The 144,179-nt window shown below is 36.8% G+C and overlaps 1 pseudogene; it reads right to left on the bottom strand.

Moving 5' to 3' along the window:
* Positions 1-52,124: 52,124 nt before the first annotated feature.
* Positions 52,125-137,003, bottom strand: LOC128775459 (tubulin alpha-1 chain-like; annotated as a pseudogene).
* Between the last annotated feature and the right edge of the window lie 7,176 nt (positions 137,004-144,179).

The following is a 144,179-nucleotide window of genomic DNA, read 5'->3' as shown; positions in this document are numbered from 1 at the left end:
GTCTTGGTGAAAAGATACTCTGGAAGGTTTGGCCATCATGAACTTGAGGTGGACAGCTGGCTAAGCCTGCTATAAGGCTCTCCGATTCATTTTTTCATCCAGCCTTATATTTCACAAGCTAGACTACAAGCAGGTGAAGGGAAAAGAAGTGCATCAGGGTTTGAAGCATTTGGGTTTCCTCTTCTCCAAGCCATCCTTTAATGTGATCCATGCAGATGATTACTTTGTGTTTTAAGAAACCAGAGATTGAACATTTATGTTTTTGCTCAATTGTGAGGATGTAAATGTATGTGCACACATATATAGCATAACACAAAGAAGCCCTGCTTGGAGTTTTTGAGAGAACATTGCAAAACATTCAACATTCAAAACAAGGAACAGTTCTGCTGAGAGATTAATCTTCATTCTTACACAGTAATGAGTGAAATTTGGAAGTAGAACCTTGATTCCTTGATTCACACCAACAAAGGAATATTTCCAAGAACCTCTGTTCCACATCAAAATCTTAATTTGTTAAAGCAAACAATATCCTTTTATAAATAAATGCTTAGCACATTTTCAGACTATTCCTAAACTGTATGTTCTCTGTTATTAAAAGTCAGCTATAGACATGTAGGCCTTTCAAGAAAGGAGACTTTGAAAATTCAAATTTCCTAATAGGCTACCCCAAAAGGCTGAATGATCACCAAGAACTGGAAATTGTGGAAATTCTGCTTCTGTGATTCCAAATTAGAGCTTGCAGAGCCTCTGGCATAACCAGCATATAAAAGAGCATCACAGCACTGGGGTGATTTAAACATGACAAACAGGTACAGGTAATGTGGTTTAGAACCAAATCACTGAAGTACTGAAGATTAAACAGAATTAATGAATTTTAGGCTGCAGTCTCCATAAATGACCAACAAACATGCAGCAAAATCCTGAACTGCAGCCTTGAAATAAAGAGCTGAATGTAATTCAGTGCATACTGGTTGCCTAGAAACTAACTTGGAAGGGGGCTGGGGAGGGAAAACTACAAAACATGAAGGGTTCATAGGTTTAATAAGGAAATTATTAACTCTGAACTGCTTTGCAATATATGTGTTCTCTAATGCTCACTTCTAAGAACTTCTTCAAGTATCAGAGAGCTAGGTTAGAGGGCACACAGAAGAAACTGCTATAGGATGACAGGACAATGGTCAAGGCTTAAGGCAACCACTGATAGCAAACACCATCATCACATTCAAACCTGCAGTCATTGCAACCAGAGACCACCTCAAACTGTTGACAAACTGCATCTCTCAGTGAAACTTTATTTACTTTTCCTAAATTATCTTCCTACATACAGCTGAGGGCTTGCCTACTACATGAAACACTTCTCCATTTCATGAGCTCACTAAGGATGTTACAAATAAAAAATAAAAATGACAGGTAAGGAATGGGAGAGTTAGAAGAGAGCTGAATAGCTTTCATATTAGGAAAACTGAATGTGCAGAGAAATGGAACACACGTGTTCATCCTAAAGCCTTTTGGAAAAGGAGGAACTAGATTTTGTTTTAATCGTCAACCACAATACATTAAGGGGTCACTGACAAGGCACACGTCACACTCCCTGTTATTAGTTCAGCTTCTTGTTTTTACTTAGAGAAACTGAGGAGGTGATGCTCAGGTGGCATATCATGAGCAGCATTTTAGCATTTCCTCTAAAACCATTAATAAACAGCTCTCTCGATTTTAGCAGAGTGAATACACAGGAGATACTGTGCTTTAGCATCTTAGCTTGAAAGAGTTGCTTAGGGAGGACATATTTTATCCTAATTATTTTTGACAGAAATTAGGTCAGATTAATTAGTTTAAAATTCAGCTGAACAACAGCGTCTTTGCTAATTACTTCAGGGTGTATACATAATTCATTCACAATAGTGGAAAAAAGGAAAATACTGAGGGAGAATGCTACACAACCCTGACCCCTTTGATGGGTGATTCCTAAAGAGAGAATCCTCTGTGACCTACAAAGGGACACAGAGAGCAGAGTATCTTCAGTACTTTATTTAGTATGAGGAAAATATTTATTTATATAAATATACATATTTATATAATCATATGTTTTTAAGCATCTATATTTAAAATATTTAACAATGGAAATATACCTTTAAAAATAGAATATAAAAGTCACAGTAAGACAAAGTAGAGAGTGAATGATTAAGAACAATGGTTTTGGAGAAAAGGTTCTCTCAGCTCAATTCCTTGCAAGCTTTGTGACCTTGGGCAACATGCATCATTCCCTAAGTTTCAGGTTGTTGTTAAAGTAATAATAGAGTTTAGCATCTAGTTTAGGGCTACTTGTCAGAATTAAATGAGATAATATATGTAAACAATAGCAACTGACAAAGTATTTGTTTATTTTAAAGATTTTTTTAAGTTTAAGAGAGCAAGCAAGTGCCAGAGAGAGTGGGGGAGAGGCAGCGAGAGGGAGAGAGGCAATCCCAAGCTGACTGGAGCCTTCCGTGTAGTGCCCAATTCAGGGCTGGAACCCAAGAACTGTGGGATCATGACCTGAGCCAACATCAAGAGTCCAATGCTTAACCAGATGAGCCATCCGCGCACCCCACAAGCGACATGGTGTTTAATATTTGTTAGGTATCATTTCTATATCAGCACAGGAAATTAAATAAATCTTTGCCATACCATCTACACACTTAAATTAGTCCCCGAATTACCTTTAAATTAATTATAGCTTTGGCTTGAATTGCATTCCACAAAAGGGGGCCCTTTAAATATAGGTTCAATTTTCTAAACGGTAAAATGGATTAAAATATTTTAGTAGATTAAATATGACTGATATTAACCAAAAGCAAAACTGTGCAAGGGCACTTGGACAAAGAGGAGATAGTCTTACTATCTTACTGGCCATAGTCTTACTCGGCCATAGTCTTACTCAGGTCTAAGAAAGGATTTTAAAATCTATTTTTTTAAATACTTATTCATTTTTTTTTTTGAGCGAGAGAGAGGGACAGAGCACGAGAGGAGGAGGGGCAAAGAAAGAGGGAGACAGAGAATCCGAAGTCGGTTCCAGAGCCTGCACAGAGCCTGACATGGGGCTCAAACCCACAAACTGTGAGATCGTGACCTGAGCTGAAGTCAGACGCCCAATCGACTGAGCCACCCAGACATCCCAAAATCTTTATCAAAGAAGTCCAAATGAAAAATTTTTTATGGAATCTCCAGATATTTAAATTTGTGTTCCCATGTTTTCAAAAAATCATATGAGAGCTGGGGCACCTGGGTGGCTCAGTGGGTTAAGCGTCCAACTCTTTTTTTTTTTTTTTTAAATGTTTATTTATTTTGAGAGAGAAAGAGAGAGAGCTTGAGCAGGGGAGGGGCAGAGAGAGAGGGAGACAGAGAATCTCAAGCAGGCTTTGATGCAGGGCTCAAACCCATAAACCATGAGATCATGAATTGAACTGAAACCAAGAGTTGGATGCTTAACTGAGTGAGCCACCCAGGTGCCCCAGACTCTTGATTTCGGCTCAGGTCATGATATCACGGTTCATGAGATGGAGCCAGCCCCATTGCCCTGACAGCAAGGAGCCAGCTTGGGATTCTCTCTCTCCCTCTCTCTCTGTCCCTTCCCTCCCTCATGCTCTCCCCTCACCTCAAAATAAATAAATAAACTTTAAAAAAATCATATGAGAGAAACAAATTTATTCTCACATTGGTTACTATTAACTGAAGAATTCTAGGCTAAATTATGGGTGTATTTATGGACCTACCAGCATTTAGATACATATAAACTAAAGACTAATTTTGCTGGCATACCAAATTAGTTTTAGCAGCCAGTATTAAGGGTCACTTGATTTTCTTTTCAAATATTAGAATATATTTACAGCTTAAAAATTAGATGGAATAGAAGCCATTAAAATTGATCACACTGAAAGAAATAGTAGAAATATTTTCCAAATGTGGAACCACATTGAAAATAACAATTCATGACACCGTCTGCATCAATGACATCTATTTTGTTGCCTAGCATATGTGTTTACATGATGGCTTGTGACTTTAAGTTATACATTTCTCTCACAAAATAAATGAATACTGAAGAGAAGCCATGCCTCCCGAGGCATGTGACATGTGAACCTTGATAGTGTCCATCACGTCTGACAAAGAAGATGCTTCCTTGTTTTCCACCCAAGAACTGTGCGAACACTGTGGTGGGTCTTCTCTCCCAACACCTGATTTCTGTACTAGAGGCACGCTCTCTGCTTAAGGGAGAGCTTTCTCTTTAATGTTATAAAACACCCCAATAAAATGAGCAACTTAAAAACTCCTATCAGAAAATAAATCCTAAACAAACAGAGTCTGCAGCATTTTTAAGAGATAAAAAGAGAAAGCCCATGTGTCCAATCTATGTGGACAAAACGTCAAAAGTTAACTTTGGCTGTTTCAGAGCAAAATTCATCTATTAAAGTGGAAAACAAAGTGGATACGTGTTGAAGTGGGGCGGAAAGGAGAATGGAGGTAGCTTGAAATGCCAAACAGCTGATTGTAATCATCAGATATAGGTGCTTCCTGGTCTTGCCTCTTTGTCAGAATAACAAACATGCAAGAGATGAGCCTGAGCTACAACTCACAAGCTTTTCTAGTCTGTACTTGTCAGTATTAACCAACTGTAACTGATATGGTCATTCCCACTGGCAGGGCCAGCACAGCAAGTAGTCAAGATGTGGAGTCGTGGTGAGAAAGATGCAGCTGAAAAATCTTTTCTCCAACACAGACCATCTGGGATATTTGCCTAGCTCATAAAACTGTTTGAGCACTAAATTTTACACAAGGAAGATTTTAGTGAATGTCCTGATATACTATTACTCTAAAAACATGAAGGGCATTACTGTCATTACTATTGTGATTTTTACCTATGTCAAATAAAAACAATCTAGTTCTAAACTTAAAAAGGTTTCAACTTGAGACAGAGAACATTAACATAAGAGATGAGCAAATGAGACCCACATAAAATAAATTTCACGAATATAACTGCATTATAGTACTTGCCTACACTCTCGATCATTTTTATCATTATAAAATACAAACAGCTGTAATTTTTGAATGCCAACTGTGGGTTGAATTGTTAGGTGCTTCACATATACAATCTTATTTAACCATCACAACATCTCTATAAAGTAGGTATTATTATAATCTTCATTGTAAAGATGAGGACACTGACCTTAAATGAAGTTCACTATCATTCCCAAAGTCCCCTGCTGGTGATGCTTAAGCTATGATAGCAGATATTGGTATCTCAAGTACAAAGCAGGATGTAGGAACTTCCGTCCGTCTGCCCCACTAGACCCCAGAATACACCACCTAAATTTGTTTGGGTGTGGTTAAACCACCTTTGACTGTCATGTATTTGCAAGAAAGGACAGGAGTAGAGTGATAGAGCCTGTGATGGAAGGGGTAGAAAAAAGCCATTTCTAAGACTGGATGCTTGGAATCTAGACCACCACTGATAGTCAGACACATTTTAATAGTTTTTAAGCATCACTGTCATGCACAAAACATGAAGCAGCAACTTCCTTTGCTACCCACTATTTGAAAGGAGCACAGCTCTTTTTCCTTCCAGGCTAACTACATGAATACAGTTATAAATGTAAATAAAATATCAGCTTCCATAGGACTGAGGTGGGAATGTGGGGATATAAAATGACGCAGCCACTTCAGGAAAGTATTTGGCAGTTTTTTGAAAGTTCAACATAAACTTAACGTACAACCCAGGAGCCCCACTCCTCTATAAGTAGCCCAGAGAAATGAAAACATCTGTTTATAAAAAAAGACTTGCGTGTGAATGTTTGTAGCAGCACCATTCACGAATGATCGTCAAAATGGTATAAACAATCCACGTGTCCATCAGTTTATGAGTGGATATACAATAGGTGGTATATCCATAAAGGGAATACAATTCAGCAATAAAAAGGAATGAAATACTAATTGCATGCTACAATATGGGTGAACCTCATCAACATCATACTAAGTCAAAGAAGCCAGACACAAAAGACCACATATTATACAATTTACACAGAATGTCTAGAAAAGGCAAACTGATACAGATGGGAGGTGCATTCACGTTTGCCTGGCACTGGGCGTGGGACTGGGGATTAACTGCAAGTGGGCAAGAGGGATATCTTTGGGGCAAAGGAATCAGTTACTACTGGATTTTGGAAATGGTTACACAACTTTGTAATTTTATTAAAAGCCAATGAAATGTACACTTTCACTCTGTGGATTTTATAAAATGCAAGTTATACTTCAATGAAACTCTAAAAAATTCTAAAAAATTAGGAATAGAGCATGTCAGGTGTGAGATACGACTTTTACTCAAGTTGTTTCCTTCCTAAAACATTTTGGCCTCCTCCCCCTGCTCTGCTGCATCAACCTCCTTCCCTTTTCTAAGCCTATAGCTTCTTTTAAAAGATTTTGTCTCTGCTTCATGTCTCTGAATCTTCATCTCATATCCAACCCTCAACCCACTGCAAATCTGGCTTCAGCCCACATTATTCTACTGAAGCCGTTCTTGCCAACTTCGTTATGACCTCCTTTTGGTTACATCTAGTGGGTGTATTTCAGCCTTCATCTTTATTTATCTCTCAACACTTCTGACCCTGTTGGCCATTCCTTCTCTTGTACCCACTCTCTTCCCATAGAATTCGTGTCATTTGATTTTCCTGGGTTTTCCTTCAATGCCTCTGGTTACTTCTTCACAGTCTTCTTTCTGGGTTCCAGTTACTATGCCCAGCTCTTATGTGCTGATCCTACTAAGGCTTTTATTGAAGTCCCTCTTTCTGATTTTATTTCAGAGTGGGGTCAGAGGATCATCTCATCCAAACAATGGGGTGGGACTCTTATTTGTCAAAAACACAGATTTCTGAACTACATCTTACACGTGCTCAATCAGACGATCTGGAGTTGGTGCTCTGAATGTTACCAGGTCTCCTGGGTAATTTATCTGAACCCAACGTTTGAGAATCACTCTTTTAAATATCTTCCCTGAGTAATATCATCTATTTCCACGTGTTCAATTAACATCTACTTGCTGAAAACTCCAAAATTTATATCTGTAATTCAGATCTCATTCCTCAGCTTCAAGATCCATAGATCCAACTTTCTGCTAGTCATCTCGATTGGAGTCCTACAGAAACATAAACCTTCCTGTGCCCACAAATGATCTCATGACCTTCACTTGCAAGCTTCTCCTATGTTTTCTATCTTTGGAAGTGGAAGCAGTCACCACTGTTGTAAGTTCTAGAGATCTAATTTAGGTTCCCTGACCCTCACCCTCACCCTCCTCCAGTTACAAACAATTCCAAAGCCCTCTCAATGTAATCTTCTAAAACTCAGATGATCCCAGCTACTCCTCTGCATTCTTCCTTAGTGGTATTCTAGTTGAGGGCAATAGGGGCTTTTGCCAGGAACCCTAAAGCTTACTCCAAATAAGACCCTCAGTATCTAGGGCACTGAGATGTGTCTAAAATGCAAACTGAGCCAGGTTGCTGCTTTTAAAAGAAAATCTTACTAAAAATCCCAGTGGCTCAGGGTGCCTGTGTGGCTCAGTCAGTTAAGTGTTCAACTCTTCATTTCGGCTAGGTTGTGATCTCAAGGTTCAGGAATTCAAGCCCTGCATTGGGCTCTGTGCTGACAGTGCACAGCTTGCTCAGGATTCGTTCTCTCCCTGTCTCTCCGTGTCCCTCCACTACTCAAGCACTCACATGCTCTCCACTCTCGTTGTCAAAATAAGTAAACTGAAAAACCAAAAACCCTAATGCTCTTTGAAGGAAGGTCAAATGGCTAAATATGGTAAAAATGGACTTCCATGATGCAGTATAGTCTTACTTATCATACCCAACCCCTATTTCTTCTGTTCAAGAATTCTAACTTCCAGTCACATTAAACTCTTACTTCTTCAGAGAACATCAATCCTCTTTTGCCTTTATACCTTCACATATGATGCACACTGTGTGACTAAAGCATTCTTTTCCATATCTTTACTTGGCTGACTCCAACTAATACATCAGGTATCACCTTCTGTGTCACCTTCCCTGGAAACTCTCTCTGACCCAAGTTCAAATAAGAGGATCCTGAAAAATGTGATTATAATATGCTGCACTGGCCCTATTATAGCACTTGTTATACTGCATTTAAACTTGAAGGTTACGTAGCTTTTCCTCCAGCAGACTTCAGGTTTAACAGAGGCTGGACCAAGTGAGCAGAACTTTAAATGTACACTGAATTATTCAACAGGTGAATAAGCTTTTTAAAAAATAATCTACAATCTAAAAAAAAAGTGTTACACTCTCATATTTGTAACTTCTATACAATTGGAATTAAAAGCCAGCCTGAACAATTACATTTTAGATTTCGGGTAATAATATGGTTATTATTTTAATACAATATCCGAATGTTTAAGAATGAATAAACACGAGTGTATTGTTCAGGTGAAACTATTAGAAAGTGTTCACAATTTCAGAGCCACCTCAGTATGACCCATGATTAATTATATAAAAAATAATCTTCACATATGTGGACATAAGAAATACCACTATAAATTTTAGGCTATTTAATAGTATCACAGATTGAGTGAAATTCTTATTTAAATCAACACGAAAAAGGAGTTTTGTTCAAGGTCTTTTATACCTCTTGGTTCACCTTCTCTGAATGAATGGCATTTAAGAAGCTATAATATCTGTTTTCTTTTTTGAAAACAGATTTTCCTCCTTGGAAAGCTTCTGCTTTTCATTCTGTAGATTTCAGGGTGACTTCTTCACTGGCAATTTCAAGGTACTTCACTTATTTTTGCATGTAGGCTTTTAAACTGGAACTAGATCCCTTTGAATGATTGGTATTTGGAGTCTAGAAAGCAAATTCTCTTAGGAAACTACAGTACGATTCTTTAATTAGAAGCTTGGACTGGGTGTGCATAAAATCAAATATTCAAAGCCTATGAGCCTGTTCCCCTCGTCTTTCCCTCAGTGGCCATCTGGTGGCAAGTTCAGCTCTGGTCAGCTTCCTCAGAAATTGACGGAAGTGTGGGGATACATTATAACCAGCAGTAAATCCAATTCAGGGTATTGTTACATTGTCACATGATTGCACATCAAAGCTACACAACTTCAGAACACACCAGTATATATCCATTTGAAGATGGAAATTGACGAGGTAGCTGAACAATTAAGTTCTGCCTTCCTACAAATACTGAAGAATTTAAAAATTCAAAATGAAGTCTGGAAGTCTAGTTCCTTCACTTACTAGCTCTGTGATGTAAAAACAAGTAAGATAATTCATGTTTTTAATGACCATGTATCACATTGAAATGTGACTTAAGTATCCTACAAATGAAATCCCACAGCTCTGAAAGTGATTTCTTTTAAATAGCTGGTTTGTGAATTATAAAAGAATATGAGATATAATTTAATATACTAGCATAGTCCCTGGTATCACACACTATTCTGGTTAGCACCAATGGTTCTAACACACTGCATTGCCTGGAAGAAAGTGTCATGATATCAAACAATAGGGCAGAATTCCACCAAGTAATACTGAACACTTTTATTAAGGAAAGAGGAAAAGGAAATATGAAATAGAGGTGGTTTCTTTGCACAAAAGCTGAGTAAAAATTGTTACCCTCAAGGTAGAAAAGTTTCTTGAATTAGGAAATAATACCCTGAACTGAGATTTTGGGACATTTGTTCACAAATCTACTAACTCTTCTAAGGCTTCACATTAAACATCACAAGTAGTTTATTCTCTTATCATCTGGACCAGTAGGCCTAATTCTGCCCTGATTTTTTTTTTTTTATTCTTATATCCCCTTTGGCTGTTTTTATTGATATATATGCCATTTCTCTTCCAGAGTAGCTTTATTTTCCCCTTCCCAATTTTCAGGAAACATCTTTGTGATATTTGTGACCTTTTGATGAGGAATATTGAGGTCAAAGGAAAAAAAAAAGAAAAAAGAAGCCCCCCCCCAAACTATGTAAAAGTGCATCTGTGGTATTCTTCAAAAGACAGATGAGCTCGTTATCTGTGACCTTCGGCAGTTATGTACCCATTAGAGCTTTAGGTCCCTCAACTGTGAAATCAGGGTAGTGATAATAAATACTATTAGAACAATGTTCCTTTTTTTTCTCTGACAAAGAGACTTTCATCTACAATATCTCACTTAATTCCTATAACACCCTCTCTCCCTGTGAAGGAGATAATACACTCAGCAGTATTTTAGAATGGTATCCTACAAATACCACAGGGAGGTGAATATGAATCACTGCACCAGTCAAAAACTCACATTCAGACTGGTTATGTCTGGAGGGAAAATTACCTGTTAATATGCAACAAATATTTCTTGAGCACCTACTACATGTTTAACAATGTTCTCTACACAATCAGGACAGGGCAATGAATAAACAGAACATTTCCCTGTGCTTAGCAAACTTATATGTGAGTGAGAGTGGAGACAGACCACACACTAGGAAACCAAATACTAAATTAGGTCATTAGGAGAGGTAAATGGCACCATGAAGGAAATAACACAGTTTAAGGGTGTTATTGGATGGTGTCTTGGAGATACAATACTAGGATGATCAAGGAAAGTTGTTTTTTTTTTTGTTTGTTTGTTTTTTTAGGTACTATTTATTTTCTATTCTGAATGATTAAATGTATGAGGAATGCACAGTTCTAAGAAAGGTGACTTAGAGACAGAGTGAAAATCAACTATAAAACCCTAAGGTGGGAGTTAGTTTGCTAGGTCCAGTTGCCAGAAAGATCTATGCTAAACAATGGAGGAGAATGATCTGAGAAGAGGTAACTAAACAGGAACTAGATCATACAAGTCAGGGTAAGATTTAAATAGCGTTAAAATTGCTATGGTCAGTAATTTGGAAGGTTTTGAACATGAGAATTACATGATCCAAGATGTTTTCTAAAACATGCTACCTTGTGGGCTATGTTGTCAAGAACAGACTGTGTGAGAACAAATGTAACAATGCAGACAAACCAGTTAGGTGAACTGCAAGAGTTCAGGTGAACAATGGTGGTGGTACAGACTAGGATGGTGGCAGCAGTGGGAAATATTCGCCCCCTTTACAAAACAGAAATCGATGATGAGCTGATTTTGGGGAATGAAAAAAAAAGAAAACATATCAGAAAAACTGCCTGGTACTCATATATTTATAGAATCTTGCCATCTTAAAATTAAAAGAGAGCTTAGAAATTATGCAGTCCTAGCTCTCCATATTACATGTGAAGAAGCTGAAGTTCAGGAGCAGAGAGTGATTTCATTTGCAGCATACAAGCAGTGAATGCTGTGACTAGTATTACATATGTTTATTATACACCAGCTTAATGTATCTTCTTATCCATCTATCTATGAATTCAACCATCGGTCCAATGAATCATTCATTAACCTAAGCATTCAATCTTTCACTTATTTGTTCATTCAATAAGCATTCCTTGAACAAACACTTTGCCCACAGTGTGCTAATACTGGAGGAAGATGATGGTGAGAGATGCAATCTTGCATATGGCACTGTCATTCCCTTAAGGACCACACAGCCTGGTTGGAAAAGATAAAAGAGGCCAATAGCTAGAATGTTGCTGACCTAGACCGCATACTAGCCACCTTGCTTGTACCATAAGACTTCCAATATTTCACGTTAATGGACTAACTCCTTCAAAAAGTATCTCAGAAGATTCTATCATGCCACCTATGGATACTTTCCTGATTCTTCTTAACCTCAGCTGAGGCTGTTCCCCATGTCTTCATGTAGGAAAAGAGAATATGTATAAAACCTAAATGATTTAAGAAGGGATCTTAAAAGATTGGGACGTATCTTAAATTTTAGGGCTAGGGTAGATACCAATGCTCACCTCCAAAGGATCTTTACTACTTACCTTACAGATAAAAGACCTCATTACAAACGTTGAATCTGCATGGACTAAACTAATTTCTGTACATGAAGTCATCAGAAGTTAAAACTTGGAAGAGAACCTAGAGATCATACAATCAACCTTCTCATTTTGTATGAGTTTAGAGAAAAGTGAAGACCATCTGATAGAAGAGAAAGGTTTAGAAACTGGGTCTTTCAATCCTTATGTACTTACATTTCCCCTCTTCTCTCTGACTGCTATTCTCTTCATCTCTCTTATCACTACAAAGTTAAATTTTTCGGTGTGTTTTTCATTCAAAGAAACCTTAAGTAATTTGAGTTTAAGACTACTTGTGTTTTAAGCAACAATTCTGTGATTTTCTGAATATAAGTTAAGAACATGATTTTAAATATCAGATACTATAAAACATATTATAAAGAACATATGTAATCCTACCATGTCAAGGGAATCATTATTTAAAAAATTTTGGAGTATATAGTTCATGTATTTATTTAATACCTACAAAATTATATGTTTGTACTTCATATAATTGGAATCACTCTATAATCTCTGCTTTAAACTGCCTTTTCAATTATCAAAATATATGGTGGCATCTGGGTGGCTCAGTCAGTTAAGCATCTGACTTCAGCTCAGGTCATGATCTCACAGTTCATGAGTTTGAGCCCTGCATTGGGCTCTGTGCTGATGGCTCAGAAACTGAGGCCTGTTTCAGATTCTGTCTCTCTCTCTCTGTCTCTCCCCCTCTCTCTCTCAAAAATAAACATTAATATATATATATATACACACATACACACACATACATATATATATATATATATATATATATATATACACACATATATACTTTTTAATTAATTAATATAGGTGGATCCTCTTCATGGTATTAATACTTACAAAGTACCACTGAAAGGATTTCATCACAACATACTTAACTCATTCACTTTGATGGGCATTTATGTGGTTGCCAACTGCTCACTACTTTAAGCACCATGGCAATAAAAATGTGTGTACAGTTATCTCTTTAAAATGCTCAATTATTTCCATTAAGAGAGGTATTGAATGGATAGTCAAGGGTTATACTCATTCAAATTGGTGATACATACTGCCTGATTATCATCTAGGAAGACAGCTCCAATTTACATCTGCAACAACATTATCATTCTTAGAAATATTTATGAATGCAGAAGATTGAGAAAATGTTAAAAGAAGGAGAGAGGTAATAAACACCAGCCCTAGGAATTGAAAAGGAGAGATAACTCAGGTAGAGCTCATACTCAGCTAGGAACCAAAAGCTATGCAATCTTATTCTTATCTCTTTTTTCTTTTTTGTCACACGTAATAATTAAAAAGTCTTGATTGTTATATGCACAAAAGATACATTTTTACTTTATAATATGTATTTCTGTATAGGTATATAGACATTTATACATATACCTCTTAATAACATGTAAATCAACATAAGTTATTAATATTAATCTTAGACATTCACACAGGTCCAAAACTCAATGTTACTGTGTAGCATGCAGTTTTTAAATTACAATATAGACTATTCTCTATATTGTAATTTGTGTATTGTATCTATTGTACAATTTGTACATTTGGTACAACACATTGTATTGTACAATTTATATTGTACAATATAATACAATACTCTATATTGTAATTTGTATATTGTATCTATTGTACAATTTGTACATTTGTACAACACACTGTATTGTACAATTTGTATATTGTAATCTAGACTAATGTCTACTCTCCTATAGACATTAAATATGTAACAATTTTCCATTCATCCTTCTTATTGTAAATTGTCTAATGATAATCTTTTACTTTTGCTCATCTTTATACTAAATTTTAAATATTCCTTATACTTTGTAAGAGCTCTTTATATATTAAATACATTCCCCTTTGTCATATATACTGTCATCAAGACACAACCAACATAATGTTTAACAAGACCTCAAAGCAAAATTTTGTTATATCCTATCTTCTTGTATTCTCTGTCTGTAGCACAAATATTCCTGTATGATTTAAACTGTCTGGGCTTCATCATTCTTGACCAAATACTTAAACTGGGAAGAGCATACCAATAATGAAGTCAAAGTTTTGGGTGCTAGACATGATTTTCAAAAACTTCAGAGGGAACTCATCTTAGATAAACACCATACCAAGAACCTGTATTCTTGAAAAAGATGATTATGACTTAGTACAATTTAGCCCAACTATAGAAAGAACCTCACTGCATAAGTCTTCTTCTTCCAAGTGGGCCTGTGTCATCTTCACATACAAAATATTGTACATTATTAATAAAGACCAATGTGGAAAACATTTTTAAGGCTATATGTTTTCCAAAATTCAGAAACGAAATTAAAATTTATCAGAGGTTGTCAAAAGCATGTTATTTCCATGGTCATATAAGTATTTATGAACAGTAAATCTAATAACTATGAATAATTATCAGACCAAATTATAAAGTTTTCAAATTGATAGGACTCTGGACTTAAAAAAAAATACATCCCCCAAAATAAATCTTCATGTTGAAATCTGTCACTCTCCATATTTAAGAAGGATTAAATTGGTATGCCATACATATATATATATATATATATATATATATATATATATATATATATATATATCTGGCAGAAACCCTGATAATGAGGAATGGTTCTATAATTTCCTAAAAGTTTATGTATAAATTTCACATACTAGCAAATCTAAATACATCTGCTATTAAAAGCACAAGTGTGCCCCCTTCTGAATAAATGAAATATTGAGTCCTATATTTGCTCTTAAAATAACTACCTCCCTCTTTCTGGACCAAACTGAATAAATGAATTTGGGCAAATACTAGCAGCAAGTTTTAAGAGCACTCTTTTCTAGAAACATTCAAGATCAAAGGCATTTAAAAAATGTTCAGATGTTATCTGATTTGTCTGTTTATATTTGTCTTTTGGCACAGGAGAAATCTTCTAAAATAAAGCACCAAGAAGCAAGTTTGATCTTACCCTGAGCAGAGAACCAAAAGCCAGTTTGCTACATAACCCAGAGTGGAGCAGAATGAGCTGGGTAGAGAGATGGCAATTCTTTCAGAAATTGCAACAGTGATAAAGATGCCAGGAAGAAGTGAAGTGACATTTCACTGAAACATCAATATACTTTGAAAGACAGTGGCTACATAAGGTAAGTATCTATGTTGATTTCAAGTTCTCTCCTCTCCCAGTTTTGCAGCTGAGGAAATTAAGGCTCGGAATGAGTAAGTGTGTTTTGGAAAATCATTTAATAATCAAGCCATACCTTCTTACCCTCAATCCAGTGTTGTACCTGCAGTAAAATGTACTGATCCAAATTAATTATGCTGTTAGTTTTATATCTATCTGATAGACTTCATCTTTAAATCCATTCTTTTCGATAGACTCTCTTTTAATCTCCCTTCCTGTAAATTCAAAACCAAAAATAATTGTGACCAAAATATGGCACCATGTTTGATTTGATTATTTTAGGCAGTGTGCCACTTGACAATTACAAAATGCTATAGAAACTAAATGTTGATGATGATGAAAATGATAACAGTAATATTTATGATTATGTCAGTCGTGAAATGAAATGTTATGATAAAGTCCTACATTATTAGAAGCTGATAGTTAAATGCTATCTTAAATTACAGTTAGATTTAATCTTAAACCACCTGAATAAATGAATTAATTCAGAATTAAGTTCTCCAATTCATAGACAGGAAATATGGTCCTTTGTCTTCTACCTGCTCTTATAGAGGCAAAGATAGCTTATTTCCTTTCAAATACAAAGGTGGGCTGATTAGGCCTATAGCAATTATGACAGATTTTAGTGGAATGGGTAGCTAAATCAGTTATCTTCTTTCCCAAATCTTATCATCTCAATGGATTAAAAAAACAGATGGGAATTGATGAAATTCATAGAAATATATTAAGATTTTTATTTCTTTAGGAAATTACATAATCTCTTGGCCATTTGACTTCAGTTGAATGTAGTTTTTCACAGATAATATAAAAAATCTACATCCCCCATGTAAATATATTATTTTCTTTTTTTTCTTTCTTTCTTTTTTTTTTTTTTTTGCCAATGCATTCCCTGAAAACATCAATGGCTGATGTTCTCAGAACTTTGGATGAAATAAACACAGGTCTTTGGATGAAATAAAAGCAGCCTATCGACTTAAATTCTTTTCCAACACCATTCTTCCATGATACTACAAAGATTTCCAACAATGTATTTATTACTGAATGAAGTCTTCAGAACACTGCATTAAAAAAAGTACAGAATATTGAATCTTTAAATTGTTGTCCCCAATGAATATAACTAACAGACAAAAGTACATTTGTAAATGTCAGTTGCCATATGGGTTACACTTTTGCTAATGATCAATCCCAAGATTAAATCAATCATTGTGCAAATACTATAAAACCATGAAATTTCTACACTAACTTCCTTATATTCTCTTGAAGTCCCATCACTAACTTGTGCCAATATTCATCTACATTTAACCCATGCTCACTCCTTTCTACTGCATGATTCAATATCATCAACTGCATTTTTTAAATGTTTATTTATTTATCTTGAAAGAGAGAGAGAGAGCACACACACACGCGAGCAGGGGAGGGACAGAAACAGCTGAAAGAATCCCAAGCAGGCTCCGCGGGCTGTCAGTGTGCAGTCCTACAAGGTGGGGACTCGCCAACCATGAGATCAGGACCTGAGCCGAAATCAAGAGTTGGACACTTAACCGACTGAGCCACCTAGGCACCACTCATCAATTGGATTTGGTCTGGAAACCTGTTATTTGGGCCGAGATAAGTCATTTTCAGAGAATCAACATATGTAAAAAGCTCTATGACTGAATTAATAGCCACTGTATTCATTGCCTAAAAATATGTTCTCAAGTAAAACATGCACTATGATCCTCAACTCACAGTCATTGCTGATTATTCATAATTGTGCAATGAACCATTGTGTAAACAACCTCTATACTTCTTATTTAGGGAAAGTTTAAAACATCCAGACTAGTAATTACATTGAATAATAGCTTAATTTAAATCATAAAAGACCTCTAGTGGATTGTTTATTTCTTTTCCACTATGTGATATGTTTCACACAGAAAGGAGTTATACATACTCATGAATCAATATGCACAACCAAAAATTAATACTGAAAATAAATGCATTTTATTCTATTTTTTCTTTAAATTGTAGAAATTGAGTCCAATATTCCCATTGCCACTTATCCCAACCTTTACTTCATATGGACACCACCTCCTGACCTTTGAAATTGACCAATTTGTGTTTTTCATCTGACAATTATTTAAATATGAACACTTCCTCTAACTATTATATTTTTGTCAGGGGATTTGTGTATGTGTACATATATGTGTGTGTGTTTTTATCTGAAGTGATTATTAGTGTGGCATCCAATTCTCTTTCTCAAATAACTGCAAATCATCTCTTCATTGTGAAACTGGTAACTGAAAATCACTATCAACCCTTGTGGTCCTTGCTTGAGTGATAGAGATATAAACCTATCTAATCAACATGCCTCTTATTGCAAAGACTGGTTCAGCAATGACCAATTAAAATAGATTCAGTCTCATTACAGCACTGAGAATTAAAACAAAAATGAGATACTACTACACATTTTTTTTGAATGGCTAAAATCTCAAACAATGGAACAACAAATACTGACCAGGATGTGGATCAATTGGAACTGTCATTCATTGCCATTGAGAATTCAAAAAGATATGACCACTTGGGAAGACAGCCTAGCAGTTCCTCACAAAGCTAAACATAGTCTTACAACATGATCAATATGCCAGCAATAATGCTCCCTGGTATTTATCCAAATGAAAACATGTCTACACAGAACCTGCACACAAATGTTTATAGTAATTTTATTCAAAAGTGCCAAAACTTAGAAGCATTCAAGAAGTTCTTCAGTAGATGAATGGATAAACAAACTGGTATATACAATTGAATACTAATCCAAAATAAAAAGAAATGGGCTATCAAGTCACAAAAAGATATGGAAGAACCTTAGATACATATTGCTAAGTGAAATAAACCAGTCTGAAAAGACTAAATATTCTATGATTGCAACTAGACAACATTCTGTAGGAAGCAAAGCCATCACTGGTTGCCAGAGGTTCAGCAGGAGGGAGGGAAGGATAAATAAATGAATCACAGGGAACTTTTAGGGCAGTACAACTAGTCCTTGTGATACTGTAATGGCACATATGTGACATTGTGCATTGGTCACAACCCATACAACTGTATAGCAGAAGGAGTGAATCCTAATGTAAACACACTACGGACTTTAGTAAATGAAAATATATCAATACCAACTCCTCAACTGTAATAAATTTACCACATTAATGCAAGATATTAATAGGAGAAACTGCATGTAGGGAGAAATAGTATATGAGAACTCTATTTTCTGTTCAACTTATCTGTAAACCTAAACTTCTCTAACAAAAAAAAAAAATCTATTCATTAAAAACAACTGATACAATGAACCACAATTCCAGAAACTGTTAGAATTACTGGAGAAAAGAAAAGCCGATTAAAGACTACTTAGGGCTACCGCGGGAAGAAAGCTTACACATAAACAAAGCCGGTATCAGTAAAACAAGGTGAATGACAGGAAAACAGAGAGAGAGAATGACATGGAATCTTGTATCTTCTCAGTCTTCTGGAAGGCAGCTGTGCGTAAACTCAGCCCTATCCTTATGCATCTCAAAAATATCAGCCAATAGAACACCTTTGGCTCAGAATGAGTAGGATTTTCTGCCACTTGCAACCAAAAGACTTCTTAATAATACAGCCCTACAGACACAGATCAATATCACAATCCTTATTTTAGATTATGAAATAGAATCCAAGATTACTTTTAGAGTGGGGAAAAGAACATTTTCAAGTAACATGATGACAGACCTTCAGAAATGGAGGTAAAGACAATGAAATAGATTTTTGTCCAAGCAATGTTTTTAACATTGGATATGGCAGACACATAGACGGTCCACGGAATTATCTCAGTGGCTACTGTGGAATAAGCAGAGACCGCAGGTGAATGCAAGCAGTGCACAGATAAGGCTCCCAAAATCAACAACAACAGTTCCTCTTCTTTGTTTATTGAGCATCTTTCTAAGTTCTTCTTTGAACAAAGAATTGTTCAGTCAAGATGAAGTTTGAAAACCATTATATTTGGAACATGAGTAGTTCCCAAGTTCAGGCCATGCTCAGTACCAGAGGAGGCCTCCAAATGAACCACTGAAATAATAACATGGAAAGTGAATTTAGCAACAACTTCTTGTCATAACAGGTACACTGGCTGGATCAGAACAACCGCCACCTTTCTAAGAAGAGAAGATCAGCCTCCACAGGTATAGAGAAGCTTAGTATCTTGGAAAATCCACTTTGATGTCATAATATAGAAAAAAAAAGAGAAAAGACGTCAGCACAGAGGTGTCTGGAGAGCAAGAACCAAATGACATCAATCTCAATGTATACCTTGTAGATGAGGAGTCTGATTTTATGTAGGATCTCTCAAGATGGTCTTTCCAAATTACTGTTTCTTCCTAGCATCTTCTATTCCATGGTATTTTATGGAATAAATGAATGGATGAATGAACAAGCCCCTCGAATTGTTCAAAGCAATGCCCCTACTGCTGTCACATTAATATCCGTTGTTCAGTCTCATAGTACCAGCTATTTAGGGTAGGTATTTTAGTCTTAATGCGATACTGTTAAAATGACCTCCGAGCAAGTAATGCTCAGTTTTTGGTTCTCTCACAGTCTCAGCCCATCATTTTCTAATCTATCTCCAAATCATCATTTCCACTCCAAATTTCTTCCAGGCAATTTCTGAAATGTTTAATTTAATTTTTAATACTGAGGTTCATTCCTATTCAACACAACTCTTGCCTTCTGACAAACTTATTTTGTGTCTGTTGGAAGACTTGTACACAGCTATAAGAAGTTAATAACAAACATGATAATATTAATAACACTGCTATGTCACACTGTACTTACTTCTAAAAGACTGAAATATATGATCCATTTTAGGAGCTTCTAATTTCTAAATAAAACACTGACTGACTTCTCTAAGGTGTCCTGAGGATTCCACCCCCAAAAAACTGTCTGTTTAACAGGTACAATTGGCAATTCTGCCAACTGGGATTCCTGCTGCTAATGTGGTTTCCCATATTGTTGTGTAGGAAGCATTCGTGACATCAGCTTCAGAACTAACCATGGAAATAGCAGATCTCACACACACCTACTCTCCACAAATCATCATGGACAGCTTCCCTCTTTCATATTTGTAGGAAAAAGGGGAGCAGATGATTTGTGTTTCTTGAGGGGGTGGAGATAAAAATTCCCCAGCTATTTGTTGCACATCACAGTCATGGAAAATGTTTCAAGAAAGATTTGAAGCAGAAATGAATAATTTTGGACTCTGATTTTGCCTCTACTGCTCTCTCAAGAAGTGTACATAACAAGAATGTTTTTCTTTTTATCTCAGAGTTCTGGCAAACATTTCAGAGACTGAGGATTAATCCAATTGCTGAAAAACTGTTTTTAGTCATAAGAAACATGGAAAGCAATTTTTATGAGCATTCTGAATGACTATTTTTATGTCAATAATATTGAAGATGGAAAAAATAACAAGTTAAGGCTCTTTCTTTTTAATTAGCTACATTTAAAGGGCAATGTAGTTTTTATAAAAACAGGTATACTTTGACAAATGTATATCCTAAAGAGAAAAGTTTCTAACAGATTAAGCTGTATGAGAATTTTGCCACAGGATTTCTTTCTCACTCAACAAATTTATGTGATTTTGAACATGGCTGTTCATGATTATGCTTAAAAAGATAATCTATGTTGTAGCTCCGTTTTTATCTGTAAGATTTTAGCTTTTAAGCTTCTTTGTACAAGCCTCAAAAGAAGCTTCAAGTAGTCAGTTTGGGCTATGCCAAGTGTCGGGTTTTAGTCCTACACACATAAACCTCATGCTCACATATATGAATTTAAACACATTTTGATTTACAGGTGGAAATTAGTATTATAACAGGTAGATGGGAACAATAATGTTATATTAACAAGAGAATTCCTAGGCATAGAGTCAGGAGCTCATGTTATGATTGAAAGAGATACAAAACCATTAACTTATGAGAGAGGGATATGGTCCAAACAATGTCAAAAAATCAAGGCTAATTGTGAGGCGGTAAGATGGGTATTTTTCTACCAGCTAAACTAGCTCCACCATATGGAGTATACAATCAGTTTCCAGTGTATTTGACTCAACAGTTTTTAAAGAACAAGATTTTAACTATTTTTCACTGAGGAGGAATTTTCCTTATTCAAATGTTATAAGTAAAGTAAGACTCTTTTGATATCCTTATTAGTTCATTATTTTAAATTTGCATGGTTCAATTTGGAGAAATATGGCTATACCATAAGACAGGTTAAGGTGCTCAGCACAAGAAAATTTCTCTCACATGATAAACCTTATCAGGATGGTTTATCTCACATGATAAACCTTCTCTCACATGATAAACCTTATCAGGAGGATGCTATAGCCATCCTCATTCATGTTTGCTGACACTGTTCCTAAAAGAGAAGTAGGGGGTGCCTGGGTGGCTCAGTCGGTTAAGTGTCCCATTCTTGATTTCAGTTCACGTCATGATCTCATGGTTTGTGAGTTCAAGAACCACAACGGGTTCCGTGCTGACACCAAGCCTGCTTGGGATTCTCTCTCTCCCTCTCTCTCTGCCCCTCCTCCATTCATTCTTTCTGTCTCTCTCTCAAAAATAAATAAATCAACTAAAAAAATTTTTTAAAAGAGAAGTAGAAATAGTTTACACTAAAATAAATTATATTTATTGACCTTGCCCCTACTAACTCATATTTAAGTTATTCTTTTGGTATCAAGTCAACCATGGGAGACTCACAGAGCAGGTATCTAATTTTATTTCTGCACTTTTAATGAGAAGGCACAGAAGAGCACCCATCTATAAAAGAAGCTCTTCATACCTATTTCACACTTTTGTTTCAAGAAATGGCTGTAGATCTATGCACCTAAATACACCTAAAAGAGACATGAAGAATATTAAACCCTATGACATTTTCCTTTGGAGTTTTTTTTTTTTTTTTTTTTTTTTTGAGCTTGTGAAGAAGGACTGCAGAGATTATATAATGTAGTCCATTAAGTTTTACAATGAATATTCTTTAGACCCAAAGAGGTAGACTTAATTGTACTCCAAAATGTTTAATCCTATAGGCTTGAGTCCTTAACTCCAAATAGTTGGTATAGTGTGTGTCATTCTGCCCAGTTGTTATTTGCTAAATGAAGGTCACTGCATGGGTTCAATGAGAGATGGAGTACACAAAGGACAATGCTGTTTGCAGGTCTTCTGGTCAAGATCTTCCTATCTGGCGTCCAATTAACTGGTTTTTTGGGTTCTTTTTTTAACTTAAAAATGTTTATTTATTTTGAGAGAGAGAAAGAAAGTGGGGGCAGGGGTGAAGAGCAGAGACAGAGGGAGAGAGAATCCCAACCAGTCTCCATGCTCAGCACTGAGCTCAATATGTGGTTCAAACCCACGAACCACAAGATCGTGACCTGAGCCAAAATCAAGAGTCAGAGGCTTATTTATATTATACTAATTATATATATTTTTTTACTTATTTGTAAAATGAGAAATTTAGAAGCAACCTCTTAAGATGTGTAATGTGAAGACTTAGTAAAGATGAAATGCATAGCACAGAGAGTACTCAACAAATTTTAGACATCGTGATTAGTATTACCATTATCAGTCCAGTATATTTTTTTTATTGTTCATTTATTTTTGAGAAAGAGAGAGAGAGGTACAGAATGCAAGTGTGGGAGGGTCAGAAGGAGAGGGAGACACAGAATCTGAAGCAGTCTCCAGGCTCTGAGCTGTCAGAGACTGATGCGGGGCTCAAACTCACAAACAATGAGATCAGACCTGAGCCGAAGTGAGACGCTTAACTGACTGAGCCACTCAGGCGCCCCTGTCCAGTATATTTCTAAATAAGTCAGTAGATGGATGGATGGACAGATAGACAGATAGATAGATAAAATAGCATACAATAGAACTTTATTCAGAACATTTTCTGTCCTTTGTGTAAACTGCCAGTCTTTATTTCTTACTTTTCTTCTCCAGAATATATATTTTTCCAAGTGTATTTTCCAAGTGTATGTGTGTATATATTGTTTTTCCAGTGTATTTTCCAAGGAAGATTTCTAACATCCAATAAAACTCATGCAAGATAATTAAGTACCAATGTAAAGGGGAAAATGCACCAACAAAAAATGGCCAAAATCTTTTCCTCACTACTTTATATTGATCACCACAGTTCCTAAGTTCTCTAGGAAAGTCTTAGCAAAATCTTCTCTCCACAATGGAATTACTATATAAATACTGTAACAAGAAATGATAAGGCAATTGTTTACCATTCTGAAAAAGTTTTAGAAACTTCTAGGGAAACTATATCCTGCAAAGTGATGGTTTCCTGAAACACTTAAGTAAGGATTTGATCAATAAAATACCTATCTCTACAAAAGTAATAAATTAAATGTGAAGCTCCTGTTAACCAAGTGATATCTGCAAACGAAAATGAGAGTAACTGCCAATGTGTATTCTCCGTGTGGTACAAAAAAGTCAAGTTAATCGATATAATGTACCTTCATCATACTTTAGTATCACGTCTCAACCCAGAGAATATTATTATTCACATTTAGTATATACAACACAATACATATGCATGTCAAAATAAAGAAAGCTACTGGGTATATAAACCACAATTTCTTTCTGCACAATGGAATACTCCTTGGCAATGAGAAAGAATGAAATATGGCCTTTTGTAGGAACGTGGATGGAATGGAGAGTGTCATGCTAAGTGAAATAAGTCATACGGAGAAAGACAGATACATGTTTTCACTCTTATGTGGATCCTGAGAAACTTAACAGAAGATCACGGCAGTTGGGGGGGGGGGGGGAGGAAAAAAAAAGTTAGAGAGGGAGGAAGCCAAACCATAAGAAGGGTTGATGGGGGGTGGGAGGGAAAGAAGGATGGGTTTTGGGAATTGTGGACGGCACCTGTTGGGATGAGCACTGGGTGTTGTATGGAAACCAGTTTGATAGTAAATTTCATATTAAAAAAAAAGCTACTGGGGCTGTTTGTTTCTTTTGCTTTTTTGTTTGCTTGTTTGTTTTTGATAAAACGCTGCATTCAAGTACAAGAGCTATCTAGGATTATGAAAAAAAGTGAAAGAAAATGGTGGTGTAAAGAGAAATCAAATTAATGGATAGCTATCTGTTCAATGACTGTTTGCTTGTGAATTATTATCAGCTCTCTTAAAATTTGCAGAAGTTCTTGCTAACCATGTCACTTCTTTCCATCTCTCACGGGTCTTCAGAATAAAGTTGTAGAGCACACCGTTCTGGGTTCAGGCTCTAGTTCCTCTTTTAGCTCAATTCCTTTCTAGGTCAAAGTCTCAGTCTTCTCATCTTTAAAGTGAGGTCAATAATAGTGTATTTCTTATAAAATGCTTAGCATAAATGCTTCGCACATAGTTAAGTATGCAAATACATATGTTACATATAAACTGTTTTCTGTTTTTCTAGGCAATGTTCAAATGCTACTTGCTCAGCAAAAGTCAAATGATTTTAAAATTAGCCCAAACCAATTATTTTTTCCTGGCTCCCATTCTACTTGGCCATGCAGAGTGTGAGATTTTTCACACAGGAGACATTTAAAATTTAATTAATTACAGTTATTTTTGCTACTTCTTCTTTACTTAGACATGAAGACTGAACTTATTCATTTATTCAATTACTTGTTTTTACTCTTCCACCCTTACTTTCCCGCTTCTCCTAATACTCTTAAGTGTCAGGGAGCTGCCTCTTTTTCTAACCCTGTCTGATTCTAGTGGTAGCACGTAGGGGTTCTTGCCCTCAGTACAATTGCTATTTGATGCTGGATAATCCTTTGTTGATGAGGCAATCTTGTGCATTACAGGATGGTTAGCAGCGTTCCTGGCCTTCACCAATGAGACGCTAAGCAGCACCCCACCTCCTTGTGACAATCAGCAATGTCTGCAGACATTGTTAAATATCTCATGTAAAAACTACCCCCAACTGAGAAGCACTACTATAACATTGGTTAACCACATGCTTTAGAGTAGGAAACTCAGCTCCTTTCCCTGTTTTAGACAATAGCAGGCATTCAATAATAACTTGTGAAAATAATGGTTGAAAAGTATAAAAAAAAATCACCTCACCTTTCCAGTCCTTAGTTTCTTGGTCTCTAAATAATACAGGAATCTGTTTTGAAGAGTTTATTGAATGACCCCTAATGGGATTTAAATGAGATAATACACTGACCCTCAAACAACATGTAATTTTTTTAACATGTATTTGAGAGAGAAAGGGAGCGTGTGTGAATAGGGGAGGGTACAGAGAGGAGACAAACGATCCCAAGCAGGCTCCCTGCTGTCAGCACAGAGCCCAATGCAGGCTCAAACCCATAAACTGTAAGATCATGACCTAAGCTAAAATCAAGAGTCAGATGCTTAACCTACTGAGCCACCCAGGCACCCCAAAGGCACATATTTGAACTGCATGGGTCTACTTATATGTGGATGTTTTTTAACAAATTTTTTTAAATTTTTTTATTGTTTATTTATTTTTGAGAGAGAGACAGTATAAGTGGGGGGAGGAGCAGAGAGAGAGGGAGACACAGAATCTGAAGCAGCCTCCAGGCTCTGAGCTGTCAGCACAGAGCCCGATGTGGGGCTCGAACTCATGAACCATGAGATCATGACCTGAGCTGAAGTCAGACGATTACCGACTGAGGCACTCAGGCACCCCAAATATGTGGATTTTTTAAATAAATACAACAGAGTCCTGCATATATATTTTCTTTTATGATTTTTTAAATAATATTTTTTCTTCTCTAGATTACTTTATTGTAAGAATATAGTATATGGTACATAGAACATACAAAATATGTGTTAACTGTTTATGTTATTGATTAGGCTTCTGCACAACAATAGGCATTAGTATCTACGTTTCAAGGGAATCAAAAGTTGTATGCAAAATTTTGACTGCACAGAGATCGGTGCCCCTAACTCTTCTACCATTTAGGGTTCAACTGTATATGTCAGCTCCTGGGTTTAGTTTGGAGCAGAAATCAAGTGGGATTAAACTCACAAATATTTGATTGGAGAAAATGGTTATGTGAGAGATAAAGGGATGAGACTTGAAAAACTGGAGCCAAAGGACCATGAGGCAAGTTTGACTCTAGAAGGAGGGTTGGGTGGGAGTGCCCTTACCGGCCATACAGTCTAACAAAGTTTCAACAGGCTGAGGGAGTATCCTGGGGCTATACTCAGTCATTAAAGGAGTCCCATCTGCCTTAGAATCTCTGCCATGCTTAGTCCCTCACCAGGAGTCATCCATGGGAGATGCAGCTCCAGTGCACCCACAGCGAAGGGTTTCAGAGCTCACCAGCTGGAGCCCTTGATCAGTTACGCTCCTCGTAATTAGAGGTCTGCCAGATTCATGTTCATGGATGCCATGTATTATGCATAATGCTTCAAACAGATTAAGGTCTTATTATTATTATTAATTATTACCATCCTCATTATAATTACTAGTCTTATTCATAGGCCAGCTACGCTATGCAGCCGCCCCCATGTGCTGGCTCTCTTCTGAAATTCTATAGCACATACTGTTTGCATCACCTTCTTCGCATTCATCAGACATCTCTACAAGGACATCTAATGGGAATCCCAAAATTAACATGTCCAAAACAATACCTTCAATTCTGTCTACCTGGCAACATCTTCCTTCCCAGTCACTGCCATCTCAAAAACGGGCACCATCATCCAATCCAGTTGCCCAAACCTCTGGAATTATCTTTCACTCCTCTCACACATCACATTTGATTCAAAAGCAAATCTTGTCACTTGGCCTCCTGAATCCAACTATTTATTTCTTCCCCATGTTCTGCCCTTCATTCCATCTGCCATCTTTCCAGAGTAACAATTTGCACCGAGAAATGCTTGGGCCCAACTGCTAACATTGTTACCTATGCCAGAAGCTGGCAAATTTTTTCTTAAAAGGCTAGATAGTAAATATCTTAAACTTAGCAGGACAAGAGGCAAAATCAAGGATTTTATGTAGGTCTTATAGAATCATTTAAAATGTAACCATTTTAAAACACAGAAATTATTCTTAGCTCTCAGACTAACTGGCAAAAGCAGTCAATGAAATAGATTTGGTCACGGGTTGTAGTCTGCCAACTACCAGCCCAAACTATCATCTCTCAGCACATAGGTCATCTTTCCAACTTTTTGACTTCCAACAAACACTATTCTTTACAAGATAGCAGGATGAGTCTTTTATAATGAAAATAAATTATATAACTCCATTTCCCTCGACCTTTCAACAGCTTCTTGTAACAATTGTTACAAAATTCAAAATCCTTACTTTGACCTTTAAGAGCTTATTGATTTACCTCCCACCTCATCTCTTTGATTTCATTCTCCATCACACTGCCTCTTAATTTCATCCTGCAGCCACACTGGTTCTTGAGTTACTTCAAATGCTATTTGCATGCTCTGCCTCAGGGCCTTTGCACTGGTGTTCTCTTCTGCTGTCCTCTGAAAGAGCCACCTCACATTTGTCTCTGCTAAAATCTTTATTTTTCAGAGAAGTCTTTCCTTAATGCCATATCTAAAATGTCACTGTTCTGTCACCCTCTCTCTTCTTACCCTGCATTGTATTTCTTCACACTCACTACTGCCAGGTAGGATGTTCATTTGTTGGTAGCATATCTCCTCCACTAACATGTTAGCTACAAAAATACAAGGATTTGATAGTTTGAAGACACCTCCACGTGAGAAGAGTTCCTGACACTGAATAAAAAAGGCTGTAATATTTTTTTAATAAAAAATAGAGTTATATGACTTTTGAATCATTTATTGCATCATGTAGGTTAATGCAAAGCACCTGAAGATTTGAGACCCATCTTTCATTTCTTTCTATTCTGTTACTCTTATTACTTACACATAATTGGTACTAAACGTTTATCACCATTAAACCCATCAAGCATATCTCACAGTTATCTCCTTTCTTTCACTAAAACAGATATGTTTCTTTGTTTTGTTACTAGGAAAACAAGTACTTATTGTTTTTCTTTTCTGATAATAAAACTAGTGCATACTGTCCATTAAGAAAAAGTACAGAAACAAAATATATACAAATTAAAACTCCCCTAAACTCTCAGTTCTAAGAGACAATCAGTAAATGAGTTGACCAAGCCCTTTATTGTTTTTCTATGCACAAATTACATCATTTTTACTGTACTAAAAACAGGATCATAGTCCCCATAATGCCTTAATGCTTGGTGACCTTTCATTGTCATTGTTGTTAACACTAGGTCTCTGATATATGTCCATGACAAGAATTTATAATTTGAGATTTTGCCTTTGAAAAATTAACAAGGAAAGTAATTGTCCTATTAATTAGGAAATTTATAGATGAAATTATTGCAGAAGTGACAAATATGGGATTTTTAGTGAGTAAGATGACATTTGGAAGTCAATGGTAGATGGTGAGGTCTAGATATAAAGTAGACATCATGTCATCTGCAGGTTAACAGATTATCTAAAACACACAGATTAACAGTCTAAATTTTACAGGAGTAGGAATAAGATTGAGAAGTATAATAAAAGAAGTAGCAAAACTGCAACAGAACAGTCAAATGGATATGCTTTTTGGCAATAATTGTGAAAAGTCTGGAAATGAGTAAGTGGGAACTGCTAGTGGCTGCTATATAGAGAGAATATAAACAAGATTAAATAGATCAAGTTATAGCATGATGACTTCTTTAACAATCTGGAAAAGGTTTGGGAAACATTTAACCAAAGACACACACTTTATCTGCAAAATTAAGATCAGAAAACCTATTTTCTGGTTAACATGAACATACACATTTCAAATGGTCTGTTATTGCATTGTAGAACCTAAATTATTATTGCTGTTATCTTTTTCCAGGAACCTTAATTTTCAGTTAGAGATGTCAAACATTTTCACATGGCAGAAGTGATACATTAACAAAATAAAGGTCAAAAAAAATTTGTTATCATTTTTAAAGTGAGTTGTTTACATGCAATCATTTTTGGCATGCATGGGGTTATTAGTGTTTATATTGACCAATCTTTTTGCTGTGTGTTTTCTTTAAACTTTTCAATTGCTTTCTGCTCAGATGTTGAGTGTCTACCTTGATTTCATCTCTGTTCAGTGATTCTAGACTAATCCTTTGAGCCAAAAGCTATTGCTGCTAAGGCAGTACTTATGATATGCCCATAACCCCTGCTTGAGATGTAGCCCTTCTCTGTATTTATTCCTCCCCTGGCTGTTGGAGCCATGTGGAAACATTCTAAGTCCCATTATAATGATTTTTTAAATGTTAATTTATTTTTTGAGCGAAAGCAAGTGAGCATGTGTAAGAAGAGGAGGGGCAAGAGGGAGAATCCCACAGATTCAGATCTCAGCACAGATCTCAGGAACCTTGAGATCATAACCAGAGACTAAATTACCAACTGGATGCTTAACCCACTGAGCCACCCAGGCACTCCCCCTTTTTTTTTTATAATAATTTTTTAATGTTTATTTATTTATTTTTTGAGAGACAGCATGCATGTGAGGGAGCGCACCTGGGGGGGAGGGGCAGAAAGAGGGAGAAAGAGAATAAGTCCCTTTAAATGAAAGCATGCTTAGAATGTGTGGAACCATACATCACTCTTTTCAGCACAATCAAAGGTGGCTTTATGCTTTATTACATGACATCTTATGAGAGCTGTCAATTTTCTTAAGTTCATTCCGTTTACTTTGAAATTGAAATATGTTCTCCACATGTAATCTAAATGGGTTTGAGAGTAAAGTTAAGGCAAAATATATTAGCTTAACATGTATAAGTCTAAGATATCCTCACCCTGCATCTCTTAATATTTCTCAATGGTGATCATGGCTTTTGGGGTGATCTCCTGAATTTCAGTAACTTAATCTATATGGAATCTCATTTTTAAGTGGCACTCTCATCTGTGGCTATATATAATAATTATAATTAATATTAATAATGTACTCAGTATATATGAGACACTACTTTTAAGCACGTTACACATACAAACTTATTAAGGCCTTAGAACAAAGATGAATATTATTATCTCTATTTCAGATAATGAAGGTGAGCCTCAGAGAGGTTAAGTAACTCACCCAAAGCCACACTGGAAGTAAATGGCAAAACTGATAAATGAACCATGAAATCTGGCTCCAACACCCATTCTGTTAATAATTATGCTCTATTCTTCTTATTAAATTAAATGATCTGTTGATCATTGGCATCTTTTAGCAGCTGCAATATTATTAATGCAAGATCAGTAAAAGACTAATAATGTGTGACAAGGGGAAAACTGAGATTGGCCCTGCTTAGTATGATCTCAAGGCATCAAGAATTAGTTTATTTGAGGCAACAGCTGTGTTTAATATTATTATTGGCACATGGCCCATGGCAGGAACTCAATAAAGGGAGGATGAATCCATTCAGTCAACAAATACACACTAAATTCCTGTTATTTTGAAGCACTGTGCTAAGGTGCTCTCAATATTAGGATAGATAAGTCAACAGATGCCTGTACCCTTAAGGAATTTACATCCCAATGAGAGAGAAAAAAATTCACAAGCCAGTATCAGATGGTGATGAGCTCCATGAATGAAATCAGCAGGGTGACAGGTCTGAGAGGATAGGGTATAACTTAAAAGAGAGTATGTACTCAGAAATGGCCTCTTGGAAGAGATGACATTTCAGCAGACCTGAAGAGTATCAGTTTTAACTTGATAAAAGAGCAATGTCTTGCAATACGAGTAGTACGTGATGCCAGATGTCACATAATCACAGGTGAGCCAATGGTTCTTCTCTCTCTCTCTCTCTGTCTCTGTCTCTGTCTCTCTCTGCGGGATTGTGGGTAATAGTCTCCCGTGCTTGGATGCTCAGTCTCAGGCCATGGTGTCTGGCAGATCTCAGTGATTTTTCAGAATATTGGAAGGTGCCCACAACTGGCACTAGTGTATTTTTTGTCACTTCCAAGCACCTATGGACAGTCCTTTGCTTTTCCATACAAGAGTAAGCTTAGGAATGCTTTGCTTCATTCTTTGTCAGGCTGCCTGCATATATAGACCCTTTCCTCTGCCAACTTATTGCCAGTTACATTAAATACATTATATGACAAGAGCTAATTATTACTGCACATTGGTCAAGATGTGCGCAAGTATATACAATGACTCTCATGCAGAAAATGATGCCATTGAGCCAAGAGACAGCAGTGAATCCGTTAGTGGTAGTGAAAGTCGTCCTACACAATTACCCTCCGCTCTCTTGTCTCCCTCACACCAGCCACAAAGGTTTTCAAAGGTAAATGCAGGTTGGGGAGGAGCCAAGATGGCGGAACAGCATGGAGGTTTTTTGTGTGTCTCGAGTCCATGAAATACAGCCAGACCAACACTAAACCATCCTACACACCTAGAAAACTGATTGGAGGATTAACACAACAATCTGCACAACCTGAACCACAGAATTCAGCAGGTACATGGCACGGAGAGGTGAACTTAGGGAGAAAGAAGCCAGCGGCAGGCAGGGAGCCGCCTTTGCAGGCAGAGAGAGGATGGAGACTAGGGCGGGGGAGAATACGGGAAAAGCACCCCTCCCCAAAAGCAGCTGGAGAGAAAGTGGAAAATTGGAAACAGCCACAGGGACTAAACTAAAAAGGGAGAAAGGAGAAAGGAGAGGGTTTAAATTCCAATAAGACTGTAAACAAGGGGAGCACAAAGGCTGCAACTCTGCAGCTCCATACCTGGTGGTGCTCTGGTAGGAAGGGCGAATCCCCAGGAACAGAGCAGGGTCCGGGAGGTTCTCAGGCCACACAGGGAAAAATCGGTTCCACTGCTGGAAGGACATTTGGTAGAGACTGTTGAAGCCACCTGGTCCCAGCAGACCCCAGAAAATGGCCACATTTGCTGGTGCTGGAACAAGGATGTTAAGGGTGAAGCCTGATGCCAGATGTGTGTTGTGATTTTCCATAATCCCTGAAAATCTACTGCTACACTATCTCACGAACTTTTTCTGGGGCGGGCTGGCACCTGGCCACAGTCTTGGGGCACCGGCGGCAGCAGAGTCCAGCAGGTGTTCCTGGGTGCAGCCGGCATTCGGCCATTGCTTGGTGAGACCCTCCCACAGAGGAGCAGAATGGGTCAAAGCCACAGTCCTTCAGAAGTAAGGGGCCAGGGAAAATAGGCACATCTGAGACAAAACTCGGTAGAGAGGTACTGCCTGGGGCTTGGTCACAGACAGTGAAGAAGCAGGGAGTGGACGAAAGTTGAAGACAGAGGACGGGTGCCTCAATGCTGATCGGAGAGAACAGAGTTCCCATACTAGAGACTGGATAGCCGAGTGACACCATTTTCACCACTCCTGCGCATGTGCATACGCACCTACCAGCACTGTAACAATTCACCCCAGTACGCTAGCAGCGCCACCTAGTGGAGAGCGGACCTGTTACACTGAGCCCCGCCCAACTGGGCCAACTTTGCTCTTCAAGAACACAAATCTCACCACCAGCTTAGAGTTTATGGACTATAAAGCGCTACCATAGACAGACTTCTAGAGGAAAATGAAGTAATTTCAGTCCTACTTCAATCTGTCAGCAGGTTCATCTATTCAATTTTCTTTCTTTATTTAATTTTTCTCTTTTACACTTATTTTCTTTTTCTTGAACACAGAAAGAGAAAAAATGCATTTTTATTTTCAATTTTTATTAAAAATATTTTTCTTTAATTTTTTTACTATATTTTTTACTTTTGTATAAGTTTTTTCAAATTCTATCTTAATTCCATCATTTTATTTTAGACTACTTCAGTGTATTCACCTTTTCAAATTTTCAAATGATTTCCTTCTTTTCTTTTTGCTTTTCCTTTTTCTTCTTTTTTGTTTCTTTTCTTTTTCTTGAATGCAGAAAGTGAAAAACTTCATTTTTAGTTTCAATTTCTATTAAAAATATTTTCCTTTAATTTTTTTACTATATTTTTTTCTTTTATGTAAAGTTTTTCAAATTCTATATTACTTCCATGATTTTATTGTAGTCTACTACAGTGTATTCATTTTTTCAAATTTTCAAACGATTTCGTGTTTTTCTTTTCTTTTTCATTTTTTTTCTTTTTCTTGAATACAATAAGAGAAAAAAATTTATTTTTATTTTTAATTTTTATTAAAAATATTTTTATTTTTTTCCTACTATATTCTTTATTTTGTGTAGATTTTTTCAAATTCTATTTTACTCCCATCATCTCATTTTAGTCTACTTCAGTATATTCATTTTTTCAAATTCCCAAACGATTTCCTTTTTTCCCCCTTTTTTCCCTCTAATCTGTCAAACCACTTTCAACATCCAGACCAAAACACACCTAGGCTCTTGAATCATTTATTTGATTTGTGTGTGTGTGTGTGTGTGTGTGTGTGTTTAATTTTTTAATTTTAATATTTTTTTAATTTTTTTATTTTAATTTTTCTACTTCATTAATTCCTTTTCTCCATTCAAAATGACAAAACGAAGCAATTCACCCCAAAAGAAAGAGCACAAAGAAACAACAGCCTGGGATTTAACCAACACAGATACAAGCAAGACGTCTGAACCAGAATTTAGAATCACTATAATAAGAACACTAGCTGGAGTCGAAAACAGATTAGAATCCCTTTCTGCAGAGATAAAAGAAGTAAAAAAGTAGTCAGAATGAAATTAAAAATACTATAAATGAGCTGCAATCATGGATGGATGCAGTGGTGGCAAGGTTGGATGAGGCAGAACGAAGAATCAGCAATACAGAGGACAAACTTATAGACAAAAACAAAGCAGAAAAAAAGAAGGAGATTAAGGCAAAAGAGCATGATTTAAGAATTAGAGAAATCAGTGACTCATTAAAAAGGACAAGATCAGAATCATAGGGGTCCCAACAGAGGAAGAGAGAGAAAGAGGGGTAGAAGGGTTATATGAGCAAATCATAGCAGAAAACTTTCCTAACCTGGGGAAAGACACAGACATCAAAATCCAGGAAGCACAGAGGACCCCCATTAGATTCAACAAAAACCGACCATCAAAAAGGCATATCTGTCAAATTCACAAAATACTCAGACAAGGAGAGAATAATGAAACGAGCAAGGAAAAAAAGTCCCTCACCTACAAGGAAAGACAGATCAGGTTTGCAGCAGACCTATCCACAGAAACTTGGCAGGCCAGAAAGGAGTGGTGGGATATATTCAGTGTGCTGAATCGGAAAAATATGCAGCCAAGAATTCTTTATCCAGCCATGCTGTCATTCAAAATAAAAGGAGAGATAAAAAGTTTCCCAGACAAACAAAAATTAAAGGAGTCTGTGACCACTAAACCATCCCTGCAAGAAATTTAAAGGGGGACTCTCTGAGGGGAGAAAAGATCAAATATATATATATATATATATATATATATATATATATAGAGAGAGAGAGAGAGAGAGAGAGAGAAATACATATATACATACATACACACATACATACATACATACATACCAAAAGCAACAAAGATTAGAAAGGACCAGAGAACACCACCAGAAACTCCAACTCTACAAGCATCGTGATGGCAATAAATTTGTATCTTTCAGTACTCACTCTAAACATCAACGAATCAAATGCTCCAATCAAAAGACACAGGGTAAAAGAATGGATAAGAAAACAAGATCCATCTATATGCTGTTTACAAGAGACCCACTTTAGACCTAAAGACACCTTCAGATTGAAAACAAGGGGATAGAGAGCCATCTATCATGCTAATAGTCAACCAAAGAAAGCCAGAGTAGCCATACTTATATCAGAAAATTTAGACTTTAAAATAAAGACTGTATGAAGAGATGCAGAAGGGCATTATATCATAATCAAGGGGTCTATCCACCAAGAAGCCCTAACAATCGTAAACATTTATGCGCCAAATGTGGCAACACCCAAATATATAAATCAATTAATCATAAACATAAACTCATCGATAGTAATACCATAATAGTAGGGGACTTCAACACCCCATTCACAGCAAGGGACAGATCATCTAATCAAAAAATCAACAAGAAAACAATGACTTTGAATGACACATTGGACCAGATGGACTTAACAGATATATTCAAAACATTTCATCCTAAAGCAGTGGAATACACATTCTTCTCCAGTGCACATGGAACATTCTCCAGATTAGACCATATACTGGGACACAAATCATCCCTAAGTAAGTACAAAAAGATGGAGATTATACCGTGCATATTTTCAGACCACAACGCTATGAAACTCGAAATCAACCACAAGAAAAAAATTGGAAAGGTAACAAATACTTGGAGACTGAAGAACATCCTACTAAAGAATGAATGGGCTAACCAAGCAGTTAAAGAGGAAATTAAAAAGTATGGGGCGCCTGGGTGGCGCAGTCGGTTAAGCGTCCGACTTCAGCCAGGTCACGATCTCGCGGTCCGTGAGTTCGAGCCCCGCGTCAGGCTCTGGGCTGATGGCTCGGAGCCTGGAGCCTGTTTCCGATTCTGTGTCTCCCTCTCTCTCTGCCCCTCCCCCGTTCATGCTCTGTCTCTCTCTGTCCCAAAAATAAATAAAAGACGTTGAAAAAAAAAAAAAAAAAAAGTATATGGAAGTCTATGAAAATGATAACACCACAACCCAAAACCTCTGGGACGCAGCAAAGGTGGTCATAGGAAGAAAGTATATAGCAATCCAGGCCTTCATAAAGATGGAAGAAAAATTTCAGATACACAACCTAACCTTACTCCTTAAGGAAATGGGAAAAGAACAGCAAATAAAACCCCAAACCAGCAGAAGACAAGAAATAATAAAGATTAGGGCAGAAATTAATGCTATCAAAACCAAAAACAAACAAACAAACAAAAAAAAAAAACAAAAAAAAAAAACAAAACAGTAGAACAGATCAATGAAACCAGAAGCTGGTTCTTTGAAAGAATTAACAAAATTGATAAACCACTAGCCAGTTTGATCAAAAAGAAAAAGGAAAGAACTCAAATAAATAAAATCAAGAATGAAAGAGGAGATATCATAACACAACAGAAATAAAAACAATAATCAGAGAATATTATGAGCAATTATATGCCAATAAAATGGGTAATTTGGAAGAAATGGAAAAATTCCTAGAAACATATATACTACCAAAACTGAAAGAGAAAGAAATAGAAAATTTGAACAGACCCATAACCAGTAAAGAAATCGAAATAGTAATAAAAAATCTGCCAAAAATTAAGAGTCCAGGGCCAGATGGCTGTCCAGGGGAATTCTACCAAACATTTAAGGAAGAGTTAACACCTATTCTCTTGAAGGTGTTCCAAAAAAACAGAAATGGAAGGAAAACTTCCAAACTCTTTCTATGAAGCCAGCATTACCTTGATTCCAAAATCAGACAGAGACCCCACTAAAAAGGAGAACTATAGACCAGTTTCCCTGATGAACATGGATGCAAAAATCCTCAATAAGATATTAGCCAACCAGATCCAACAATACATAAAAAAATTATTCGCCACGACCAATTGGGATTTATACCTGGAATGCAGGGCTGGTTCAATAGCTATAAAACAATTAATGTCATTCATCACATCAATAAAAGAAAGGACAAGAACCATATGATCCTCTCAAAAAATGCAGAGCAAGCATTTGACAAAATACAGCATCCTTTCTTGATAAAAACCCTCAAGAAAGTAGGGATGGAAGGAGCATACCTCAAGATCATAAAAGCCGTATATGAACAATGCTAATATCATCCTGAATGGGGAAAAACTGACAGCTTTCCCCCTAAGGTCAGGAACAAGACAGGGATGTCCACTCTCGCCACTGTTATTCAACATAGTACTGGAAGTCTTAGCCTCTGCAATCAGACAACACAAAGAAATAAAAGGCATCCAATCAGCCAGGAGGTCAAACTTTCACTCTTTGCAGATGATATGATACTCTATATGGAAAACCCAAAAGATTCCACCAAAAAACTGCTAGAATTGATTCATGAATTCAGCAAAGTTGCAGGATATAAAATCAATGCACAGAAATCGGTTGCATTCCTATACACCAACAATGAAGCAACAGAAAGAGAAATCAAGGAATTGATCCCATTTACAGTCGCACAAAAAACCATAAAATACCTAGGAATAAATCTAACCAAACAGGTGAAAAATTTATACACTGAAAGCTACAGAAAGCTTATGAAAGAAATTGAAAAAGACACAAAAAAATGGAAAAAGATTCCATGGTCCCGGATAGGAAGAACAAATATTGTTAAAATGTCGATAATACCCAAAGCAATCCACATATACAATGCAATCCCTATCAAAGTAACACCAGCATTCTTCATAGGGCTAGAACAAATAATCCTAAAATTTATATGGAACCAGAAAAAACCTGGAATAGCCAAAGCGATCTTGAAAAAGAAAACCAAAGCAGGAGGCATCACAATCCCAGGCTTCAAGCTATACTACAAAGCTGTAATCATCAAGATAGTATGGTACTGGCACAAGAACAGACACTCAGATCAACGGGACAGAATAGAGAACCCAGAAATGGACCCACAAACGTATGGCCAACTAATCTTTGACAAAGCAGGAAAGAATATCCAATGGAATAAAGGCAGTCTCTTCAGCAAGTCGTGCTGGGAAAACTGGACAGCGACATACAGAAGAATGAACCTGGACCACTTTCTTACAGCATACACAAAAATAAACTCAAAATGGATGAAAGACCTCAATGTAAGACAGGAAGCCATCAAAATCTTAGAGGAGAAAGCAGGCAAAAACCTCTTGGATCTTGTCCACAGCAACTTCTTACCAGCGAAGGAAACAATCAGCAAAACTAAAAGGCAACTGACAGAATGGGAGAAGATATTTGCAAATGGCATATCAGATAAAGGTTTAGTATCTAAAATCTATAAAGAACTTATCAAACTCAACACCCAAAAAACAAATAATCCAGTGAAGAAATGGGTAAAAGAAATGAATAGACACTTCCCCAAAGAAGATATCCAGATGGCCAACTGACACATGAGAAAATGCTCCACATCACTCATCATCAGGGAAATACAAATCAAAGCCACAATGAGATACCACCTTATACCTGTCAGAATGGCTAACATTAACAACTCAGGCAACAACAGATGTTGGTGAGGATGCGGAGAAAGAGGATCTCTTTTGCATTGTTGGTGGGAATGCATGGTGGTGTAGCCACTCTGGAAAACAGTATGGATGTTCCTCAAAAAACTAAAAATAGAACTACCCTAAGATGCAGCAATTGCACTACTAGGCATTTATCCACAGGATATAGGTGTCCTGTTTCAAAGAGACACATGCACCCCCATGTTTATAGCAGCACTATATGTAGCCAAAGTATGGAAAGAGCCCAAATGTCCATCTGATGGAGAATGGATAAAGAACATGCGGTGTGTGTATATATATATATATATATATATATATATATATATATATACACACACACACACACACACACATATATGTATATATATATATATGCAAGTCTTGCAGAGGCTAAGACTTCCAGTATGTATGAATGTGTGTATATATATATATACACACACACACACACACACACACACACACACACACACACACACACAATGGAGTATTACTCAGCAATCAAAAAGAATGAAATCTTGCCATTTGCAACTATGTGGATGGAACTGGAGGGTATTAAGTGAAATTAGTCAGAGAAAGACAAAAATCATATGACTTCACTCATATGAGGACTTTAAGAGACAAAACAGATGAACATAAGGGAAGGGAAACAAAAATAATATAAAAACAGGGAGGGGGACAAAAGAGACTCATAAACATGGAGAACAAACTGAGGGTACTGGAGGGGTTATGGGAGGGGGGATGGGGTAAATGGGTAAGGGGAACTAAGGAATCTACTCCTGAAATCATTGTTGCACTATATGCTAACTAATTTGGATGTAAATTTAAAAAAATAAAAATAAAACAAGTCAAAGGTAAGTGCAGGTTAATTTGTTTATTTTTCTTCTTACTATATTTTGTATTTTCTTTATTATTTTTTATTTTATTTCAGTATTGTAATCATTTTTATAGGAATATTTTTGGGTTGTGGAACGAATCATCTGAGTTTCCATTATTTCTTATTCACTTTGATATACAAATGCTCTGGATTACAAGCATTTTCAGAATAAATTATGCTCACAAACCAAGGTCTTACTGTACTTATCTTCTCACATTAGCTCTATTTTAAACACTGTATTTCATTTAAAGGTTTACTTTTGGTCTTCATTAGAGATTCTATGCCTCTGTTTCTCTTTTTCATCTATAAGAGTTTCTGTGTCAGTAAAGATTGTGTGCCTCCGTTTCTCTTTCTAAACATGTAAAAAAATATTGTCTTACTTACCTTCAAGGGGTTATACAGGGATTGCAGAAGGTATTAGGTGTGAATTCTTTTAGAAAATATAAGCATGGCTATAGCATGCATAGAAGTGAAAACGTTCTCCCTTTTTACACTCCCAAAATGGTCCCTCACCACTTTTCCTCCCAATATCTGGGCAGATATGGTCCAGAAGAACAAGATCTTTGCAAGTTAATGCACATCTTTAAAAAGCTTAGTGATCCTGATAATTGGCAATGATGAGAATAGATGCTTTCCCAATGCTGTTGAAAAGAAGTCTCTCAGAGACCATTGATTTCATTTCGCATTGTCACTTAGAGTCTCATTAGCATGTCCCTTTATCCATCAACTTCCTTGATATGCCATGACAACAGAATAATTTACAGCAATCCTTTGTCTGACTCACAATGAATTCAAATTCAGTGGAGGCATTTGATTTAACACTCTGTCAAAACACTTCTGGAAACAGAACTGTCTTCACCTGACCCCAAATTCTCACATATCCCAGTACCTTACTAATGACACTTTATATCTGTAAATCCCTTTAATCTTTAGCAAAGTACTTTCAGATTCATTGATTTATTTGTTCAATTCAATGTAGGCTTACTATGTGCAAAGCACAGGGCTGGGCGCAGAGAGAAACAACAAAGAAATTATGGTCCTGCTTAACAGGGATCTAACTAGCAAAAGCTGAAGCAGAAGTGCTGAGCCGTGATATTGACAATTATTCTCAAAGTGTGGTCGCCAGAACAGCAGTAGACACATCACTGGTGGCACGTTACGAAATGTGTTAGAAAGGTGATGCATTGGGATCTAACCCAGACTAACTGAGTTAGAAACTTGAGGAAAAGTGGGAGGGGGCCAGTGACTGGGGTTTTAATAAGCACCCCCTCACATACAGATGACTACAATGCTCATAAAACCTAAGAAACACTGAGATACAGAAGAATATTTTCCAAAGTAAAAACTGGAACCATGTGCTCAGGTATAAGACTACCATAAAACTGGGTTACAATAGATAAAAGACCAGTAACTTCCAACCAGAGGTGGTTTTGGTCGATAGGGGATGTTTGACAATGTCTGCAGACATTTCTGATTGTCACTACTGGGGAAGGAGTGCTACCGCATCCAAGGAGTAAAGGCCAGAGATGCTGCTAAACATCTTTTAATGCAGAGCAGCCCTAAAAAAGTAATTATCTAGTCCAAAATATCAAGAATGCCAAACTAAGAAACCCTGAAATAGAAGTACAAGAGAGTTGTGGGAGCAGAGAAGAAGAAATGATTAATTTGTTAGGCAGTAATTGAGAAACCCAAGGATAAATCAGGGGACGGTGGATCTTAATACAGAACCTTAAAGGAGCAGATTTCTACCAGCTAAGAGAATGTAGTGGGAGGTGAATGTGGGGAGAGTGGAAGAATGGGAGGTTGGAATGGGAATTCTAGGTTGAGAAAACCACCTGAAGTAAAGCCAGGTAAGTAGGAAAGGGTGTAATTCTAACTGTTAGCCAATCCCAACTTCTCTCCCCATCCCTTTGACATATGTCTCTGGGCCACTTTTCTTCCTTCTTCCATGGGGAGAATATACCTTTGGATTTCCCCATGTCACTCTTGTCTTGCTTATTAATTAAAGATTCAGGCTACGCATCTATTTTAGGAACACTAAGTGTCTGTACTATTGTAGCCTTATAAGTAATCTTGCTATATTTCAAAATACTTATTTTATCTCAATTGATGGCAAAGAGTATTGGACGTTAGTTGAGGAGAGTGAGAATGAGAATCAAAATGCCCAGTTTGAATCACGGTTCTATGTAACTTGGGAATATGAGTTGTAAGAAGATAATAGGTGTAAAGAAACTAACTTGTGACTGGTAAGTCACAGTAACAGCTAAATACATCCTAAGTATTTTTAATGAAACACTTGTGTGGATATATTTCACCCCAATGCTATGAGGAAATAATGGACTTTTCTTTTACACATGCAAAGAAACCAAAGCTCTGAGAGAATAAGCAGCTGATCCTGGATAACAAAACAGGCTTTTGTGGCTCTAGACCCTGGGGCTTGGTAACCTCAAGGCTTTGACTTCTAGTCTAAGTTGTCAGGCTCAAACAAATATTCACCATAATTATTCAAATGAAGATTTCAATCTCAAGTAACTCATGTAATTAAAGAATGGATATTGGGCAATCAAGCTAGAAAATGCAAGTGGCTCTCTCTAAGGCAATGACAAACAATGGCAGAGAATGGGGAATTTCATATTGGGGGAAATTGTTTAGATACAATTATTTTACCAACACTACCTGAGCTTCACCTTGTGTCTGGAACTACAGTGGCTACTGGGCCATACTCAAAGAATTTGGAGTCTCGTTCAACACAGAGTCTGGCACAAGATGCTGTGGGAACAGGGAGGGGTCATCTAACCTGCCTGAAAGTGTTGATCTGACAAGAAACAGTGTTCCAAGGGAGTTACAGTTGAAGCTGGGAAAGAGGTAGTTACAGGATGAAGTGTGTTTGGCTGGAGACAGATTCTGTTTAGCCTCACCTTATCTTCAGTGCTTTTCTGTCCACTTCTCCAAGATGTACAGAAGGAGAATATGGGTCCAAACTTGCACAGTTTGGAAATGCCCCTTCAAGTTCACACTTACCACAGTCTCCAGAAAGAAAAGAGCAGAAAGGCCACCCTAATGTGTGAATTCTTTTAACCATCTAATAGTTTATGCATGAGAGAAAGCTTTGAATTCATGTTCCAACTGATACTCCTTTGTGCAAAGGTTTATAAAACAAAATCGAGTAAATTTCTGCCTTAGATAAATACAGTGAATATATTTTGGTGATGACTACATAATATATATAACTAATGTTTGCTATGGTCACATTTTTGTTTTACATATAGGAATAGCAAAATGTCCACAGGGAGAGCATATGGGGAAACTGGATTCCAGTCTAAGGCCAATCAAAACTGGGTGTCCTGCTCTGGGTTCCGATGTTTTCTTCTATAAAAAGAGGAACCTATGACTTGATATTCTTTAGCAACATGTTATTATGCATGGAGTCAGATGCAACATGTAATGATCCTAGAAACAGAGAGTTAATTCCTCTTTTCTTCCCTCTTGTTCAGTCTCCATTCCCCCTTTCCTAAATAACATTTTCATCCCAGCGTATGAATTTTTAGATAATGCTTTAGAAAAAAATATTGGGTGTCTGAAAATTATGCCCACTCAGAACTTCTGCACATTCATTTATAACATATTTTGATTATATATATATATATATATATATATATATATATATATATATTTCATTCATTCATTCATTCATTCATTCATACAGCAGTGAGTCTCTGAGGCTATGCTGTTGACAAAGCCAAGGGCCTTTCAATTATGTTTTTTTTATCTGTGTATATGCTACCTGTGTCAGTATGTGAAGAAGGGCCTGCCTCATAAGGGGCATAGGTCTTTCTCCCAGCAAGCCTGGTCTGTCTCACCCATAGTTGTCCTCAGCATCAAATAACAGTCTTGTACTCACAGGTCTGAGCCTGCCTCCTGCCACCTGTCAACCTCCTTTTCCAACAGGCCCAGATGTTTCTCTCACTGAGACTGGCATATTATTTTGCTGGTAAATGAACCTACAGTATAGATTTACCATGGCAGCCTCCTGTACAAGTTTCTCCAGAGAAACCCCACAGGCTCTCCAGTCCACGAAGTTTCCTTCAACAAAATATTTATTTTGAAATAGAAGTTGCTCTGTTTGAAGACAGAGGATCATAGAAGGTCATATAACAGAAAAGCAAATGGATGCTATAATTCTGTGCCATACAAACATGAGCAGAGACACACACATCCAAATGCACGCACATAGCAGCTGTTGTGTGAGAACAAAAGGAAACGTGGACATTTTCTATGTGCACAATTGTCGTTACAATAGCATTTGTATTTGAAAGACAATGTAAAATGTCTTATGCCTGAGTGGTGACTCAGCTTCTATCTACCTAGATTTATTTTTATATAAAGAGCAAATGGAAATCAAGATGAAATGTTTGAGCAAACCATACTGAAAAATCACTTGAACGATGGTCTAATCTTATCCTCTATTTCAAATCTTCTAAAATATTTTGTCTCCATCCTGGGCTTGTCTAGAAGACTGAACACTGAAGGGGGGAAAATCCCCAGCAAGGAGAAGTAACTAATTCCTGATTTCTAAATATTGAACATTGGCAAATTTTAAAACTATTTTCCACATCACTTTATATTTTCACCTTTATATCTTCCCAGAAATACTGTCTTTGAAGAGAATGACAGTCAGAAAAGGGATTAAATAGCACATTTCTTTCTGAATGCTGATGCTCATGTCAGGAAGAGACTATATAGTGCTGTATAAATCAGCTGTTGGTTTGAGTTATGGGAAGGAGTTGGTCTTGTTTATATATCTTAGATATCAATAAAACGGTCAAAAGGAGGCAATCAAAGTCAACATTACAGTGATAATATACTTGCCACAGTTTGTTCCAGCACCTATGTTATCTGTTCCCCTTTCCTCACAAACACAGAGGAAAACAAGCCACAAATAAAGCCTCTGAAACTACAAAGTTTCCAACATGCGTCTCAGCCCTGCTCTGCTCCCTGCCCCAGCCATCAATTCTTTTCCCAACATTCACATCATGAGCCCTGGGAAGACATCTGAGACCTAACAGAAGAACCGGGAGGAGAAAGTTTTATGTATAAGGCAGAAAACTACAGGACCACTACAAACGTTAAAACAGGACTAACCATTCAAGAGAGGGCGAAGCTCAGACAAAGAGAAATTCTCATTTTAGTTTTCACAGAAACATGAACTGGGTGAAGAAAAAGAGAAAATGAAAGAGAGAGAGAAAGCAAGCATACTTCTTTGATACTTGGGCCTTACTCCTCCAAGCTAGTTTATCAGGGTAAAAATTGTGACTAAGACTCATTGGCTGTATAGTAATAAATACTGGAAATCTTTCCAGACCAGTGTGCCTCCAAATTTAGATTTACCAGTACTACTTTCTTGATTTGGCTTTACTTACATACAATTTATATTATAACCATTTTTTTAATTTTTAATTTTTTTTAATGATTATATATTTTAGAGAGAGATAGAATAGAGCACGAGTGGGGGAAGTGCAGAGAGAGAGGGAGACACAGAATCCAAAGCAGACTCCAGGCTTTGAGCTGTCAGCACAGAGCCTGACACGGGGCTTGAACTCACAAACCAAGAGATCATGACCTGAGCCGGAGCCAGACACTTAACCGACTGAGCCATCCAGGTGCCCCTATATTATTACCATTTCTAAAATCTGGGCTGAGCCTTCTTACTAGATTGATTTAAATAAATATATTTATAGAAAGATACTTCATATCTTCATACATTTCATTACTTTAAAGGCAAAACCACCATCATTCTGGTATAAATTGAATACACCTCTAAAATTAAAGGCAAAGAAAGGAAAATGGTGCTCAGAGAGTCTACATGTGGACAGAAGGCTCTGAGCCTCAGGTCTGGGTCTTTAAAGGATTAACCATCCCCTTTCACCAGAGATGTAGGGGTCAATGCTTAACAACAACTGGAGGAAGGAGGGTGACTTACAGTATTTTATGATTTCTGTGGTGTAAATACTCCTACTATGGATAATTTTAAGGTCTCAAGGTGACATCACTGAACTGAAGGAGAGAAGCAAAGCATCAGCTCTCAAGACATCAACAAGGCAGCTTTAACACAACGCTGCCCTCAAATAATCAGAAGAACCAAAAAGAGAATTAAAACAGTAACATTTTCCTGATTATTTGTTTCCATTTAATTGAATTCCATTGTAGTATTATACCCAAGATCATATTTAGTGCTCTGCTATATATCACCGCTTTAGAAAACAGAAGTCTTAGGTAACCTCCCAGGCTCTACTTCTCAATTATTTTATTTATTTATTTATTTATTTATTTATTTATTTATTTATTTATTTACATTGAGGCACTTTAATAGTAAGATCTTTCTTTGGAAAAGGTAATTGTTTTTTTATCTCAAAGCCTGATTTCACAGGTAAGACTGTACGTGATACTTGTTCCACCTTCTCTGATACATTAAGTTTGATCCATAAAGAGTACATAATAAATAAAAATATGAATATCACAGGAATCAGCATCCATTTCAACTTTATGAAATACAAGGTAAACACAAGCTAAAAGAGAAAATATCTTAACATCTTTAATATTAACTTTTCCTTTTTGGGAAGGAAAGGGGGGTTTCTCTCTGAACTTATCAGAAATTTTCAAAATGTTGGCATGAGACAAAGTTTTCAGGCAAGAAAATATGTACACATTTTATTCTCATTCAATTCCCCCACTTACACTGTGCATCCTCTTTAAACTTCCTTTACCCTTCCCACTACTTTTCCTATTGTTCTCAGACAGAAAGTAAATTTTAGGAGAGTTTTGTTTATTTAGATGAATCCTAATGGCATTTTCAGGCACCAAATGACACAGCTGAGAATAATGAAGCTCTTACATTAAATCAAAAGGCTCATGATTTCATCCCAACAATGCAGATTCAGCAACTAAGACCTTGAAAGCATCTATATGGAATTCAAATGTGTAAAAGCAAAGAAGGAAAATGTCCTGAATTTCTTCAGAATGCCACATCAAATCAAATAAGAAGAAAGTTACCAGATTTGTAAGAATCTGATGTTCCTTTAATGGGCAAAGATTCAATGGCATCCAGAAATGAGATGTGAACATTCAGAATATAGTAGGGGGAAACTCTGTCCTGTCACTTCCATTTTATGAATTTATGTGGAGATTAAATTATTACAGCCTGCTTCAGTTCCCAACCAGTTCCTCAGGAATACAGGAGAAATTTAAGGGTGATTTAAAGGAGCATTTACATCGACAGAGAGAGGGCATAATTTGTCAGGGGAGACTCTTACTTACTTCCTTATTCTCCATAATGTTCAAGTGAACTGACATTTTAGCAAATTGAAAGGCTTAACTGTTTAAAGAGAGGTTCTGGATTTCAAAAAATGGGTAAAAGCGTCGTGAATAATGACTTGTTTGCTCTCTTACCATCTCCCTACCTCGGACGCTCTCTTCTTTGCTGATAACCTGGTCTCAAGCTGGAATCCACATGACCCATGGATCACATCTCTGCAATATTCCCCTGCAAAGAATACCCCCACATCAGCATGATTGCCAGGTGCCTAAAGATGACATTCAAGGTCACAGTGATCTGGTCCCTGCCAGATCATCACTTGTCATTCTTCCCTTGAACTTCACCCAGTAACAGAGCTCTTTTTCTTTTCCTGCCTCAGTAAACTTGTTTACCTATGAGGTTCTTTTCTTCTTCCTACCGCTCTACCCCAATTAATAATAAGATATTAGCTTATATTTATAGTGTACTCACTACACTCCAGGTATTATTCTAATTATTTCACTTAATTCTCAATCAACAATGACAGGTATGGGCTATTATAATTACTATTTTAAACAAGTTAAATAACTTGCCCATGGTCATGCAGGTAGTTAGTTTTAGAAACCGAGATTCAAAACTAGTGCTTCACCACTAGGCAATATTCTTTCTATTTTCCCTTAAGCACAACCCATCTCTTCAGACTCAGAGTCACCAACTCCAGCAAGATTTCCCCTTTTTCACTCTCCACGTGGGGGTAAATAGTCTTTTTCTTTGCCATATATATATTCTTTTGCTTTCTATACTGCATTTGCCACACTGTATTATAACTAATCATTCATGTATCTCTCTATACTTCTAGATTATCAGAGACCATGGCTCATTTATTTTTATAACCCAGTGTGTGCCACCTAATAAATGTAAGTTGAATGTCAATGTAAATAAATATTTCACATTACAGCAAAAAAATCAAAGGCTTGTAAGGCACTTCAGAATATGATATTTACCTGTAATTCTCTGTTCCACTATCTTCTATAGTGCATACACCCAGAGCTTAAGTAAATATTTGTGAAGTGAATGAAAAGGTTCATGATAGAATTTTAGTGGAAACTAAAGTCTTTGTAGTAAATATTCAGACTATTCTAAAATAAAGAAATAGAGTATCAAATTAAATCCAGATAGATGAGAGCCTGTGGGTTAGATATATCTTGCATACAAATTAAATATTTGGAGAATTTATTAACTGGCCTATGCAAATGGGCTGCATTCAACAATTCTGAGTCAAATATAAACAGGTAAGCCTGCAGCAAATGGTGATTTGATAACTGTAGTTTGGGGGAAAAAATCATCTTCAATTTTTTCCTATCTTACTAAGTATAAATAGGCCACCAAATCAATGCTGGAAAAACTGATACCTTTTTGATTTGTTAACTATTTTGGAAGTTTGTGTGTAGTCAAACAATTGAATATGTATATTAGCCTCCAAAAATTAAATAGAACTATTCCAATAAACAAAATCATATAACATTAAAGTTTTAAAGGAAAATCTCATACTGTAAGTAAGTCAGTATAAACACTACTTATGAAGGGCCTCCTACAGCCCTTGCACTTCCTTTATGTTTTCTTCCATTTCTTATTTGAATGACTAACACATGCACATAGTATACCATCAAAACTTACAAACACGAGGCATCTGGGTGGCTCCGTCAGCTAAGCGTCCCACTTCAGCTCAGGTCATGATCTCACAGCTTGTGCGCTCAAGCCCCACGTGGGGCTCTATGCTGATAGCTCAGGGCCTAGAGCCTCCTTCAAATTCTGTGTCTCACTGCCCCTACCCTGCTCGTGCTGTCTCTCATAAATGAATAAATGTTTAAAAATAAAAAGTAAACTTACAAACGTAACATCCAGGAAAAGTAAGATGCCTTCTTTCTTTGTTCTCCTGTTAGCTTTCTTATATATAAGCACTATTACCCTTTTTGTGTGAATTCTTCCAGATATAATCTAAGCCTATACCACCACAAATAGTGATATAATCAAGCTATACCACAAGACTGAATCCAGGATCTTATTCAACATTGAAAGTAGTTCTAACTATTGCAACAAATGTTTGAGTAATAATTCTTATACATATGTCTTTCTGTATTACCTATTAAGTTTTAAATTTTAGAGTGCTTGAAGAAAAAATAGAATTTATTAAATCAAAACATAGGTACATTTTAAATGTTGGTAACTATTATTAAATTTATTATCAAGCTGACCTCTTGCAGAAGTTTTACAATTTATTTTTAATTATATATATATGTGTATATATATATATATATATATATATATATATATATATATATATATATTTATTTTTGAGAGACACAGCATGAACTGGGGAGGAGCAGAGAGAGAAAGGGAAAGAAGATCTGAAATAGACTGTGCTGACAGCAGCAAGCTGACACAAGGCTCGAACTCACAAACCATGAGGTCATGACCTGAGCTGAAGTTGGAAGCTCAACTGACTGAGCCACCCAGGTGCCCCAGAAGTTTCACAATTTACTATTGTAACAATGAAAGAGAATGTTTCTTTTTCTATGCCTCTCATGGATGAATGGAAAAAGGCGGTCAATGCAGCTTTCTATGTTTCTATGTTGTAAGTAGAGCTTGGCATCTTTTCAAGTATTCAAAAGCCATAATTTATTTTTCTGTAAACATTTTTTCATCCTACACCTATTTTTTTCCCATTGGTTTGTTTCCCAATACATAAAAAAATCTTTATGTAGTAAAAATGAATGTTATCTGTATTTATGCTATTTGTTGGAAATATCTTTTCCTAGTTTGTACTCTTGCCTTTTAACACTGCTAATGGAGTTTCTTCTGTTTTTCTAGGCAAAATGTTGATATAGTTGAATGTATCAATTTTGGGGTATGGTTTTTACCACTTAAGCCATTCTAAGAAAAGTCTGCCTCACTCCAAAACAATAACACTTCCGTGTTTGCATCAAGTATAACCACATTTTCATTTATATCTTTTTTATATTTCACCCAGTATTCTCCATGGTATTTATCAAATGATCTATCTTTTCTTCCTTGATATATGCTCCATTTTTGAAATACAAAAAAATCCCTATTTATATGGGTTTATATGTGAACTCTATTCTGTTCCAATAATTCATCTGACATTACTTCAGGTGGATAATGTCTATAGTATGATTTGGAGAGTTGATTCTCATATCTTTCTAGTCTTTTTTTTTTTTAGAACTTTTCTATTATCTAATGACTATTTTCCAATATGATCTACAGAATCTGTTTAATTCCAAAGGGAAAAACATCCTGTTGTTATTTTTACTGGATTTGCATTAAATGTATAGATTAATTTAGGGCAAATTGAAATCCTCACTGCATAGAGTCCACCTACTCAGGATCAGTATGCTTTTCCCTCCACTCAAGTTTCCTTTTAGGTATCACTAACATTTATAGTTTCTTCAAAAAATATACCTTCAATAGTTTTTGGTTTATCCATAGTTATTTCATCTTTCAATTTCTATTAGAAGTAGGATCTCTTCTGCCACTTTAAAATACAGCTGTTTGCATACAGCAAGTCTACTGATTTTTTAATATTAATTTTGTAATTTTCTGTATTCTCTCATTTGGTATAAGTTCCCAGCTGATTTTCTTATGTTTTTCAGGCATGCTGTATTTCTTGTCCTCTTCTTTCCAATTTTTAATGCCACAATGATACTTCTAAACAGAACCATCCTTGTTTATATCTTAAGTTCCAGAAAAAGTTACAGTATTTTCCAATTAGGCTAAATATAGACTTTGGGGGAATATACAGTTGCAAATACTAATTCTATCTTTTGACTTGCATATTCAAAGCATTTTGATTTTCATTCCACCTGTATACAATGTAAATGTTTAAGATTATATATTTTTCTCTGAGCACTCTTTTAGTTGCATCTCATACATTCTATATGTATTACTTTCCTTATCATTTTTTATATATACTGAATTTTTTACTTTGATTTCTTTGCTAAACCAACATTAAGGTAATATGCTCACCTGATCTCTTTCTCTTCATTCATCTCTATCATATTCTTGCCAGTTATCCTTGATTTTTTTTTCCTCTCTCTCCCCCTCGCTCTTTCATTTATTTTACCAGGTTGTCAGGCATGATTTACAATTTTGATCTTAATTTCTAGTTTTGTTGCATTGGAATTACAGTTGTCTGTAATATTTTGTCATTTATTCTTTTAGTAAGTAATTTAATTGGCACTAGGATACTAGGTACTATCTCTTTCAGGGTATAGATGTTGATATATTTAAATTACATCTACTTCATCTACTTAAATTTGTCATTTATTTTTCTGTGAACTCACCTTTGGTATACTTGATCTTACTTGGCCTGAGATAAATAATTGATTGTTTCCTATGACCAATGTGTTTTTCCTAATTTTCCACTGAACTGCTGTACTTTTTATGAATTGTATTAATCAGAATTTTGTTTCCCCGGTGTATTCCTAGGGCTGCCGTAACAAAGGACCACAATGTGGTCATTTAGAACAAAATGACTGTATTGCCTTTCAGTTTGGGAGTTTAGAAGTCCAAAATCAAGGTGTCAACAGAGCCACTCTTTCTCTGAAGACTCTAGGAGAGGGTGCTTCCTTGATTCTTTCCAACTTCTCACGGTTGCTGGTAATTTTTGTTTGTGGTTTGGTTTGTGACAGTTTAACTCCAACCTCTGCCCTCCATCTTCACATATCCATCTTCCCTCTGTATAGCTCTGTCCAAACTTCTCTCTTTTAAGAACCCAGTCATGGGATTAAAGCTCATCCTAATCCAGTAGGACCTCATCCTAACTTGATTACATTTAAAAGACCTTATTTCCCATGAGTAAGGTCACATTCACAGGTACAGGGATTAGGACTTTAACGTCTTCCATAGGAACACAGTTCAACCTACATCATCTTTATTATGCAATGCTTTTCAAAGTTGTGATTTATATTTGTCTGTATTAAGAGCATAAATATTGTATTATATGTGTGGGCTCAGTATGCTGTTACAGTCCTTTTATTTTTAATCTTTCTGCTTTGGATTTATCACACACATACAGTACTGTTTTGCTTGTGCTTTGTAATACAGACTGAGACTCTTTCCTTTCAATAAGTGTATCCCATTTATATTATAATATATTATTTATATTCATTCCAGCATCATATTTTATGATATGTTTCCTCTTTTATTGCTTTATTTTTTCTGTGTTCTGTATATTTCTTTGCTTTGTTGTGCGTGACTTGGGTAGCATACTATGTTTTGGAAATTTTCTTTTCTCTTTTGGGTCATTTTAATGTTTTATTTTATATCTAAAACATTATTTTGTACACTTGATCTCCTATTTTGTAGACACTAGAAACAATGATGGATTGATATATCTAATTCCTTTTTTCCAACACCAGTTTAGTAGGTATTGCTATAATCATTAGTTCTTCTAATGCTTACTCTATGCCTTAAACTATACTCAAATACCAAGTGTTACCAGCTATAAACCCATTAGAGAAATGGACAATTTGGGTCTGTAACAAAGTGCTGTGTTTTAAAGCACATGTCAGTAATTGTATATGAGAGTATACACTGTTATACACAAATTAAATGATCAAAGTACAACTTTTCAACGTTCAAAACAGAATAAACTTCCCAGCAAAAGCAGTACCTTGCTGACATTCTTAACCTTAGTATTCCTCTTCCTCTTCACTCTCTCTTTCAACAGAATCCACATCAAACTCTTCAGAATCCTTTGTCAATGGCAGCCATATCTTCACGAGCCTCAAAAAACTCCTTCTTCCATGCTCTCAACCACATACCAATGAGCAAAGGCACATTTAGCATACATCAGGCCAAATCTGTGGTCTAGGTGAGCCCAGGCCTCAGCAATGGCTATGGCTTTGCCCAGCATGCACACAGCTCACTCTCCAGACCTTCAGGTCTCTAAGTACCACAGTGGGAGGCTGTTATTTAATGCTGACTTTGAAGCCAGTGGAGCACAAGCCTACAAACTGGATGGTATGCATGGTCTTGATGGTGACAGTGGCAGCACTGACACCTCTGGGAACCACACTGCCATGGTACAACAGGCAGCAAGCCATGTTTTACCATGGCAAGAGTCAAATTTTGCCATCTGGTTGGCTGAGTCAAAGCATGTACTGGTAGGCTTTTCATGGTACAGAAAACTGTTCATGGTAGGCTTTCTCAGCAGAGATGACAGGAGCATATGTGGCCAGAGGGAATGGATACAGTGATAGGGTACCAGGGTAGTCTGGAATCCTGTCTGATCAGCATTCAGGGCTCCATCAAATCTGAGGGAAGCAGTGATGAAGAACACAATTTGACATATCAACCTAATTCGGTTAGTATAGGTTAGGCATTCAATACTGAGGTTTCTATCACAGATGTCCTAGATGACCTTGTTGTCTACCATGAAGCCACAGAGTGCTTCAGGGTGGTGTGGGTAGTGAGGACAGAGTAATAGGGCTCAACAACAGCTGTGGAAATCTGGGGGTGGGGGAGCGCTGGGTAAATGGAGAACTCCAGCTTGGACTTCTTGCCATAATCAACAAAGAAAAATTCCATCAGCAAGGAGGTGAACCTTGAACCAGCGCCCCCTCTAAAGCTGTGGAAAACCAAGAAGCCCTGAAGACCTGTGCACTGGTCAGCTAGTTTCCAAATTCACACCCAGACAAGGTCAATGATCTCCTTGCCAATGGTGTAGCACCCTTGGACATAGTTGCCGGCAGCATCTTCCTCACCTGTGATGAGCTGCTCAGGGTGGAAAAGCTGGCAGTAAGTGGCAGTGCAAACTTCATCAATAGCTGTGGGTTCCAGGTCTACAAACACTGCACTGAGCACATGATTGCTAGCACCTGTCTCACTGAATAAGGTGTTGAAGGAGTCATCTCCCCCAATGGTCTTGTCACTTGGCAACTGACCCTTGGGCTGGATGCCATCCATGTTCCAGGCAACAGAGCTCCCAGGAGGCGTTGCCAATCTGGTTGCTGCTTTGGAGCTGCCAAGCAGATGGTGGACAGAAAGAGGAGAGGTGGTTGCTTCTTACAGCAAGACTCAGGTGGTCAATAGAAGAGAATCTGCTAAATGATATTTTTAAACTTCTGTTTACAAAAGATGAAAAAATCAATATTCTTACATAACTGTCTAATTTCCGTCCGAACTTTTACCAGTCACGTTGTTTCTTTGTTGTCATTCTATTCACATTATATACTGAAACTGATTCAAAGGGTTATTCTTTACTTAGTTTTAAAGTTAATTGCATTTTTATGCTCACTTCTGGTTTTTTGTTTTCTTTTGTTTATTTTTGCTACATATCTCTATTCAGTTGATGTCCAGCTGAGGTTTAATCCTTTAACAGTCTTTTCAGGGTAGATTTATAGGAAATAAATTCTCATAGTACCTGTAAGTATCTACTCTTGCCTTTCTATTGAAACAATTTGTCTAGATATAACGTTTTTCTCAACTTTATTTCCTGGATGATTGTGCATTTATCCAAACACTGTTTTTTAATAATGTATATTGTTGGGAACTTTAAGGATAGCCTGATATTTTTCCCTTATAAATTATCTGACTTTTGCCAGAATGCTCAAAGAATTATATACTTATCTTTAAAAGTCATAACTTTACTAGGTTGTATTTCAGTTTTAAACATACCTTAAACTCGTTTTTCTTTAGTCATCATGTGCTTTCCAATCTTTACTTCTAGACTGTATTCTTAAATGGTATTTTAGAATAGGTTTTCAGTTTCCGCCTTGATAGGAGGTTTTTATTCAAGGATACAAAATGTATACTGACACTCCTTTATCTGTTTTTGGTATCCTTTTTTTTTTCCTTATTAAATCCATTATCAGTTTCTACTCTATGTGTTTACTTTCTTTAGCGTGTCTTGTCTTCTATATTTGTATTGTGTTTTAAAAAGTCCCTGAAGTCTTATTAGTTTGATTTTGTTTTGCTTTCAGATAGTGTCTTAATTTCTGAGATAGTTTTATTTTTCACTTATTTCCTGAGCTCTGCCAACTCAGTTTTCACCTGTTTCTGTTGGGCATAATTATAATTTCTTCCTAGAAATCATCTATGCATCAACTTACTTTTAATCTAGGATTGTTTCTTTAAATTTTTCTGGGTTCATAGCAATAACTTTGGTTGCAATATTTTGCAACTCATGGGATTTTGCCATCCCAATGGCAACATTTTTCTGAAGTATGTTCTCTTTTTGCCTTTTGCTTTTCTATATCCATTCCTCCTTTTCTCTAACCTCCCCCACAACCTACACCTGCTCCTTATAATATCTTTATACAGATATTCCTTTTACAATATTGCTTACTTTTAATTAGATGAGTCTTAGTAGCAACCTGTGCATTTCAGTCATTTGTTACAAAGTATTGCTATTTGGGCCCCTCTGTATCTTCTTAACTTTTGCTGCATTCTGCTCCAAGAGTGACCCTCTCCTGGCACCCCATCAGATCCTTTCTTCCCATGGCACTCCTTCCTAACCATTTATGATTTTTGTGATTTGAAGTGTTCAGGTATCTATTAGTTTGTTTTTTGTTAGTGTCTTTTGTTTTCAGAGTTGTTCCAGATAAAAAAGAATAGAGGTATCCTCATTCTGCCACCCTATACATTATCTTATTGATGTTCTATGTCAAATGCCCAACACATATTACTGAGTACCTTCGCTGCTGATAGCAGAGCAGTAGGAAAAAAACAAAACCAACAAATGAACACAACTGACACATATCCCTTATCCCTGCCCCAATGAACTAAGAATAACTAATTAATACAAATAAATCAATCATTTAATTACATAGTGCCCTCTGCCCTGCATGTATTTCATTTGGCTTGCATAAAATATAATTTCAGTGGAGAAAGATTTGCAAACACACCCATACAATGACTATTCTATCAAAAATACATTAATAACTTTCAAATTAATGTCCTTGAGTCTAATTTCAGCCCCCCCAATCCATCGTTGAAATAACAGCCAGAAATATATTATCATACAGCTTGTTTATCTGTGTAAAATACATTTAAAATAATTATCAAAACTGTGTTATTTCTTCCTGAGGAAGAATAATAAAATAGAAGTTGAGGAATAAATAATGTTTTTTTTAAAAGAAATATATTCAAGCATCTTATATTTAAATGGTTGTAATATGTATCTTCTAGTTTTTTTCATACCATGTATTAATGGACTTTATTGATGTGTCACCTGTAAAAGCTCCAGGATACAAAACCCTAGTTTAGATTTCCCTATGATGACTTCACAAATGTTTGTTTGCCTATTATTTTAATTTTACTGCCAGTTAAAGGGCTGGCTGGAATTCAGATTGTGAGTTGAACTACCTGGCCTCATCTAGAAATTTCCTTGTAGTTCCATGAACTCGGTTTTGCCATTGGCTTTCATGGGGATCAAGCCTGAATCAACCACCTGGGATGCAAGTAAATGTCTCTGGTAATTCAACCTTAGTAATGTCCCTCTGCTTTTCTCCTTTTAAAGAACACTAGAGGTGACTTTTGTTTGTTTGCTTTTATTTTTGAAACTAGTACAGCACTAGTGATTCTTAAAATTCAATTCCTTTTCTAATAAAATTAAAAAAAAGAAAAACGCATGGAAGTTATTTTTGACAGAGAATGAAGCTATTTGGAAGTATGCCCTGGAGAGAAGATGATAGAAAATTTCCCCCATACTAAACCTGAAATTTTTACATAAATTAACTTCGGGCAATTTAATTTTTTTTTCTGTTGACTTGCATTATCATCATGCTAGGCTAACAGGAGGCTAATAATAATGGTGGTGGGGTTTATTTTTTTATTTCATTTAAAATTTTTATTTATGTTATTTCATGTTTTTAAATAAGATTTTATTATTTTCAGTGCTAACACTAATTATCATATTACATGCCATACAAACATTGTTTCATCCAGTCTCACAATGAAAATAACCTCATTTTAGAGATTAAAAAAAGTCACAGCTTACAGGAAACAAATAACTTATTCAAAGTTGTATAGTTACAGTTAGTAATGGCAGAACCAAAGTCCAAATCCAGGTTTGTCAAATACCCAACCCCACACTCCCAACCTTTACCTTATACCACCTCTGTTCTAGTCCCAGACATTGTCACTCTGGAAACTGGGGAGGCATATGAATGCTTGGGCCCCATTTCTAGCATTTCTGACTTGGCAGGATGGGGAGGGAGCCCATTTGTCTGTGACCTCCACGTAATTCTCTTCTGTATCACTGCTTTAGGAAATATCTTTATTGAACTAAACACTATAATTTAAAAAGTTTCATATTGTTTCTACACATGAGTTCATTTTTCAACTAAGTTTAAAATAGTCTTTAAAATATAAGACAGGACAAATTTTAAAAATCTCAAAAAAAATATTCCCTTTAACCTCACCACTCAAAGACAGCTATTTTTCATATTTTGATATGTTTTCTTCTTTTTAGGTATAAGTATATATTTTTTATTGTTTCTTTTATGCCATCTACAATAATGTTCTAGATAAGACATTTTTGATTTCTGTATTTAATGTTGTAGTATAAGTAGTTGTATGATAACTATGGTCCTTATAAAGCTTGCGTCAGGGTTTTCTAGTTGTTAAGAAAACATGAATCCAATTGGAATTGGTTTTTATAAAAGTGAGAATTTATTGGTTAATGTACTGTACCACAGAAAGAACAGAGTGAAACTGATTCAGTGACAAAACACCATCAGATTTGCTGTCTTTGTTTTTCGTTATTTTCTCTTCCCCCTGAATTTTTCTCACACTGCTTCTTGCTATGTTTTGAATTTGCCTCTCAGACTTCCTATTCCCATGATTTCCATGTGGTCAGAACTACAGGCTCCCATCTTAAGAGCTCAATGCTCAAAACAGAAATTTCCTGTGCTTATTTTGATATGGAAACCTATTTTGGCCTTTGTCTTGGGTCAGGTGTCCATCTCTTACGCCAGCTGGCATAATCAGTAAAAGTAAAGTTTTATGATTCATGTAACTTGGTCCCATGCCTACTTTTGAAGCTGGGAGATAATGTTCTACAACATAACCACAAAATGGAGGTCAACTTACTGTTTAACTTTTTCCACATGGAAAATATATATATGTTGCCAGAAATAAAATTGATAAACCAAAGTTTAAGGATTTGATATAGTTTTCTTAATTGCTTACGACAAATACTTTACTAATTTACATTGCTACAATCACTGCTTAAAAGCACCATGTTTACCATATACATGGTAATTACATTAACAGCTTAATGTAAATTATCTGGGTATATGTACTACAAAAATAATTTCTAGTCATTAGGGCAGACAAAATATTTAAAAGACTATGAAGTTTAGTTATTAGATGATTCCCATGTGTATTTTGTTTATGGATTTTTACATACATGATTATTTTTCCTGAAATTTAAAAACTAAAGGTATATGAATTATTCATTAGTGACATTATTTCATCTAGCTTAAGCAAAGTTCAATTGTGTAGTAGAAAATTGTTTCTCAAATTTTAAGTATTTTGTGTTATTTATCTTGTAGTATGTTTTATGTTACAGTATGACTTTGTGTCATATGTGACAATGTATATAACACAGACAAAGATGACCACACAAAAAAGAGATGAGTCTGCTAGAAAAAAAAAGATATAAGAATATAAAGGCACTTGGTAAAATTCAGATAAATTAAAAATATCAACAGATGCTCACACTGTCAAAAACAAACAACAAAAATGTAATTTTTCTGTTCTGCCATAAATTTGTTAGGAGTCTGTGTTACCTAACTTACATATAGTGCTCATAGGAAATTATGTAATATACATATCTAACACGTAGATCAATATCTGTGTATTAATAACCAGTCAAAGTAAGTAGGGCTGTGGGAAATTTGGGGGATATAGGAAAATTCAAGATAGACCTAGTGCAGTAAACAAAAGCAAATTAAAATATATGTGGAAATCGTGGTAGAGGAACAAAAGAACTGACTTCAAAAAAGCTTTCATTCTCCAAATGTTAGCAATGAAAAACATTAAGTATTTAATTATTATAATCAACTGAAAATCAATCAAAGCTGTATAAAACTTCTATGATAATGCACAAGAGAAAATAGTTTCAAATGTAACTCACACACGAGTTTCCAAGAATTTTCACACACACTTAAATTGCAACTAAATTACATGAGTTCTACACCCAGGTTGTTTTGGTCAAAACTTAAGTTGGCAGTTAAAGATGGCTTAGTTTCAAAATCATAGAATTCAAAATATAAATAAAGAAGTTATAAATGATGAAATAAAAGTGTACTGAAATACCACAGCAGTTGGTATTTAAAAAAAAATTTAATGTTTATTTTTCAGAGAGAGAGAGAGAGAACATGAACGGGGGAGGGGCAGAGAGAGAAGGGAAAAAAAAGAATCTGAAGGAGGCTCCAGGCTCCGAGCTGTCAGCACAGAGCCCAACACAGGCCTCGAACTCACAAACAGTGAGATCATGACCTGATTCGAAATCGGATGGTTAATCAACTGAGCCACTCAGGTACCCCAATAGCATTTGATATTTTAAATAAAAACTCATAGATGTCATTCACAAATAAGTAATCTTAACATGAAGATTAAAAATTGCTGAACAACCATCAATAGAAAAATACACAACAAAACACTAAAATCAACTGGGAAATAGGTTATTTATACAAATGTGTGTACACACATTGCTTCAGGATATTTCTTCAGCACTACTAATTCCTACAAACTTTTTAAAACAGACAGTTATTTAAAGATGGATAAGGGTCATACTGGATTACATCATCCACTGAAAATAGTCAAACTGCCCAAATCCAGTGGGTGCACTGAACCTGACTACGAGGGGTTGGGGGATGAGGAGCTCATACCAAAAGAACTGAAATAATAAATTATATATTAATACTCATCAAAATATTAAAATTATATTTGTAAGATTTAGTGAAAACTAAAAAGACTAAAAATCATAATGTTATGTCTAAAGGTTGTGTACGCTTATAATTTCATGATTCAAGAAACATCTCTCAGCTTATAAAATCTTCTAATCTGGATAAAATTTAAGTAAAGCATCTTATTTGCCAATATATAACTTCTAAAAAATGGAATATCATTAAAATTAAAAATGAAACAATCCAGAAATCAGGAAATAGATTTTACAACTTATAAATAAAACTGAAACTTAGAAATTCCTGCCTACAAGGGGCACCTAGGTGGCTCATTATCTTGAGCGTCTGACTCTTGGACTGTTGATTTCAGCTCAAGTCATGATCTCATGGCCTTGAGATAGAGCCCCTGGTCGGGCTCCATGGGCCCAACATGGAGATTTGCTTCTTAAGATTCTCTCTCTGCCCTTTCCCTCTGACCCTCCCTTGCTTGTGCATGCTCTTTTTCTGTCTCTCTCTCTCAAAAAACAAAAACAATGACAAAAAAAAATTGTGGCCTACAAATTGTAATTGATAGAAAACTTTAAATTCTAGTGACTTTTACATTGTAACACTGTGGTCCTCTCTGGATTGTTACCACCAAACTCAAAGCATACGATGAATCAGCACCAGGTACCCATATTTATTTTGCCTTCAGTAGGTCAAGGAAAATATTAATTTTTAATACCTTGAATCTCTCTTTTCAATAATGAGGGGGAAAAAAAAGATTGTTCCTGAAGACCATCTGAAAGACTTCCCTTTAAAAAACTAATTTATTAGCCTTGTCAAAAGTAGTTTCAGCTGGAGGGCGCTGAAAAATAAAAGGGGAGAGATGAGCATACATAGCAGGTATAGAAAACATTTTCAAACATTTTTATTACACATCAAAACAAAGAAAAGGGGTAACAGTTGAAAGAAGTTTCAGGGTTTAAGATGGGATTTATTTTTAAATATGAGAGGTAGTTTTGTATGATTCTATGTTGATGGGAGTGAAAAAGGAATAAAGAATGAGAGTCTAAAGCTTTCTGTGAATAAGCACAATGGACTGGAGCAATGTATTAATGTTGGCTGTACTTGGGGACAAAGCAAAATCCATTCATTATAACAGGAGGGGAGACAGGTTCAGGAGCAGATCTGGGAAAGGGATGGCGAGGAAGAAGTGGAGGAAGGGACAAAGAAGATGGAATAAAATGACTATTTTTCTATAAAAATGAGTCAGAGAAGGAGAAAGAAGATACAAAATTGTCCTCTGAGAGAGCAGGAGATCATCAGAAAAATGTTAGCTAAAGACCCAGTTGAGATCTGTGGGTAGAAATGTAAATGGCATCAATCAGCCAAGTCATTCGCTCCCTCAGATGTTTAGCAGCGCAAGCAGAAATCTAGAAGCAGTGAGGGTTGAAATCTTGCTGAGTGAATACAACAGAGAAAGAGGGGTACAAGGGAACTGTGGGTGTGTACAAACAAATGTTTATCTGAAAGACCATGAAATCTGTACTGGAAAGGAAAGGGGCAAGAAAAGTATGAGAAGCAACTGATAAAACCTCTGATGAAACATTTTGCTGGTGGAGCAGGTACCGTAGACAGATTACTGCCCTTAACCAACAACAGCAACAACAAAACAACAACAGAAAAACAAAAAACAAAAAAGAACCAGCAATGGCTTTGAGAGGGTGAGACATGGTCCAGCCATCAGTTGGAGGCAAGTTGGATATTCATCCCACTTCTAGATCCTGTGCTGTGAAACATCAAGGGGGACAAACAGGCTCCACTTAGAGGACTACGGAGAAAGGAGAGAGACCCAGGGACAGCAAATTTCAGTTGGAGTAAATGTGACTGGCAAAACAGGCAAGTTTGTCAATGACAGATAGTGAGTGCCAATGGGCACAGGGGAAGGACCATGGGGCTATAGAGGTGTGGAAGATTGGATCTGAAAAACAGTATTAACAGCTTACAACTTACGAATTTACTCAAGGAAGTTGCATCAGGAATGGTGCATACTTCTCTTACACACATAAATTCCCCTTTATGCAACAAATGCAATGAGGAATAAACCTTTCCAGGCTTCTGGGAGAATTCTGGGTTCACAAACACTGTCACTTTACAGTTTAAATAATGGTAACAAGGAACAGAGAAGAACCTGCCTAGTGGAGCCACCTTAAATGGACTAATGTTGAATGCCATGACCACTTATCTATGAACCCACAGAATGATTTTTAAAAAGTCCCAAATTCCCTCCCAGACACAAATGACTATTATGGTGAGCAAAATATGATTCTACTTAGGCAAAGAGAGATTCAGACCAGAGAGAGAGAGAGAGAGAGACAGAGACAGAGACAGAGAGAGAGACAGAGTTGGGGGCGAGGGGAGAAAGGATATGTGTGTGTGGTAAAGGAATCTCACAGAGGATGAAACAAGCATTACTTTGAGTAAACAACAAAGGTATAATGTAACAACCTTTTGGTATTCTCTTAGCCTTTGTTTCCTGCCTTTATTTTAAAGTTTTTGTTTAAATTCTAGTTAGTTAACATACAATGTAACACTGGTTTCAGGAGTAGAATTTAGTGATTCATAACTTACATATAACCTGGTGCACCTCCCAACAAGTGCCCTCCTAATATACCATTGCCCATTTAGCCCGTCTCAAACCCACTCCCCTGGGTCAACTGCAGTTTGTTCTCTAGTTAAGAGTCTCTCATGGTTTCCCTCCCTCTCTTTTTTCCCCCTTCCTCTATGTTCATCTGTTTTGTTTCTTAAATTCCATGTATAAGTGAAATCATATGGTATTTGTCTTTCTCTGGCTGACTTATTTCACTTAGCATAATATATTTTAGCTCCATCCACATCATTGTAAAAGGCAAGATTTCATTCTTTTTGATGGCTGAGCAATATTACATTGTGTGTGTGTGTGTATACATTTACATAAGTATATGGATATATACTTTATCCATTCTTTATCCATTCATCAGTCGATGGACATTTGGGCTCTTTCCATAGTTTGGCTATTGTTGATAATTCTGCTATTAACATCTACATTTTGAATCTGTATTTTTGTATCCTTTGGGTAAATACTGAGTAATACAATTGCTGAGTCATAGGATAGTTCTAGTTTTAGTTTTTCTGAGGAATCTCCATACTGTTTTCCAGAATGGCTACACCAGTTTGCATTCCCACCAAAAGTGCAAGGTTTCCCTTTCTCCACATCCTCGCTAACATCTGTTGTTTCTTGTAGTCTCAATTTTAGCCATTCAGACAGATGTGAGGTGGTATCTTATTGTGGTTTTGATCTGTATTTCCCTGATGAGGAGCGATGTTGAGCATCTTTTCAAGTGTCTGTTAGCCATCTGGATGTCTTCTTTGGAAAAATGTCTATCCACAACTTCTGCCCATTTCTGCAATGGATTATTTATTATTTTTTTGGGGGGGTTGAATTTTGTAAGTTCTGTATAGATTTTGGATACTAACCCTTTATCAGATATGCCATTTGCAAATATCTTTTCCCATTCCATCTGTTGCCTTTCGGTTTTGTTGATTGTTTCCTTAGTGATGCAGAAGCTTTTTATCTTGGTGAAGTCCTGATAGTTCATTTTTGCTTTTGTTTCCCTTGCCTAAAGAGATGTGCTAGTAAGATGTGCTATAGCCAAGGTCAACAAGGTTACTGCCTGTGCTCTCCTCTAGAATTTTAATGGACTCCTGTCTCACATTTAGGTATGTCATCCATTTTGAATTTACTTTTGTGTATGGTCCAAGAAAGTGGTCCAGTTTGGGGCAACTGGGTGGCTCAGTAGGTTAAGCATCTGACTTTGGCTCAGGTCATGATCTCACAGTTCCGTGAGTTCGAGCCCTGCGTTAGGCTCTGTGCTGACAGCTCAGAGCTTGGAGTCTGCCTCAGATTCTGCATGCTCCCCTTTCTCTCTGTGCCTCCCCTGCTCACACTCTGTGTGTGTCTCTCTCTCAAAAATAAACATTAAAAAAAAAAGTGGTTCAGTTTTTCTTTGCATGTCAATGTCCAGTTTTCCCAACATCATTTTTTGAAGAGACTTTTTTTCCATTGGATATTCTTTCCTGCTTTGTTGAAGATTAGTTGACCATATAGTTGTGGGTCCATTTCTGGGTTTTCTATTCTGTTTCACTGATCTAAGTGTCTGTTTTTGTGCCAGTAGCATATTGTCTTGATGCCTACAGCTTTGTAATATAGCTTTAAGTCTGGAACCATGGTGTCTCCAGCTTTATTTTTCTTTTTCAAGATTGCTTTGGCTATTTGGGGTCTTTTGTCATTCCAAACAAATTTTAGGATCATTTGCTCTGGCTCTATGAAAAATTCTTTGACAGGGATTGCAATAAAAGTGTAAACTGCTTTGGGTAGTACAAACATTTTAACAATATTTGGTCTTCCAATCCATGAGCATGAAATGTTTTTCCATTTCTTTGTGTCATCTTCAATTTCTCTCATCAGTGTTCCATGGTTTTCAGAGTATAAATCTTTTACATCTTTGGTTAGGTTTATTCCTAGCATCTTATGGTTTTTGGTGTAATTATAAATGGGATCTATTCCTTGATTTCTCTTTCTGCTGTTTCATTACGGGTGTATAGAAATGCAACAGATTTCTGTATGTTGATTTTGTATCCTGCAAGCTTGCTGAATTCGTGTATCAGTTGTAGCAATTTTTTGGTGTAGACAAAAAATTGGTGTAGACAAAAAATAGACACCATGTCATCTATGAATAGTTAAAGTTTGACCTTTTCCTTGTTGGTCTGGATGCCTTTTATTTCTCTTTATAGTCTGACTGCTGAGGCTAAGACTTCTGGTACTGTATTAAGTAACAATGGTGGGATTGGACATCCTGGTCTGGTTCCTGACCCTTAGAGGAAAAGCTCTCAGTTTTTCCCCATTGAGGATGATATTAGCTGTGGGTCTTTCACATATAGCCTTATGATGTTGAAGTATGTTCCATCTAGCCCTACTTTGTTGAGGGTTTTTATCAAGAATGTATGCTATAATTTGCCAAATGCTTTTTCTGCATCTATTGACAGGATCATATGGTTCTTATCCTTTCTTTTATTAAAGTGGTATATCACATTGATTGCGAATATCCCCTATAGCCCAGGAATAAAACCCACTTGATAGTGGTGAATAATTCCTTTAAGGCACTGTTGGATTCAATTTGCCAGTATCTTGTTGAGAATTTTTGCACCCATGTTCATCAGGGATATTGGCCTGCATTTTTTTTTTCCAGTGGGGTCTTTGTCTGGTTTTGGAATCAAGGCAATGCTGGCCTCATAGAGGGAGTTTGAACATTTTCCTTTCATTTCTATTTTTGGAACAGTTTGAGAATAGGTATTAACTCTTCTTTAAATGTTTGGTAAAATTCCCCTGGGAAGCCATGTGGCCCTGGACTTTTGTTTGTTGGGAGATTTTTGATTATTGATTCAGGTTTTTTTCTGGTTATGGGTCTGTTAAAATTTTCAATTTCTTCCTGTTTCAGTTTTGGTAGTTTACATGTTTCTAGGAATTAATCTATTTCTTCCAGATAGCCCAGTTTGTTGGCATATAGTTTTTCATAATATTCTCTTATAATTGTTAGTATTTCTGTGGTGTTGGTTGTGATCTCTCTTCTTTCATTCATGATTTTATTTATTTGGGTTCTTTCTCTTTTCTTTTTGATAAGTCTGGCTAGAAGTTTATCGATTTTATTAATTCTTCCTCCTATCCATTGATCTGTTATACTGTTTTCTTTGTTTCCATACCATTTATTTCTGCTCTAATATTTATTAATTCCCTTCTTCTGTTGGCTTTAGGCTTTATTTTCTGTTCCTTTTCTAGCTCCTCTAGGCGTAAGCTTAGGTTGTATATTTGAGACTTTTCTTGCTTCTTGATGTAGGCCTGTATTGCTATATCTTCCCTGTTAGGACTGCTTTTTCTGCATCCCAAATGGCTTGGACTGTTGTGTTTTCATTTTCATTTGCTTCCATATATTTTTTTAATTTCTTCTTTAATTTCCTGGTTAACCCATTCATTCTTCAGATTATGATGAGACCGATGTGCTGCCTACTACACTAAGAAAGCAGGTAACCCATTCATTCTTTAGTAGAACGTTCTTCAACCTCCATGTATTTGTGGTCTTTCCAAATTTCTTCTTGTGGTTGACTTCAAGTTTCATAGCATCGTGCTATGAAAATATGCATGGTATGATCTCAATCCTTTTGTACTTGTCAACGCCCAATTTGTGACCCAGTATGTGATCTATTCTGGAGAAAGTTCCATGTATACTCAAAAATAATACATATTTTAAACGAAGAATTGAGCTCATTCTGAAAGATAAAATCATCCTTGTTTTTTGGAAAGTGTACAGTATGCTTCTAATGCTAAAAAAATTACAGATTCTTTCTGCCAAAATTTATAATAAGTAAATAAAAGTTGTCCCTAATTCTCCAATCTGTCTACCACACTACTATAATTTTAAGGTGAACTCTTTAATCTCTTTTTATATGTATATAAAAATGATGTTTTCGTTGACATCATATCTGTACATAATGTGAATAGTTTTCTATATTTTACTTTGTTGTTTTATTTTTTTTTTTTAAATTTTTTTTTTTCAACGTTTTTTATTTATTTTTGGGACAGAGAGAGACAGAGCATGAACGGGGGAGGGGCAGAGAGAGAGGGAGACACAGAATCGGAAGCAGGCTCCAGGCTCCGAGCCATCAGCCCAGAGCCCGACGCGGGGCTCGAACTCACGGACCGCGAGATCGTGACCTGGCTGAAGTCGGACGCTTAACCGACTGCGCCACCCAGGCGCCCCGTTGTTTTATTTTTTAACATCAGTTTGTGCAACTTTTCCCATGTCACTTCTTGTCATCAAACTCATAATTTTTAAGGACTGTGGAGCTTACTATAGAAAATCCATATTTATCAATTTCTTATTAATGGATACTTTGTTTCTCATGTTTTTGCTACTATAAAAAGGACCACAGAAATATACTTAATACATCATTGAATGTCTGATTATTCCCTTGAGTTAAATTCCTAGAAATGAGATTCTGAGGTCATTCTGAACTCAAAAGGTTCATTCTGAACATGACTATATCTCCTCTTGATTTATCTATTTTTAAAGCCTGTCATTGTTTTTAAAGCAGGTGACTCTTAGGGCTCCTGAGACTAGCTAAAAGCAAAACCTTCAGTGGAAATTATTTTCACTAGGACCTTAAAATAGACCTATAAATATATCTATTAAATTTATAAGTAGTCTTATTTCAGCAGCTGCTTAACTTTGGAACAGCCATGATCTGGTTCAGGGTAGTTCAGAGGCCAATGAAAGAGCTGTTAAAAATTAATGCAGATAGGGGCACCTGGGTGGCTCAGTCGGTTAAGCGTCTGACTTCAGCTCGGGTCACGATCTCGCGGTCCGTGAGTTCGAGCCCCGCGTCGGGCTCTGGGCTGATGGCTCGGAGCCTGGAGCCTGCTTCCGATTCTGTGTCTCCCTCTCTCTCTGCCCCTCCCCCGTTCATGCTCTGTCTCTCTCTGTCTCAAAAATAAATAAAACATTAAAAAAATTTAAAAAAAAAAAAAAAATTAATGCAGATAAAAATACAATCTCATGGGGTGTGTGGGTGGCTCAGTCTGTTAGGTGTATGACTCTGATTTTGCTTCAGGTCATGATCTCGTGGTTAGTGAGTTCAAGCCCTGCTTCAGTCTCTGCACTGACAGTGTGGAGCCTGCTTGGGATTCTTTCTCTCTCTTTCACTCTCTCAAAAACAGAAAAAAAAAACTTAAAAAAATAGAATCTCTATTGTACATAAGGAACATGACCCCAGATAATACCAAAATGACCATTATGGTCATTATATGGTCATTATATGGTCAAAATACCATTATGACCTTTGGTACCTACAATTTTTTTTTATAGCAATGGTTTTGCTTTTAGGACACAAATAAGATGTTCCAATTCACTGTTCAAGTAACCATTTACCTGGTGTCACATAAACTGTCCCCAATTTCAAAAGGAAATTAATAATAAATTTCAATTTGAGGCAAGTCAAAGGTACATATACATTATGGAGCTAATTTCAAAACAATGACACAAAATTAAAATGAAATAGCTTCTAAAATTTGAGAGCCTTTGGACACAGTAAATCTTAGTTATGGGAGAAAGTGAAACATCTGATGATAAGATCCAGTCTGATAAGATGCAATAAAAACATGAAGCATGATACATAAGGTCAGAAGGATCAATATAAAATGTGAAATGAACACACAAATTGCATAGTCCTAGTCACCCAAAGTATTTGGAAGTGACAGGGGAATTAAATACCAAGTAAAGTGGAATATTAAATGAGGTTGAACACACCATACATCATTCCTAAATCTATCTAGGTATTCCTAAAATGTGTGCCACTTTTTCCCTGGAAATAACTAAGATCTAAGCCAAGGTTAAATAAAAACTAAAGTGAGAACATGGATATGATGAAATTTAAATGATGGCATTGTGTATATTTGAGGGGAAAGAGATGACAAGATGGGGTGACTGGCAGCAGTAAAACAGGGTTAAGAGAACAACAGATATTTATTCTTACAAAACACAGTCTGACTTACTGGCTTACTCTTACACCTAACCTTGAAATTATTATGGCAAAACCCAGAGGAATTCAAATTGCCAAAAAACTACTGACAATGAATCACATAGCAGCATGACATTTGTCCCACAAAGACCTCTGACTTACTCACATAACTCTTTAACAAGCACAAAGGCATTTTTTAAAGTTTTTTTGAAACATACTCCCTTGGTAGTAAAAAGTGCCTTGGAAAGAAGAATACCTTTGCAGTTTGTCATGGCTGGATTTCAGCTCTGTCTTTGCTACTTGGTAAGCTGGAACAATTTACAGACTCCCCTGTGCCTCAGTTTCCTTATCTGTAAAATGGAGATAAGTCTTCTGAATGTTAACCAAGCTAAAATATAAGCACAATGTCTGTTAACTTCCCCAAACTGTTAATTTCTCTTTTTTCTTGCCATACTTAAACCTCTAGAAGCTGCAAAAATATGAATTGATTTTAATTTAACTGTTGTCTTTAATTTGAGGATAAAATCAGTTTCTGAGATGAAATGTAAAGGGAGGGGGAGGTGATGAGAAACATGGATTAATGGTACAGACTATAGTTTACATGGTGCTTTTCAGGCCCATCTCAAAATCTCATGAACAGTTAGAAAACGTAATATTATACCATCTTCTATACACAAAACCTGAGGCTGTAGGTGACAATGACTTTGAGACTAATGTTCTCCTTCTCATACTAATACTGTCTTACATGCTCTGTTATGAATGAGGGTAATGTTTAAAAATTGTTTAATTTTTCTTACACTTTTTACAGTACCTGGTTTTCATCTTATTGCCAGAATTTCTAGGTATCTATCTGCCTGATAGAATTTACTATAGAAGAAATGCCAAAAGGAGACACTATCGCTGACAGTCAAAATTCAGTAGGACAACAGCCTTGAAAAATATGTTACCGCCCTCATAACAGATCTGCTACATTATTTTCTGTCTTTTCATTTCACGTGACTGACCTAGTCAGACTCACTGCAAAATTCACCCACTGTGTAGAGACCAAGACCTTCCAAATTGCTTGACTACAGAAGGTACCATCCTCACTGTATTCATTGTGTAGAGATCAAGACCTCTTAGTTGCTGAACTACAAAAGGTACCATCCTCACAGTAGTCAATGGTTTTCTCCAAAGAATGCCATTACATAGAAAACATAAAATGCAAGGAGATACTTCTATCCCACATAAAGTCAGATGGATTTAGACCAGAGTCAAGAAGATGGACGGGAAATGAAGGGAAAACAACTTCTGCTGTCCACTTAGGTGATGCAAAGGAGAAGGTCAGGGCAGAGTTGTTCATGAAGGGAATAGGTCAGGTGTCCCAGATGGGAAAATGCATCTGATAGTTCAGGAAATCATGAATGATAGGAATGATTGCCCTATTAATCTGGAAAGGGACTGCCTTGTAGAGTGCTCCCACAACCATGTGGAGGACAGGCACATAAAAACAGAACGCTGTAGAGAGTTGGGTTCCCGGATGGCCCTCAGATCTGATATGGGAAAGGTATATCTAGAGCAGGTGAACAGGTGGGATGTTGAGCAGATTAGGGGTTCTGTTCCCAGGACTGCAGACCAACTGGGATTGACAGTTAGACAATAAGGGCATGGATAGCACCAGCAAGAGCTCACATGTTTCTGAGGTAGCCAGAAAGTATCACAGGGCCCTGTCTATACCCAGAGAAAGGATGATGGCTATAGTCCTAAATGCCAACAGGGCTAACAGTTCCAAAATGGACAAAGGACATCACTCTGGAGGCCAGGGCAACAGAACAGTGGCAAGAGGAAGCATAAGCAATCCCTCTCCTGTACCCAGACATCTTCTTTAGGAAGGAAGCAGGGATATTTGGGGTAGAGCAGTCTTTGAGACAGAGTAAGGGATTATGTTCAAATAATCTAAACAATTTCCAAATACCTTGAATAAATTTGTATTAATAACTTGTAGATCAGGTTGGAGGAGGCAAATACAAATAGTTACAGAACACAGACAAAAGTTGCATTTTTCTCTCCATAGCTAAGATGAATAAGAATTATCTGAGAAATGCTACTACCCATGAGCTGTGCAGTTTACATCTGCATGTCTCCTAGAATTTACAAAACACCTCCAAATACATTGACTTTAGAATCAGATTATCAAGCTAGAAAATGTGGATTTTGCCAAGAGGTCTGAGGCTACATAAAACAAGAGAAGCAGGAAAGAAAGATAAATGGGGGAGGTTAGTTATAATAATCTTGAAATGAAAGAATAAGACTGAGATCTTGCTCTGCCACATATGGGAACACACTATAAAGCTGCAACAATTACATCAGTACAGTGCTGAAGTAGACATGAGACATCAGGACAACAGAGTAGAGTCTGGAATAGACATACATATATATGAATTTCCACATATATACAAATTCTTATACGAAAATATAGAATTCCAAATTAGTAAGTGGAGGATGAACCATTCAGTAGTAGGAGTATCTATAATAGGTTATCATCTTGTGTGGAAAAAAATGTTAGATAACTACCTGGCATCCCCCTCCCCCACAGACACACCTTCCAAATGGAATTTATGACAGAAAATACATTTTAAAATACTGAAAAAAGGGGTGCTTGGGTGGCTCAGTCGGTTGAGCGTCCAACTTCATCTCAGGTCATGATCTCACACTCCGTGAGTTCGAGCCCCGCATCGGGCTCTGTGCTGACAGCTCAGAGACGGGAGCCTGCTTCCAATTCTGTGTCTCCCTCTGTCTCTGCCCCTCCCCCGCTCATGCTCTGTCTCTCTCTGCCTCAAAAATAAAAACAGTAAAAAAAAATTTAAAAAATACTGAAAAAAATATATATACAAACACACACACACACATACACATATTTGGAGAAAGCATACTTCCTCAAGAATAAAATAAAAGCCACAAGCTATAAAAGAATTAAATAATTTTCATTTTAATTGAACAATTAATATTCAATTTAATTAAAACATAATTTTTAAGAAACAAAAACTAAATTCCTATATGGAAAATAACACTATAAATAACTTTAAACTCACAGATGAATCAGCAAATTATTTACAAATATAAAGACTGATGTACTCAGATAAAAACTATTAGATAGAGTATTTATTAGTGTAATTTGCTGTAGGACAATTTGGTTATAATAGTTAACATTTTAATTGAGGATACATAAACTGCCCCATTCACTTACACCAAGACAATACTTTGAGAAAGAAGGGACGATGTTAGGGAGGGAGGTATTTGTGAGAAACTAGGGATTTACACTCAAAAGAGACATTTTTCCTAAATGCACTGAATTACATGCTGATTTAAATATTTCTTACTGTTAGCCATCTGGATGTCTTCTTTGGAAAACTATCTCTTCATGTCTTCTGCTCATTTATTCCTTAGATTATTGGTTTTTGGGTGTTGAGTTTGGTAAGTTGTTTATAGATTTTGAATACTAACCCTATATCTGATACGTCATTTGCAAATATCTTCTCCCATTCCATTGGTTGCCTTTTGGTTTTGTTGATCCAAATGGCTAAGAGACACATGAAAAGATGCTCAATATCACTCATCATCAGGGAAATACAAATCAAAACCACAATGAGATACCACCTCACAACTGTCAGAATGGCTAAAATTAACAACTCAGGAAACAACACATGTTGGCGAGGATGTGGAGAACACTTTTGTGTTTTGTGATGGGGAACACTTTTGCACTGTTGGTGGGAATGCAAACCACTGCAATCACTCTGGAAAACAGTATGCAGGTTCTTCAAAAAATTAAAAATACAGCTACCATATGACCCAGTAATTACACTACTGAGAATTTATCCAAAGAATATAATAATGCTGTTTTTTAGGGGCACATGTATCCCAATGTTTATAGCAGCACTATCAACAATAGCCAAATTATGGAAAGAGTCCAAATGTCCATCAACTGATGAATGGATAAAGAAGATGTGGCACATGTACACACACACACACACTTGAATACTAGTCGGCAATGAAAAATAATGAAATCTTGCCATTTGCAACAACGGACGGAACTAGAGGGTGTTATGCTAAGCAAAATAAGTCAGTCAGAGCAAGACAGATATTGTACAATTTCGCTCATGTGGAAATTAAGAAACTCAACACAAACATAGGGTAAGGGAAGGAAAAATAAGACAAAAACAGAGGGGGAGGCAAACTGTAAGAGACTCCTAAATAGAGAAAAAACTGAGGATTGCTGGAGGGGAGATGGGGGGAGGGATGGGTTAAGTGGGTGATGGGCATTAAGGAGGGCACTTTTCAGGATGAGTACTGGGTATTACATGTAAGAGATGAATCACTGGGTTCTACCATTGAAGCCAAGACTACAGTATATGTTCACTAACATGAATATAAACAAAACAAAACAAAACTAATATAAATGAATAAATATTTCCTACTAGTAATCAGTAGGTACATTATTAGGTTTTTGTCACATGGAATAAATGTCTCTACAAATGCATACAGATATGCACAAGGATAAGAAGTGAAGTACTGTTTAACAGGAAAAATAGCAGTTACCTATTACTGAGTAAAACTGACGTAGATTTCCATGGTCTAATGTGGACAAAGTTCAGTAACATGTTCCCAGATTAAAGGAAGTAAACTGTAGAAATGTACATGTAGTATAAAATAGTTTCATAAGAAGTGACAATACAAAAACCCATTTTATATACATATATATATATATATATATATATATATACATATATTTGTGATTGTGTTTTGTATATGCATATAAAATCTAGAATGATCTTCACCAAACTTTTAACGGTGTTTACATTTAGGAAGTAAAAATGGAAAGGAGAAATTGCTATTTTAATTATGCCTTCTTCATTCTTTTCAGTTTACTTTTTTTATTTTTCTTCCTTCCCTTCCTTCCATACTCCTTTCCTTTTCTTTCCCTTCCTTTTCTTCATAATTTAAAACATGAAAAGGGCTGCTATTTATTTTATAACATGTTAAATGACTAAACCATCTTTGTATAACAAAGCAGGGTGTAATCCTGTATGCTGATTAGAATCACAATTTTGTTTAAGAAAATTAGTAAACACACTCAAAGATTTAGTCTTGATTGCAGTTGGGAGGGGGGGAATTGACCAACATACGAATAACTGCTATGGATAATTTAGTTTACTTAATCTTACTTCTAACTCAACACTGATGTGACTACTTTTATTATCCAGAAAAAAAATGCTATTAAAATGACAAAAATTCAAGTCACCTACCTATTTTAAAATATCTCTTTTTGTACCTAATCCTTAGGCAATTTTGAATTGATGACTTAATTTGTTACTTCAGCAAACACTTAAGAAAGTACCCGTCTTAGGCCGAGTCCCCTAGGAGACCCTGAGATCAGGGTTTGATTTGGGTGAAAGTGATTTATTTATTAAGTGCTCCCACAGGATATCAGTAAGGGACTGTGGGGAGAAGAGGAACAGGAAAGGGAAGAAAGCCCAATAAAGAGGGGGTTTCAGACAATGTCTCTCTGGAGTTTCTAAGTCTATTCCAGCAAGAGATCTTAGGAGCTTTAACTAAATTCAGTTATCCAGCTCCAGACAAAGTGGTTGGGTTTCAGTTATTAGTTGACTAAGGGTCACTGCTGAAGCTGGGGGTAGGTGGGAAATAAACTAGGCAGCATGTGGGTAAAGGATTCCAAAGCCCTAAGGCAGGAGAGGGATGCACCTAAAGAGAGAAAGAGATCCAAGGACATCTGGGCAGAGCACAGGGGTACCCATTTCAGAAAGAATTTTATTTTATTTAAAAATACTTCATTTGTCCAAAATATCGAGTTAAACAAAAGACTTTTTTCCTGTTATTGCACAACAGGCCAAAAAAAAATTTTTTTTTCAAAACTACCAATTAATTAAGCAGTTCTAATTTAGGGAGGTTTCTAAGAATTCCCAGAAAGGCAAACAATTTAACAGCTTCAAATTTAGTCAGACCAAAGTTCAAAGTTCTTAATATTTCATGGACTTAAGCTTTCCAGTTCTAAGATCAAAACAGTTTCTACTGTTTTGAAACAGTAGCTCCTGTTTCTACTTTTTCTTCAGGATCTATTTATTTTTTCAATTGTCAGCATTCTATTCTACCATCTGGGAAACTTAGTAAACAAATAATGTAAGTTTGTTTTAGAAAACTCTAAATATTTCACAGAGATAATCCCAGTTATTTATTGTTTAATTATCCTAATGCTTCCCTGGACACTAGGGAAAATGAGTGCTTTGAGGCTGATTGCATGCAAAATTTCAACTACAGTGCAAAGGAAATAACTCAAAACAAGATATACCCAAAGATGGAAAGTAAGTGCTCAGAGACCCTACTAGTTGTGATGCTACATGAACATGCTTTCATTTTCCCCCACAGAATTCTTATATTCTTACACATTTCTCCGTGTCACCTTGGGCAAGTCATTGAATCTCTTAACTTCAGTTCCCCTATTCATTTCCTGATAGGGCTGTAGCACGCAGTGAGCACTGAGGAAATGCTCGTTCAGTCTACGAGTAGATGAAGGATATACCAATCTTATTTTGATCTCTGCATCTTAGTGCGTGTGGCTCTACACATCTAGAACATACTTATCTTTTTTCTTACCCATCCATATTCCTTTCCGTTGCTACTTAACACATTTCACAAATTTAGAGGCTTAAAGCAACACTCAGGCATTATCTCAGTTTCCACGAGCCAGAAGTCCAAGCATAGCTGAGCTGAATCCTCTGCTCAGGGTTTCACAAGGCAACAAATAGAGTGTCAGTTGGGCTGCACTCCTTCTCTGGGTCTTCTTCCAGGCTCATGTGGTTGGTGGTGGAATTCAGTTCCTTGCAGGTATGGAACTGAGGCCTCTGTGTTCTTGCTGTGTATGGGCTGGAGGCTGCTCTCCATTCCTCGAGGGCACTCACAGTTCCTTTCACAACACAGCAACTCACTTCTTCAGAATCAGCAAGGGAGGACACTTACCTTACCTCACTCTGCTGTGCTCAGATGCAGCATACATATATATGTGTGGGGTTAGAAGCAAGTGAGTCACAGGTCTGCTCACACTCAAGGGAAAGGATCTCACAGGAGCATGACTCTCTTTTGATTGCCAAACACCAGAATCTAAATAGGACAGAACTAAGATATATCTAGGGTGCTATTTTTCATCAGTTATCACATCTTATAAGACACACAGACAAAAACACACAGACACACACACACCACGCATTTACCGCTAAGTGGTAAGTGGGTACTGGTTGAGATTTTTCCTACCCTGGAATCTTGGAAATACAGCAGTCTTTACACATCCTTTGGTCATGCTACCCATCAGCAAATGATGCTAAATTTTCTACAGAGAGACTTAGAGGATTCTAAAAGGATTCATTTCTTCCCGATTCATGTGTCTTCACTCTATTCCAAACCGCAAATAAATCATGTCTGAAAAAGCCTCTTGGTTGTATTTCATGCTTCCAGTCTTCCGTAACTCCACTGAACGATACCCATGCTATGCCCTAGACTATTAACACACAGCAATCTCATGTGATCCTTATGGCACAGGCCAGATGCTTTCTTTGCTTAAAACATTTGAAAACTTAAATATCTTCTATTTCAACAGCAGATATATAAAGAGTAAGAATGATTTATATATTATTTTTTTGTTTGGGTAACAAAAACAGTATCAAAATAATGTTTTCAAAAAGTTAAACAGGCAAAGTGTCAAGTGCATATGAATGAAGGCAAGTGACTTATGGTGAAATAAAAGTACATAAAGCTTTGTTTTTAAGATGTACAAACAAGACTAGCTGAAGGCATTTTGTTTTTAATTTTAATTTTTCTTAAAATTAACATGTATAAGAAAACCTACGTTTCTGTAGATCAGTGTGGGGAGCACAAAAATTACTAACCAATCGAGTGTTACCTACAGTCAGCTACGATCTAAATGGGAAAAGCGATTCTACTCAAGTGTGCTGTTTTCCAAGGCTGTCTGCTGAGTCTGACAAAACTCACGTCAGTCCCTCACACTAAGGAAGCTCATCATAAATACTGATGTTATGAAGTAATTAGTACTGTAATTAGAATAAGTGAAAATTAAATTCTAAGAAGGAAAAAAAAAAACCTTTAAAACAGGATCATTGATGGCCAAGACCTATACAATTTGACATAGCGAACAGAACCGACTATTTTCTTCCATCTGCTTTAGGAGCATTAGGCTTTAGCTGTAGTTTTTAAACATGCAAGAAATCGATACATGGTTAAGTTCAGATTTGAAAACCATGGAGCTATTTATTCATTTATTATTTTTTTTTTTACCATGTGTTTATTTTTGAGAGACAGAGCATGAGCGGGGGAGGGGCAGACAGAGAGGGAGACACAGAATCCAAAGCAGGCTCCAGGCTCTGAGCTGTCAGCATACAGCCCAGTGTGGGACTCAAAGTCACAAACCATGAGATCATGACCTGAGCCAAAGTCAGATGCTTTACCTACTGAAAACCCAGGCACCCCAACTACTTATTCATTTATTAACAAACAATATGAGCCTTTCTTGGGGGCTTTGCTGAATTTGGAGAAGTTAAGCAGGGATGTTTAGTATTCTGATGATTCCCCAAAACCTACTTTGGTGACTAATGTTTATTTAAAGCTAAAAAAGATAGGGGTAAATATGTTAACAAATTAGCATGCCTTGCCCAAGGAATTATACAGAAATGAAATAATTGATTCTCATTCTTCCACAGCTCAAACAAAATTTCTTTTATTAGTATTCATTATTAAATATTTCTAACTACTGATTATCCTGTGGTACATTAGCATATGACTCTAGCAGCATTTCTTGCCCATGGTTAAAGAAAAGTAATCCTCCAGACGTGCTAAAATAAAATACAGCTAAATCTTTCTGGACAGCTGAAAATGTTCTTTAATGATCAGTAAATAAATATGTGTGGTAAAAATTGTAGTATCTGATGGTGTATCCTAATAATCTTTTGTATGTTCATTCTATTTTGTTTTATTTACCGTACCATGAACAATACTAACATTATACCATTTTGGCTTAAAAGGCCCATTCTTTGACTACTGTTTCCTTTTAATTAAATATAACAGTTTTTTTAAAGTGGCCAAAATCCTCTTTATTTTATTTATTTATTTATTTATTTATTTATTTATTTATTTATTTATTTATTTATATTTAATTTAATGTTTATTTTTGAGAGATAAAGAGACAGAGCACGAGTGGGGAGGGGCAGAGAGAGAGGGAGACACAGGATCCAAAGCAGGCTCCAGGCTCTGAGCTGTCAGCACAGGGCCCAATGCAGGGCTTGAACCCACGAACCATGAGACCATGACCTGAGCCGAAGTTGGCATTCAACTGAATGAGCCACCCAGGCGCCCCCAAAATCCTCTTTAGATGTTTCCTTTGCACCATTTATACTATGCCTGATTCATTTTATTTTAGATTCTAATATCCAAGCCTTAAAAAGAATCAGAAGTCATTGTCTTCAACAGAACTGCTCCAATAAGCAGTTTGACTTAAATGTCAAACAAAAGTAAGTCATGGCATGCCTTGATGTTATTACCAATCTACAGGAGTCATCATGCTTGCTTGAGCCACACAGATTTTAAGGGAAACTGTTCTGCTTACCCTTGTCATATCTGAGCCATGTTTTATACCTTGTGTCACAGTCCACTCCTTGGCCTCAGCTATAGAGCTCAGGTGAGTAGTTAACAAAAGACCTGCTATCTATAAATCAGTCAGTACCTAAAAGAAATGAGGTAGGGTAATCTGATCATTCCTTAGGAATTTGAACTAGGAAACACAAAGTAATAGGAACAATTAATAGTAACATAAATGCATAAAAGGAGAAGGGAGAACAGAAAATAAACTCCTGAAAACTAAGAAAAAAAAAAACAGAAAAGAAAGAAAAATTATAAGGAAGCTGTGACACAAAGGTAGTGTGTCAAGATGATAGAGAAGCTCCATGGGAAGGATCCACATGTGTTCCAAGAGAAAAATGAGAATAGCTGATTCACAGAATTGGCAGTTTCTAAAGCTTTTCATCTATGGGTATCTCACAGTAACCTTATTCTTCTTCTGAAGATTCTTGAATGTCTGTTTAAATCCATACATCAACAGAAACAATAACAAATAATTTGATGCTTCATGTCTTGGTGTAATATTCAAACTATTAAATAATCAGTTAGCAACCCGAATGAATGTATGCTAAATGTAAATACATTTACTCATACATCCAGTGGCCTAAAATATTCACCCTGATAGCTCCATGTAATATATATATATGTCTAAATCAGAGCTGGTAACATTATACAAATCATCCTCTGTTCACCTTTGCCTTTGCCATTAGTGCAAAAATGATCATAAAGTTTGAAAGTAGCAGCAGGATTCCAATCTGGGCCTCTTTGATTTCTAAGTCATATTAATTCTAATTAAAGATTAGATTAAAAAACAGGACTAGCTGTCATTTATGGAGTAGCTGTAATATATGCCAATCACTTCATTTAGTGTTTACAACAATTATTACTGTACCCATCCTAGAGATGAAGAAACTGAAAATTTGAACAACTGGCTCAAGGTCACACAACCAATATATTTTGGAAGCAATTTTTAATGATGGTCTAACTCTTGAGCTGCCATTTTTAACTGTGACATGATACTGCCCCCACTGGAAGATATTACTTATGATGCGGCTTCCAAGAAAGTCTAACACAAAACGAGCAATGTAATAACTGTATATCATTGCAGTAGCCACACAGCACTATCAGGGAAAGCTTTGTTTGTATAATTTGACTGCTCTTCTGAGATCAAGAGTGAGCATTAACTGCCAAGTGCACAGTGAACCTAGCTTTGAGTTGTTACTTGTAGGCTGGCACCTATAGTTTATGGGACATAATGCTAAGACATAATGTGACAAGATGGCTCAGCTGCCCCTAAGCAGTCTCAGAAACTGAGAGTCACTAGGTAGCCTAAATCATCTAGAACATTTGAATCATGAGTCTAGAGAGAGCAATAAGAGGTGCAGAGCACAAAGGGAAGAGACGTTCAAGGAAAACCAACAATCAACAGAACACTTCTTTGTCTTTACCACAATAAAACCTGCATTTTTCCCCCAGTAAGTTGTTCCTGTAGCTTTATGAATTAATCAAGAGTTCCAAAGAGCTAAGATAAAGAAGGTCAGGAAATAAATATCCATCATAAACCAAATTTCACCAGCACTTATTTAATAAGTGTTTACTTAATTTAAATATATAATGATGCTGCTGTGTGTCACATTATTCTTAAAGCTCAATAAGGGAGGGGCGCCTGGGTGGCTCGGTCGGTTAAGCGTCCGACTTCGGCTCAGGTCATGATCTCATGGTCCGTGGGTTCAAGCCCCGCGTCGGGCTCTGTGCTGACAGCTCAGAGCCTGGAGCCTGTTTCAGATTCTGTGTCTCCCTCTCTCTGTGACCCTCCCCCGTTCATGCTCTGTCTCTCTCTGTCTCAAAAATAAATAAACGTTAAAAAAAAAAAAAGCTCAATAAGGGAAAGGTCAGAATTTTATTTGGTTTCCAATTTTAACATCCTATGGTCACTGAACCAATTCAGTTCAACAAGTATCAGATTAAACTCCCACCATTTATGCAGCGGTATGCTAAGTGTCCAGGAAAAACGCAGGAGTAAAATCAGACATCATGCCTGCCTCAAGAAGCTCATATTAGAACACTGTTACTACTAACAGCTACTCTTAGTAAAGTATCATCACCAATGTCCATTCATTTACTCATTCATTTAACAGTACGCATCTCCTTTGTACCAAATGCAATGCTACAGTTTAAAGCAAAACTAGAGTTTAAAAAAGAAATGACAGGTCAGTGAAATATCTGGAAGAGCCAATGAAATACCTGGAAAGTCGAAAGTGAGATTTCTGCTTCCCTAGGCTGACAAAGCTAAGAGCCTATCCAAGTTAAGGGAATTTCACCAGGGACCTGTTAGAAATCGGGGAATAGTCTCCTTCTCAGCAAGTATCATGGTCCACTGTGGGAAATGGGAAGCTAGTCAAAATGCCAGTTATCCTTGGAGACCTGACCCTCTGACTGAGTCAATATATTTCGACTGATAAGATTTGATGAGAATGGAAAAATCAGCTGCTATAGTCTTCCACAGTTATTGATGAAAAGAGGTAGTGAGACGATGGTAGCCTGCCAAGGACTGGATTCATTTGGTTTACAGGGCCCATTTGGTCCAATTAGATTTGCTTACAGAATAATATTCTAATTTCTTCATGCTAGCATAGAAATAGTCCCATTAATCTTGGCTATTCTAGCTAATTTGACTTTATTTCTTTTTATACTGCTCTAATCACATAGATCTCCAGATTACCTCACTAAATTTTCAGCAGTGACAAACTAAAATTTTTGCATTTATTTTTCCCTTCTCCTGGAATTTCATTCTGGTTCTTCTTCCTTAGAGTTCCTCTCCATCCTTCCTTCAAGCTCAAATCTCACATTTTTAAAAAGCATTTCCTAAGCGCCTCTAGACTACATCAATCTCATGTTGTCTATGGCATTTTTTGTCTGTATAAAGTATTTTAGATGTACCATACATAAAGCTATATGGCGTAGCTGTTATAGGAGTCTCCCTCAAAATTCACACGTTGAAATAGCAACCCTCCTCCCCCATTTAGGAGGTGGGCTCATTGGGATATGATTAGGTCTTGAGTGGAACCTCTATGAACGGGATTAGCACCCTAAAAAGGAGGCAAGAGAGGTTGCTTCCTCTCTGCTCTCCATTGTTTGTGGCCACCTGAAATCAGGAGGCAGGCCTTCACCAGACACCAAATCTGCCGGCACTTTGATCTTTGACATCACAGCCCCTGCAACAGTGAGAAATAAATGTTTATTGTCTATGATATTCTTTTATAACAGCCTGAACTGATGACAATAGCACATTTTTCCTGTGTGTATGTCTTCATGCTGCCAGTAACTGACTTACAAGCTACCAGAGAACAGTGAATAAGTCTCACACTTCTGTTCTTTTCTAGGCTCTTTGTGCTTAAGACTGTGTTTATGTCCACACAAAAAAGAGCAAAACTTGGTCACCAATGCTTATGCAGAAACTCTTTGTGATTTGGAGGAACATTATTAAATGACTCCATCAGCTTTCTCTTCTTTAGGTTGAAAACAAAAAGTCTGATGACATTTCTACCTAATTTTTTTCTACCCAAGATCAATCTAAGTGTGGCTTTCCTACCACACTAGTAGTTACTAGATCCTTTGGCTCTTAAATTTATTGCAGGGAAACAGTGTCTTAGCAATGGAATATGCTACCAGAATAGCAATAATAATAGTGCTTAAGGAAGAATGAAAACAAAAAGTCAAGGTAGACAGTTTTTATAAAATTAAACTCACATCTGTTTTTAGTTTGGCCCTGGAGATAAATATTTTATACAATATAACTTTTGAAAGAATTCATTAGATTATATAGGCAAAGCACCAGATGAGAAGAAATCAATGAATGTTACAGTATATTCTGTCATTTACTATTTATAGGACCTAACAAGGACCCTTGATAACAATTAAAAAATGACAGAACTGCACTATATAATCTCTATGACTCCTTTCTCTTCTAAATTTAATGAAGTAGTTCCAACTGTTAAATCTCGTGTATCTATGCTTATATGGAAAAAATAATCTGCAAATCATATTAGTTCCTATTGATCTTCTGTAATTTTTTTATTGTGGTAAGAACATTTAATATGAGCTTTATCCTCTTGACAAATTTTTAAGTGCACAATGCAGTACTGTTAAGTATCATAATGTTGTACAGGAGATCTCTAGACCTTATTCATCTTGCATAAATGAAACTATATATCCACTGAAGAGCAACTCCCCATTTCCCCCTCTCCTCAATCTCTGACAACCACCATCCTGTTCTGTTTCTATAAGCTTGACTATCTCAGATATCTAATATAAGCAGAATCATGCTATATTTGTCTTTCTGTGACTGGCTTATTTACTTCAGCACAATGTTCTCCTGGTTCATCCATGTCATTGTGTATAGCAGAATTCCCTTCTTTTAAGGCTAAATAATATTCCACTATATGTTTATGTCACATTTTATTTATCCATTCATCTGTCAATGGACATTTAGGTCATTTCCATATCTTGGCTATTGTCAATAATAATGCAATGAACTGGGAGGGCAGATATCTCTTTAAGATGCTGGTATCAATTCTTTTGGTTATATACCCAGAAGTGGAATTGCTAAATCATGTGGTAATTCCATTTCTACTTTTCTGATGAATCTCCATACTGTTTTCCATACTGGATGCACCACTTAAACTCCCAACAACAGTGTACAAGTATTCCAATTTCTCCACATCCTTGCCAAAACTCACTCTTTTGTTTTCTAAGAATTTTTGATCAGCAAGATCTTTAATTAATTTTAAAATTTTGGGGAAAAAATTTCACTATTTAACTTCTTTTAGGCCACCTTCCTTTTTAATAGTGTTTAATAAATGAAGGTAGTTTGACTTGATATTTTCAAAATATTTCCTCCAGTAACAATCTCTATATTTGCTTCCACACTTTAGAATTTAGATCTATGGCTCTTACTTAATCCCATTCTAAATTTAGAACAACTCCCATGCTATGCAAAAATAAACAAACTTCTGGACTAGTATCGTTGTTGGTCAATACTAATTTTGTCACATAGTGATGTTGAATGTATCTTTTCTTCTTACACGAAATCCAAACTCTGTAAAACCCATTTTAGTAAATGTAGTTTCAGTGGTTAGTTACCTGTGTATTATCAAGCCATCCTTATATTAAGTGATTTACTGGCCATTTATTAAGTATATGAAAAAGCACCATTTATTAATTAAGCATATAATTTTGCAGGTTGGCAATTTGGAATAGGTGGTTCTTCTACTCTTGGATATATTCACTGATGGGTATATTATCAGCTTACAGGTCAGCCGAAGATTGGCTGGTCTATGACATCAATAGGCACAGCTTCCCTTGTTCCACATGGTGTCTCACCCTCTAGTTTATTCACCTGACAGCATGCAGAGATCCAAGAAATTAAGAGGAAACATGCAAGGTCTTCCGATGCTTAGGCTTAAAACTCCCCCTGTCACATCAGACATATTCTATTGCCCAAAGCAGGTCCCAACCCACAAAGCCAGACCAGCTACAAAAGACAGAGATAGAACTCTACTTCTTGAGGAGACAAGCATATATACAGAGAGACAGAAACAACTGTGGTCATTTTTTCAACCAATTCCCACATGACACTTCCTTATTTTACTTCATGCCTAAGATCCTATCTTGACACTGTATTCTGAGAGACTATTTTCTCCTTCAAAGTTTTGTTGCTCAATCGAAATACAAAAGTCTACCCTCCAAATACAATCTCCATGTTCTGCTTTTAGTAACTTATGTCAGACCTTTTTTTCCCCCAGGTTTATTTATTTATTTTGAGAGAGGGAGGGATGGGGGGAATCCCAAGTCGGCTCTGCACTGTCAGCGTAGAATCCAACTTGGGGCTTGATCTCACGAACCAAGAGATCATGACCTGAGCTGAGATCAAGAGTCAGATGCTTAACCAACTGGGCCATCCAGGTGCCCCCAGACCTTTTTGATGTCAGATTTTCACCTGATTATTTTACACTCCTGCATTCTCCTCTAACTGTGCTCCACACACTTACTGGTCTCTAAGCCTGAATGAGCCAGGTCAAATGACCTTCTCATTATTCTCCATTTCAGTCATATCTTGCATTGCCCTTTCTATCACTGGATAAGCCTCTATCTTGACACTCACTAAATCATATATACAATAAATGATTCTAAAATGGCTCTTAATATGAAGAATGCAGGGAAGTGGTAGGCAGAGAAGTCAGACAGAAAATAAAACTAATGGCTCAATAGTGACAACAGAGTAAAATCCAGTAGAATCTGCATTAAGTCCAGAGGATGGAAAGAAATCATGAGATAGGTGTGCTGATGGCACCACTGCCAACCACAATTTCTAAAATAAGATGTAAGGGGGAAGGAACCTTGTAGTTGGCTCCCTTTAGTAAACCCCAAGTCAAAGATGAGACAAGATGATTATTCTGCAAATACCTGGTTATTCTGAAAATAACCTGGAAAAAGGAATCAAATTAGCCGTTGTAAGTGCCAAGCCAATGATAATGCTTAATGGAGTCTTTCTTAGGACAAGATTCAAATAACACATGTTACCAAGAACTGGACATTTCATTTGTAGATTGTATGGAGGCCATCAATTCCAATATAGAAAGGTAGAGGACTGGGAGCTGTGAAAAGCAGCTGTTTTATATTTATGCATGGCTCAGGAGTCTGAACAATTTAGAACTAATTATATGTTCAGCGTGAACTCACTTTACCAGAAACTTGTGACCTGAAATTGGCCTGCTTAATGGATTTATCATGGTGAACTAGAGAGTCGTTTTCAACTGGACTAACAAATCACTGATGTGACCTTCAGGGATACAAGTGAATGTTATGGCATTTATTATCCAAAGAAGAAAATAGATTGATGCCAACAATTTAAAGAAGAAATTTGCTAAAGACAGGGGCTGCAGTTGTTCTCTTTGAATGGTGATGACTGGGTAACTTGGTAATAATTCAGAGTCAGAAACAGAAAAGTAAAACTACTAACTGAAGACCCAGTCAGGAATCAAGATGGTCAAGACAATGCATTCTAGCCAGAGTCAGACAGATGGAGGACAAGTGGGAAAAGGGCAGAAAGCAGAAACTGGAAGGAGAGGCCAGGGGAAAAGTGTCATTAAGACTTCTAGTACAAACAAGCACTTCTCAGTCCCAAACCCTCTGTGGTCACTAAGAGTCAGGGTATACAAAGTGCTACCCTGAAACTTTTAACACTAATGGTGGGGACATTCACAATTTATATAATTACAGATCTCACTGGTGATCCATACTTACCACCTAAATATCAACTGTTAAACGTACAGATATATTTAAATCAAGAACAAATGATATTCCAAGTATAGATAATATAATGTGTAAAAACGTTGAGTATTTATTTTAAACACAGCCAACTGTAATATGATGCAATCTTTACCTAACAACTCTTCTAAATCCTTCATAGTTTTTATATAAAGTTATCATACTCTTTTTTCATTTAATAACCACAAACTATCTAAGAAAGCTTCAAGATCTGAAGAGAAATGAGACTTCCTCCATTGCCTGTTCTCACAAACACATATTTGTAACACTAAGATAGCAGTATGCCCCAATCTCTTTCCACTTTATACATATATGAGAATTTCTAGCTTAGGATCTTGTCCTTCTAGAATATTTAGTATTTCAGAAAGGATATTATTAACATGATCACTCAAGCCAAACCCATTCCCAACTCAGTGACAATAAACTATGACTACTGGGGGGAAAAAGTTTTCAGCAAGCCATGCAAAAATTCCATTAGATTAAAAAAAATCTTGGGGCACCTGAGTTGCTCAGCAGGTCATAACCTCACAGTTACATGAGTTCAAGCCCCACATAGGGCTTTGTGCTGTTAGCTTGGAACCTGGAGCCTGCTTCCGATTCTCTCTCTCTCTCTCTGTTCCTCTCCAACTCACATTCTGTCTGTCTCTGTCTCTGTCTCTCTCTCAAAAATAAAGATTTTTTTTTTAATTTTTAATAAAAAATAAAATCTTTATATAATTTAAAATTTTACTGTTCCAATCCATGTGTGTATATGTGCTGACTATAATCACTTTCCAGAATCTTAATTTATTTCATCATCTGGTTAAACACTGTTTGATGCTGATAACCTTCAAGAAAAATGATTTCCTGGTCTTTTATCAAAAATGGGTGTCAGTATGTGATTAAAATATGCATAAGCATAGACGAGATGATTGGAGAGAAAAAGACTCTGAACATGCTTTCATTTGAAATACTTACCATCATCATAATCATCTGTAAATTAATATATATCTTTCTTACTTTGTTCTCTGAAATTGACTAACACATTTACTGTGAAGGGAATATCTTGGTTTCTTTGCTGGTTAAATGTTCATGATTGATGAGAATCCTGTACTTTCAGATCTATTATGCCCAGGTTAAAATTTTGCAGACCTGATAATTAAAACATGATATTCTTAGTCCTTATAAATTTATGTTCTTTTATCAGAATGATATGAATTTATGTGTTTATGATTAAGAGCTAAAGGAGAATGCACAAAATTAGAAATAATACATGTGTCTGAATGGTGAAATTAGTGAGAGGTCTTCCTTCTCTTTTGTCAAGTCATTTTAAAAGTTGTTGGAATATTGATTGATACGAAAAATAAACTATTTGTAATTACTCAAATATCTAAAAATGTTCAATGCTGAACACTTAGGTGTAATTTTATGTAAATTCATAATACAATTGTCTTAAAAATATAATTAAGTGGGGTGCCTGGGTGGCTAAGTTGGTTAAGCATCCAACTTCGGCTCAGGTCATGATCTCATGGGTTTCAGCCCTGCATCAGGTTCTATGCTGACAGCTCAGAGCCTGGAGCCTGTTTCAGATTCTGTGTCTCCCTCTTTCTGCCCCCCCGCCTGCTAGCACCATCTCTCTCTCTCTCTCAAAAATAAATAAACATTTTTAAAAACTGTAATTAAGTAATTATTATATACTAGAAGAAAATGACAAGCTGTTTTATATTACTAAAATAAAATATGTGAGCTATGTATATTAGAAAGCATGTAGAATTAAGTCATATGTGTATAATTTAACCATATTTAACAATTTATCAGATTTCTAGAAACTTCCATATAACAGATCCCCACACTCTGAAATAAAAAACTGACTAACATCCAAGTCTTGCTCTGAATTCCCATTCTAAAGCCAAAGGTTTAACTCTATTACTTTACAGCCTATTAACTCTTTGGTAGCTTACTATACTGTATAAACTTTCATACCTAGTTTTCCAACCCATGGCAGATTAAAAATAGATAAAAGAAGGATTGGGGAAGGAATATGAGGTGGAGGAGGGAAATGGTGAAAATGCAATAAAAGCAATAGCTGACAGTCTGGCAGACAGGTAAAAACAGAAATGAGCTGTGTATTATATCATCACCATAAAAAATAGCAACAACAACAATATCCAATATTTACTACATCTTTCTTTTATACTATATACCTTTTCACTATATGCAAGTCACTAAGGATTTGCATGGATTATTTTATTCTGGTTCTCAAAACAACTCTGTAAGATATGTATAATAATTATTACCCTTTTTTACATGATGACTCTAAGGCTGGGAGGAGGTAATGTGTCCAAAGTCACAGAGCTAGCAAGTTACAGAAGTGGAAGTCAAACCAAAACATCCACTCCTTCCACATATTAATGGTATAACTGTGATCAATACACTTTGTGTAATAAAGTATGCAATGATCCTTACAAAATGACTTGTGTTAAAAAGAAGTAATGCATAAGGACATAAGGTTCAGTTATCCAGAAAACCTACACACATGGGTACACGTTTTCTAATCAATGAAACGCTGGTGTTTCTCTCCACTCACTAATTTTTACTTCTAAGTTAAAACACAATTCACTTTGAATAAAATTAAATAAGATTTTCAACAAAGTGTACTTACAGAACACAGTATTTTTCTTTCAAAACACTTTAAATTCTTTTAAAATTTTCCAGAAACAGGATAACAGTTCTCTCCAGGGTGTTTAATAAAGGCTAAATAGATGTTCTTGTATTAGCTTGTAAAATGCTGAGTCAAACACTAAGGGTAATTTAGTCTTGAGAACTTTCAAAAGAGTTATACAGTTAAGTCACCTAGGGGCCATATCCTATCTGCTAGTTCTACCTTATTACGGGCTTTTAAGAGAAAATAACAGTGGTATTTGCTTTCTTGAGCCATATTCAGAAACTAGTATTAATAAAAAGCATGCCTGTGTCTGTGCAGTTGAGTTTCCCAAGCACTAAAGCTTTTTGAAGTGTACCCACTAGAGAGGCCAAAGCTCTTTGTGCAATGGTATGTTTGTTGAAAGTTAAGCCAAGGTGACACTTAAGTGTAAACTGTTGAATCATCTTGTTGGAGTTGATTAGCTTCAAACTTTATTGTGCTGAATAGGTAATATTACTAGGATGCCATTTGCCCAGAGTTTCCTGCAATGTATTCTGACAGTTTTGGAGCCAACTGGCCTAGGTCTAGTCTAAGTGTCTTAAAAACCATTGGTGCTACAAAGACTTTCCCTTAGAGAGAACAGAACCTGAGCTCAGTACTCCCCACCAATAGTGGCCTGGGAGTTCCCAGTAGTGCCTGGGAAGACTTTAAGCCATGTTTTACTGGGGGAATCAGCAAAGTCAGATATGCAGGAGTCACACATAGACAGATATGTCTTACTTCATCTGGGCTCAAGATCCAATTGAAACAGGTATCTACAGCTGAACAAATAATAATGGAAGGTGGGGCACCTGGGTAGCTGAGTTAGTTGAGCGTCCAACTCTTGATTTTGGCTCAGGTTATGATCTTGGCATTGTGGTATCAAGCCCCACATTGGGTTCCACACTGAACGTGGAGCCTGCGTGGGATTCTCTCTCTCTCTCTCTCTCTCTCTCTCTCTCTCTCTCTCTCTCTCTCCTTCTTCCCCTCTCTCCCGCTCATGTTCCCTCTCTCTTTCTCTCTCTCAAATAAAAAATTAAAAACAAACAAATATGATGGAACCTGCCCTTTAAAAGGAACACCTACATCACCTGATACCTTAGAAGGAAGATAAAAGGTCATAAATAACATTATTTATTATTACTGCTTGATTTTTTTTAATTTTGTTTTTTATTTTAGAGAGAGGGGGAGAGAGAACATGAGTTGGGGTGAGGGCCAGAAAGAGAGAGAAAGAGAGAGAGAGAAAGAGAGAGAGAGAGAATATCTCAAGCAGGTTCCACGCTGTGCATGGGTCCAGATTCAGGGCTCAATATCACAACCAGGGGATCATGACCTGAGCTGAAATCAAGAGTCAGATACTCAACTGACTGGGCCACCCAAGTGCCCCTAATGCTTGACTATTTTTGAGCTCACGAACTGAGCTCACCTGGTTATCAGAAATACATACATACAAGACCTTACAAAGTCTGGTTTGTTGCCATCATTGACGTTCAAGTTGAGATTAAGGTTACACATAATTTCATGTATACTGGAGACATAACTGGACATCAGAACTATGTGCCCTTGGCAGTTTTGGGTCTTACATAACTTACCTGCAAGTACCTGGACTAGTTTGGTGAATTAATTTCTTTTTTTTTGGCATCAGAAGTCTTTTTTAAAATGGGACACTATGTAGAAAACACCAGTTACATTAGAGCTGGTCTGACCGAGACAGAGTGGAGGTTGGAACTCACCCCACCTAAACACCAAGGAACCTTCCAAAGAAATATGTGGCACAGAGGAAAACCACTAGACTGGATAATCTCAAAGGTTTATGATTGTGTCCCTTTAAGTGATGTTTATTATACTGATCTGCTGTGATTTCAAAACCAAACTTGTGCACAGAAAAAAATAAATCTGCCACATGTAACATATATACTAAAACAGCTGGTCATTCTTTTGCCACTTTTGAGGCACCATAATTCTGGGAATGCATCATCTTTCTGGACCATGACCTCAGTTAATAAATTTTAAGTCTTTTTTTTTTCTAATTTAACAGGCTACATGATTTTTTTGTTAAGTGACATCAGGACATACTACTAAATTTAGAAATATTGGAGTTTTCTCAAAGCACTCAAAAGAGATGATTTTACTGATCACTTGTGAAAAAATCTGTAGGGAAGAGGGCAGATCCCTGAACTGAAAAGGATAATTTTAGGACCTGTTGGAAAGGAAAAGCTGTGCCATGTTACTGTCTAATTTGATGGATTTTTAAATTTTTGATGGATTTTAATCCTCATTTGATGCTTATTAGAATCACCTGAGGCTCTTTTAAAACATACATGTGTTCAAACTCCATCCCGGCAAATTAAATCTGAGTCTCTAGAGGTGTCCTAAGACATATTTTGTTTTGTTTACATAACTTTTACCTGTGGAATAGTTGCACATTTGCAAAAGATAACTGAAAAATTTCAAAGATAATTTAGAGTCGCCCTATACTCCACACCCAATTTCCCTTATTATTATCATTTCACACTAATATGATACATTTGTTATAATGATTATACCAAAAGTGATGCGTGGTTATAAATTAAAGGCCATACTTGAGGGGCGCCTGGGTGGCTCAATCAGTTAAGCATCTGGATCCTGATTTCAGCTCAGGTCATGATCTCACAGTTTGAGGGGAAGGAGCCCTGTGTTGGGCTCCACACTAACAGTTCCAGAGCCTGCTTGGCATTCTCTCTCCCTCTCTTTCTGGCTCTCCCCGTCTTGTGCATGCATGGGCTGTCTCTCTCAGGTATGCACTCCCTCCCAAAAATAAACAAACAAACAAGCATTAAGAGAAAAAAATAAAGCCCATACTTGAGTCAGCATGTCTTAGTTTTTACCTAATGCCCTTTTTTCTGTTCCAGGATCCCAGCCAGGGCACATTACATTTAGTCCTCATGTTTCCTTAGGCTTCTCTTGGCCATGACAATTTCTCAGACTTTCCTGGGTTTTATGACTTTGACAGTTTTGAGGAATACTGATCAGGAATTTTGTAGAACATCTAACAACTGAGATCTGCCTGACTTTTTTTTCCAAGAATGAACTGAAGTTAGGGGTTTTTGAGGGAAAAAAAAAAAAAAAAACAGAGATAAAGTACCATTCTCATCATATCACATTGAAAGTACATGTCATCAACACGATATTACTGTTGAAAACAACCTTGATAATTTGGCTAAAATAGCTATTTATCAGGCTTCTCATTGTAAAAGTACAACTTCTTCCACCTTTGTTACTACATTCTTCAGAAGGAAGTCATTATATACACTTACAGAGAAGGTAGTTATGTTATATCCTTCTGGAAAGTGGAATGATTACATAAATTACTTGGAATTCTTCTGCTCAGGAGACTTGAGTGTTTTTATTTATGTATGTACTTACTTATTCATTTATTCATGTAGTCATTTATTTCATTATTTATATTATATTATATATTATTTATATTAGTATTGACTCATGGGTATTTAGTTTATACTTTAGGTTATATTCCAATATTATGTTATTTATTTTGTAATTCCAATTGTTGCAAAATAGACTATTGAGAGCTCTTTTATGTGGCTTCTCTATCCCCTTTACATACCCCTATCATTATGTTTTCTGAGCTCTAGACTTATCTGCATATTCCCTGCCCCTGCCTTACAGTAAACCATTTCTCCAAGAAGCCCTGCTTGGTTCCTTTTATTGGAGCATGATATTAGAAGCCAATATCTGGGAGTATGGTGTGCCCACTGCTTCTGAGGTACTGTTGCTTCTAACTCTGTCAAAGAATAGAGTTAGAAATTACATGTGTGCATTACTAACCCATAAATAAGCATGTATCTATAATAAACTAAATATGAGTTCATGCTGATGTCGACAGCTCTAACCCATTACCCCATGGATGATTCTAGCCTTCTGCCCTTCCTTATCTAAAACCTTCCCTCCAGTAATGAGAAACCTAGCTTCAATTATTCACCATCTATTTACTTAATGGTTCAATTCAACTCTATCTATATGTGTATAGCAGCTTCAGGATTATTAACCTGTGCCTCTGTAGACACTAACTTTACCAACTAGAGTACAGTGTTTCTGGAGAGTTTATGTTACCTTTAGTCTTTAGTCTCTACTCAATTCTAAAGTTACTTAGTGCAACACCTTTTCCCTCCACCTTATTCAGTAAGGTTATGTATTTATTACATAGTTAGATTCTTTGTTTACAGTCAGCATTCTATCTTGGGATTCTCTGATCTCTTAATCGACACTTTAAGTTTGCACTTTAATTTTGTGGGTTCTGACAAATGCACAGTGTGAAGTGTCCACCATTAAAATATCATATAGAATATTTCTACCACTTTAAAAATTAGAATGAAGTTTTTTAAAGCTCACCAGGAGATTCTAGTGTGCACCCAGAATCAAGAACTAGACTTTCTGTCAAGGTCAGGTTCTGGTGAATCCAAGAGCTTAGTTTTAGTGTTTTGTGTCTGCTTGCTTTTTAGCTCAGAATCTAGAAGAATGCTGTGTTTCTTACTGAATGACACTGCCAAGTCAGCTAACTTCTCTGTCCAGAAGTATCCCCTCACTGAGCATTTCAACACCTGCTTCAGTGTGGTTTGAGGTCTTAAATGGATTAATGGAAGTAAAGGACAATGACAAAGTTGAAAAGGAGTAGGTATTTAGTAAATATCAGCCATTATTGCATTGTTTTCATTATTGCTCCCTTTATTCAGGAGGTATTCCAATCCAGTTTGTCAATGATGTCCCTACAGCTTCTTAACATGCTTTACAAAGACAAAGTCTTCTGTTTTTGCTTTTTAATTTTAATGCATTCTAGGTTAGACACTGACTAGGTCACTGCCCCCAGAATCACTTGGGGTGATAGAAAACCTCTGATGCCTAGTAGGCAGCCAGAGATTAGAATCTCTGATGGTGGTGGTGGGGCAAGAAACTGGCTTCCATACTGTGTAATTATCCCCAGGTGAGTTCAATGTGGAGCCAAGTTGAAGAACCACTAAACAGAGGGTGAGGGTTCCTTCTCTATTCCAACTCCTTCAGATTTCTCTGACTCACACTTGAGAAAAGACTTTAAGACGTCACATTATGACCAAAAAGAACAGCTTGGCTGAATGTGCACATGAGTCACAGAAAATGAATATTATAGCTGTGATGAGTAACTTTCCCTGACTATAAACATGTTTCCAAATCCAATTCTCAGAACTGTGTTTAATTCCAATAGCACAACATAGTTAAGGTGAGGACAACTTCACCTTCACATCTGTCCCATCAGTTCTTCCAGATCAAATGACTGACTCTCTAACCTTGTCATTATTTCCTATTCCAAAGGGAGGCTATTGACATCTTGATGATGTGTGTTTATACCTCAATAATTTCTGTTCCAGGGTTTTATTTAATACTGATCATTTGTCTGGTGACACAAATATATATATTTTCTATCCTCTCAATTTCTCTCTTGCCCTCCCTCTCCCCTTCTACCACTCCCTTCTTCTTTCTCTTCTTCTTTCCTTCACTTCAGCGTTTCCCAAACTATTTTTAAATAACTTACTTTAATGCGAGATGTTAAAAGATTTTGAAAAATAGTGCTGCCTTGGTCTTTTAGGAAATATCATATCCTCCTGCGAACATTTGCAAAACAAGTTAGCTTATTAAAAAAAAACCATGATATTCTCAAACTATATAATTCTATTCATATTAAATTGTCCATTCACATATGATAAAAAATATTTTGGAGTATGATAGGAGAGGGATGCACAGTTCTTATAAAAAATCCTGTACAGGATAGGAAATAATTACATAATTATAATTATATAAGATACATAAAATAAATATCTTATGTACTTCTCCTGTCCCAAATGGTGCAGTTCAGGGTCACTTACAATGTGAAACCCATTTTCTACACTCAAAATCCTAGCCTAACCTACTTTATAAGTTTTAGAATGAATTTATATTAGACAGTTTTGGGGGCATCTGGGTGGTTCAGTTGATTGAGCATCTGACTTCAGCTCAGGTCATGATCTCATAGTTCATGGGTTCGAGCCCTGCATCGGGTTCACTGCTATCATTGCGAAGGCCTCTTTGGATCCTCTGTCACCCTCTCTCTCTGCCCCACCCCCTGCTTGTGCTCTCTCTCTCTCTCTCTCAAAAATAAACATTTAAAAAAATTAGACAATCTTAAATGTTCATATTCAAAATTCAGTAAACATCTACCACTTTTCAAGCATTTGTATATATGTCATCTCATTAATTCTTTACATTAACCTGTAAGAAATTATCCTATAACCAGGAAAGCAGCAGGGGAAAGACTCAGAAAAAGTAAAATATTAGTCTGAACTAGGGTTCTGGACCTTGACACTACCGATATTTTTTGGCCAGATAATTCTTTGCTGTATGAAGGGCTAATTTGTGTTTTCTAAGATGTTAAGCAGCACCCATGGCCTCTACATACTATATCACAGTAGCATGTATCTCCCCCAAGCTGTGAAAATCAAAATATCTACACACATTGCCAAATATTCTAAATGGGATGAAAGTGCCCTGTTAGTTGAGAACCACTGGTTGAAACCCACATAGCAAATGAAACGCCAGAAGTCAGTATTTTCAATTTTCTGTCTAGACACTTAGCTGCTTCTCAAATTTAATGCCTTTATAGCTCAAGACCTATCACTTATCATTAATTGCTAACCCCTTGCTAAGAAGCCATCATCTTTATCACATGATGCATTATCTCTTACTGGTAAAACCAGCTAGTGCAAATGAGTTCTGTTCTCAAGTATAACTTGGCATGGGCCATGGAAACAGACAGAAGCCAGTGGCTCTTGCCTTGCAAATGTGTAGCATTGGTACAAACTAAAATGTCCAAATGAATCCCCATCACCAGTAAAACAGATGGTGGGTCTGTAATTTCATCTCTGGATATACAGCACAACATTATAGCTGGATCTCCACAGCATAATAATCTCCCAGAGTAAGTGGCATTTTCCAAACTGGCATCAAGTTTCTTTATCATTATTAAATCCTTCTAGCACAATGATGATAATTAGATTTTTCGTTATCTTCCTGGAATTTTTTTAATCTTCTAAATGTTAGCCAGATTTTTGTTCCATAAATTCTTCTTTATCTCAATTATGGGATTTCTCTTGGTTCTGTAACTGCATTAGAAGTCAACTTCCCTAATTTCTTCATCACCTGCATCATCTTCTTCTTTCTTTGTAAAGCTGTGATTCTTTTTGTGTGGAGAAAGAATTCCCATATTCATTTTTTTGTCTGTTCATAGGTACCTGCCCTATCAATAAATTACCTCTTTCCTGCCTCTGAAAAAGCTAACGGCCCAATTTCTACCTTCCCTCATTATGTAATAACTCATCCTCATATCTATATCTATAGGTATATACATAATATACACATACATACACACACAGATACAAAGATGCAAAGGTAATTTATTCTTAAAATAATTTTAAAAAAAGAATTATGAGCTGACATTTCCTTCCACATAGTTTTCCTAGATAAAAGCTTTAATTAAGTAGAAATATCCAGTTGAGTCTCTTTTGATACAGAATTTCAGAAGATGCCCAAGTTAAGGCCAAAACGTCTAACTTGACTGTGGTGTATTTTGCCCCAAGGCTGCATTGTGCCAGGTCCAAGATATGAAAAGTAAAGACTATACCACTCATTTCTCTGGATCTTAGCAGTTTCTAGAAAGACCCAGAATGTTCTGCAGACCTAGAGCCAAAGTGCTTAAGCATGAAAAGATTCCCATTTGTCATAACACGAAGGTTTGCTTTTTTCAAATTCTTTGCAAATTTTCAAATGAACCAGAGATTTTTATAAGTTTTTATTTAAATTTAATTACTTAACACAGTATAATATTAGTTGCAGGTATGCTATATAGTGATTCAATACTTCCATACAACACCCAGTGCTCATCACAACAAGTACATTTCCCATCACCTATTTCACAATACCCTCACCCACTTCTCTGGTAACCATCAGTATGTTGTCTATAGTTTAGAGTCTGTTTCTTGGTTTGCCTCCCTCTTTCTCTTTTTCCCCTTTGCTCAAAAATCCCCAACATTGGAAACTCTTAACTACCCATGAGATGATCTTTTATCAAATATTACTTGAAAGATTCTCCCTACTCCAAACTTCTCCCTACTCCAAACCTTCTTATAAACCTCACCCTATTACTACTACTTATCTTCTTAAAGACTGATTCCCTGCTTCTAATAATTAGCATCAAGATCTAGAAGTTATTGGTCACAGTAAAAATATATCTTCCTGAAATAATTTTTAAAACAATTAGTAGGTATATTGCAGGGTAGGTTTTGGTTTCCTAAAACTTCATTTTAAAGAGCAACTGTTTTTTTTTTTTTTAAAAACAGATCATCTCAAAACTGTTGAAAACACACTTTGAGCCTTCTCCATTCTGAACCTGAGCTATAATACCCAAGTGAGCCTCTCCATCCCCATGGACCTGTGTATTTAGCAAATCCTTTGAAGTCTTGAGATTCATAACCAGATGAAATTCATAACCAGAAGATTCCATGACTGGAAACAGAACTCTGGAATGGGGTGAGCTTCAGCACTACAGGGCCAGAGGAGAGAATCTCACAATTTTCTGATCTCAGCATTTGCCTAGCATTGTGCCTAGAACATTATTAGGTATCCAACAGATATCTGTCAAATCATGAAACAATAACATTAGCACAATATGATCAAGAGCAACAGCCACATGTATTATTTATTTTGGGTAAGAAATAGGTTTAAAGCTTTACATATTTATTTTGTGTCATTCCTACAAAGATTTTTTTTTCCAGACAATAATATTACTGACTTTCATTTCATAGTGTCAATAAACTAAGGCTTAAAGAGGTTGTATTGACTCAGGGCATGCTTGAACCAAGAATGTGAATCTCCAAAACATGCACTCTAACTATTATACTCCATGGCCTCTGTTTCTCCTGGTCTTCCTTCCACAAGTATTTATTGTTAGTGTACCTGTTCTAGGTACAGGGATACAGCAATAAAAAGGGACATACTATCCCTGTCTTGTGGAACTTAAATTCTTTTTTTTTTTTTAATTTTTTTAAGTTTATTTATTTATTTTGAGAGAGTGAGCAAGCACAAGTAGGGGAGGGGCAGAGAGAAGGAGAGACAGAATCCTAAGCAGGTTCTGCACCATCAGTGCAGAGCTTGATGTGGGACTTGAACTCACAAACTGTGATATCATGACCTGAGCTGAGATCAAAAGTCAGAGGCTTAACCGACTGCGCCACCCATGTGCCCCAGTGGAACTTAAATTCTTATGTGAAAAGACAGAAAATACCCATGAAACATAACAGGTATATATGTTATATAGTATGTTAGGAGGTAATAATCACTATGGAATAAATTTGGAGAAGGGGAGGGGAATGAGGAGTATGAAAGCAGGTAATACCATTCTAAATAATCGGTCAGCATACACATATTGAAATAATGACATCTTAAAAAGACTTGAAGAGGGAGAGAAGTCATGAATACATTTTTTTTTATTTAAAAAAAATTTTTTTAACGTTTTATTTATTTTTGAGACAGAGAGAGACAGAGCATGAACGGGGGAGGGGCAGAGAGAGAGGGAGACACAGAATCGGAAGCAGGCTCCAGGCTCTGAGCCGTCAGCCCAGAGCCCGACACGGGGCTCGAACTCACGGAGCGACAGATCGCGACCTAAGCTGAAGTCGGACACTTAACTGACTGAGCCACCCAGGCACCCCTGAATACATCTTCTTAAAAACCAGCGCTACCTAGAGACATACCAATACTTAAGGTCTTAATTCTTTGTACTCAATTCCTATAACAATGGAGACAATGTCCTACGATTATAGAACCGTACAATAAAACCAGGCATTAATCTGAAAACGTCTATCAGTTAGCTTTTTAACCATGGCAAAATCAATCACATACCACCCATCTTATCCCCCTCTCTGACTTTACTTATTTCCACAGCACTCATACCATTTAATGTAAATGTATTTTACTTATTTGCTTATTTTCTTTCTGTGCCATGATAATGTAACATGAATACAATGAGAGCAGGAATTTATCTCCATTTTGTTCATACATATCTCCAATTATCCAGAGGACTGCCTGACATATAAAAGACCCTCAATAAATATTATGGAGTAAATGAGTCCCATACAAAAGATCTGGCAGTGTCAGACACTAGATCAACATCTCCTGGGAGGGTGACCTAACATCTGAAAAGGCGTATCAGTCTACTGCTCATCTGTAGAAACAAACAAACAAAAAGCCTTCTTTGTACTACCTCAAGGAGTAGGTGCCAAGTAATGTGCCCAACACAGGAGGAAATGCAGCTGGAACTGTCTTTATGTGCTATCCAACTAATCACTGAATGTTTTATTTCATCACTACATAAATTGCTCATTGTCCCTGTTTTGCTAAGTGAGAAAACTCAATCACTCAGGAGTCTAAAGTGATTAAGATTCAAAGTATATGTTCTGGATGAGTAACAGCTGGAGAGCATGTTCAACCTCAGTACCTAGCTCAATGACTGAAACTCAAAATGAATGCTGAAAAGATAACTAAATGGACAAAATCTGCATTTCCTTACTATTAGGGGATAACTTCGACATCTCACTAGCTTAATAAAATCAATATTTATTTCTGGTCATGTGACTTTAGTTTATAGAACAGATACTTTTCTTTTCCTATTTGGTAGCTCGGAGACCTCTCTTTCTCATCTGCAAGATAATGGGGTTGATAACATAGATATCTTTTGACTTCCTCCCCAGCATCCATCTTCCCCTCTTCTTTTAGCATTGTGAATTTCCATTTGTAGAGAAGCCATTTGGGTTCTCATTTGGGTTGTATTGGCTGTACTTCCAAATGAAGGGGTGGGCTCTGAATCACTAAGGTAAAGCAATGCATTCCATCTCCTTGTGATGGGAACCATATGAAAACTGAGAAGGAAATACATTTTGTAAATGAAGAGTGGAGTAATGGGAAGTGATACAGTTCTTATGAGATTTTGAGCCACTAGATCAAGCCTTTCTTGAAGCTTGACTTATATTCAGACTACTAATTTACAGAGACCATTACTTCCTTTTTCCTTAAGTGAGTTTAAGTCATGTATTCGGTTGCTTGAGGGGAAAGAGTCCTGATAGAGATGATCTAACTGGTATAACCTCTAAAGTCCCTTTCAACTCTCAAGTCCTGAGCCTCTGTTTATTTGTCTCCTGATTGAGGATTATTCAGAATTAAAAGCAAAATAAATTCAAAAGGGCTGCCAAAGACAGACCAAGAGTACTCCAGAGAGATATGGCCAAGGTGAGAAACCTTGGCAGAAAGACTCTCTGAAGGCACATTCATCTGCGGGGAACTGATTTATGGTAGGCTCATGTCTGCAGTATTTTATAACTTTAATGGCCAGTAAATAAAAAGAAATTGTTTCTGTCAGCTTACCACCTCTCTTATCATGAATGGGAGAAGCAGAAGTGCCCAATCTTCTAAAAATTACATAAAAGACAACCCAGGGCTCTGAATGCATCTTCTCCAAGGAGGAAAAAAAATTTGTATTTTTACAGTAGATGCAGCATGTTAACATCACATAACAGATTCAGTAATGATCATTACTTTTTATAAGCTTAAAAGAACACTTCATTTGTACTTCACAGTGATGTTTAAAATTTAGATATAAAGATGCTAAAATATATTTCTTACTTGACTGAGTTGTATCATGCAGCTGAGAGGGGCAGGAAATAACTTATTGTTCTAAGTGCCTGGGTGCTAGTGACACCATAGTATGAAACTTCCTGAGACACTGTTAAAATTTCCTAAAACACTTCCTAAAACTATATATTACCTGCATGTACCTCTTTTCCTCACTTTAGATGTTATTTTTATTTATTTATACTGATACAATTTATCTTAAAACTCTTCATTAGTTCATTGCTATGCATTCAATTTATATTTTTTAATTAAGTGACACTGAATTCTGGTTACTAAATTATTTCTTTTAGTTCACAATGAAATATCTTAGAACCCTGAAGGAGAAACACACTGGGATAGTGAAACATGCCACTAATGAATGTAATATTTAAAACAGTAAATTCTGAAGCCTATTCCCAAATACAAATTCTACTACTTATGAGGTTTATGACCAAATTAAAGTCATTTCACTCCTCTGTGCCGTATTTCCTTAATTTATAAAACAGGGATTATAATAACAGTGTTACAAGGGCTGTTGTGACAATAAAATGTGTTAACTTACATAAATACTTAGAGCAGTACCTGGTACAGTTAATGGTTTTTTGGCTCCTGACACTGCATTTCCATTTGTGGTAGTCTTTTATAAAGTTACTTCAGTTAAGTGAAATACAATTATTGTGAGAAAAATGTTAAAAGGACACTCAGAGTGGTATGTAGAAATGAAAAACTGTCAAGTACTATCTTGTTCAAAAAGAAGATAATAGAAAGAATGAAGGGTAAGCAGAATCTGAAGAGCAAATATTAAAGAGTCATATGGATGTGAAAATACGTATTTTATGATTCAGATGTAAAACACATTCCAAGCAGGAAAAATAAAATGTAATTCAAATCTAGGCTCTGTATTATAGAGAGACTTCAGAATACCTTGTGGATTGTACAGAGAAAATAAGAGTTGAATTTGAAAGGCAAGAAAACTAAACTCATCTTAGATTATTTCATACATCTATCCCAGACAAGGTAAGTCTGAAACACCTACTGGATGGTACCAGTAGCAATGAAAATGAAGAGAGTGATTCAGAAAACAATTCAGATGAAATACCAGGGTTTAGAGGTTCATTACCTAAAAGAGAGTGAAGACAGAGATAACACGGTACCAAAAATGACTGCCAAATTTTAAGCAAATATACTCAGGAAGCTGTTCTCTAAGACAAGAGCAGAACCAGCATGAGATTGGGAAGATCTTAAGTTCTTGAGTTCTTAAATGAACTCAGGAATATGAGGAAATCTATAAAACCTCAAGCAAATTTGCCCTGAAGCTTAGAGGTCAAACTTTAGAAAAGATTTAGTAGTTATCAAAATACAGTTGATAAATAAAGCTGTGGGATGAAGTCACCAAGAACACCCAGCAGAGAAGGGGACCAAGAAGAAAATCTTGGAATAAGACTACAAACAAAATATTAAACACACAGAGAAAATCTTCAATTAAAGAATTAGAAAGAGCAGTCAATCTCAGTATCATATAAACCTGAAGAATAAAGAGTTTGGGCAAGTGATGGTTATATATCAGACTGTAAGAAAATGGAAATTCAACTTTAAATTAGTTTAATCATAGGGAATTTTTTACAGAAATTTCACATAGGTCAGTTCTTCAATAGATTGCATTTAAATAGCTTAAAAGTGGCAAAGATTGAAGTTCTGCAAAATTTCTGCTCCACCATCTTTAGCATGTGAGTGCCTTTCAGATGCCCCAGTTCCAGATATAACATGTGTACATCATGAAGCCCAGTGGAACAACAGGCATGTTTCATTTATACCTCCTTTTATTCACAGAAAATCTTCCCCACACAATCATCCCCTGACAACTGCCCAGGTTCAATGGCTCACCTTGTTTCACTGCTCATTGTTCATGTTCATAGGCTATGCTTATTCCCAAATGAATCAATGGTAAGGAGAACAGATTTCACCTATGATTCACTTAAACTTGATAAAGATCCTTTCCTGGTCATACAGTCTGGCAGAAATGAACCATAAATTAGATTCTGCCACAAGTAAGGTGGGAGCAAAGGAAGGTTTTAGGTAAGAACTAAGAGTGCCTCCTAAAATGCTTAGGATTAAATGATACACAAGAGTCAAAAGAATTAGAAAGTAACAAGAGACCACTGAACATATTCCTTAAACAGGTGTTATCTGGCATTTCTTTTATAAACCAGGCACTGTTGAATGTGTGGAATATAAAGATAAGTAAGGCAGAGTCCTTGCCATTTAGGTGCCTATGGTTGATAGAGAAGTGTGCAGGACAATGATGAGACTGAGGACCAAGTAGTAGAGGCCCAACCTGTTTATTTTATCAAGGATATTATACCACAAACCAATTTCCACAGAAATGAATTTGCTCAAATACGATTTGAGAACATTATCTTATCCAGCAAGACAAACTTTTATATTTTTGATTTGGGAGAAAGTAAAATCAGGTGGAACTTTCTCTTTGATCATATTACTGGCCAGGTATACTATTTGTAGACAGTGCAACTTAATTTGAGGATTTTTACCTGTAAATGCTACAAAGTTTATTTTAGTTTAATAATCAGTTTTTATTAATGAATATCATATTGAGTCTGATCTTATGGCACGTAGGGTAATAGGGACATAGGTTTACAGGAGAGAAAAAGGAAAGAATTTGAAGATCGAGGCACTGTGCAGTTCTTAAGCACTTACACATCTACATCTATGTTTATAAGTATACACCACTATGACACTAAAATTGAAAAAAGAATCAAAATTCACAGCTTAGGATATTCTGTGTTGTTAAAGTTTTATTTGGCCTCATAATATTCATTGTTTGTTCATTAAACTAACAAATACTTTATGGACAAAACTTCATTTTTAATCTCCTCCTATTAACTTAAAAAATAACGGGCACCTGGGTGGCTCAGTCAGTTAAGCGTCCTACTTCAGCTCAGGTCATGATCTCATGGTTCGTGGGTTAAAGCCCTGCATCGGGCTCTGTACTAACAGCTCAAAGCCTGGAGCCTGTTTGGGATTCTGTGTATCTCTCTATCCCTCTCCCACTCATGCTCGCTCACTCTGTCTCAAAAATAAATAAACATTAAAAATATTTAAAAAAAATTATTCCCATTACTGCAAACCACCCAGTACAAAGAACAAATGGCCTGTTTTTTCTCTAAATTTAACATTCTATCTACTTATTTTTTTTCATCTTAAAGCTTTCCAATACATTAGCATAGCCACTCAAATTTGTCAACTTTTATAAGTGTGCCAAAGATAAAATATTAGACAAATGAAAGATAATGTAGACTTCTTTTTGGGAAAAAATGAAGTAAAAAAATCCTGACCTCAACATTCATAATGTTGTTTTTTTTTTTTAATTTTTCTCCTATTGTTGGATGAGTACATAGAAGATTAGCTGTAGATTCTCTAATTGGAGATTTCACTCAGATACATCTCTATGAGTCCAGTAAAGAAATTATAAATCATGAGGCATGTGGGTGGCTCAGCAAGTTAAGTGTCCAACTCCCGATTTCAGCTCAGGTCATGATCGTGGTTTATGGGACTGAGCCCATGTTGGGCTCTGTGCTGACAGCATGGAGGATGCTTGGGATTCTTTCTCTCCCTCTCTGACCCTTTCCTGCTTGTGCTTGCACTTTCTCTCTCTTTTTCTCTCAAAATAAAGAAATATATTTTAAAAAATTGATCCACAAATATATGGCCAACTAATCTTTGATAAAGCAGGGAAGAGAATTTGATGAAAAAAAGATAGTCTCTTCAACAAATGGTGCTAGGAGAACTGGACAGCAACATGCAGAAAAATGAAACTGGACTACTTTCTTACATCATACACAACAATAAATTCAAAATGGATGCAAGACCTAAATGTGAGACAGGAAACCATCAAAATCCTATAGGAGAAAACAGGCAACTACCTCTTTGGCCTTGACTGCAGCAACTTTTTACTTGACAGGTCTCTGAAGGCAATGGAAATAAAAGCAAAAAATGAACTACTGGGACCTCATCAAGATAAAAAGTTTCTGCACAGCAAAGGAAACAATCAACAAAACTAAAAGGCAACTGACAGAATGGGAGAAGATACTTGCAAATATATATCAGATAAAGGATTAGTATAAAACATCTATAAATAACTTACCAAACTAGAAGAACTTACCTGGAAAACAAATAATGAGGTGAAGAAACGGGCAGAAGACATGAATAGACACTTTTCCAAAACGACATCTAGATGGCAAACAGACACATGGAAAAATGCTCAACATAGCTCATCATCAGGGAAATACAAATCAAAACCACTTTGAGATACCACCAGTCAGAGTGGTTAAAAGTAACAATTCAGGAAACAACAGATGTTGGCAAGGATGTGTAGAAAGGGGAACCTCTTGCATAGTTGGTAGGAATGCAAACAGGTGCAGCCACTCTGGAAAACAGTCTGGAGTTTCTTCAAAAAATTAAAAATAGAATTACCCTATGACCCAACAATGTCACTACTGGGAATTTATCCAAAGGACACTGGAGTGCTGATTTGTAAGGGCACATGTACCCCAATGTTTATAGCAGCAATATCAACAAGAGCCAAATTACGGAAAGAGCCCAAACATTCATCAACTGATGAGTGGATAAGAAGATGTGGTATATATATAATGAAATACTACTCAGCAATGAAAAAGAATGAAATCTTGACATTTGCAACAATGTGAACAGAACTGGAGGGTATTATGCTAAGTGAAATAGGTCAGTCAGAGAAAGACAGATATCATATAATTTCACTCATATGTGGAATTTGAGAAACTTAACAGAAGACTATAGGGGAAGGGAGGGAAAAATAAGTTACAAACAGAGAGGGAGGAAAACCATAAGAGACTTAAATACACGGAGAAAATCAGGGTTAATGGGAATGGGGGGTGGAGGGGAGGAGGGTGGAGGGTGATGGACATTGAGGGGGGCACTTGTTGAGATGAGCACCAGGCATTGTATGTAAGTGATGAATCATGGGAATCTTCTCCTGAAGCCAAGACTACACTGTATGTTACCTAACTTGACAATAAATTAAACAAAAATTATATATATATATATATATATACACACACACATATATGTACATATATATACGATATATATACACACATACGTATCATATATATATATATACGTATACACATAACGTGTATATATATATATATGAAATATATATATGAAATATATATATATATATATTTATATATATATGAAATTATAAATCAATTTTTACGTGGAGCCATGACCAACCTATTAAGGGAAAAAGAGAGCTAAAAGTAAGAGGTATGTAAATGGAAACAGATAGGTAAATGTTAATGAGAATAAAGTCCAGAGTATGGCCATGAACCATTTACTCTACACGAGTTCAGTGTTTATAGTTGTTCTTCCACTGTCCACCACCAAAATTCATAAGTATACAGTAACTGAGCTAAAATATCCATACGAGGTAGACATTAGTCATAACTAAATTAAAAAATTTTAACAAGATTTATGGTGTAACTTTATTAACTCAGAAAATACATATTTAGGATTGCTTGGGTGGCTCAGTCAGTTAAGCCTCTGACTCTTGATTTTGGCTTAAGTCATGATCTCATGGTTCGTGGGTTCAAGCCCTGCATCCAGCTCTACACTGGCAATGTGAAGTCTGCTTGGAATTCTCTCTTTTCCTCCCCCTCTGCCCCTCCTCACTCACGCTTGCTCTGTCCGTTTGTCTGTCTCGCTCTCTCATTCTCAAAATAAATAAAAGAAAGAAAATAAATATTTATTACATTTATTACAATTGCTTACATTTTAATTCTACTGAGTTGTACACAATGATTCCATGAAGTGAGACTGAACATCAACTCTGTGCAAAAAGTTTAAGCTCTCCCATTACTGTCTTTGTAGAAACAACAGGTTATATGAGTTTATGTGTAGAGAGAATAAAGTCATTCTTTCTTTTATATTTCTTTGGTATGGAGAGCACACACCATGCAAATAAAATAATCAATGAAATTAGGTACTAACATAGCAGAGAAAAACAGGCATTCAGATAACTATCATAACATATAATCAGTGATATTGCTTAAGAGAGGCAAGCGATAGGTTATATTATATATTAAAATGTCACTTGTTCCTGAATCCACAGCCTTGCCATTACCTCATCATAGCCTTGGAGCCATGTGACTTTGGGCTCTTCACTTTGCACTTGGTCTATGACCAGCTTTGGCCAAAGATATATGGGCAGAAATGACAGTGTGACATTTCTGAGAAAAGGCTTTAAGAGGTCTTTTATGTTTCTACTTGGCCTTTTATGCCACATTTAGAACCACATTTGGGTGGCAACTCAGTCATCATCACAAGGAATACACACAATAGTTAATCCTATAGTCCCAGAAGGGGAAAGAGGACAGCCACATGTGCTGACCTGTAGACTTGCAGTAAAAGAAATGCTACCTACACCATCTGAAGCCCAACCTACCCATAAACACATTAGCAATAATACATGATTATTGTTTTAATTTCCTGAGTATTGGAGAAGTTTGTTATGTATATTATTTTTACAAAATTTAACCAATACAACACACAAAAAAATTAGAAAATTTAGAAAACAGTTACACCCACCTTGGGAGGGTATTGCAGGTGTTTTTGCTTTAAATGATGGGCAGATAGAACCTGGCCATCTGAGAATGTTGAAGATGGGTGCTTCATATTTAAAGAGGAGTACGTAAGAAAACACATAGGAAATAGAATATCTATGCCTTTGCACACACAGAAAGTAATCTGGGAATAACATGTTTCAGCATAACTGCCTGGCCTTCAGAGGCATGCTTATTCAAATTTATAAAATGAGATTTAAAGAAGAGAATTGAGAAGGAAATGGAATAACATTTCCCTCTCTTTTCTCCCGCTCTGATGATCTAGAATGGTCATGATAATGAATGTCCATTCATTCATTTCAAGGGGGCCTACACTGTGTCCTGGCTGGCTGGAAAGGGAGAAATGGATGGTTCTAAGATTAACTTGTAGATCTGTGATAATGACAGGAAGTGTCTCATACATTATATACTAATATGGTATTAGGGGATTAACATAATTACATCATGTTAATATGGTATTAAGATGGTGACAAAAGTCAATTTATAAAATATTTTGTAGGGGCTATAAAATTGGATACCATTCACCAGTCCTTTGGTGTAAATGGAAAAAAATCTTTTACTGCCTCATAATACATGTCACTAAGTTCACTTTATTCTCTAAACACTTTATATACAATTTCATCATTAAGGTAAATCTGATAATAGTAACAATAAATTAGAAGAAACTAAAATTGTTTTTATAATTTTCAATTAACTTACATTGGATCTGTTTTCATTTTCATTAACTTAACTTTATTGACAAAATGTCTACACAAAGTTTAGCTTTAGGTTGCAGTATATTTTATATCATCAGCACACCATTTTATTTGTGTGATGTAACACATTTAATAAGAATGTTGTTCAAACAAGGCCTCAGATTCTCCTGTATACAGACTATGCAATGAAAGTAAATTAATTAGGCAATTTAAAAAATGTTCTCTACCCTATTAGGCTGCTATCAAATTTGGGAACTTGAAGAAGCACTCTCACTTATTTGTGACACGGTGTAAATAAAACTGGTAGATAATTTCAAATGTCATTTTGGCTACTACTGTTAATTTTCTTTTTCTTTCCCTATGGTTCCTGTAAGTAAGTGGTGAATAGCTGATAGCTGTAGAACTATTTCAAATTCCTATAAACCCAACCATCAAATAGGAAGGAAAGAGGTTTCAGCTATTCTCCAGATTCATTGCTCAGACTGTCTTCTACCTATGGATCTGGTTTGGCCAATGGTGCCAGAAAAGATAGAATGTCAATTCCAAGCCTCAGCCATAGGAGGTATTTTACAGAGATCTTTTATTACTAAATTCACTTAGCAATTGCCCAGTTTGCTAATTCACATTGTTCATATGCAGGTCTTTGGGACAGTCTTACGAATACTAAGGAATAGCCTGTCTCCCCTCAGACACTCTTCTTTCAGCCACAAAATTTCATGATGGCATCCACTAACATAAGGCTACAGATGCACTACCCCAAGCATGGAATCAGTGAGAGGCTGGGGACCTGACCGGGCTATCAGGAAAAAATACTGAGAACAGATGAAGGACGAAATCAGCTTATTTTCCATCCAATGGATGTCTTTGATTGATTGTATATTTCTTGCCATTGGCAGAGAGCCACATTTGGATGTTAACTCAAATTATGGTTAACATTTAAGCCTATTTCAAAATCTTCATCTTTGTATTTGTAGTCAGGGCAATCAGTGTTTGCTGCACTGGTAGGCATTATTATTTTCAGAAGACATCTTGTTGAGTGGTATCAGTGATATATTAACAACATAAAGAAAACAAATAAAGAAAGAAGGATCTTGGGTGAATAACCTTCTTTTTCTTTTTGTAAATTTTTTTTCCTGAAGGAGGTAGATACCACTATGAACTGTGAATGAAGTGAGTTCCTGTCCAGCTCTCAGACTTAGGTCTGTGGGATCCTAGGTAGAAAATAATGGTCTATCAGAATTACCGTAGTTTAGACATCTAAAAACATCACCTTGTTTTCTCCCCCCATGATAAAGGAGAACATACCTATAGCAAATGCCATTATGTATTTCAGTGGCAAATCTTGTTACACAGCAAAGGAGATGAAAAAATGCACATTTTAATCTCTCTCATATTTAACTTCACCATGCATTTTACACACAAGGCAGCCAATGTTCTTGCTTCAGGAACATACCATACCCCACACCCAATACAGATACCACTACCATACACAAGGAAAAGTAACTTATCCTTTTGAAAATATCTATAATTTATTAAGTTTAAAAAAAAGAGTTGAGAATGTGAAGAAAGCTGGAATAAAGAGGCTTATTCTGGGCAGATCTGTAAATATGTGCCAGTTCTTAGTTATCCTTCAATCCTTCCCAATCATCAAACTTGCCTCAAATATTTTATTGTGTTACTCTTAATAAACACCCACCAAAAATAGACTTAATAAGGGTTAATAAGAGTTTCTTAAAATAAAAACAACACTTTCAGCAGTTTTGTCAGGCATTTGTTCACATATTCATGCTACTTACCATAAATGCTTATGTAGACTTCTGAAACCTCCAGCTTCTATACAGGACAAGAAGTGACTCATTCAGACTGCTACTCTTCTCTCTACTCCATGAGGAAAATAACTGGTTTTGTCATTATTTGTTTTTTTAATGCCTGTGAATAATACAGAGATGGAGATTGTATTAGCTATCTATTGCTGCATAACCAATTACCCCAAACTGTTGAAACCTAAAACAACAATAGGTATTATCTTATAGTTTGTGTACATCAGCAATCTTGATGTGGTTCAGCTGGGTCTTTTGGCTCAGGATCATTTGCAAGGCTGCAGTCAAGGAGGTGGCCATGGCAATCACCTCATCCTAATGTTCCACTGCAAAAGGTCTCCTTCCAAGCTCACTTATGTCATTTTTGGCAGGATTCAGTTCCCTATGGACTTTTGGACTGAGGGCTTCAGGTGCATGCTGGCTTCTGGCTGAAGACTGCTCTTAGATGCATGTCTCAGCAGCTCATATCATGGCAGCCTGAATTACCAGACCAAGCAGGTGAGAAGATCCAGAGAGAGGGCACCGAAGTTTTAAGCCACCAGGGTTTTTTTGTTGTTGTTTGTTTGTTTTGTAACTTAATATTTCAAGTGACATCCTGCTATTTTGCTATATTCTATTCAACAAAATTTAGTAACTCTGACATACACTCTGGTGGAGTGGACTACAAAAAAGGCATGGATATTAGGAGAGAGTATCACTGAAAGCCATTTCAGAGCCTTCTACTACAGAAATGGTTACCTTTTGCAGGATATGGACCTAGAGGGAGAAGAATGGTTGTGGAGTCTTGGTGGAGAATTTAGGAAAATACACAGAACTGGCCACCAACATACCACAATCACATTCCGAGAAATATTTGCTTAAAACTGTCCTTTGAAAGAGATACTCCTATCATTTCCAATTTACAATGAACAAACCTGGAATTCGTCCAAGAAGTCACAGCCTTTGGGTGATGTTGAAGTATGAACAGAGGCATTTGAACCCCAAAACCCTTATTTTATCAACATAATTATTGTACTGGACGGAAGAAGGCAGGAAGTGTTATAGAAAGGGAGCTATTCAACTGCCAATAATACATATCCCCCCAAAAAAAAGCTTAAATATTATAAATCTTATCAAACAACAGGAGAAATTTCTTTTCTGCCTCTTCATTATCTTTTTGTCCTGGTTTTATGACAACCAACCTTCATAAGTTGAAGACAACTCAAAGTGGCATTGCTCAAAATAGAGGGATCTGATTCATACTATCTTCACTGAAAATTGTACTCAGATAATTATAGATTAACATGAAGTTATAAGGAATAGTACAGAGGAATAACATGAGAATATATGCACTGCACCCAGTATATGAATTTCCTATTGCTCTTGTAACAAATGACCACATACTTAGTGGCTTAAAGACAGCACAAACATTACCTGATCATTCTGGGGGTCAGAAGTCTAAAAGAAGATTCATTGGGATAAAAAACAAAATAATGGTATAACTGCATTCCTCCTGAAGACTCTGGGGCACAATCTGTTTGCTTTTTCTAGCTTCTAGAGACTGTACACGTTCCTTAGCTTAGGGACCCCCAGACAGTAATTACATCACTCTAATCTCTGCTTCTTCCATCTCCTTCTTTCCCTTATAAGGAACACTGTGATTACATTGGGCCTAGGTAATTAATTCAGTAAAATATCCCTCTCCTACAGCCTTAATCACATAAGCAAAGTCCCTTTTGTCATTCAGGGGACATATTCAGGTTCCAGGATTAGGACACAGATATGGGCAGGGGACATTTTTATGCCTACTAAACCTGATGTTCCCCAATGATAACATTTTGCAAAACCATACTATAATATTACAACCAGATTATCGGCATTAATATAACTCACCAATCTTATTCAGATTTCCACAGTTCTACTTATCGTCATGTATATGTTTAATTCTATACAACTTCATCACTAACGAAGGTTTATCCACAACCAACATCAAGACAATGAAGAGTTCCATCACCACCAAATATCTTGTATGTATAATACTACCCTCCTTATTCACCCTCCCCCCAATATTTTCAACTCCTGGAAACTACTCATTTTCTATCCATTTAAAAAAATTTTTGTCATTTCAAAAATCTTATATAAATAAAACTATACTTTTCCAATCTTCTGGGATTGGCCTTTTCCATTCAGTGTAATTCCCTGGAGAATCATCTACGTTGTTAAACAACTCACTTGCTCACTGCTGAGTAGTACTGCATGGAATGTACGTACCATACATTTTTTTTAATGTTTATTTATTTTTGAGACAGAGAGAGACAGAGCATGAGCATGGAAGGGGCAGAGAGAGAGGGAGACACAGAATGTGAAGCAGTCTCCAGGCTCTGAGCTGTCAGTACAGAGCCCGACGTGAGGCTCGAACTCACGGACTGTGAGATCATGACCTGAGCCGAAGTCGGACGCCTAACCGACTGAGCCACCCAGGCGCCCCTGTACCATATTGTTTTAAACCACTCACATGCTGAAGGACATCGGGGCTGTTTCCAGTTTGAGGCTATTAAAAATTAAACTGCTGTGAATATTTGTGTATAAGCTTTGGTGTGAAGGCAAGTTTTTACTTCTCTATAATAAATGCCAAGAGTACAATTATTGGATTGTATGGTTATATGTTTATTTTTGTAACAAACTTAGAAACTGTTTTCCAAAATGGCTGTACCATTTTGCTTTCCCACTAGCAATATAGAGTGATCCAGTTTCCTTGCATTCTTGCCAACATTATTGTCATCTAAAAAAAAAAAAAAATTAGCTATCTCCTTAGGTCTGTACTGATATCTCATTAATGTTTCAGTATGCATTTATTTGATGGCTAGTGGTGTTGACAATTTTTTTATGTTCTTATTTGGCCCCTATATGTTCTCTTCAGTGAAATGTCTCAGTATTTTTTTTTTAATTAGACTGTTCTGTTGTAGTGGTTTTGTTGTGTCTTAATGTTGAGTTTTAAGGGTTTTTTACACATTCTAGATACTAGTTCTCTTTCAAATATGAGTTTTACAAATATATTCCCCTTGTCTGTAGCTTGTTTTTTCATCCTCTTCATATGAATCTTCATAGCACAAAAGCTTTTAATTTTTATCGAGTCATATGTGTGAATTTTTCCTTTGATGGATTATAATTTTATTACCGAGACCATGAACTTTTTGCCTGAATTCAAATCCTGAATATTTTCTCCTATATTTTTTCTAAAAAGGTTTGTATTTTATGTTTTATATTTAAGTACACAATCCATTTTTTAACTTTTGTATAAGATGTGACACTTAAGTTGAGGATTATTATTTTGTCTATGGATGTCTAATTACACTAACACCATTTGTTTAAAAACTCATCTATCCTCCATTGATTTGCTTTTGCACTTGTGTAAAAAATCAGTTGGGCATATTTGTGAGGAGCTATTTCTGGATTCTCTATTCTCTTATATTGATCTATACATCAATCCCTCTGCCAGTAGCAAACTGCCTTGAATATTGTAGTTATGTAATAACCCTACATATCAGGTAAAGTGATTTCTCCCACTTTCTTCTTTGCTAAGACTGTTTTAGGTATTCTAGGAATTTTACCTTTCCATATACGTTTTAGAACAAACTTCTCTATGCCTGTAAAAACAAAACAAAACAAAACAAAACAAAACAAAACAAAACAAAACTTGTTGGGATTGCATTAAGCCTGTACCTAAACTTGGGAATAACTTGTCTTTACTATGTTGAATCTTCCAATCCTTAAACAGAGAGTGTTTCTCCATTTGTTTAGGTCTTCTTTAATTTCTTTTAGCAACATTTTGTAAAAACCAACAAACAGAACCTGAACCTGTTTTAGGGTATACCTATTTTCTTATCTTTGAGTGGCTGTAAATGGTATTTCCTTTTATTTCAGTTTCTGCACATTCACTGTTAATATACAGAAATGATTCCTTTAATGTGTTGATCTTATATCCTGAAACCTTGCTGAACTCACATATTAATTATAGGAGGTGTGGGATGGGTTTTTTTTTCGTAGATTATTTGGGATCTTCTATGTAAACAGTTATGTCATTTACAACCAGGGACATTTTTATGTATTCCTTTTTTATCTGTATGCCTCACTATAATACCTAAAGACTCCAGTACTATATTGAGTAAGAATGGTGATAGTGAACATGCTAGCCTCATTCCCAATCTTAAGGGGAAAACATTCAGCCTTTTACCATTAAATATGACATGAGCTGTAAGTAATTTGTTATAGGGAATTAGTTGAGGGAATTCCCCTCTACCTTTGACTTGCTTGTCTCCTTAACATGAATGGGGTGTAGAATTTTGTCAATTTCTTTTTTCTGTGCCAACAAATAGGATCATGTAATTTTTCTTCTTCAATATGGTGTGTCAATATGGTGGGTTATACTGATTAACTCTTCTCCTCCTCCTTTTATTCTTCTTCCTCTTCCTTCTTCTCTGCTTTTGCTTCTTCATCTCTTTCTATTTTTCAAGGGGTGAACTATATTGATTTATCTTCAGGTTCACTGATTCTAACCCTTATTATATCCACTCTACTATTGAACCTGCCCATTGAATTATTTATTTCTAGCATTGTATTTTTTTTCCTTTTTTTTTAAACAACTTCTGTATTTTACATGAAATTTTTGTTTTCTTTTTTTCATTTGTTTCCAGAGACTTTGTAATTGATTGCTGAGGATTTTTATGACAGCTACTTTAAAGTTCTCATCAGATAATTTTAACATCTGATTCATCTCAATGATGACATCTGTCATTTGACTGTATTTTTCTCATTCAAGTTTTCATTTTCTTGGTTCCTAGTATGATGGGTAATTTTCAGTTGTATCCTAGACATAATGTCTATTGGGTTAGGAGATGCTGGAGCCTATTTAAGTGTTTCATTTGAGCAGGCAGTCACCCTGTCTCACTGTAACATGTTAATCCTAGTCTATTTTGAGGACTGGAGTTCCTTAATGGTTTAATTTTCATAGCCATTGTGGTGTTACTATTTTACTTTTATTGTTGTTTTGGTCTGATGCCCCTAGGGGTCCCACTGGCTCTTAATGGTGCTGCCTCAGGAGGAATTTAGGATAATTACTCAGGTGGGAGAACTGGGTATCCCCTTAGTGAAGAAAGAATTGCCAGATCTAGCAGGGAGATGTTCCGTGGCCAGATGCCCATTTGTGATTGGATCACTCTATCTGTGCTTCTCTACCTCCAAATGCTCCAGTGTCTCTGTTGTGGATAGAAAAGAAGACCTTGCAGGTCAGGACACCTTCCATGGCTAGGTCTCTCCTCTCAGTCTATCTGCCTGCACTGGTGTTTCCCAGGACAGGTAGGCATTCTTAGGCCTGCAGGGGGCATTCTTTTGGGATTTGCTATATAGCAAGGACCCCCTGCCTGCAGGGATCTGGAGAGAGCTTCCTAGAACAGGTGGTGTAATGCTCTGATGTCACTGGAAGAAGGTATCTCAGGCCCATGGTAACAAGAAGGCTCTTCTAACTAGTGAGCTGGTTATGTCTCTCAATATTTCTATTTTCTTTAATATAATTTATTGTCAAATTGGTTTCCATGCAACACCCAGTGCTCATCCCAACAGGTGCCCTCCTCCAATGCTCATCACCCACTTTCTGCTCTCCTCCACCCCCCATCAACCTTCAGTTTGTTCTCAATATCCAAGAGTCTCAGGGTTTGCCTCCATCCTTCTCTGTAGCTTTTTTCCCCCTTTCTCTCCCCCATGGTCTTCTGTTAAGTTTCTCAAGATCCACATATGAGTGAAAACATATGGTATCTGTCATTCTCTGACTGACTTATTTCACTTAGCATAATACCCTCCAGTTCCATCCATGTTGCTGCAAAATGGCCAGACTTCACTCTTTCTTATTGCCAAGTTATATTCCATTGTATATATAAACCACAATTTCTTTATCCATTTGTCAGTTGAGGACATTTAGGCTGTTTCCATAATTTGGCTATTGTTGAAAGTGCTGCTATAAACATTAGGGTACAAGTGCCCCTATGCATCAGCACTCCTGTATCTCTTGGGTCAATTCCTAGCAGTGCTATTGCTGGGTCATAGGGTAGATCTATTTTTAATTTTTTGAGGAACCTCCACACTGTTTTCCAGAGCGGCTGCACCATTTGCATTCCCACCAACAGTGCAAGAGGGTGCCTATTTCTCCACATCCTCGACAGCATCTATAGTCTCCTGATATGTTCATTTTAGTCACTCTTACCGGCGTGAGGTGGTATCTGAGTGTGGTTTTGATTTTTATTTCCCTGATGATGAGTGACGTTTAGCATCTTTTCATGTGTCTGTTGGCCATGTGGATGTCTTCTTTGGAAAAGTGTCTATTCATGTCTTCTACCCATTTCTTCACCGCATTATTTTTCAGGTGTGGAGTTTGGTGAGTTCTTTATAGATTTTGGATACTAGCCCTTTGTCTAATATGTCATTTGTAAATATCTTTTCCCATTCCATCGGTTGCCTTTTAGTTTTGTTGATTGTTTCCTTTGCAGTGCAGAAGCTTTTTATCTTCATGAGGTCCCAATAGTCCATTTTTGCTTTTAATTCCCTTGCCTTTGCAGATGTGTCAAGTAAGAAATTGCTGTGGTTGCGGTCAGAGAGGTTTTTTTCTGATTTCTCCTCTAGGGTTATGATGGTTTCCTATCTCACATTCAGGTCCTTCATCCATTTTAAGTTTATATTTGTGAATAGTGTAAGAAAGTGGTCTAGTTTCATTCTTCTGCATGTTGCAGTCTGGCTCTCACAGCACCATTTGTTAAAGAGACTGTCTTTTTTCCACTGGATATTCTTTCCTGCTTTGTCAAAGATTACTTGGCCATACATTTGCAAGTCCAATTCTGGGTTCTATATTCTATTCCATTGGTCTAAGTGTCTGTTTTTGTGCCAATACCATACTGTCTTGATGATGAAAGCTTTGTAGTAGAGGCTAAAGTCTGGGATTGTGATGTCTCCTGCTTTGGTTTTCTTCTTCAATATTACCTTGGCTATTTGGGGTCTTTTGTGGTTCCATACGAATTTTAGGATTGTTTGTTCTAGCTTCGAGAAGAATGTTGTTGCAATTTTGGGATTGCATTGAATGTGTAGATTACTTTGGGTAGTATTGACATTTCAACAATAATTATTCTTCCAATCCATGAGCATGGAATGTTTTCCATTTCTTTGTGTCTTCTTCCATTTCCTTCATAAGCTTTCTATAGCATACAGATTTTTTACATCTTTGGCTAGGTTTATTCCTAGGTATTTTATGGTTCTTGGTGCAATTGTGAAGGGGATCAGTTTCTTTATTTATCTTTCTGTTGCTTCAGTATTGGTGCACACAAATGCAACAGATTTCTGTACATTGATTTTGTACCCTGTGACTTTGTTGAAATCATGTATCAATTCTGGCAGACTTTTGGTGGAGTCTGTCAGGTTTTCCATGTAGAGTATCAGGTTGTCTGCAAAAAGTGGAAGTTTGACTTCATCTTTGCCAATTTTGATGCTTTTGATTTCCTTTTCTTGTCTGATTACTGATGCTAGGACTTCCAACACTATGTTAAGCAACAGAAGTGAGAGTGGACATCCCTGTTGTGTTCCTGATCTCACAGGAAACGCTCTCAGTTTTTCCCCATTGAGGATGATATTAGCTGTGGGCTTTTCATAAATGGCTTTCATGATGTTTAAGTATGTTCCTTCTGACTTTCTTGGGGGTTTTTATTAAGAAAGATGCTGTATTTTGTCAAATGCTTTTCCTGTATCTATTGACAGGATCATATGGTTTTTATCTTTTCTTTTATTAATGTGATGAATCACATTGATTTCTTTGTGAATACTGAACCAGCCCTGCAGCCCAGGAATGAATCCCACTTGATCATGGTGAGTAATTCTTTTTATATGATGTTGAATTCGATTTGCTAGTATCTTGTTCAGAATTTTTACATGCATATTCATCCGGGATATTGGCCTGTAGCTCTCTTTTTTTGCTGGGCCTCTGTCTGGTTTGGGAATCAAAGTAATGCTGGATTCAAAGAATAAGTCCAGGAGTTTTCCTTCCATTTCTATTTCTTGGAACAGCATGAGAAGGATAGGTATTAACTCTGCTTTAAATGTCTGGTAGAATTCCCCAGGGAAGCCATGTGGTCTGGTCCAAGACTCTTATTTTTGGGGAAATTTTTGATAACTGATTCAATTTCTTCATTAGTTATGGGTCTGAATGTTCAATTTTTCTATTTCTTCCCATTTGAGTTTTGGTACTGTGTGGGTTTAGGAATATGTCCATTTCTTTGAGGTTGTCCAGTTTGTTGGCATATAATTTTTCATAGGATTCCCTGATAATTGCTTGTATTTCTGAGGGATTTGTTGTAATAAATCAATTTTAATTCATGATTTTATCTGTGTGAGTCCTCTCTCTTTTATTTTCAAGAAGCCTGGCTAGAGGTTTATCAAGTTTGTTTATTTTTTCAAAAAAAAAAAACAATTCTTGGTCTCATTGATCTGTTCTGTTTTGTTTTGTTTTGTTTTCGGATTCTATGTTGTTTATTAGTGCTCTGATCATTATTATGTCTCTTCTGCTGGGTTTGGGGTGTCTCTGCTGTTCTGCTTCTAGTTCCTTTACATGTACTGTTAGATTTTGCATTTTGGATTTTTCTTGTTTTTTGAGATAGGCTTGGATTGCAATGTATTTTCCACTTAAGACTGCCTTTGCTGCATCTCAAAGGGTCTGGATTGTTGTATTTTCATTTCTGTATGTTTCCGTATTTTTTTTAAATTTCTTCTCTAATTGCTTGGTTGACCTGTTCATTCCTTAGCAGGATTTTCTTTAACTTCCATGCTTTTGGAGGTTTTCCAGACTTTTTCTGTGGTTGATTTCAAGTTTCATAGCACTGTGATCTGAAAGTGTGCATGGTATGATCTCAATTCTTTTATATTTATTGAGGGCTGTTTTGTGGCCCCGTATGTGGTCTATCTTGAAGAATGTTCTGTGTGTACTCAAGAAGAAGGTATATTCTGCTGCTTTGGGATGTAGAGTTCTAAATATATCTGTCAAGTTCATCTGGTCCAATGTACAGTTCAGGGCCATTGTTTCTTTGCAGATTCTCTGTCTAGATGATCTGTCCATTGTTGTACGTGGAGTATTAAAGTCCCCTGCAATCACCACATTCTTATCAATAAGACTGCTTATGTTTGTGATTGTTTTATATATTTGGGTGCTCCGAATTCGGTGCATAGACATTTATAATTGTTAGCTCTTCATGATGAATAGACCCTGTAATCATTTCTTGTTACAGTTTTTAAAGTCTAGTTTGTCTGATATAAGTATGTCTACTCCAGCTTTCTTTTAACTTCCAGTAGCATGATAGATAGTTCTCCATCCCCTCACTTTCAATCTGAAGGTGTCCTCAGGTCTAAAATGAGTCTCTCATAGACAGCAAATAGATGGGTCTTGTTTTTTTTAATCCATTCTGATACCCTACGTCCTCTGATTGGAGCGTTTAGTCCATTACATTCAGTGTTATTACTGAAAGATATGGGTTTAGAGTCATTGAGATGTCTGTAGGTTTCATGCTTATAGTGATGTCTCTGGTCCTTTGTGGTCCTTGCAACGTTTCACTCACAGACTCCCCCTTAGGATGTCTTGTAGGGGTGGTTTAGTGGTGATGAATTCCTTCGGTTTTTCTGTTTGGGAAAACCTTTATCTCTCCTTCTATTCTGAATGACAGGCTTGTTGGATGAAGGATTCTTGGCTGCATACTTTTCCTGTTCATCACATCAAAGATTTCCTGCCATTCCTTTCTGGCCTGCCAAGTTTCCATAGATAGGTCTGTAGTACCCTTATGTGTCTACCTTTGTGTGTTAATGCTTGTTTATCCCTAGTTGCTTTCAGAATTCTCTCCTTATCCTTGTATTTGCCAGTTTCACTATGATATGTTGTGCATAAGATCAATTCAAGTTATGTCTGCAGGAGTTCTCTCTGCCTCTTCGATTTCAATGCCTGTTTCCTTCCCCACATTGAGGAAGTTCTCAGCTATGATTTGTTCAAGTACACCTTCAGCCCGTTTCTCTCTCTCTTCTTCTGGAATTTCTATGATACAGACATTGTTCCATTTGATTGAATTACTTAGTTCGCTAATTCTCCCCTCGTGATCCTGGAATTTTTTTATCTTTATTTTTCTCAGCTTCCTCTGTTTCCATTATTTTATCTTCTAATTCACCTACTCTCCCTTCTGCTTCTTCAATCTGCACTGTGGCCACCTCCATTTTATGTTGCACGTCATTTATAGCATTTTTTAATTCATCATGACTATTTTTTAGCCCCTTGATCTCTGTAGCAATTGATTATCTGCTGTCTTCTATGCTTTTTTCAAGCCCAGTGATTAATTTTGTGACTATTATTCTAAATTCTTGTTCAGTTATGTTGCTTATATCTGTTTTGATCAATATTTTAGCTGCCACTTTTTCCTGGAATTTCTTTTGAGGAGAATTCTTCCGTTTGTCATTTTGGCTAGTTTTCTGTCCTTTATGAGTTTTAAAAACTTGTTGTATACTCTGAACCTGCTAGCACTGCTATATTAAAGGGGGGATCGTACACTGTCTAAGGCCTGCACCTTCAGGAGGTGTTTTTTTGGAGAGTGTTACTTGCTCTCTGTTGTTGTGACTTTGGTTATTTTATTTCCCTACTCCTAGTGATGTTTTGGACCCTCCACCAGGTGTGCTTTGATTTGTTCCTTGAAGTAACCCTATGCCCCTTAAGGTTGTCCCAGTTTCTCCCTGATAGACTCAGTCTCTTTTCCTCCCAGACTCTTGGGGTTCAAAGTCCTTTGGCTTTAGCCCTTCTTTGTTTGAGAGATGCAGGAAGTACAGATACCCCTACTTCTCTGCCATGTTGGTCCCTCTCCGAGTAAAATCTCTTATGTTTCTCTTTCAAATGCCAACAGCAGCTTTAGCATCTCTCTTTGGAAGAGTGAGTCTCACCTCGGGTCTGATGAAAAGGAGAGTGTTTCTCTGGCTTATTGTTAGTGGACCTCCAAATTGATCCTCTTTCCAATCCTGCAAGTTCTGTATTTTCCATGGGGTTCTGGCTCAGTTTGAATGGGGGATAGGGCTATCTGGGCTACTTTCTGTTCCTGGTTTGGGTGTCAGGAAACATTCAATCTAAGTACCCTTCTCCTGTTGAATGGGGGTCATAAAATACTCTGCAGCTGTGTTTATTCTCTAGTCCTAAGGTCCCTAATTTTAGTTTACCTTCTTACCACATTTCATAGGTCTTTGATGGTTGTCCCTTGTGCTACATTGAGAGTTGATAATTATATTTAGTTGCACCTATTTTTTCTTTAATTTAGGGGATGAGCAGGAAGACATGGTTCTATACCATCTTGTCCTGACCTTAACAAATCTATAATATGTTTTTCAAAACTACTTTTTCCAGTCTGAAAACTGTTCTCAGTATTTAAAATTGAATGTCAATAAACATGATATGTAAGTTGGATAGGAAAAACTATATAGCATCATTTTTCTCAGTCATTTCCATCATAATTTAGGGCTGTCAAGAGAAAGGGCCATTTATTTAATTAACTTCACAATTCAGAATCTTTAAGTTCTTTACAAAAAGCACTTAACGCTGTCATTATGTAACTCTATATGCATTGCATTGTCTCAGATGAGTGATGCTAAAAGAATAATTCAGATAAAAGAAGAAAACACATGAATGTGTGTAACAAGTTAATGTGACATACAAAATAAAATGCAACTAATTCCTATATTACTGACAATTCTAACTAACTCTAAAAGATAGCCATAGCTAAGCAACCTAAGAAATTTCATTTGAGAGCACTACCAGAAAGGACTATATAGAAAAAAAATTTAAGAAAATAAAATGTGTGCATGTGCATGTGTGTGTTTATAGAGATACAACTCCCAATGGTAAATTTAAAGGAATAGCAGGCATCTGTTGATTTTAACTGATGAATGTCATGGCATTCCTGCTAATGATGAAACAAGGAAATTCTGATTGTCATGTTATCTGCAGCAATGCAAACAGAAGGTGGTTTAAAAGATGATATATAACACCCAGGGAGCCTGAGGATTCAGAGGTAGCATCTATGACCCCAGAAACTTGCACTGTAGGAACAAATATTCAAGCCAGAACCTGAATATTTCATAGAATGCATCAGATTCTGTACCAGGTTGAATGATGGGTCCCAAAAGATGTCTGTATCCTCACCCACAAATCTGTATATTATTTTATGGCAAAAGGGACTTTGTACACATTATTATGTTAAAGATCTTAAAATATAGAAATTAGCCTAGCTTCTCAGGCAGGGTCACAAAAGATAATGACAGAAGTAGGACTGGTGTTATATGAGGGAGAGATCACAAGCGAAGGAAAGCAGGCAGCCTCTAGAAGCTGGAAAGGCAAAGAAATAGATTTTCCCCTACAGTCCCTAGGAGGAACACAGCCTTGCCAACACCTTGATTTTAAAACATCTGACCTCCAGAAATGTTAAGTTACTAGATTTATCTTGTTTCAAGCCCTAAATTTGTGGTAATTTGTTGTAGCACTAATAAAAAAACTAATAAAGCCTCCAAATAAGTTTTCCTCAAATTATGTTAACTGATACAATTTTATCAAAACTTCCTTTTCATTCCCTTTCTTATAACCCTATTGCTTTTCTGCCTGACAAATATGAGGGAAAAAAATATATTTTCTGGAGTTAATTTTGGAAACCATATTTCTACTATGAATTATACTTTAAATATCATCTGAAGATACAAAGGAGATTTTTACATCAAATGGATTTGTGTGTGTGTGCATGGGCAGAGTGAGTGCAAACATTACTGACCATCTATATGCACACACACCCTTCTTAGATAATATCAAATATTAATATAAGTTCTATGCAGGCACAAGTTGTCTTTTGTTTTTGTTTTTTGTTTTTGTTTTTTGTTTTTTGTTTTTTGTTTTCTTGTTCACTCCTAGGTTCCCAGCACTTGGAACAATGTATATTTGTTGAACAATGAAAGGTTAAATTGAATAAAAATACAGACTATTATAATATATTCATTCTGAGTTAGCAGGACTAGGTGTCTTTTGAGTTCAAGCTCTCCAGCTAAATCTAGTTCTTTATTTTTTATATCGAATTATCTCAAACTGACTTTGTATGTGGCTTTAACTCAAAATTACAATGTATATGGTTTTGGGAGGACTTTAAAAGTTTCTATTTACCTATATTCTTACTGCTGACAAATTTCACTTGGTTGTGGTAATGAAAACAGAGATAGATTTATGTTAATGAAAACATGATGAGTAATTTTTTCTATAATTATCAAAAGAGTGGCTCAGAAGGGAGCCATATAGGGTGGAGTACATCCCAATGTTTTTGAAGAGGGAAGGATTAAAAATTCAACATGGAATACATTATGAAAAATTGATATGGATCAAATCCCATTACATCTAAACCTTTAGGGCATCTGGAGTGTTTACTGTGATGGAAGTTCATCATGAAAACACAGCTGGATATCACATTCCCAGGGAGAGGAGCTAAGTTAATATCACCCTCTCTGGTGAATTTACAAACATAAAAGATTACATTTTAATGGCATAAAGAAGGGAAGGGTTTAATATATAAATATGCATGCTTCTCCCCCTTTCCTTTTTCCAAGCTCCTGGATCATTGTAGGCAATCTCACTGCACTTTGCTTTAGGTGATGATAAATCCAAATCTTTATGCCAACACTGGTTATTGGAATTTTGGAGGTAAAGGGGAAGAGGAACAGGGAGGTAAGAAGCAATTATAACTTAATGAAATACAATATGTATTGTCAAATGGTATATTTTCTTCAGCATCTTTTATATTGACACTAAAATTTATGAAGAGAGAGCGAGAGAAAATAAGTTAAAAAAAACATTTGTATAAACCATTATAATCAAATAATAAAAGTACTTTTATGTCACATAAAATAACTTTACTTAGTTACCATCTTTATTTTTAAATTTTTTTAATGTTTATTTTAGTTTTGAGAGAGAGAGAGACAGAGCATGAGCAGGGGAGAGGGGACAGAGAGGGAGACACAGAACCCGAAGCAGGCTCCAGGCTCTGAGCTGTCAGCACAGAGCCCGACGCGATGCTCGAGCTAACAACCAGTGAGCTCATGACCTAAGCTGAAATAGGATGCTTAACCAACTGAGCCACCCAGGTGCCCCTTAATTATATTTTTAAAAGAACAACTGCAACTACTGATGACATAAACTGACTCATCTGCCCTTCTAAAATATCAATTAATCAAAATTTCTTGGTGAGATATATATATATATATTATATATATATAATATATATAATATATATATCATATATTATATATATCTGTATATACATATATATCTGTATATATATGTATATAATATATATCTGTGTGTGTGTATATACATATATCTGCAAATATATTTATACTACTTATAAATATATTTATACCACATAAAGCATTTTGAAGTATCTTCCCAATTTTTGTGACAGATTTTTTTTTTGAGGTTTATTTATGTTAGAGAAAGAGACAGAGAGAGAGAGACAGAGAGAGAGAGAGAGAGAGAGAGAGAGAGAGAGACAGAAGGCAAGCAGGGAGGGGCACAGAGAGAAGGAGACAGAATCTGAAGCAGGCTCCAGGCTCTGAGCTGTCAGCACAGAGCCCCATGCAGGGCTCAAACTCATGGACCGTGAGATCATGACCTGAGCCCAAGTCAGACGCTCAACTGACTGAGACACTCAGGTGCCCCTGTGTGACAGATTTTAAATGAATATTTTATAAAATACTATTTTGCATTAAACCTAATATTGCAGAAAGTTTTACCTACAGTATTGCCAGGTTGATTTAATTTTCCTCAAACATCATTATCATGTCCTCTTTCTGCCCTTCCTTCAGTGGCTTCCTGAGAGATGCAGATTAAACAGAAAACAGTGAAGTCTTTCAAGGCTTCACATGTTTTCTTGTTTGGTTTCTTCTTCTTCCCCTTCCTTCTCCTCCTCTTCATCTCACCCTCTTAACTCAGTCTCTCCAGTTAGTCATTAAGTCCTTGCTATGTGGTAAGCACAATTCTAACTGCTGGTATCACTACAGGAATAGGATAGTCAGGACCTCTGTTCTCAGGGAGTCCCTCTAATGAGGAAGAACGTTTAACAGAAAAAGCAATACTAGGCTTTAGCCAGGGAAGCCCAACTATAGGAGTTAAGAGCAAAATTTCTGGAGCTGAGTTTCAGTACTGGCTTTAGAACCAATAAGTGCCTGACTTTTTGATGAGTTACTTACTCTTCCTCAGGCTATAAATTTTTCACCTATAGACAAGGGATGCTGTTGTTGCTGCTGATAATAATAACAATAATAATAATTATTATTGCTATTATTATATGATGATGAATGATTAGTAACTGCTTTATACTTTCACCAAGAATACTAAATGAGGTAATACTTTTATTGTTAGGGACTGGATTTAATAACATGTATATGCTTAAGGAGTTGAGTTGTATTTGAGAACTACCAACCATCTTCCTATGACTTATAAATGTTATGGTTTTAATAACCAAAAATATTCTCCTGGAATCAAACTTACTTGAAATAGGTAACCAGGATACCCGAAAATGGCCAACAGAATGATGTTCTTCCCAGTGTCCTTCTAAATTAAGGGCGTGAGTGTGATATTATTATCAGTAAATACATAACCTAATGTACTTGTGCAATCTACTGAAACCAGGGAGAAAGCAATGCCCAGGCTTGCAGCCTACTGCTCCTTCAGAGCCAGGTGGCATTCACACAGCACATGCTTCCCAAATCCTGATTGGCTGCCTGTCTTATCTGCTTCTTTTCAACCTGACAGGGGTCGATAAAGCACGGCAGAGAACAAAGAGGATGTGCAGAATAAAAATGGTGATGAAAAAATTGAGAATCTTGAATTACATTTGGTTTGGTGAATAAAGGACAGTCCATTCATTCTAGGATATGCATTTATTTGAAGCTCTAATTATTATTATTGAAAGACATGCAAGAGGGAGCATATGAAGCAAGGCCTGCAACTAGGCTCATTGTGAGATCATCAATGACCCAGGGAGCAAGAATAGGAGAAATAAAAGATAGCTTGTGAAATGAGTCACTGCGAGATCTTATGTTGGGTATTTTCACACAAATTTTTGTCCAGATCCTTTTCTGCTCATTAGTGAAATTACAGTGAAAGATAAATGAAGGGTGTCCACACAAAAAGCTTCAAGATCACCACGGTCATTACTTAAAAAAAATGATTTGCATTTCATTGCAGGGATATAATAATTTCATTAACACAAAAAGAAAAAAAGAATGTAGGGCATAGAGGAAATGACTCGGCTTGTGGAACAGTGCCATGTAATAGGAATCATCCTGGACCAGGAATTAGAGATCCTGGTAGGAGTTTCCATACATGTCTACCTGGCAGTACAACCCCAGGCCACTTAAGAAATAAAATAAAACCTCTATAATGGGGAATGCCCTCATCTGCTCAGTGCAGGCAGCCTTTAAAACCTATTTCAGGGGCACCTGGGTGGCTCAGTCGGTTGAGCTTCCGACTTCGGCTCAGGTCATGATCTCATGGTCTGTAAGTTCGAGCCCCGCGTCAGGCTCTTTGCTGACAGCTCGGAGCCTGGAGCCTTCTTTGGATTCTGTGTCTCCCTCTCTCTCTGACCCTCCCCCATTCATGCTCTGTCTCTCTCTGTCTCAAAAATAAACATTAAAATTTTTTTTAAAAATAAAAAAAAATAAAACCTATTTCATATTTCTCAGTGTCATGCCAATTAAAGAAGAGAGAACCAAATGCAGTTCTCCTCATCAGCTATCACTACAAGCAACCCTGAAGACATTAATAATTCATTTAACTTCTTCCGATGGAGTTTTTTGGTTTGGATTAATACTTTTATCAAAGTATAGTTTTGTTTTTTCATCTATAGGTCTCAAACTCTTATTTGACTTATACATGCTTTAATTTTGTGTTGATAGTCACCACTTCTTCTATCCCCTTTCTCATCTTCTGTTTTTTTCTCTGGATGGATATGCTGTAAGCATACTAAACTCTAAAGCCTTTTTATTCCTAGTGTGCAAAATATGGGCTGGGAATGGGCCACAGTGGTATCAACCAGAAGTTTCTTAGGAATGCAGACTCTTGGGCTCCCTCTGCACCCTGATCAATCAGAGTCTGCATTTTTACAAGATTTCTGAGTGATCCATTTTCACATTAGGTATGAGCAGCACTGATCTAAGCACTGTCTGCTTCGCTTTGAATGATACTTTGTTCCATACCCCAGCTGCTGAGATAGGAAAAGAGATCCAAAATGAAGAACAGAGGTTATTAAAGCTAAAATGGCCCTCCCTGGTGGTCTAGCCCAGCCACATCATCTTAAAGTGAGGGGAATAGTAATATGCCCAAGGTCATGTTCTTCCTGAGCCAGGAGCAGAATTCAATCTGCTGCCTTGAGTCATGGCACTTTCATGTTAGCAAAGATATACTTTCCTACTTAATTTTTCCATTTTCTCTCTCCAGCCAGGGAAAAGTTAATCACAGTTTCTCTGGGTCACCCTTGGTCTTTGGACTCTCAAGGCTCCTGAGTGCGTGTACTTATTTATAGTAGAAAACAACCATAAACCGTTCATTGGAGACCAAGGCCATCTGGGTAGCTCGAGGGGTGGCTTGGCTAATTCACCACCCTTTGCCTCTGGCTCCTCAATTACCGAGTAGGAGATGATTCATCTCTACAGAGACCCTTGACAGTCTCAGCTGAAAAGCCTCTGAGAAGTGCAAAGCATTACTGTGCCCTGCAAGTGAAAATCATGCCACTCCCCGAACTCTCTGGATTTGGAACTGAAACTAAAATTAGCAGCTGCCATTTGTCTATACAATACATTACTCCACACCTTATTGCCAGGGGTACAGCCAAAGTGGCTTTGCAAATTATTACTCAAAGGTTCTCTGTAAAAGTAACAGTATATGGTAGAGAGTACAATAGATTTGGAGTTAGAAGTTCTGGGTTTGAGCCCCAGATCCTCCACTGACCAGATGCATGCATTTTGGCTACTATTCCAATACTCTCAGCCTCTGCATCTTCATTTTAAATAGCCTTGTTACCACTTATGTCACCAGATTTTTTTCCTTGTTCTTGTTGTCAACGCCTTTGTCTCTTCCATGTGCCTATGGTCTCAGTGTCATGATCACCTTCCTGCTTCTCTACCATTCATACATTTCCCTTCCTCTTCTAAGACCACCAGTTTTCCATTTTGATGTCCAGGAGGCCCCAGGGAGGATGACTCTACTCTCAGCTCCTCCAGACTAAGCTAAAACAATGAGCATATTTGGTACCTCTGTCCATAATGAGTGAGTTCTGTGGTTGGGATGTGAACTAATGAGCTAGCCCAAAAGAGACAGTCTTGGGACTATCCAGGGAATGCTACAATCAAGAGGTCTCTTTCTCTTCACTGTGCTGACACAACATGATACATAGACCTGCCATGTCCATTTGTGTCCATACACAGAAGCCAGCTTGAGGACAAAGCTGATCCACTAATTGTAGCTGAGCTAAAGCCCTAATCACAAAATAAACTTTTGGATAACGTTATACCTCAGTGAAACCTTATCCCTGTACTTTTCAGTTGTATGAACGAATTCTCTACATTTTTAAAACTACTTTGAGTCTGGTTTTCTATTTTGGGAAGCCTAAGCATAGTAACAAACATTTCAGTCTCAAGAAAACCTCTAAGTAGCCATGTATTGCATGGCTTTCCTCTACTACTCATAATTTATCCCACTCCAAAACAATATGCATATGGTGTCTGAAAAGGGTTCTTTGAACACTGAGGTAAATAAATATATCTCTTTATTTATTTTCTAAATAATAAACTGTAAACTGCAAAATCTAAAATGCTATTTTTCATAAAACTGTGAGTTTAAGGAAACTATTTGATCTGTGATACTTGCTTCGAGGTCAAGAAACTGATAAAATCCTTGGACCTTATCCCCCCAAATACTGACTATACACATGTATGCAATTTTCACATAATTTCAAGGAGGTAATAAACAAACTTCACAGGACATTTATGATCTCTCCATGACTGCTCTCCTAGAACTGGTTCTTAATTTGTGGTCCATGGGCCCATGAGTCACCAAGGAGGTTAAGAACCATATACTATGTTAACCACCTGTGAGTTCTGTGAATTCCTCTACTGAATATATCCTATTAGCAAACTCCCACATCTAAGCTATAGTAGAACTGAGTCAAAGCTTCATTACAATTAATGCTTTAATTAGAGATGTTCTGCTGAAACGTTCCATGTTTTCCTCTGAGCTTCATTTACATTTCTCTTTAAATTATTTCATAACACTAAGGATAACAGCAAAGGAAGTGACCCTGATACCAGTCAGACCACTTTTCTCTCATTGGGAATGATCTATAGATTTGGCTCCACAAAATCAATTGAATTGATAGAAAGTTCAATACTTGAATATAAATCATAATTACATACAGCCAGGTTGGGAAGTTTTTGATAGCCATCCAAAGCACAGACTGAAATGGAAAAGACTAAGATAATTGAACTCAAGATCTCACTTACAGTGTAATTTTATATCCATTTAGAAGCAACTCCAGAGATATCAATGGCTCTGTCTTTGAATCAAGTCAGAGAAAAGGAGAGGGTGGCAGCAAGATAAAAGGAATCTGAAGGTAGGTTCAGTCTGGTGAGAGTATTTCCATCTTTTTCCCACTCAAACACAAACCTAGAATCAACAAATTCCTTGACACAAAAGAGTAACATTATATTTAGGATTCAACTTTGTAGAAAGAGCTTCCTTTAGGGAGTCAAGAAATTTTTATTTAAATTCCAATCTTTCTACTTTCTTGCCATGTGACATGGAGAATGTACCTAACTGATTTAAAACCATTGTCCATCTTTGATGTTTGGGCAAACAAAATCCCACATGACTGGGTGAAGGGTAGGTACTATGTCTTGGAAATAGTCAGCACGATTACTTCACAGGATAGTCATGCTGGAATATGAATGTAAATGCAACTGTTACATGGGGAGGTCAACTTACAAAAAGTTAAAATGGGATAGATACAAATGCTATCTGATCAGTATTTAAGCTGAGCCCCCAATTTTTATTATCCTGTGAGTCAGAAAGACAACCCATGAGCAACTGAGATTAAGGAGATAGTTGCTAGAATCCACCCAGGGAGCTCACTACTCTTTCATTTCAGGAAATTCCACTTCTGGAAGGAGGAGGATTCTTAGGGTCTGTCTCCCGTTTCCTCTAACCATTTTCTTACTTCTCTGTAAATATGCTCAGGATGAGAAGAAAGACACACAACCCCTGATAATAGGTTCTGACACAGAGTGGTCATATCTTGGAAATTTACTGAGCCAAGGACAAAGGGTATGCTATTTATAAAATACATACCTCCCATTTAGGTTTTTCTTTTTTGGGGAGCTGGGAGATGCATTCTGGTGAGGTTTAGAAAGAGAAAAAGCAGGGGTGGATACAAGTATCTTCTAGAAAGAGAAGGATATAATGTACAGGACTGTTCTAGGTGGACAGAACAAGAAAGAGGGAATCATGCGGATGTTAGGAAGAAGCCTGAAGTAGAGGGAAGTGAAGCATGTGCCTACCTAGAGGTATTCCCTCAGCAGAACTCAAATTTTTTCTAGTTTGACAGTTTTTCATTTGTTTGTTTGTTTTTTAATATGAAATTGATTGTCAAATTGGTTTCCATACAACACCCAGCGCTCATCCCAACACGTACCCTCCTCAGTACCCATCACCCACCCTCCCCTCCCTCCCACTCCCCAACAACCCTCAGTTTGTTTTCAGTTTTTAAGAGTCTCTTATGGTTTGGCTTCCTCCCTCTAACTTTTTTTTTTCTCCTTCCCCTCCCCCATGGTTTTCTGTTAAGTTTCTCAGAATCCACACAGGAGTGAAAACATATGGTATCTGTCTTTCTCTGTATGACTTATTTCACTTAGCACAACACTCTCCAGTTCCATCCACGTTGCTACAAAAGGCCATATTTCATTCTCATCGCCATGTAGTATTCCATTGTGTATCTAAACCACAATTTCTTTATCCATTCATCAGTTGATGGACATTTAGGCTGTTTCCATAATCTGGCCATTGTTGAAAGTGCTGCTATAAACATTAGGGTACAAGTGCCCCTATGCATCAGCACTCCTGTATCTCTTCGGTCAATTCCTAGCAGTGCTATTGCTGGGTCATAGGTTAGATCTATTTTTAATTTTTTGAGGAACCTCCACACTGTTTTCCAGAGTGGTTGCACCAATTTGCATTCCCACCAACAGTGCAAGAGGGTTCCTATTTCTCCACATCCTCGCCAGCATCTATAGTCTCCTAATTTGTTCATTTTAGCCACTCTGACTGATGTGAGGGAATATCTCAGTGTGGTTTTGATTTGCATGTCCCTGATGACGAGTGACATTGAGCATCTTTTCATGTGTCTGTTGGCCATGTGGATGTCTTCTTTGGAAAAGTGTCTATTCATGTCTTCTGCCCATTTCTTCACTGCATTATTTGTTTTTTGGGTGTGGAGTTTGGTGAGTTCTTTATAGATTTTGCATACTAGCCCTTGTTCCAATATGTCACTTGCAAATATCTTTTTCCCTTTCCATTGATTGCCTTTTAGTTTTGTTGACTGTTTCCTTTACAGTGCAGAAGCTTTTTACCTCCATGAGGTCCCAATAGTTCATTTTTGCTTTTAACTCCCTTGCCTTTGAGGATGTGTCAAGTAAGAAACTGCTGCGGCTGAGGTCAGAGAGGTTTTTTCCTGCTTTCTCCTCTAGGGTTTTGATGGTTTCCTGTCTCACATTCAGGTCCTTTATCCATTTTGAGTTTATTTTTGTGAATGGTATAAGAAAGTGGTCTAGTTTCATTCTTCTGCATGTTGTGGTCCAGCTCTCCCAGCACCATTTGTTAAAGAGACTGTCTTTTTCCCATTGGATATTCTTTGCTGCTTTGTCAAGGATTAGTTGGCCATACTTTTGTGGGTCTAATTCTGGGGTTTCTATTCTATTCCATTGGTCTATGTGTCTCTTTTTGTGCCAATACCATGCTGTCTTGATGAGTACAGCTTTGTAGTAGAGGCCAAAGTCTGGGACAGTGATGCCTCCTGCTTTGGTCTTCTTCTTCAAAATTACTTTGACTATTCAGGGTCTTTTGTGGTTCCATACAAATTTTAGGATTGCTTGTTCTAGCTTCGAGAAGAATGTTGGTGCAATTTTGATTGGGATTGCATTGAATGTGTAGATTGGTTTGGGTAGTACTGACATTTTAACAATATTTATTCTTCCAATCCATGGGCACAGAATGTTTTTCCATTTCTTTGTATCTCCTTCAATTACCTTCATAAGCTTTCTATAGTTTTCAGCATACAGATCTTGTACATCTTTGGTTAGATTTATCCCTAGGTATTTTATGCTTCTTGGTGCAATTGTGAATGGGATCAGTTTCTTTGTCTTTCTGTTGCTTCATTGTTAGTGTATAAGAGTGCAACTGATTTCTGTACGTTGATTTTGTATCCTGCGACTTTGCTGAATTCATGTATCAGTTCTAGCAGACTTTTAGTGGAGTCTGTCGGGTTTTCCATGTATAATATCATGTCATCTGCAAAAAGTGAAAGCTTGACTTCATCTTTGCCAATTTTGATGCCTTTGATTTCCTTTTGCTGTCTGATTGTTGATGCTAGAACTTCCAACACTATGTTAAACAACAGCGGTAAGAGTGGACATCCCTGTCGTGTTCCTGATCTCAGGGAAAAAGCTCTCAGTTTTTCCCCACTGAGGATGATGTTAGCTGTGGGCTTTTCATAAATGGCTTTTAGGATGTTTAAGTATGTTCCTCCTATCCCAACTTTCTCGAGGGTTTTTATTAAGGATGCTGAATTTTGTCAAATGCTTTTTCTGCACCGATTGACAGGATCATATCAGGTTCTTATCTTTTCTTTTATTAATGTGATGTATCACATTGATTGATTTGTGAATGTTGAACCAGCCCTGCAGCCCAGGAATGAATCCCACTTGATCATGGTGAATAGTTCTTTTTATATGCTGTTGAATTTGATTTGCTAGTATCTTATTGAGAATTTTTGCATCCATACTCATCAGGGATATTGGTGTTTGTTTGTTTTAACTTTAGTTATGCTGATTATTGCTAAGCAAAGCAAAGGCTGGCTTGTTTTGTTTGTTTTTGAGCTTATTTATTTATTTTTAGAGAGAGAGAGAAAGAGAGTATAAGGAAGAGAGGGGCAGAGAGAGAAGGAGAGAGAGAGGGAAAGAGAAAGAATCCCAAGCAGGCTCTGCATTGTCAGCAAAGAGCCTTACAAGGAGCTCGAACTCTCGAAGTGTGAGACCATGACCACAGCTGAAATTATCAGATGCTTTCATCTGACCAAGTCAGATCATCAGACCCAGTCATATGCTTAACTGACTGAGCCACCCAGGCACCCCAGTTTGTTTGTTTTTTTAAGTTCAACATCTCTTCTTGTTGTTTTTGTTTTGTTGTTGTTGGTGGTGGTGGTGTTTTGTTTAAGTGGGCTACATGCTCAGCACAGAATCCTACACAGAACTTGAACTCACAACCTGAGACCAAGACCTGGGCTGAGATGAAGAGTCAGATGCCTAACCAACTAAGCGACCCAGGTGCCCCTCCTTTTTCTTATTTTTGACTTTGGGTCACAGTTAGACAATTTTCCCCCTCCAAGATTATAGTAGAATTTACCCATTTTTCCTAATACTAGTATTATTTTATATTTCACATTTAAACCAATACTAACAATTATGTTCTTGCATGATAATGCAAATTTACTATGTACAAAGAACTGTATGTGAACAACCCATTTAGTCCTCACTACAATACCAAGGTGCAGATTATATATATGTTCATTGTAAAAATGGAAATTGAGGGTCAGAGAAGGTAAGTAACTGCTATAAGGTCAAAGAGCTATTAAGCAGCAATGTGGCAGAGCCATGAACATAGCCTACCTTTAATTCTGGAGTACTTAAATGCATTAAGATGCTGGCTTCCTAGAAAGCACACAGAAGAATAAATTTATAAGACTGAGGTGGTAATTAATGGAAATAAGTGACAGTTTGTGCCATTTTATGAAGAAAGGAGACACTGTAAGACAAATTAATTCCCAATAAATATTATATTGTTTGGTTTTGGATATTTCTGCCCACCAATGCAATAATTTAGAAAAGTAATTTTTTTCAACGAATCTAATAATCACAATCAGGATTGGTCATTTTCCACTATATCTTCCACAAATACATTTCCTCAGTACTTGCTTATAAGTACTACCTAAGTTTACTTTCAAGAGGAAAAGGAGCTTATACATCACAAAACCTTGAAACTGATTAAAGACTGTCTGAAGGCATATCTCAAAATCCTGACTTATCCACTTGCTCAGTTTTAGTTGTGATAAATCATACATTATGCAAGAGCAAAGGAATTAAGAGAAAGTTCAGCAAAAATCAGTTGAACTTCCATTAGGAGAGCATTACAGCTGTCTCTCTCCTCCATCACACCATTAAGCATCTCATTATCACTAGCTCTCTTTGTCAGTTTTAACAATTTTCTTTTCATCTAAACACCACTTCATTCTCTGGCCCAACAAATGCAATTTTGACCTCATTAACCTGGTTGGTATTAACCCTGGAATAACAACAAGTTGAAAGTATCCTCCATGAGCATTGTGAACTTGACTCATTCAAGGCAGGCAGGTTAGTTTCCTTGCCTTGATCAAAGGTTATACCTTTCAAATAGGTCAGCTAGCATGCCTTGAGGACCTAGAGTCTGGGTAAAAGTATGGCAATAAGTAAGTGGATATGAAGTCCCGTTCATTAATAGAAAATACTGTAGAAATAAATGTTCTTTTTTGTAGTGGAAAGAACTCTAATTTAGAAAACAGAGGACCCAAATTCTAGTCCCAGCTCAGATTTAATATACAATGGACCTGGACAAATCATTTTCTAGTTTTTCACTTCTTTGGTAGTAAAATAAAGGTATTAAATTGGAGGGTCTTAAGTTCTCTCCAGTTAAGAGACTCTAGTAGATGTCTGGTGCCTTGCCCAGATCCTCTTTTCAGACCAATGTACTCATCCTCCAGATGACCTGCAGGTAATTCTGTGACCTTCTTTGGAAAATCACCCTTGGCCAAGAAAGGGAGACACTCCTTGAGAGGTTATACAAGTCCCATTGTATACAAGTCCTGATCCTCACCTATTGAGGCAGCCTGTGATGGTCGCACACAACAAGCTAGCCTCTTACCAGATGGAGGGACAACTCTGGTACAAATTATGTCCCAGTATACCCCCTCACTCCCACAGTATCACACTAAACCCACACTTTGAGTCCACATAATTTTTTGGATTTACTTCTTCCCTGTCCTGCTTCCTTCACTCCTCACTTCCTGGAAAGCACTTCCTCAATAGTAATAATGCACCCAAATCTCAGCCTCTGGCTGCCTCTAGCTCTGTTCCTAAGGAACTCAAATGAGGATGCTATACCTTGCTGATGATTTGCCAGAATGAGCATTTTAGAGGAAAGACTTAACAAATTATTCCTCTCATGTATGATTTTAGAGATCAATAAGACATTTTGAGTAGTGTACTTCTAGACAGAGACTAATATTCATTAAGATCAAGGAAAGATCTCCCAAATAAATTATATTTTACCAGCCTAGAAAAGTGAATTCTACAAGAAGGAGCATGTCAGACAGAAAGAAGAACATGTGAAAAGGATGAGAGGAATAGCAGAAGTATAATTGTTCCAGGAGTGGAGATAAGATGACAGATAAACTTGGAGAGTACAGTCATGTGGTGGGAGAAAAGGAAGGGGCATCAAGAAAATGACATCACAGCTAATATTTTCTAACGCTTCACTCTCTATCAAGCCCTGTGTTCAGTATTTCCAACCTACCAATGTATTTCATGTATTCAACCACTGTAACAGGAATATATGTCAGACAGTATCAGTTGTTTTTATTTTACAAATAAGGAAACTGAGGCTCAGAAAAATTAAAGAGTCCCCAGAGGTAGGAAGTGGCAGACCCTGGAAAAAAACCTTGTCATTTCAGAGACTATCTTATAAAACTGCAAAATGTGATTGTCTCCCATAACCATTTACTACCTTTAGGCTATGTTAATGAATCCAGAGGACAATGAAGAACTGGAGGATACCAAGCCGCAAAAACATATGGCTTTACTGAGGTGTGAAAAAATTCATCCTCTTAGCATTTTTTTATTAGAAACTTCCATCAAAGCAAACAGAAGACAAAATGAAAGTAAAGAGATTAGGAAGCCACTGGCTATTTTAGCCTCAGAGATGATACTGTGAGCTTTAGTCTGCTCAGGCTGCTATAACAAAATACCATAACTGTGTGGCTTCAACAACAGACATTTATTTTTCATGGTTCTGAAAGCTGGAAGTCCAAGATGAGTATGTGAGTTGATTAAGTTCCTGGTGAGTACCCTCCTTCTGTTTTGCAGTAACCTCCTTCCTTGGAGCTTCACAAACAGGAAAGAGAGAGAGCTAGCTCTTTGGACTCTTTTTCTAAAGTACTAATTTCATCTGAAGAGCCCAACTTCGTGACCTAATCTAACCCTAATTATCTCTAAAAGGCCCCATCTCTAAATACCATCACAACTGTGGGGGCAGGTATTGCTTCAACATATGAATGGGAGTGGAGTACAAACATTCAATCCAAAAAGTCTCAACCAGGAGGCATAGTAGAGATACTGAGAAGGGGACAGATTTGAGGGTAGTTGTAAATTTTTTACTTCTGGCAGAAGTTTAATAAAATAGTCATGTGAATTTTCTTGTTATAAGGCTGTCAGATTTAGCAAATAAAAATAAGAATTCCTAGTTATATTTTCATTTCAGATAAGCAAATTATAAATTTAACTTATATCCCATGCACTATGTGGAAAGTACTTATACTAAAAAATGATGTGTTGTTTATCTGAAATTCAAATTTAACTGAGCATACTGAATTTAATCCAGAAGCCCAAGTCTTGGACCATGTCTGGTTTTGGGATTTGGGAAGCTATACCTGCACAATTATCTGAGAGTAAAATAAGCTCTCCTACTACCACACAGGAAATGTAACAGAAATTGCCTTCTCTATATTCCCAGTATTCCAATATCTGCCAGACTTTCAGAAGGAGAATGAAAACCTACCCGTAAAATAATGATGTTTTGATTTTTCCAGCCTAGTAGAATATTTAGTCCTGTTGTTCACCAAATGATATTAATGAGAAAGTAGGTCACGGGATTGTTTCCCTGAAGGTCCAGTTAGCAATGAAAAGAATCATGACATTTTACATCTGAAAGGGATCAAACCATAATTTCATACAATGACCTTCTTTTCAGATGTAGAAATGGAGACCCCAAGTAGTTAGGGGGCTTATCAAAGGTCACACAGTGAATGACACTGATTCTGCACCACCCACTGTGCTTAGTCAAATAAAAGCACTTATCACTAATTCCTCAACACAACCCCGGTAGGTCATGTTATTATCACAATCTTATATGTAAGAGAAGTGTCTAAGTGAAGTGAACTAATTTTGCTTGAGGAAGCAGAGTAGAAAATAGCACAGGTATGATTTGAAATGAAACTCTCTGAATTCTGAGTCCATTCTCTCTTAATTTTTTCAAAATCTGTCTTACACATACACACACATACATGCATACACATACCATACACACAGAAACATATGCACACATGTGAATGCATGTACACATGCATATGCCACACACACACCCGATATCAAACTCCCCATGAACATAAAATAGTTCTACTACATAATGTATCACTGAAGGGGTTAAAAGAACTATGGATTTCTTTTCAGTTGAGCATTATTTTTTTTTAAGCTTTTGAATTTTAATTCCAGTATTGTTGGAGAAACGAATAAAGTACTGTGCCAAAGATGGCTGATGGGACTAAAACAAGCTCTGGTCTCTAGCTTGGAGACCCCTCCTCCGGGTTCTTCTTGCCCTGTTTCACAAACGCGAAAACCCGCCACAGATATGGAAGCTGACAACTATAAATTATCCTCCCACCCTTCATTCAGGGCTCAGATCTTTGGAGAAACGGTCTCCTCTGAGCCCCCCAGTGTTAAATAAATCTCAGACTCACCAAGATCTCCGAGCACTTGATTTTTCCACCAGCATTCCAGCCTAGTTCTGTAACATATTTGGTTCCCTGACTGGGAAACCCAACTACGCTGGCCCATTGTTGCCACCAGCTTGGGAGAATTGCAAGGCAGTGACAGAACAAAGAATCGCAAGGGAGAAGGTGTGCCCTGACTGAATTTTGGCAGTCTCCCTCTCGGTTATGTTGGGCCAGCCCTGCTCCACTGTTCCTGCTGGAATCGAGAAGACTTGGCAGGTGAGGACCTGGACCCGACATCGGAACCAGTAAGGCTAGGGCACAATCTAGTCAGGCCTACTAGCAAAAGTGGAAGACGGACCTGATCACTCCCTGGAGACCTCAGAGGTCTCAGAGATAGGAATTCTGTGGGAGGGAATGTAATAACCTCTGGTGTGTATGTGAGTGTGAATGTGCCACTCGGTCTAGCTTGCCTGCCAAGTTCAGTTCTGTGGCTCCACAGGCAGGCACCCTTAAGGTCCCCAAAAGCCTACAGAGTCTGAGTGGGCCCGTCTGTGATTCCAAGGTGAATGGCACACAGTCTATGGTGGCATTGGAATAGTTTCCAATCGTAAGTCACAAAGCTGAGACTGCTATGGCTAAGCATCACCAATATTCCTTTGGGACACGGCCAGATGGGCATCTGACTGGTCTCCTCATGAGAGGGGGCATCCCTATCCTTCTGTCTGTCTTTGCAACTCTGCCTCATGGGAACATTATGGGGTCAAGACAGAGCAAAGAAGGGTTTTGGGGGAGACTATGGAATTAAGATAACCCCCAGCACGTTAAGGACCCTATGTGAGTCAGAATGACCCACTTTTGGTGTAGGAGAGCTCTCTGAGGGAACCGTGGATGTCCCAATGGTCTGCTGCATCTGGCATGTTGTCTCCAGAGACCCAGGTCACCCTGATCAATTTTCATACATCGACTCCTGGCTTGAAATTGCCCGAAACCCACCGACTTGGGTGCAATTCATCCATAGCAAGCAGAGCCAGGCAAAGGTTTTAGCCACTTTATCCAGAGACTCACCCAGGGAGCCAAAGAAGCAACCCACCGCTCCCCTAGTGTTTGCAGCAGACCCGGAGGAAGATCCCTTCTTTCTACCACTTTATGACTCACGGAGCTCCCTCACCCCTGCCCCTGAGCTTGAAACTCCTCCCCCGTCTGTTTCTCCTCCACCACTACTGCCACCACCACCGCCATCTCTCCTCCCCTCTTGGACCCGGAGAACCCTCCCCCACAAGAACCAGCAGCCAGATTGCACCCTCGGCCAGGCGCAGGTACTCTCCAGATGCCAGTCCACATCCGCCCGTACCAAGAGGCTCTCCTCCAGGGGATCAGAGCAGGGACTGAGAAGCCCATGAATATGACCAGCAGCAAGGGATACCCCCGATGATTATTATGAGATGCAAGGCTTACACCCTATTTGCTCCAGAGGTATAAGAGAGCCATGACAAAAGGACAGGGAAGGTCTAGCCACCAAAAGGGAGGAGGCCCAGAACCTCCTTAGCAAGGGGTCAATGAGCCTACTGCAAGGAAAAAGGACATTAAAAGAATAAATATCCCAACCAGGGAAAGTCCCAGAAACCCAGCTGATATCAGGAGGAACCTCGAGAAGGGGACCTTATTGGTCTGGCCGAGATAGAATCAGACTGAAGGGGACACTGACTATCTCTCCCTGTTCCTCTGCCTAATAGATGTGAGGGATTCTCCCTCATTTCCCAGGTTAACAGCTATAATTGGAGCCAACTGTGGTTAGTCTACCTCAGGATGGGGACTTTAAGGTGTGCTCCCAAGCAGTTGCTGAAACTCATTTGTTTTGGGGAAATTCCCGGTCTTCTCTGGCATAATGTGGACTCCATATTTCCACTTTGCAGGAAAAAAACATGGTGTCTGTTCTTCTGTCTGAGTTAAGGTTTTGAATTAGGTTTTCCTTCTCTGCCTTCTACTGGCACCTTGCCTCTTCTGCCTTCCCTTCCCCCTACTGTTTCTGCACCAACTTGGGTGTGGTCTATATAACTGCTTCCTCTACCTTCCTCAGTGCCTCAGGCACCATTGGCTCCTCCTCCCATCCTCAAGGTCAAGGAGTAAAGTGCACCCCCTTGGACATCTAAGTCTTTTCCAAATAGAATAAATTGCTAAAGCTTTGATTACTGAACATAAGTTTGTGTTTTTAACTTCTTATTGCAGAGAAATTAAGGCAATATGGACCTATTGGAAAACATGATTTGTACTTAATTGGTTCATGAATTTACCATCTAAAAAATTCTGGTGTAAACACCTCTCAGTTGGTTACTAGGTCCTCAATTGGAGGCTAAGGTTTCCTAAGAGTTAAAATTCTGTTAAGTGTACTTAAGACTGATGGAAATAAGGAAAGCAACCCTGTATGTAGGAAAATAGGAGGTATGTAAGAAAGATAGAAGGAATGGAAATACATTTTTGTTGAGGGTAGAAGAAAGTAATTTTATACTAAATGAGACTGGTTATTTAGAGAGAAATGGTTTGGGGACAAAGTTTGAAGGCAAAGTAAAGTTGTAAAAGGTTCATGAAGGGAAATCTTTGGAAAGGAATTTTATGTGTGCTCAGGACGGACTAAGGTTGAGATGAATGGAATTTTAAAGTACACTGGTATAAGGTTGAAATTCTGCTTTTCTCCCTCAAATGACAAAGTTTTCTTGGACTGTTGATCTGCTCTTGATAAAACAATGCAAACAAAGCTTTGTCTTCTGGGAAAACCAAAGTCTTAGGTTTCATCTTTATCAGGCCTTTGATTACTTAGTTAAAACTTCTCAATGTTAAAGGAGCTAGGTTTTGGTAACAACTATATAATGCTATACATTCACCTTTAGGATTTTTCATTGCCACCTTGGTTGAATAAATAAAGTTTTAAGATTTGTAATGATCTGTAATCCTATTTAGGATGTACTTATAACTTCCTCAGGTTTTAACAAACTTCCCAGGATTTAAATGGTAAATGAAGTCTTTTTGACCAATTAGGCCCTTTTATTTGGGATGCTAAGTTACTTAGAAAAGCATTGTTGTACAGTGGTAAACCTTAGGTTGTACTGCAAAGGTAAATGCTGTAACTGCCCAAATATATATGCAATTCCTGAAGTTTTAATGTTTTGGGATAAGGTCATCACTTAGTATTCTGATTACTTGAAGTGTTATGTGTCACAGAAATAACTGAATTTCTTTGTCAATTGCATCATAATGAACTCTCATCAGATCTTTAACAATGTCTATTTGTGAGATTTTGTCATTTATAATTGTTCTTATTCTCTCACAAAACATGTTTCTTCTTCAAGAAGATTTATAAAAAGGACTTTGAGGACAAATACAGGTATTCGACATCTTTAAAATTAATACTAAAATGGGTAAGAATTTCTGGTACTAAAAAGCTGCATTCAAATTGAACAAGAATTAGGAACATGGGATTAAATGAACCGAGGAAGATTACAGTTTTGTGATTCTTATTGAAACTATTGCTGGCTCTCTAATGTTTGCTCTTCCAAATTAAGGAAACTTTCTCTTAAGACATCTATGATATACAGAAATGTCACAAAGTATTCATTTGTAAACTGAAGTACTTATCTTTTTTCTCTACACAACTCCCTTGAAATTCCAAAACTCTCAGTGAGTATTCTTTCTTTCATGGCAATTATAATTGTTTGCATAAGTTCAATAAGAATCTGTTCATCTTGTAACAGGTCACCTGTTGGAAATACTGGTTATGTTACCAATGCTTTGACTGGAATGTCATATGTGAGAGTGATATTCATAGACTCAGATATGACCAGACAGCTTTAAGGAACTAGGGTTGGCTTTATAAAATGTGGAGCCATAAAGCCCCTTGTAAATGTTGGCCTGATGTCTTGCTTACAGAGTTCCCAGCAGCCTCACCAGGTGAGTAAACAAGGTCACTTCCTGGCAGGTGCAGGAACCTCAGGATATCTTGGGGACCTCATGAAGAGGAATTTGCCCAATTCTACAGGTATTGCAGGCCTGTCTGATGGCAAGTATTTGGCTTGGCTTCTGGCCTGGAAAGGCTACTATAAGTTCAACCCGGAGATTCCTTATAAAAGGTTCCAGCAAAGCAAACTTTAAAAGATCCTCATGATCAATCACGATTCTTGCTGAGCTTATGTAAATTAGGCAAGGTTTATTAACACTGGACTTGTTCTACAAATGCACTGGTCTCAATTTGGCTATCTCAAGAAAGGAGGGTTTTTAGAGGGAAAAAAAAAACTATGTTTCAACAATCCACCATGATGGATGTTAAATTCTAGTTATGATTGTCTTTAAATGTTTCTTGTTTACCTCAACTAGACAACTTGAGGTAAATTTCAGAAAAATTGTCACAGTATTTCATGTATAGACAATCTTCTGTGCTTGTTATTCTGTGGGGATAATATTAAGACCCCATGGGCATATGGTTATTTAAACAACTGGAAAATAGGATGGATCTCCATATATGCAAACCATGTCTTCCCTAAACCTAATCTGACAGTTACCAGAAACCCACCCCTTTCGAAGACTTGGAGGTGGACTTTACAGATATACAACCAAATAGAGGACTCAGTTTCAGGTATCACCCTATGGGTCCATCACTCCAGAGTTAAGAAGGCCAACTCAGAGGAACCCTCAACCTGGCGAAGTGACCCAGATCCAGTCAACCCACTTAAACTGACCCTCAAAAAGACAGTAGCCCCTGAGATCTCCAGACCTGCTCCAGCCAGAACCTGGAAGTTGGCTGGCCTGTGCATGGCAGAAGCTTGAGGAATCAACATGAAGAATCAACTTCCGTCAGAGGTTCAGATGCAACTCTGCCAGCCCTTACCCCTCACTGGTGTCATAGCCCTGATCTCACTTCTTGCTGTTGGGCTAATAGAGACTGCACCAACAAACTAGGACATGGAATGGATGGCAGACTCCCTGTTAACCTGACAAAGCCAAATAAACTCCCTGGCAGCAGTGTTCCTCCAAAATAGGCAAGCTCTCAAGCTCCTCACTTCAGAAAAAGGAGGGACTTGTATCTTTCTGGGGGAGGAATGTTACTATTTTGTAAACCAATCAGGAATAGTCAGGACTAAGGTTAAGGAACTCAAGGAAAGAATTCAACGTAGACAACAGGAAAATATCAGTCAATGGAGAGGATGGGATCTCACAGACTGGGCATCCTGGCTCCCTGACCTGGCAGGGCCCCTCCTTTCCATAATTTTACTTGTGACCATTGGCCCCTGTATACTAAATACCCTGGTACGTTGTATTGAAAACACTGTTTCTCACCAAACTACAGCACATATATTAGCCCTCCGAGAGTACCAACCTGTAAAATTGAAAGGTGATGCCTACTAAAAGTTTTTTTAAAAGGCATCAAAGGGGGGAATGTTGGAAAAATGAATAAAGTACTGTGCCAAAGATGGCCAACAGGACTAAAACAAGCTCTGGTCTCTAGCTTAGAGACCCCTCCTCCAGGTTCTTCTTGCCCTGTTTGCCGCACACACGAAAACCTGCCACAGATATGGAAGCTGACAACTATAAATTACCCTCCCCCTGCTTCATTCGGGGCCCAGATATTTGGAGAAATGGTCTCCTCTGAGCCCACAGATGTTAAATAAATCTCCAATCCACCAAGATCTCCGAGTGCCGCTTGGTTTTTCTGCCAGCGTTCCAGCCTGGTTCTGTAACAGTATGAAAGGTGATTCAACAATTCTATACATTACTCAGTTCTGATCATAAGTGTGCTCTTAATCTCCTTCACCTATTTCACACATTCCCACCACTCACCTCCCTTCTGGTAACCATCAGTTTGTTCTCTATAGTTAAGAGTCTGTTTATTTGTTTCACTCTTTTTTCCTCATTTGTTTTGTTTCTTAAGTTCTACATTTAAATCATATGGTATTTGTCTTTTTGTGACTAGCTTATTTCGCTTACTGTTATACTCTCTAGCCCATCCATGTTGCAAATGGCAAGATTCATCTTTTTTATTAATTTGCAGAGTTTTAAATACAAATCCAGTGCAAAGACAAAAAATAAACAACTAGGGATAGGCTAGGAGCACCATTCTCACACAGATTTATATGAGGCTTCAATACCATAAAATAACACCAAGGTTAGCCTGTAACTTCTTGACTGGGATACCCACATTCTGTTACGTGTTTTCTAGTCTTGACTTCTGCTTCATTAAGCAAATTTTTCTTTTCTTTTTTTTTTTTTTTGTTAATATAATTTATTATCAAGTTAGGTAACATACATTGTATACAGTTTGTTCTTTTCAATAGAGCACTTGAATTTGAATATTTCCTGCATTTTTAATAGATTTTACTTTTTAGAGAAGTTTTAGGTTCATGACAAAACTGAGCAGAGAGTATAGAGATTTTCTGTATACTCAACCTATCACCCCCACGGCCTCCCCTACTATCCCCCACCAGAATGGTACATATGTTATGACTGATGGGCCAACAGTGACACATCATTATCACCCAAAGTCCATAGTTTTCATTAGAGCTCACTGTTATTATATATTTTTGTGACTTTTCACAAATATATAATGGCACATATCTATCATTATAGTTACTGCCTGCATCTAGATTCTGAGTTACCAATTGCAAATCTGACTCGGAGTCAGATTTTGATAGCAATTGCAAATCAAACTAGAGTTTGTTTTAGAAAACAAAGCATCTTCACATGCTATAGAAATCTTGGGCCACCATACAGTTAATGAAATGTTTGAGTAGGAATTCATAAAAAGGCATAAAAGCAGTAGGTACTAGGCAACAGTGTAGCTTTGACAACCTTCACAACATTTCTAAATACTGTCTTAAAATCTGCTTCAGGAAATGTATATGATGTTCCAGTATTAAGTACACATACTTAAACATACAAATAATGAATTTTTCATGGGAGTCCAGAGTGAGTCTAAATTGTTTCTATTGTTTCTATGCTAAGTTTTAATTTTTTTTGTAATTATTACCTTGTTTACTACAGACCTATGAACATTAATGTAGCAAGGTAAAGATCAAATTTTGTATTTATTCCAAATGGAAGAATGACCTTTTCATTCTTATTATTCAACTAAGGAGATTAATTTGTAGCAAAATGATCTTTATTATTTTAAAATCTCTTGTGCTACGCCACTTACGCACCTAAGCAATCTAGCTCACACTGGTGAGCTCACTTTGAATATATGAATGTACCAAAAAAGACAACTTTCTTGATACTGGCTTGCTTTAAAAAGAACAGTTTAGAATTTTATCAGATATTTATAAGGAGTTTTAATTTCTCAAGCTCCTTTTTTTCCCCTAATACATCTAAAAAATTGTACTGACTTACTCACCCAGTGCTTGGAATATATGGAATGCTCAAGAACTTTTTAATTTTTTTAAGTTCATTTATTTATTTTGCGACAGAGACAGAGAAAGAGAGATAAAGAAT

Source organism: Panthera pardus, unplaced genomic scaffold, assembly GCF_024362965.1.
Source record: "Panthera pardus isolate Hobbes unplaced genomic scaffold, ASM2436296v1 HiC_scaffold_8, whole genome shotgun sequence".
Taxonomy (NCBI): Eukaryota; Metazoa; Chordata; class Mammalia; order Carnivora; family Felidae; genus Panthera; species Panthera pardus.
Note: the sequence above shows the minus strand (reverse complement) of the source record. Positions and strands in the feature narration are given on the sequence as shown.